This window comes from Denticeps clupeoides, chromosome 15, assembly GCF_900700375.1.
Source record: "Denticeps clupeoides chromosome 15, fDenClu1.1, whole genome shotgun sequence".
Classification (NCBI taxonomy): domain Eukaryota; kingdom Metazoa; phylum Chordata; class Actinopteri; order Clupeiformes; family Denticipitidae; genus Denticeps; species Denticeps clupeoides.
This window is the reverse complement of record NC_041721.1, coordinates 20,418,546-20,562,724: the sequence shown is the minus strand read 5'-3', so window position 1 is coordinate 20,562,724 and position 144,179 is coordinate 20,418,546. Positions and strand designations below refer to the sequence as shown.

The 144,179-nt window shown below is 41.2% G+C and overlaps 6 protein-coding genes and 1 long non-coding RNA gene across 16 annotated transcripts; 5 read left to right on the top strand and 2 right to left on the bottom strand.

Moving 5' to 3' along the window:
• Positions 1-29,766: 29,766 nt before the first annotated feature.
• On the top strand, positions 29,767-33,659 carry igfbp5a (insulin-like growth factor binding protein 5a). The gene is made up of 4 exons (XM_028954307.1): positions 29,767-30,181; positions 31,347-31,537; positions 31,800-31,919; positions 31,996-33,659. Exons 1-4 carry the CDS (start codon positions 29,848-29,850, stop codon positions 32,137-32,139), a joined length of 789 nt encoding a protein of 262 aa, XP_028810140.1. The 5' UTR covers positions 29,767-29,847; the 3' UTR covers positions 32,140-33,659.
• Positions 33,660-33,731: 72 nt separating this feature from the next.
• On the bottom strand, positions 33,732-43,340 carry igfbp2a (insulin-like growth factor binding protein 2a). The gene is made up of 4 exons (XM_028954306.1): positions 42,840-43,340; positions 37,171-37,346; positions 34,552-34,692; positions 33,732-34,429 (listed from the first exon to the last, which is right to left on the bottom strand). The coding sequence occupies exons 1-4, from the start codon at positions 43,189-43,191 to the stop codon at positions 34,271-34,273; spliced, it is 828 nt and encodes a 275-aa protein (XP_028810139.1). The 5' UTR covers positions 43,192-43,340; the 3' UTR covers positions 33,732-34,270.
• Positions 43,341-49,168: 5,828 nt separating this feature from the next.
• On the top strand, positions 49,169-76,724 carry stk11ip (serine/threonine kinase 11 interacting protein). Of its 4 annotated transcripts, XM_028954215.1 has the most exons (26): positions 49,169-49,293; positions 49,543-49,610; positions 51,069-51,271; positions 53,746-53,820; positions 54,001-54,096; positions 54,354-54,461; positions 55,945-56,016; positions 56,434-56,563; positions 57,765-57,868; positions 58,477-58,566; positions 58,809-58,850; positions 58,936-59,106; positions 59,692-59,773; positions 59,921-60,277; positions 60,564-60,766; positions 60,862-60,972; positions 61,062-61,239; positions 65,334-65,455; positions 65,557-65,788; positions 68,449-68,558; positions 69,187-69,284; positions 70,019-70,200; positions 72,162-72,246; positions 72,556-72,644; positions 73,246-73,472; positions 75,581-76,724. In XM_028954215.1, exons 2-26 carry the CDS (start codon positions 49,544-49,546, stop codon positions 75,707-75,709), a joined length of 3,363 nt encoding a protein of 1,120 aa, XP_028810048.1. In that variant the 5' UTR covers positions 49,169-49,293; position 49,543; the 3' UTR covers positions 75,710-76,724. The 4 variants fall into 4 exon arrangements, 3 of the variants coding, with proteins under 3 accessions (XP_028810048.1, XP_028810049.1, XP_028810050.1); XM_028954216.1 differs by lacking the exon at positions 55,945-56,016; XR_003742522.1 differs by lacking the exons at positions 72,556-72,644; positions 73,246-73,472; positions 75,581-76,724 and having other exon boundaries at positions 69,197-69,284; positions 72,162-72,245.
• On the bottom strand, positions 75,826-78,255 carry LOC114764530 (uncharacterized). The gene is made up of 3 exons (XR_003742523.1): positions 78,095-78,255; positions 77,459-77,593; positions 75,826-77,015 (listed from the first exon to the last, which is right to left on the bottom strand). It is a non-coding gene; the product is annotated as an uncharacterized LOC114764530 (long non-coding RNA).
• Positions 78,256-79,286: 1,031 nt separating this feature from the next.
• Positions 79,287-82,409, top strand: LOC114764528 (gap junction gamma-1 protein-like). Its single transcript, XM_028954218.1, has 4 exons — positions 79,287-79,441; positions 80,625-81,310; positions 81,447-81,916; positions 82,221-82,409. The coding sequence occupies exons 2-4, from the start codon at positions 80,649-80,651 to the stop codon at positions 82,232-82,234; spliced, it is 1,146 nt and encodes a 381-aa protein (XP_028810051.1). The 5' UTR covers positions 79,287-79,441; positions 80,625-80,648; the 3' UTR covers positions 82,235-82,409.
• Positions 82,410-86,270: 3,861 nt separating this feature from the next.
• Positions 86,271-90,398, top strand: inha (inhibin subunit alpha). Its single transcript, XM_028955001.1, has 2 exons — positions 86,271-88,377; positions 89,259-90,398. Exons 1-2 carry the CDS (start codon positions 88,071-88,073, stop codon positions 90,008-90,010), a joined length of 1,059 nt encoding a protein of 352 aa, XP_028810834.1. The 5' UTR covers positions 86,271-88,070; the 3' UTR covers positions 90,011-90,398.
• Positions 90,399-95,027: 4,629 nt separating this feature from the next.
• On the top strand, positions 95,028-137,799 carry spega (striated muscle enriched protein kinase a). 7 transcript variants are annotated; one of them, XM_028954317.1, is made up of 40 exons: positions 95,028-95,283; positions 95,541-96,023; positions 105,055-105,097; positions 105,485-105,519; positions 106,169-106,252; positions 107,429-107,573; positions 108,437-109,623; positions 109,779-109,916; positions 110,105-110,287; positions 112,665-112,919; positions 115,174-115,332; positions 115,435-115,624; positions 116,910-117,139; positions 117,912-118,031; positions 121,532-121,636; positions 121,731-121,937; positions 122,171-122,294; positions 122,822-122,994; positions 124,250-124,362; positions 124,441-124,609; positions 124,747-124,846; positions 124,998-125,198; positions 125,380-125,437; positions 127,246-127,323; positions 127,417-127,589; positions 127,699-127,725; positions 127,851-128,003; positions 128,078-128,120; positions 129,429-129,497; positions 129,582-131,958; positions 132,037-132,153; positions 132,565-132,732; positions 133,020-133,142; positions 133,503-133,664; positions 133,750-134,383; positions 134,504-134,743; positions 134,847-135,070; positions 135,152-135,227; positions 135,379-135,528; positions 137,205-137,799. In XM_028954317.1, exons 2-40 carry the CDS (start codon positions 95,675-95,677, stop codon positions 137,443-137,445), a joined length of 9,423 nt encoding a protein of 3,140 aa, XP_028810150.1. In that variant the 5' UTR covers positions 95,028-95,283; positions 95,541-95,674; the 3' UTR covers positions 137,446-137,799. The 7 variants fall into 7 exon arrangements, with proteins under 7 accessions (XP_028810150.1, XP_028810151.1, XP_028810155.1 ...); XM_028954319.1 differs by lacking the exons at positions 95,028-95,283; positions 95,541-96,023 and adding an exon at positions 104,367-104,641 and having other exon boundaries at positions 105,490-105,519; XM_028954318.1 differs by lacking the exons at positions 105,055-105,097; positions 105,485-105,519.
• The last annotated feature ends 6,380 nt before the right edge of the window (positions 137,800-144,179 follow it).

Sequence of the window (144,179 nt, the reverse complement as noted above, 5' to 3'; positions counted from 1 at the left end):
TTGACCAACCGATATCAGTTTGTGGACATCAATGGTGTTTCGTCTTCACATAGTAAAGTAGAGTTTGGTGTTCCACAAGGTTCTGTCCTAGGTCCGTTACTTTTTTCTCTATACATGTTACCTTTAGGCGACGTCATCCGCAAACACGGTATTAGCTTTCATTGCTATGCTGACGACACACAGCTGTATCTGTCAGCAATGCCAGATCAGAGGCAGCAGCTGAACAAAATAAGAGAATTGTCTGAAGGACATTAGACAGTGGATGCTCACCAAGTTTCTCCTGCTAAACCCTGACAAGACAGAAGCACTTGTAATCGGGCCTCAAGCAGCCAGGCATAAACTGGCTGACTACACAATAACCCTGGATAGCCTTTCTATCTCACCGAGTATTGAAGTGAAGGATCTAGGTGTCATCATTGATGCAGGTCTCTCATTCAGTTCGCACGTAGATAATGTCACTAGAATAGCATTCTTTCACCTTAGAAATATTGCGAAAATAAGAAATATCATTTCAATGCATAATGCAGAAAAGTTGGTCCATACATTTATTACATCAAGGTTAGATTACTGCAATGCATTATTGTCTGGATGCTCTAGTAGGTGCATGAGTAAACTCCAGCTAGTACAGAATGCTGCAGCCAGAGTTCTAACCAGAACCAGGAAATTTGACCACATCACTCCAGTCTTACAATCACTGCACTGGTTACCCATCAAATTTAGGATTGACTACAAAATCCTACTTTTAACCTATAAAGCTCTAAATGGTCTCGCCCCACAGTACCTGAGTGAACTTTTGGTTCTTTACGAACCGCCACGCCCCCTTCGATCAATGGGTGCGGGGTCACTACTGGTACCAAAGGTGCAGAAGGTCACAGCTGGGAGCAGATCCTTCTCCTATAGAGCTCCGCAGTTGTGGAACAGCTTGCCTGTCAGTGTCCGGGATTCAGACACAGTCTCAGTGTTTAAATCCAATCTCAAAACCTATCTGTTTTCTCTGGCTGGTCCTAGACCCTCATTTCACTTGATTTTGATGCAGTGTCAATTATAAAGTCCAGTTTATCACAGAGTCCCCCTGTTAGACACAGACAAAGTTAAATTCACCAGTTAGGCTGTCCTAGTTAGGGTACCGGGCCACTGTAGCACCAATATACCACTATAACCACATATTTCAGTATCAGTCGTACAGTGCAACCGTCTACCGTCTTTCCTTGTGTGCAGAAGGGTCAAGTGTGGGGGGTGTCAACTGTAGGGCCTGTCAAAGCCCATTGAGACATACTGTATGTGATTTTGGGCTATATAAGAAATAAATGTTGTTGTTGTTGTTGTTATGATAAGTATTTGAGTTGACTACATCAGTTTTCAATTGTGGAACTCAATGAGGAATATTTGTGTGAAAGGTACATATTTATATTAAGTTAAATTCTTTAAAATAAATAAAGATTTGGCAGATAAAATGGTTTAAATATGAGTGATAATTTCTGTATTTTCAAACTATTTTACTTTATAATACATTACAAAATCAAGTGAATTTATTATAGAAATGTACTCAGTTTTCTTAGACACATGGTCAAGGAAACCGAACATGTGACGTTGTTATTCCGGGACAGATTTGAAAAAGCATTAGTTTTAGGATTTGTGTGTGTTTGTGTTTGTGTGTGAGTTCAGAAGGGCGTGTTCAGGAGTGTGTGCACATTATTTATATTTATTTCTTATATAATAATTTATAATTTATTTATTTAACGAACAAAATATTTATGTATGGGCTAATGTCCTGGTACATCTGAACAATTTTAATTAAATATACATTTTATAGCCAACATGCCATTTTGCCAGACCAATTCTCTACTCCCTGAAAGAATGAGTGCTTCTGTAAGGGAGTATACACACGCGAATAGGCCACTCCTCCCTGACGGATTTCTCCACACGTGGCCTTCTGCCATTTCTCTTCCGAGGTGAACCAGTGCATGACAGGTAAGAACTAAAGTAATTTTGTTTTAAAAGTGAAACATTACTTCTACTCTTTGGAACGTATCTAAGTTGTACGTAATTAAATATTCAAAAACAAAGTTGTCTCACCGGCTTTTTCAAGTTTAAATTAAATCTGTTTAGTTAGCTAATTTAGTTAGCTTTCTTGCTATATGAAATATTAGCTGTCCGGCTGGTTAGTTAAATGAGCTATAACTCCTTGCCGTACTGAAATGTTGGTGTGGTAGCCAGTTTGTTGGTTAGATAAATTAGAAATCATTCTTGCTAAGTACAAAGAAATATTTGCTAAATAGCCTGCTAACATTTTTAGGTGGGAACAGGGCCGGAGCGAGACCCAGTTTCACGCCTCAGACAGGGGTGGAGTGGGGGCTTATACGTTTGTAAGATAACAGAAAACACTTCACTTTAACAATATGTTGAGTTGAAATTGCAAATAGCTGAAATGAAATTAGTAGCTTCGCACTTTTTTTTAATTGCATTGCTCTGAAAAAAAAAAGAACCAGCTAATTTAGTTAGCTTTCTTGCTATATGAAATATTAGCTGGCTGGCTGGTCAGTTAAATGAGCTATAACTCCTTGCTGTACTGAAATATTGGCTTGGTAGCATGTTTGTTGGTTAGATAAATTAGATATCCTATTTGCTAAGTAGCCTGCTGACACTTTAGGCAGGAACATGGGCCAAACCAATTCAAACACTTGGTAGGGGAGAAAGTAGGTAGAACCCATCTGACTTACTACTAAGTGAACTGTAGTTAGATTCATTTGTTTCATCCTTTCATTGTCAGAACACAAGGCAGGATTCCACCGATTACATGCAGTAGTATCGCTGTGCTGCCTTCTAAGGCATCCTTTGAGTGCAACTTTATTTTGAAAGGTTCAAAGTTAGAAACTTTTAGCGAGTGCTTTTATTTTGTACAGGAAGTTGTTATGGGTCATATCCTGTTTCCTTATAATTCGTCAAGACCACACTAGAATTCAGTTGTGTGTAATCTGGGTCCATCGCATGTAATCCACACTGTAATCACCACAGATGCAATGTCTTTTCACTGTGCTGTCCTCACTACAGTGTGGAACTGAAGCTATACAGCCAGTTAAACTCTGTCTCTGTAAATAAATGAAGAGTCACAGTAAATGGCTTAAAAGAAAACTTACGACGACTCAAGCCATTACTTGCGGGAAGAGTTTAACTGGCTGTATAGCTTCAGTTCCAAACTTTGTAGGAGCGTGTAAGGAGCTTGGAATGAGTGGGAACAACCCTGAGACCACAGTGCAGAGGTTCCTAAGCCAACAAGGGTGTTCATGGGTATTCAACCCCCCTCATGCGTCACACATGGGAGGTTCTTGGGAACGACTAATCGGAGTAGCTAGGAAGATTCTGGATGCAATGCTTCGCGATCAGTGCACTCGGTTAACACACGATGTTCTATGCACATTAATGGCAGAAGTAGTAGCCATCATCAACGCAAGACCACTAATCCCAGTTTCAGATGATCCTGAGGACCCATTCATCCTATCACCTTCAATGCTGTTAAACCAGAAGGTTGGAGTCCCACCTATACTGGGAGACTTCACAGACAAAGATCTTCTCACCAAACAGTGGAGACAAGTGCAGGTTCTTGCCGATAGATTCTGGAGTCGTTGGAGGCAAGAGTACCTGCCAACTTTGCAGTATCGTAGGAAATGGAACAAGTCACACCGGAACTTGCAAGAAGGAGACATTGTGCTTCTTAAAGACAGACAAGCTGCCCGTAATGACTGGCCTATGGCTGTGATTACGAAAGCGTTCCCTGGAGGGGACGGGAATGTACGAAAGGTGGAGTTAAGGACAACTAATCAGGGAAACTCAAAGACCTTTCTCAGACCAGCTTCGGAGGTTGTTTTGCTTTTGGGTAAAGACTAGTATGTATTAGCTCTGGTTAGTGACCTCACAGAGATCAGGCGGGGAGTGTGCTGCCTTCTAAGTCCTCACTACAGTGTGGAACTGAAGCTATACAGCCAGTTAAACTCTGTCTCTGTAAATAAATGAAGAGTCACAGTAAATGGCTTAAAAGAAAACTTACGACGACTCAAGCCATTATTTGCGGGAAGAGTTTAACTGGCTGTATAGCTTCAGTTCCACACTGTAGTGAGGACAGCACAATCGCAGCAAAGCCATTTGCAGCTAGTTATCTATGCTGTTAAATTTGCTTTGTTAGCATCTGGAGAACTCCGGGTCTGCATGTCTCCATATGCCTGCTGTGAGGCATCTTCGTTTCCGTTCTCGGTTTTAAATTTCAGGTGCTTTATCAGCACGCATAGAATCAGTGCATCATTCGTTCTTTCCATTTTCAATTCAAAATAATGGATTTTTGAGAACCCCTGTGTTGAAGCATGCAATGCATAATCTTTGTATTTAATGTTACTTGTTACTTGTATGGGTCAGAGAGTAACGTAATTTCAATTCTCTGCATGTCCTGTACATGTGGCAGAATTGACAATAAAGCTGACTTGACTTGAAAAAATAATGACTTTAGGAGTTTAATCATGCATTTAATATACTTTCCTAATTTGCTTTTCAGCTTGTTAACAACTGTTCAAAAAAAGAGGGGAGGTAAAATTATATTTATTTTGGGGAAAGAAAGCCCTATATTTTTCTAAATTTATTATGAGACACCTGCCAGTTTTCTTTAGCATCAAAGTTTTTATATGTTTTTGTTTTGAAATTGTTTTTAGGTTACAGAAGGAGGAAGGCCACTGAATGGAATGGGTGTGTAAATTCTGTGCATTTGCAGCATCATCTGACAGGGGACTTCTTAAACATAGACATTTTGGTCATGGACATTTTCTTCCCTGCATCCATGTTAGCACGTCACGTCACACAGGTTCGAAGACTTGTTCTTACCCCCTGCAGTGCAATTCAGCTAGGTATTCATCCGGGGTAAAATATCAAGTCATCATATTTTGCGTAGTATAGACCCAGCTCCCAACCCAACTTTGTGAATAGATTAACGGCAATATTTTTTTTTTATCACCCGATAAGAGTCATGTTAACGCAGCATGTTAACGCCGATAACGGCCCACCACTAATATATGTATATATATTCACACAAACAATAGTTACAACTTGACATTTATATAGCAAATTTTGTGGTTAGTTTATATTTTCTCTCTCTCCACCACCATGTGCCCTTATTTGTATATTGTGTTTTTAAAATTGTATTTATACCTTTGTATTTAATGTTACTGTTTGTATTTAATGTTACTTGTAAGCACCAGAAATTTCAATTCTCTGCATGTCCTGTACATGTGGCAGAATTGACAATAAAGCTGACTTTGACTTTGACTTATGGTGACATTCTGCCTCCATTAATAATGTTTCCTTTACTGTGTCTACAGAATTTTGACAATTCAAATGTGGAAGAAGAGCTGGCAGCAGAGGTGATGGCTGTTTACCTTGTGCGTAATGAAAATGGACAAGTCAAGAATGTAGGACTTGTCATTGAGCTCCATCGTACTCCACCACCTGGGGGATCTCAGCAGAGCCTGCTGCTATACTTGCTTGGGGTAACTTATGCATTAGACCTAAAATACCCCAAAACTCTAAGATACATTTTTGAAGTATTTCAAAAGGTGCTTGTGGATGTGGATGCTGGAAACTTGTCGACAAAGGTGCAAAGACTGAAAAACAATTTAATGACATAGTTGGCAGTTGGGTGGATGAGCACAGATGAGACTCATACAGATGAGACTCACACCCAATTTGATCATTTGTGCAAGGTCTCTTCAGGGCAGAAACGTAGACAATCTATGGGTTTGTTTTGTCAAATCATCTCCAAGTGTTGTATGACTGATTGTGTGATATGATTTCTTAATGCACTTTTCTATTTGGCATTGATATGCATTTTGTTTTCTCTTTGATCATTCCTGTGAGCTATGAGCCATCCAATTTTGAATTAAGTTTCAAGACACTATTCACACACAGTTACTTGAATGTTGTAGTTTTTAAGGAGAAAGGTTTGTATTTTCTGTCACTGTGAGAAATTTCAGAGTTGGAGTGTCAAGATAATTTTTGTTGAGCCAGTTTGTAATGGCTCAAAAGACAACAGTTTAATCTCTTTTGTAATATATATCCCCTTGTCTTTTGCTAAGTGTTGGTTGAAAAAATCCCTATTGAAATGCACTTTTTGGTTATGTGCAATATACACCAGAAAGAATGTTATTGCTGGTTTTTCCATATGCTAAAAATGAATGTAATTTTCTATAGCAAAAAACATTTTAATTAAAGTTTTCATGTTTTGTGAGATGTTGGTTATATTGTGTGGGTTATTTTTTTACTGAATAATGTCAAATCTAGTTAATTAAATTAAAAAAATAAACAGTAGTTACAACAATTTTTTTAGTAACTACCAAAAATGTTTTCAATTACATTTACTTATTTTTTTGTGACAAGTCAGTTCATTTAGATGTAATTGAAAATATTACTTAATTTTACTTAATACTACTGTTTTGTTATAATCTATTAAATCTACTCAATATTTTTAAGTGTAAAAATATTACACTAATTTAATTAAGTAATACGCAGTATTTCTTTTTAGAGTGTAGGGCTCTCAAACTCCAAGGAGTTTCAAGGAGGGACATCAGACTAATCACTTACCTAGTAGCCTATTACTGATAATCAGTAGTGGTAGTAGCCTAGCAAGTAACACACTTGTCTATGAACTAGAAGACCCAGGTTCAAACCCCACTTACTTCCATCGTGTCCCTGAGCAAGACACTTAACCCTGAGGCGACTGTCCCTGTTAATACTAATTGTAAGTTGCTTTGGATAAAGGCATCTGGTAAACGCCATAAATGTAAATGAAATTACTTACACTTATCACAAGTAAAGGGAGCTTTACTGCTAGTGACAGCAGAAGCATTCTAGCAAAAATGAAAATTTTACATATGGAACAAGGGATGATGGAAAAATCTATGACTTACTAGCTGGTAAGCAGAATTCACGTCAGAACTGGTTGGTGGGTTCACGTCAAGCAACTGGTGTATGCACTGGTGTGAAAGTTGGCTTTATGGAATAATACATGCTATTGTCATTGACCTTATTGTGGTCATATCTCTCACAGTAGTGCCAGAGGTCATGTCATTATAAACTTCAAAACGACTGTGGAGGTTTTACACAAGATTTACAATTAATCTAATTATCTTGATTGTTTTCATCTGTTATTATGAGTGTTAATGTATCTTTTCTTTTTTTGGTCCTAATCTGGTTATTGTGAAGTTATTTAATTATGTGTCATCTTTATATGATAAGAAATAGTCACTGACAAAGTTGGATGTTATGGTGTACTTGATCCCACAGTTGCAGATGCACCAGATCCTCAAAAGAAGAACAATTGCTGTTTTTTGCTGTATTGCTGTTTTAAGCTCTGTAAATTGATTTCTAAAAGTTTTTAGTCATTAGTCAACACAGCATTCCACTAACTCCAAAATGGGGCTCTCTACATTTGTACAGATATGCAATTAAGTAACAGACATTTAACAATCAGTCATGTTAATGTAATTTTCAGTCATGTTAATGTAATTATAATGAACTAAATGAGTGTATAACTACTACGTCACAAGCCTGGACCCTGGACCGTTATTGCACTCCATGCCTCCACCAAAACCAGCAGGACAAGCTCCAGATTGTAAATACCCTCTTCCTCATCCAGACAGCCCTCTGACAGTGAGAATACAGCTACCACTCAGAATGTTTATGTTTTGGGTTTGTGTGCTCCATTTCACACTATTATTACATAAGATGGTGGCACCTTTCAGAATAGATTATCTTAAAAGTTTTCTTGACATATTATGCAACCGCAACCAGCCAGTTCACTTAAGGAATGCTGACAAAGAACTTTATGGCAAAAGGCCAATGATGGATGAATATGCTGATCAAATTTGAATTTGAATGATTCCTATTCTCCTCCTCTACTGGTCACTAGAATGATGCAAGTAATGCAGGGCGACTGTCCCTGTTACTACTAATTGTTAGTCGCTCTGCATAAGAGATTCTGATTGCCGTAAATGTATATACAGGAAACAAGGAAATCCTTTTAGAACAATCAATTTGTCACAAGGCTTCAAAGATATATTTTTAATTAAAGCAAAAATAAAATATAACTGCAGTTTCATGTCGGTCCTTTCTCCTTCTCCTGCTTCCACATCTGATGCAGAGTGCAGTAAATACAGTGCTACCATTCAGAAACTGAAAAGTTTCCATGATAACATGGAGCACAAATCTGACATGTGCAAGAAAGTGCAATTTAAATGGAATTGATCCCTTTAAACACACAGCGAATATGTGGTATATGTCCTTCACAGGTTGCCAAATTCAACACAGTGGGGCAAAAAAGTATTTAGTCCGCCACCAACTGTGCAATTTCTACCACTTAAAAAGATGAGAGAGGTCTGTAATTTTCATCATAGATATACTATGAGAGACAAATGGCCCCATTCATTCTTTCCTTTACACGGATCAGTCATCCGGGTCCCTTTGCAGATCAACACCCCCAAAGCATGATGTTTCCACCCCCATACTTCACACGACAAGTAGAGTTTTTACCAAAAAGTTCTATTTCTGTTTCATTCGACCATATGACATTCTCCCAATCCTCTTCTGGATCATCCAGACGCTCTCTAGCAAGCTTCAGACGGGCCCAGACATGTACTGGCTAAAGCAGGGGAACACGTCTGGTACTGCAGGATTTGAGTCCCTGGTGGCGTAGTGTGTTACTGATGGTAGCCTTTGTTACTTTGGTCCCAGCTCTCTGCAAGTCATTCACTAGGTCCCCCCGTGTGGTTCTGGGATTTTTGATCACCGTTCTTGTAATCATTTTGACCCCACAGGGTGAGATCTTGCGTGGAGCCCCAGATCGAAGGAGATTAAAAGTGGTCTTGTATGTCTTCTATTTTCTAATAATTGCTCCCACAGTTGATTTCTTCACACCAAGCTGCTTACCTATTGCAGAATCAGTCTTCCCAGTCTTGTGCAGGTCTACAATTTTGTTTCTGGTGTTCTTACACAGCTCTTTGGTTTTGACCATAATGAGGTTTGGAGTGTGATTGTTTGAGGTTGTGTACAGGTGTCTTTTATACTGATAATGTGTTCAAACAGGTGCCATTAATACAGGTAATGAGTGCAGGACAGAGGAGCCTTTTACAGAAGAAGTTATAAGTCTGTGGCAGTCAGAAATCTTGCTTGTTTGTTATTGACCAAATTCAAATTTTCCACAATAATTAGCGAATAAATTCTTAAAAAAAATTCAGAAGATGTGATTTTATGGATTTTTTTTTTTTATGGATTTTGTCTCATAGTTGAGGTATACCTATGATGAAAATTACAGGCCTCTCTCATCTTTTTAAGTGGTAGAACTTAAAGGGTCCACAATTGGTGGCTGACTAAATACTTTTTTGCCCCACTGTATAAGCTAAAGCAATCTTACAGCCTATGTTATGCAGGGTGTGGAGCCCCGAAAAAACATACTCCAAATAAGATTGTCATCTTGCGAGTTCGGGACACATTTGCAGGCATGCTTGGAGCAAGGGGACATATGGGGAGAGGACACTGGACAAGCTGGGGAGGAGGACCGGCGCTTGGCCGGTGAGAAAGAGGCAGTAGGTGAGTTGGAATGGGAATGTAGCCGTGGACGCGCTGCAGTGCAGCGGGGAGGGAACTCTGGCTCCGTGGGGGGTAGCGGGGATGGAGGCGAGGGAAGGAGGCTGAATGGGGGATAGCAGTCGGGGATAGCAGTAAGGTGGGGTAACATGGAAGATAATCTTAGCAAAGGGGCAGGCAAACTCAAGATCAATGGCAGACGAAGGTCGTGGTCACAAGGCAGAATTCGTCAGGCGATCGTCGTAGCAATAGGGGCAGGCAAAGCTTGAGGTCAGGGACAAGCAAAGGTCGTGGTTACAGGTTATAATCAGTTGAGCATGGGTAAAGAAGGCGTCTCTGGGAATAAATTCAACAAAGAACTTCTCTCGCTGTCTCCCCGGCTGGTCTGGCGCTCTCTGTGGTGGGCAGGAGGTGTGTTGGCCGTGACAGAGCCCCCCTCCTAGGCCTGGTACCCGAAGGGCTCAGCGACCATGCCGACGGACATCCAGGAGGCGACGGAGCATATAGGCCAAGGAGCCAGGAAGCTGGGTGGGACGGAGTGTGGTAGAGGGTATGAATGAGCCTTGCGGAGGTGAGAAATGTGGAAGACTGGGCTGACGCCACGTGTCGGCCTTGTGTGAGGTGCAGGTGGAATATGCAGTGATGTATGCCTGTACATCCGTGGCCAGGCTTGGCCACCAGAACGTCTGGCCACCGGCCAGTGTCATGCCCCATTGTAGAATGCGCAGTCGGAGAGGGTCCGTACGTGAGGTTGGGAGGCGTGGATCGAGGTGGGGGGTGGTGTGCATGATCCGCAATCACCTCGTGCATGAGGGTCCAGTGCACGGGGGCCAGTAGGAAGGGCTGTGAGATGTGGGAGGTCCAGCTTAGTGAAGTACTTTGCCCCTGAGAGGGGTCAAGGGCGGTGTTCGTCAGGGGTAATGGTGTTCGATTTTTTATTGTGATTTTATTGAGGCCACGATAGTCCACGCAGGGTCTCACTATCCACTATCCTTCTTGGTAACGAAGAAGAACCCTGCCAAGCTGGGTTCAGGAACCGTGGGGGGAGAAGACCCTTGCTCTCGGTACGCGACAGACCCCTCATGTAAATGCTGCCACTGGAAGCAAACCTCCTGCGACAGACATTCAATAAGGTTTTCCTGGCGCGCTACTTGATCACATAAAGCAGCGAAATTGGTGGATTAGCAACGGGCTCAGTCATTCTGTCACAGCTACCGGAATCTGAACGAGAGCGCGTGTTGGAGGAGACGAGGAACCTCGTGTGGTGGAATGCAAGGAGACAGGTAAGTTCCCTCCGAGTTACACTGCGAATGCGAATAAAGGACGGTACAAGACAAAAGGGAAGAGTTCAGGATACAGGATTGAAGAAGGGCAGGAATGGTCTTATGAGGTTTCGATGAGAACGGAGCTGAGTCGTCATGATGTAAATCACTCAATGACTGAGCAGCTGGCAGCTGCTCTCTAGCCAATTTATAGTCACGTTACCTCATTTCTGTGTTACTCCCAGTCACATGATGGAATCATGTGACAATATACTAGTTACAAACAGAGACTTTCACCCTTCATCAAGCAAGGAAATGGTAGAAGTCCTATTTAAATGTGAAACATGGCTTGTGAAGCTCCTCATTGCTGCATAGAAAGCACAAAGAACACTGGGAATTTAGGCTGTTGTGCTCGAGGAGATGCCTGTCATGTGCTAAGATACTGTAAACCAGTCCAGACAAGAGTTGTGAAGCTCGAGGGCGGAGACAAAAAGATATGCATTCTTTTCCACAAGTGGAACAGGGGACGTCATGCCCCACTGTACTTCACTGGCGGCAAGTCTGAGACACGAGAGATGAGAATTACACTACAGCAGAGGGTCTAAATGGCTCGTGGGGAAACGTGGATGAGAAAATAAAAAGACAGAGAGACTGGATTGACTGTTATTTATTTGGGATACTTTTGGTAAACTAAGATAATGCTTTCAATTTATCAAAACATAGTACTCATACAATTTTATAAGGAGGTGCATCTGTGTGTGTCCTGATGTGGACCAAAGGTAAAATGAAATGAAAGTTTTCTTTAAAGCTTTAATGAATTAAAAACAGACAGATAAAATTTGTTCTTTTAGTGTTGCAGAGAAATAAATGCAATTATTTCAAATAATTTCAATAACTCTCACAATTTTTACCCTCAGTGCCCAAAGAGACCATAATGCATTAAACCAGCATATTTCAGCAAAACCACTGAGCTGAGAATTTCAAAACAGATACTGTGTGAGAACTAGCTGAACCCTTTGGCCTCTGTTCCAGGCTACCAGTGATGTGTCCTTACAGCAAAGTCAGCTATGCTAACAGTGCTGGTCAGTGCCAGCCATTGCCAGGCCTTCAAGCTCCAATTGCTCTCTTTCTGAGGGCACTGTGGAAAAGGTAACACTTATTCCCCATGAGCCAATGTCTGTGAATTGTCCAAAAGTATAAGATCATTGCTGATGCTGGAAATGAGTGACCTTCAGGCACATAACAGACCCATTAAAGCCACAAACCACTGTGTAATTGCAAGATCTGTGTGCCACTGGTCTCACAGCCTGTCATATAATCATGTCACTGTGGATGCACACCTATTCAACCTATGCCAAAGGAGAGCTTCTTTTGCTCTCAGTGAAAATGCTGGCTAGTTGACCCGAACCGGTTTCTGCTGTTGGAGGGCATAGTTCATTCATAGCACTGACTTGAGTTTCTAATTTAAAACAGCCTGCTCTTTGAATACTTTTTGTATAGAAAAAAGAGGTGAATATAAATGTAACGCTTTTTATACACTTTTTTTACTCAGATTATAGCTTTTTGAAAATCAATAATCTGTGATGTCCTGGGATTAGTCTGAGTAAAAGGGACTAAACAGTTAAGGATTCTGAGTGAGTGAGATATTCTTGTATGCAAGATGTGTTGCATGTTTCAGTATGATGTTGCAGCAATGCATTTGGCTCCAAAACAAGCATGTCTGGATCAGATCATGAGACATCAGCAGGTGTGAAAAGTCCACCAGTCAGCACAATAAGTCTCCCCTTTAGTGTGGCCAGTTTCTGAGTGCAATCTGATCATGCTTTGTGCCTGTATAGGAGATGGAAATCTACCATGGCAAGTTAAAGCATGCGCTTTGAGGGTTTATAGGTTTTCACAACATCATCCATACACACTGTGCCCATGTCAGATGTATCAAATATTGCTCTGTGAAAGGCATGTTCAGATTCTGAGGTCTCCCATGCAAACTGTATATTTTCCATGTAAGTGCATCTTCCCAGACCAACCATTTCCAGGGTCCCTCTCAGAAGAGAAATGCAGATCTGGAGAATTCATCCACATGCTCTAAAGCAAGAGGCACATCAAATGGAGACAAACAGGTCACTGGAAAAGGCTATATTTGGGGGAAAAAACTTTAAAAGGCACACTGTTTATATACAGCATTAACAGACCACTAAAGCAAACCACTATTTAGATAACCCCTCTGATCTCCAGGGTTTGTCATGTATGCAGCTCAATCATAAGATGACACAAAACCTAACCCTCCTGGAAGCAATGCAGCACAAAACACCAACACAGGAGCCACATTCAGCCTGTAGAATCAGGTACAAGTATAGTACAAGTATAGCCACATACTGTAGCTGCAGCACAGACCCCAGAAAAGGGAACAGCCTTGAGCTCTGCCCAAGATCTTGATAAAGAAAATGTTGAATGGCAGTGAACACTGGACACTGCATGCCCGTGGAGCTGTATACTGTTGTAATTGCTTCCATCTTATGTGATAAGCATTTCTTAGACACCGCTGCATTTCTTCGTGCACCACTGAAGCAAACATACAAGACAACCAAGCAATGTCAGCATCAACCATCTGCTCATAGGGATGGCTTGTAAAATCACACCTATCAGTGCAATAACGAAATCTGATATGACGGTGAAGGATTTCTTAATGCTAAATTAAACAACAATTAAACAACCAAACGATTAATAACCTGTGTTATCTGACTCTGTCACGGGTGGGCTGGACATGGCCTTGAAGGAGGACGCATTTGCAAGATTTCGCAGGACAGGGGTTTAATACAAAATACACGCGACAAGGGAACATAAACACGCACAATGACCCGACGACGAACAGACACGAACAGGATAGTTTTATACAATTATATTAATAGACAACAGGTGAACACGATCAGGGAACATTGCACAAGACAAACATGAAACTCCGGTCCGGATCCAGAGTCACCCCTGCCGGTCCGGAATAGGTAGTTGGAATGAGGAAGACAATAGGGAATAGAGAATTTAATAGAGGATTTAGGTTATGAGGATCTAAAGACTCTGTGGATTTACACCAACTTTACTAACAGAACTTCTTACCTTTGGATTTGCAATATCTTACAAAAAGCTGATCACATTCCTACTTACGTGCTATAGGATCGAGAAGTTCTTTAATCGTACAATATTCCAGTTTGTTGCCATATGATTAGAAATCATATAACCGACAACTTCAGTTAAAACCCCATTCGCTCTCTCATCCAACGTCATCTGTCTTCTATAATAAGATTTGAGATTAGAGATCTCAATATCATAAACTTCAAATCTTTTACAGAGATGATCAATTTAATTTCCTAATGTCCAAACATAAGATCTTACATATTCCCATAAAACAATATTGAATGTCAAGAAATCAATCCAACTTACTTAACCGATAAAAAGACTGGTAGCAGAACTTTTAGGATGTACTCAAATTAGGCATGGCTGCCATGAACTGGGCCCAAGTATGATTGTCCCCCTACCCACTCCCCCACTGGCCTTCACTCATATATGGTTTCAGCATTCGCACCGGAGCACGCTTACGTCATTATGGTGCGACAGTTTCAGGATAAACAGGAAGAGTGGCGCTCTAACTGAACGCAATGGAGTCCAATTCTTCTGGTTACTTTGTGGATAGTAATTTTGTTGCTAAACAGGTCTATCGCTTCTATGTGCTGCTTTTATGAGGAGGTTACCAGCTGAAGTGCAGCAAGAGCATTGAAGCTTTGATTATTGACATAGACCAATGCAATGTTGTTTTTTTCTTTTTGTCTTTTTCTTTCTCCTTTTCATGTCTGTCGTGACTGTAGCAAGTTAAATAAGTAAAATAAATATTTTTTAAAAAGTAGTGGATTACATTACGGAATTTACGGAAGAAACTAATAGTAACTTTTAGTAACTTTTATTCAAAGTAAATTTTTAATTACATTCTTTTTTACTTTGACTCAATAAGATTTTAGGATGATTTTTTTTTTTATCTGAAAGTGAAGTTGTGGAAACTGAACTTTCTTTCTTTAATGTAGAGACATTTCATTCTGCACCCACGTAACTTTGTCATTTGGCTTGTGACCACAGATTTGTCCTCCAGGTTTGTTTCCGCTCAATCCCACCTTGAACAGGCTCGTTAAGTGGAACAAAGGCAGAGGGAGGGGGTGGGTAGATGTGACAGCCCACCCAGGCAGCTCCTCCTGCCCCCATGAAGCGGGTCGTTAAATGTGGCCAACCTGGTTAACGTGTCAATTGGGCCTGATTTTTCCGGGGATGGAAGAAAAGGCAGCAAAGTAGGTTGGAGATTAATTGTGTCCAAGGCCTCCACCTCTGTTGAGTGAGGGTTTGTTGATTTGCACATGCAAAGCTTCCCTCACTCCTCTCTCAAAAAACCTATCTTCTCTGTCCAATATTTGAACATTTTCGGCCAAAAATTTGTGTTCTTCAGGGGGCAGGGGGAGCTGCCATGGTGGGGCTGTCACATCTACTTACTACTGTTTGTAAGTCGCTCTGGATATGAGTGTCTGATAAATGACATAGATGTAAATGTAAAATGTAAGACTGGATTTAGTTAAAGGTCAAATAATGCACTGTACATCATTAAGGTGGTGTGTTACGGGGCAGTGGTGGCCTAGTGGTTAAGGAAGCGGCCCCATAATCAGAAGGTTGCCGGTTCGAATCCCGATCCGCCAAGGTGCCACTGAGGTGCCACTGAGCAAAGCACCGTCCCCACACACTGCTCCCCGGGCGCCTGTCATGGCTGCCCACTGCTCACTCAGAGTGATGGGTTAAATGCAGAGGACAAATTTCACTGTGTGCACCGTGTGCTGTGCTGCTGTGTATCACATGTGACAATCACTTCACTTTCACTTTACTGCCTGCTACTCCTATGGTGTACTACAGAGCCAGATATAAGAGTGGTATGTGCACGTTCAGTCTTTTCTTGCATGAGCTGGGTTTGCTCATCCACTGTTGCAAAGAGGTGGGAAAATCACTTGTCCATGAAGAACACAAAGAGTAGTACAGCTAGTACCCAAAGACACAGAATACACACAAGTCTCATGGACACAAAGGACAACAGACGTCGATGCCTGCAGTTAGGTGGTGTCATTTGTAGTACTCTAACCTGAATTTTTGGGGAACATTTTCTTAGTTAAGGATGTAAGCTTTTGAGGTCCACCCCTTTCACTTCACACAGAATCCATTACAAATTAAACATACCATACTTTAATATCACTATTATTATTACCTTGATTGCTTCTGGTTCTAGCTTTATTACTGAAAAATTTATCTTATTCTCTTTTCAGCAGATTTTTACACAATGAGCTGCACCAGTCTGTCATTATGAAGCAATAGCTAAGTCAGTCTATGTCAATTATTCTCAAAAGTGGTCATGAATATAATGTCTTTTATTGTCACTATACGCATGTACAATGAGACTAAAAAACGCTCCTTCAGTATATAGAAAATACAAATATACAAAAATATAATAAGGGGCAGGAATTACAAATGAAGTGACACGCTATATACATATCTGTCATGATGGCTGGATGCGGTGAGAAAGAAGGACACATATGCATGATGTCACAAGATGGGTTTAATACATGGTCATCACCAATCATCACTAAACAACGAGCCGACAGTAAACAGACACAAAGAGGGCAGCTTTATACAATCGTACACAGGTGAAAACAAACAGGAAACCTAATAAGTTTCATGTTGGTCCTGTGTTATGTTTCCTGATTGTTTTTGCCCTCTTCGTGTCTGTTCGCTCCTGACAATATGGGATGGATAAAAAAGTATGGTTTTAAGTATGAGTATGGTTTTATATACAGTGTATGTATATAATATAATATAATATAATATAATATAATATATATATATATATATATATATATATATATATATATATATATATATGTGTGTCATTATTATATATATATATAAAATAATATAATATAATATATAAAATAATATAATATAATATATATATATATATATATATATATATATATATATGTCATTATTATATATATATATAAAAATTTATTATATATATATAAAACCTCATTCCATTTACATTTACAGCATTTATCAGACGCCCTTATCCAGAGCGACTTACAATCAGTAGTTACAGGGACAGTCTCCCTGGAGCAACTTAGGGTTAAGTGTCTTGCTCAGGGACACAATGGTAGTAAGCGGGATTCGAACCCGGGTCTTCTGGTTCATAGGCGAGTGTGTTACCCACTAGGCTACTACCACCCTGACAACCTCATTCCAAATGAGGTTGCTGTTCTTGATAAGACGAGGAACTCCTCTTAAGAGGAGTCAACTGAGGTGGTTTGGGCATATCATATGGATGTCCTCTGAGAGGTTGCCATTGCATCTCTTTTGAGGGGTGAAGACCCTGGGAGTGGACAAAGACCTGCTGGAGGGATTACATCTTTCAGTCGCCTTAAAATGTGTCAAAACTGACTAACTAACTTTTTAATGTAATTTGTGCCAATTCTCTTGAATGGGCGATGTCAGTTGTGTAACTTGGCTGTCAACTCTATTTACAAGAACTCCCTTCGGTCAGGATTCTGTTATATTCAATAAATGTGTTAATAATGATTTGATTGGCTTCGTTATGGTCCACTTCCTTGTCTTGTGTTTCCACTGGGTCCGTCGTGGCTGTCCTGCGTTGCCACTGTCAAGGCTGTCTGTCCCGTGGTTGCAACTCTCTCTGTGTTTTAATGCACACTTGCAGGTCCACGTCTGCATCACATGCTGGGAATGGGAAGACTATGACAAGTGATTACCAACTTATTTAATCAGTGCCGCCAAGGTGTCACTGAGCAAAAGACCAAGCTGGCACCATCCCCACACACTGGTCCCTGAGAGCCTTTCATGGCTGCCCACTGCTCAACAAGGGGGGTGGCCAGCCTCCTAAACTCAGGGGCAGTGGTTGGCCTAGCAGCTAAGGAAGCAAACCCATAATCAGAAGGTTGCCTACCATTATGTCCCTGAGCAAGACACTCAACCCTAATTTGCTCCAGGGGGTTGTCCCTGTAACTACTGATTGTAAGTCGCTCTGTATAAGGACGTCTGATAAATGCTGTAAATGTAACTGAATATCAAATCGCCATTGTGCCACTGAGCAAAACACAAAGCAAGGGGAAAAATTAATTTAATCAATTTTGGAATAAGGCTTTAATATAAAAAATGTCGAAAAAGTGAGGCACTGTAAATACTTTCCAGATGCACTGTAAGTGTCTGTTTATTTATCTCTATGTTTAGCATATTATTTTCTTAATTTAATTCATAAGGCAATAGCTTCTAATTACTACAGATACTAAAACCTCTAGATGATTCTTGAATGACAGATGTGTTTAAAAGTGCTCAGTAAAATGCAAGGGTAGGTTGATATATTGCTGAGTGACCAGGCACAAAACCACAGAACATTTTAACCCCATGAAGGACAGTGTCCAACTGCATTTATATTTCCTACTTGTTTCACAGTTCTAATCCTAAATTCACTCAACAGATTCCCCACTCTCACTCTGCATCACTCAGAATGAGCTCTGTAGCAGGACATGGACTGTAACATTTCCAGATGAAAGTGATAATTTGTCATATCTGATACACAGCACTCGGAATGAAATGTGTCCATGTATTCTTTTAACCCAACACCGTTTGTGAGCAGTGGCCATGAAAGGCGCCTGGTGAGCAGTGTAAGATTGGGCATCGCAGGACCATGCTTTTGTTTTGAATAGCGGCCGTCTGCAAGAAGAAAGGTGACATTCCTGTGCCAATTGTTGTGCATAAAGATTCAACACCGCTGTTTTACACGCCTTTTGTCGGACGGCCTTTTGTCGGCCTAACCCGAGTCAAACGTGTGAGGACTGCCTACTCTCTTTGTCTTCCCCATATGGGAGGCACCGGGGGGCGTGACATCAGAAACAACAGGTTCTGATTGGTCTGTGACAACTTCCTGTAGGCCAGTGACAACTTCCTGTAGGCCAGGGGTATAAAGGTCTGTTCACATGTGGGGAAGGGACTTTACTTTCTCTTTTCCAGCTGTCTTTCCATCAAAACCGGATTTTCTGGTTTTCGAGCCTGCTCTATCATCTCATTTTTTTTCATGGCTCTGCCTCTTTCTCTCTCTCTCTCTCCCTTTACTCTTTCTTCGCATTTTTGTTTCTTCTGTAACCTTGGTACCTTTTTACATACAATATTCACATGTAACTGCAATAATTATTTACCGGTGTTAATAAATTATAAACTGTTCTTTTTTAACCTCTATTGTGCCATGCCTCTTTCTGCCAGGTAACATCAAGTTGGAGTGGCTTGAATACAGTGCTTTTGTGTGGAGGGAGAAGGAGTTTTTTTACACTCTATTCTCTCCCCACAGTCTTTTTACAGCAGCGTGTGGGGCTGGTACCTTAATCCTGGGGACCTCCGAAGCACCTTGACAGTTAGTGGATTTGAACCTGCAGCAATCTAATCATAAGGCCACCTCTATAGCCGCTAGACCATCACTGCCCATTAAATACCATTGTAGTGCTGGGTACACATTCTCAAAATGAATATACTCACTTATTCATACACAATTAGGAAGAAGGGTGTATTTGGGGGTGTTTAAGAGTGTCTGTGAACATTTGTGGGGGAGTTAAGTCAGGTCTCTGATAGACAATGTGACCCACAGTGGCAGCAACACACATACCCATTAACTGGCCAACTGGAATTACACAAGAAGTGGCAGGCAGCCAGTCGGCACACAGCAGGCATATGCAGGGCATTAGCAGGGCTGATGTTTTTGTGTAAAAAGCCTAGGAAGATAATGTCATACAGTTAAGAAAACAGTGTCTTCCTGCTGGGCTAGGAAAGCGTGGATTAACAATTTCCACTATGATCTTCAAGGGCTGGTCTGAATCCAGAGAATATATCCAATTGCTTTGTTTTTTCTTGGTTTGGTAGCCAATTGCCTAGAATGTTCCATGAGAAAACAAGGTTGTATCTCCAGGCCAAAAAAATATATTCAAAACGGATTTGGCAAATTCCAGGGGAGTAGGAGAGTGAGCAGGGGCTGAGGTAGTTGCTGTGTTTTCTGGATTCTGCCAAAGCTCTCCTTTTCTCCCCACACTTTAGCAGGCAGGAGATCAGATGTCTGGACACTTCTGCCCTTAGTTGAAAATTAGCTGAACTCATTTCTCAGATATTATCAGAGTTTACTGCTCTTCCATTTAAGATAGTATTTTTTTGTGAAAAAGTGAAGTGATTGTCATTGTAGAACACTGCAACACAGCACATGGTGCACACAACAAAATGTGTCCTCTGCTTTTAACAGATCACCCTTAGTGAGCAGCAGGCAGCTATGACAGGCGCCCGGGGAGCAGTGTGTGGGAACGGTTCTTTGCTCAGTGGCACCGCAGTGGCTCAGGATTCGAACCGGCAACCTTCTGATTATGAGTCTGTTTTCTTACCTGCTAGGGCACCACTGCCCTAAAAGGGTAAATATCTACAACTCTTCCCTGACCAGGAATCAAACCCGGGCCGCAGCGGTGAGAGTGAGAGTGAATGATGGCCCTCATGAGTTTTCCATAGCAGGCCAGTCAGCCAACCATCGGCACAGCCTGCATGATCCACAGAGGAATATGCCTGATTGACTGAAAACATTCCTCAGCCCCTTCTACACTTTCAACTTTCTGGGGTTGCAGCGATCATGTCCCAGTGATTTGCTTGTTACTGGTATTTGCTCTTTGTGTCTCATGTCTCAAATACTTGTGAGTTATATATGATACACAGAGTACGAACTATAACTGTGGCTTGTTCCTCATTTTGTCAACCCAATGAAATTGAATGTTGTGGGAAGCTGCTGCCTTTAAATTCTTAAATACTATGCTGGATCCATTACCTCTGCACTGTGGGACTCCAACACTAAATCCTAGATGAAAATTCTTTAGAGACCCAGATTTATTTACAACACACTTTGTTTCAAACTAGTCTACTAAATATTCACACGTGCCCCAATAAAATAGCACAGTTATGACCTCCTCCAGAGCATCCTTTGCAAAAATTAAAATTTTTTCACATTCTGAAAATTTATTAGGAAAAATTTAAATAACCCAGTCAGTTGTAGTGTCATTGTGTTGTACGTTGTTTTGGGAATATTGCATTTTTATCAACAGCATTATAAAATTATAAAAAGTGCCAGGAAAAGAAAGAATGCGGCTGGCGTGGGTCCGTCTTCTCCTCCGTTAGTGGAGCTTGTGTCAGCTGCAGATGGGATTGTACTCAGTTAGGGTTAGTTATGCTAATTTAGTAATGGCAATGCAATGATGGAATTAGTAATTTTAAGGATTACCTGTTACTGAAAAATGACTTCCTTTTGAACAGATCACTTGTTATACAGGGCCCATAATTATATATCGATCTGAACTGATCTGAAAAACTGATAATGGACAATGTCAAAATGATCTTGATGGTTTGTTCAATCTAATTCTGGGCAAAACTACTGGTTTTTGAGCCCCATTTCATGTACTCATATATATATTCCCATGCTAGGCCAGCGTTCAAAGACAAGGAATAAAACTATCCTTTTCTGCTTGGCAGACACTCATTGCCAGGCACTGTCCCTCATGCCCAGTTTCACTTTTTACCATAACATTATCGGAAAGGTCACAACTGAAAAGGCCTGCAGGAAATTTCACAGACTGTTTTCAGTGAGTTGACCCGGATGGTTGGCTCATATCTGGACCACAGGCTTGTTTAATGGGCTCTATGCAGCAATCGGCACTTGTGCTGTTGAAAGATTTTCTTTTTCAGCCACTACCCAGATTTCATTACAGGGCACACATCAGTGTGGAATGTTGAACAATATTGCAATGGCAACAGAACCTGAATATACCAACATCTTTCAAAAGAACTCGTTATTACAGAGCAGTAAGATCTAATTTTCTACATTTTCTTTAGGATCTGGTGTGGGTTGAGCCAGGAGATTGACCTATAACCTTCTGTGATTTTATACTATTTAATTTTCTTATATGTTATTGTTCTTTATTTTCTTTTTCTTATAATAATAATAATAATAATAATAATAAGAGGGTAGACAGGCGCGACGTACGGACACCACGCACATACACACACACACACACACACACACACACACACACACACACACACACAGACAAAGAGGGTCTTCTGGCTCAGTCACTGGGCTCTCAGGGACCTCCTCAGGATGCGCAGCCAGGAGCATAGGAGGCGAGACACTCTAGGTGGTGTGTTCCTGTGCTGGCTCCAGGGTTAGCTGGTGTGCTGACCGGCTATCCAGGGTGAGGTGTGGTGGTGGAGCAGGATCCGACTGCTGACTTGGGTTCTGGCCACAGCCCCAAGCTGACCCAGTAAGACGCGAGAGTATGTGTTAATTTTTCTGCATCTGTGAGCGAGGGAAGAGCAGCAAAGTACACAATGCAGGATGTAAGGAAGGGCTTGCATGTACCTGCTGCTCCTGAGAATGGTCCAGCCAGGCTTGGCACTTGCGTCTCAGCCAACAGGGGGCTGGGGTGGCGGAGGGCATGTGGTGTGGAGGGCATTCTCTTCAGCAGGCAGGGGCGCTGCGCTGCCGTTTTGCTGGGGAACGTCCCGGCAGAGGGTAAGCGTGTCCGCGACCGGAGCTGGAGGGGCAGTGGTGGCCTAGCGGTTAAGGAAGTGGCCCCGTAATCAGAAGGTTGCCAGCTCAAATCTCGATCCGCCAAGGTGCAACTGAGTTGGCTACTGAGCAAAGCACCATCCCCACACACTGTTCCCTGGGCGCCTGCCCACTGCTCACTGATGGTTAAAAGCAGAGGACACATTTCACTGTGTGCACCATGTGCTGTGCTGCTCTGTATCACAATGACAATCACTTTCACTTTACATTACGAGGCAGTACTAGCACAGTTGTCCCGTCACTATTTTCCACCAGCTTACCCCCGAGTCGCAGTCATCCTCCTCGCTGTTTGTCTCCCTCTTGTCATCATCACACCACTGGAAGTCATGTGGGTCCACACAGACCTGTCGACGTTCAAGGAAGAGCGCAATGGGAGGTGCAACCCGGCGACTTACAATCAGTAGTTACAGGGACAGTCCCCCTGGAGCAACTTCGGGTTAAGTGTCTTGCTCAGGGACACAATGGTAGTAAGTGGGATTTGAACCTGGGCATTCTGGTTCATAGGCGATTGTTTTACCCACTAGGCTACTACCATCCAATTACCTCTTCACTCCTATCATCGTCTCTGTCCTCCCAGTCCACAGGGATGCTTTGCAGAGGTCCTGGCTCGACATAGCGAAGATTGTGGGGGTCCATGCCTACGTCATCTCTCCGCTGCTGCTGATTCCATCGTCCTCGCTTCACCCACTCACCCACAGACCTTCTGCTTCTGGGTTTTGCAGAACACCTGGGGACCGACGTCAGGGGAGCTCTTCTCTGGTGTTCTTCTCCTCTGCTTTACTTTTCTTCTGCGCTTCTGGTTTAGGCTGCTGCAGTCTGTCACAACCACGGGCAGACAGGGGAAAGAAGCGCAGAAATGGGACATCTGGGCAAATTAGATTTTTTAAACAACAGAAAGATAATGGTACAGGGGCCAAAAACAGGGGAAACTAAGGGGAGAACAAAAACGAACCTGCAGGCGTGTGGCAATTGCCAGGTACATAAACCAAAAACACAAAGGTAACGGAAGTGACCATATTAATGCAGATTTATAAATAAAGAAAAACTGAAATATTACATGTGTTCAGACCCCTTTCTGTGACACTCATATATTTAATTTAATTTAACACACCTACTTATATAAGACCTTACAGCTCACAATGCATCTATGATATGATTGCATCTTTCCCAAAAAGACTGACTAGATGAAAAGGGTGCTCCTACTAAATACTGAACAAAGCACAGGCACAGAGGCAGAGGTGCTGTCACGGTTGTAATAGCTGCTTGTAACTATGATTATAAATCACCCCTCTGAAGCGGTGGCATCGTAGCCCCTACCCACGGCATTGAAACAACTGTAATGGTTTCTTGGGTTTGCGAACTTCTATCGTTGCTTCATCTGTGGCTACAGTGCAGTCACAGCCCCACTCACTGCTCTCACAAAGACCTCTGCATGTCCTTTTAACATGACCCCTGGATCCATCCAAGCCTTCCAGTCCCCGTGTAACCGCTTCATCGCTGCACCCATCCTCCAACACCCGAACCCTTATTTCGCGTTCGTCATGGAAGTGGATGTGTCAGATGTTGGCCCTGGCGCCATCCTGTCACAAAGCAGTCTTGACCTTTCTGCATCTGTGCTGTTTCTTCTTGAACAAGTTCACTCTGATCTAGGAGCATTATGGGGTCGTGGACCGTGAACTGCTGTTTGCAAAGTAGCGATGCCCCCTTTCTGGTCTGGACCAATTTCAACAAATTCTTTAGGATAATTTTCAAGCATCAGTCACAAAGTTGAACTTAAGCAGGTGTCAAGTTCCTGTCTAGGGGGAAGGAACATGGACTATGTGACAATAAAAGTATATTTATTTACAGTGTTTGAAGATATATATACAACCAAAGCAACTCTATGCCACACAATTCCAGTTTAATTTCCTGGCCACTGTTTTCCTGTTTCAGGCCTCCTCATGTGCTGGCAGCTGAAGATCATGGGCGGAGCCAGCAATCAGAAACTCCTCCCTGTCAGACCTAAAAAGGAAAACACACACACAGACAAGCAGAGGTACCCCTCACTAACACACTCCCAAGGAGCTAAGCATTCAGGGACATTTATTCCAACAAGACAATGAGCCACAATATCACAAATATCCACAAATATCACAATCACAAATATCACAAATATGACAATGAGGGCAGTGGGGGCCTAGCGGTTAAGAAAGTGGCCCCGTAATCAGAAAGTTGCCGGTTCGAATCCTGATCTAATCCCACTGAGGTGCCACTGAGCAAAAAGCACCGTCCCAACACAATGCTCCCCGGGCACCTGTCATGGCTGCCCACTGTCCACTCAGGGTGATGGGTTAAATGCAGAGGACAAATCTCACTGTGTGCACCATGTACTGTGCTGCTGTGTATCAAAAGCAACAATCACTTCACTTTCAATTTCAAAGGCATCATGCAGAGAGAGAAGATCTGGAATGGCCGTCACTGTCTCCTGACTTGCATATATCTCTGATGCAGAAAAAATAGTGCATGCTTTTATCAAATCAAAACTCAATTATTGTAACACACTTCTCATTGGAATTCTTGACAAGGACATTCAAAAACTTCAATATGGTCATAACAATGCGGCCAGGACTCTGACGAGTGTGAGGAAATACGAGCACATCACCCCGTGCTTCCAGTTTCTGCCAGGATTACTTACAAGATCTCCCTGCTTACGTTTCAATGTCTGCATGATAATGCACCTCCATACTTAAAAGAACTCTTGACCCCGCAATGTCACTCATGCACTCTTCATTCTTCCAACACCCACCTCCACATTCCTAGGACACGCTCCTGCTCCAGTGGTTTCAGCATGGCCCCACAACTGTGGAATGCCCTACCTCCATTTTTAAGGACATATTGAGGGTTTTAAGAAAAGCCTGAAAATGTTTTTATTTGGCAGTGTTTGGCGGTGGAATTTTGTTTTATTTAGGTAGAGTTAATTTATGTGCTGTTAGTTGAGATTCTGCAAGTTATACAAAATGTATGAATTAATTCATGTTTATTGGGTGTTTAAATTGTTTTGAGTGAAGGTGCCCTGTGCCGCCCCCAGTACTAGGGGATACTAAACAACTCTTCTTCTCACACTCCTCTTTCATGCTAACATAATGCAAAGCTGATGCTCTCTCCCACATCATGATTGAGAGGAAGAAGAGCTGCTGCCTTTTAGCAGCATCATCCCTTGCTTCCTCAGAATCAACCCTGTTTTTTTTTAAGTTCGGATGAGGACATTGAGAAGGATAGTAGGAGGGAGCCTACACCACCACGGTGTCCTGCAGACCAGACTTACATACTACACGTTTCCCGAATGTCCCGCCTCTGCACTTCCTTTCCCCGTCAGCTCGCCGGCATGACAACCACCAAGTTCCTCTTCGGCTTGTCAGATTGTTACATCCTCAATCTTTCTGTCCCATTCACCCTCATGTACCTTCTGATTCAATCATATGCTTGAAAGCATCGAGCCTGACTAAAATGATAGAAATTGAGCCCAAACTAAAATAAAACCAATATGCACGTTTTGGGCTTGGCTAGGGCCAAGATTTACTGCTCTACCACCAATACCCTGCTGCACCACTGAACGAGAAGAAGGACTCATGTGATCATTGTCTTGCTGATTCTCGTGCCCCTCAGATGTTTACATTTACATTTACAGCATTTATCAGACGCCCTTATCCAGAGCGACTTACAATCAGTAGTTACAGGGACAGTCTCCCTGGAGACACTCAGGGTTAAGTGTCTTGCTTAGGGACACAATGGTAGTAAGTGGGGTTTGAACCTGGGTCTTCTGGTTCATAGGCGAGTGTGTTACCCACTAGGCTACTACCACCCTAGATGTGTGTATCTCCATGCCATTTTGACTTGGAGGGAAAGTCTGGTGACAGATCTATCTACGTCTGTGACCTCTTTAGTCTGTCTGTTCCAGTCCATTGTCTGCCCAGTCTTTTTTTTGCTTTGTTGTGGATTTCTTCTAGTATGATGTATTAATTTATAAAGTAATTAGCATATCTAGAAACTGAATAAGTTCCATTCAGCATTTGTTCTCTGTGGTCCATTTAGACGCATCAATAAACATAATTGTGGCAGGGGATTTCAGTAAAAATGTAATTTGATAATGACTGAAAAGGAGCTGTCTATGGTGCTGATTCAAGGAGGGTAAGGGGTTAAGGGGTTTCTGCTTATGAACAGAAAGTCCAATGGGCATTTAAAGGCATTCAACTTCATCTGCCCTACATCTCAGACACATTCCAATTAAACTAGTGCAAATGGGCCATTGTCTCTAAGCCGGTGGATAAAGATCTGTCTTCTGTATGGAAACCAACCCAGTTCTGCCTTAGCCTATCTGCACTCATTATCTGCTGATCTGTGATTTTCTTTCTCTCTCCTTTCGTCTGGTAGATACATTACAAGGTCAAATGCAAATACACCCCCAAACACACACAAACTCATAATACACACATTAACACAGGCAACAGTTCAATGTTTGTTTGGCCTTTTATGTATTATTATATATAGTGTTATTTTAAGGTCATTATGGCTCACTCTACCCTGGAAGGGGGTCCCTCTCTGTATCACTCCTTCCCAAGGTTACTTCATTTCTTTTTTCTCTCTCCTACAGTTTTTTTTTTTGTGTGGAGTTTTCTTGTGTGCAGAAGGGTCAAGTGTGGGGGTGTCAACTGTAGGGCCTGTCAAAGCCCATTGAGACATACTGTATGTGATTTTGGGCTATATAAGAAATAAATGTTGTTGTTGTCATTGTTCATTGACATTTATAACTGTGACTGTATGCCTGCATGTAGGTATATTTGTGGTGTTTATGCATGATTGTAGGTACAGAAAGCCTACAGCTGAAAATGTATTTTTCATTATTAGCTTTTGAATTAAGCATATATTGGAAAGTATGTGGCTTCTTGACTTTCTTTATACCAGACGTTTAAAGCAGACAGTCATTTTACATACTCAAACATATGCTCTAACATAAGATCCCTATTTACTTTCACACCAACAGTTACCACCATTATGGTTTGAATTTTCTTCCAGCAGTCAGACACAGCGGTGCCCTAAATTTGTTATTAAACTCAACTTTTGTATGGCTATCTCCAAATTGTCTAAATTACCCAGACATTATTGTTGCTTATCCCAGGAGAGTTGTGGAGAAAGACCCACATTGCTTACACTCCAGAGATCTCTCCAGAGACGCCCATTTTTCTCACATTCAGAGGCTTTCTGTAAAAGGGAGATACCATTTCAGACAAGTATAACTATCACCCCATTTACTACGTGTGTTGACCTCACCCTCTGGAACTGTGAACAGTAAGACAAGCTGTTTGACCCAGTTAGAAAAATACAATCACACTTGCAGTAAATCTCTCAGGCTGGTCGTGGAGGTTTAGACATACAATTGTGTGTCAAAGGGAAATGAAAATACAAGTGAGAAAAAAGCTTCAGAGAATTAAAGCTAAAGCCACATCTGAAAAGGGCTTTGAAATCAGAAAACCCTCCGATTTGTGTTGTCGTAACATAATATAAAGATCATTTCAGATTCACAACTGACACACATGGCAACAGTATTTTCTAATGTTGGTTACTTCATTTAGAACTACAGAAGTCAATTTAAGCTCAGCCCAGAGACACTCCTGTTACGATCTGACTCCTCATCCAACAAGGGGGTGGTGGAATGTTGTCCTGTCTTGGTGTGTGTATGTGTTAATTTGATAAAACCCCTGTTTTTAGTCATGTGGATGTGCATATTCCTGCCCCCCATTGCTGTGACAGCTCCCAAGCTAATGGCTCATAAAATAATACTTTTAAACCCACTAATGATTAACCTTATGTTTTTATCCCTATAGCTCCCTTTAGATTGTACTGACCACCTCACAAAGTAAACCAATTTAAAACTATTTTTCATTCAACGTATTCATTTTAAAACATGTTTTTAAGTATATTAAATTTCATTTAGGGTGATAAGTTCGCCAATGAAAAACCTCAGTGTATTGATTTGATAAACAGCAGTATGGGGGAAACTGGGTCATTTTACCACATTAGGACTAGATCATTTTCATCCATGGCCTTACAAAGGGGATTTGTTTAAGTTTGTTATCAATATTAGGCAAAACAGTGGAATTCCTAATGGAACAATGATCCCGTTCCATTTCCAACAAAATATCTGTGCCAACTCATTTTTTCCATTAGCAGAGTACAGTCTTTTAATATTGCTGCAAATAGCTGCAGTGAATGTTGCACAATATAACTTATTATGAAGCAGACATCTGTCAGTCTGAATGCCCTCTTCCTTACCAACATCAGTAGTCAGCATGGTTATTTCGGTCTTTCATAGAAACTAAGACTGTGGCTGTATTTAGTCCTTACTCAGCTGATGTGCTGAGTAAATTGAGCCCAAATTTTGCATCTGGCATCAGGGGTCTCATGAGGATTAGTCAGATCTGGCTTGGCTTTGTACAAAAAGGTCATGTAGACTATAAATGTGATAAATGGAAAGTTTTGCAATCCCACTTAAACTGTTGCTGACTGTTCGTTGGCAATCTATCATGCATCATTTGTCTTCAACATTGATGTACCTCAGATTTATGGAAATGATGTCCAAACTGGCAGAGATTTAAAGAATGTTCCACAGCCAAATCGCATTAAAGTGCATGGGCAAATTGTTATTATTTTTCATACTATGGCTGTTCAGGAGTGTCAGGTCAAACCCATGCTCAGGATTTACAGAACTAGATAAAGTGTGTCAGCATGTGTGCTCATGTACAGTACTGACTACATCATGAAGAATAAGGAAAAAGCATGCATGAGAACTGTCAAGCATCTGACTCTTCTATTTTTAAGTGCTGCTTATAAAAACGGATGTATATTGAAGGACAGAAATAAATGCATGGCAACAAAAAAGGGGCAGTCAGTGTCTCACCTCGTCTCTGATAACCTGTCCCTTTCTGGAGAAAATGAAACAGAATGCATGCAATAGCACGGCCAAAATAAGTAAATAGTTAAGAATAGTTTACCTTTGAAATAACATATTTTTGGATGGATATTGTTATTATTTTTGCAGTAGATGAGTGGGAAATTTTTTGTCGTGCTGGTGGAAAAAACGACCTGGGCGGACAGGCCCCGCCCCCTCCGCCGGGTTTTAAAGGCCGCGGGAGCGGCGCCGCGCAGAGCGCTTCAGGAATCGGTAAGACTGGCGTCCTCCAGAAGGACATGAATTGAAGTGCCACCATGCCGCCGGCTCTCCGCACTCTGCTCGTGTGTGTGCTGGGACTGTCCGGCTGCCTCGGCTCCTACGTGCCCTGCGAGCCGTGCGATCAGAAGGCGCTGTCCATGTGTCCCCCGGCACCTGTCGGCTGCCAGGCGGTGAAGGAGCCGGGCTGCGGCTGCTGCATGACCTGCGCCCTGACCGAGGGCGACTCTTGCGGCGTCTACACCGGAACATGCGCCCAGGGGCTCCGCTGCCTACCGCGGAGCGGAGAGGAGAAGCCGCTCCATGCGCTCCTGCACGGGAAAGGGCTGTGCATGAACGACAAGGTCTACAAAGCTCTCCGTCCAGCCCAAGGTGAGACAGCTCTGCCACTTGTGGGATTTCCCTTCCTTTATCAAACAGTTTTTTCATATCCTGGACTTACGTATGCATCTACAAACGTAGCTTTTGATATACAGTGGAAAAATTGGGGGCTATGGGGGTTAATAAATGCTCACTAATGTTAAATGATGGTTATTCTAAAAAGCTTTCTTGACTGCTTTGAGGCAGTTCCAATGCCTCTCTTATTCTTACATAAAAATGTTTTTGAAATCAGTATTACCAGGTTTGTATGAGAAAAACCTAAACTGTTTTTGATGTTCTAAATGAAGCATATCGGTGGTATGTTTTTAAATAATTTTATTGCGCTGGCACACATTAGTATTTGTAGTATTAGTATTTTAGTATTTAGTATTAGTATTTCCTCTAGAGAGCACACTTGATTAAACTGGGTCCGTCATCCCCAGGTTTCAAGAACATCTAGGCAGAAGAAATAGTAGATGATAAATACTCTTTGGGGGTGGGTTATAATGATTAATACATTAAAAATGTGAGTTTAAACTGTTAAACTGTTGTGTTCTGAATGGCAGTTTATGTTACGTGAAAAAGGAGTAGGGTGAAATAAATTAAATTTGTTTGTGTGCAGTGGTGCACCATGTATGGAAATTTCTTTAATTAGACCTGCTAATTTGTTTAAATGTCGAGCATATGAAATGTTTGCAGACAATTTCTTTTAATGTATGCATGTATCTGTCATTCATACCTTGGAGAGAGTGTGTGTGTGTGTGTGGGGGGGGGGGGGGGGGGGGGGGGGGGGTGAGCATGCTCTTCAGTGGCAGTTTTCTACCTAATCCACCATGGCCCATATAGATTTCCTTGTGTTGCAGATCACATGCTGCATTTCCCTCTGCAAATCTCTTAAGTCCTGTGTTTCCACCATGAACAATTGAAGTTGTATAACAGGGAAAGAAATGTCTGGAGTCGCAGGCTATTTTAATCTAGTGGATGTTTTCTAACATTCGCTTGTGGCAGGAGGTAAAAAGTCTGGGCCAAAAATAATCCCCTGCGGTTCTGCATCCTACCACTTGGCTGCCACTCTGTAGGTAGATTTGGCAAAGAAGCATAATCTTTATTCATGATTCAGCATGCCTACAATCAGTGTCCCTGTTTTTCCTGATCAAAGTGTTTCTATCTCTTTTAGAATGGGATGCGCCAGAGAACCCTCTGGTGGATGAAGTACAGCCTAGGGTGCCCATTTTGCCACAGGACCGCATCAGCAGTAAGAAAGCCCAGGCTATGCGCAAGGACCACAAGAGGCATCAGACGAGGCTCCGGACCATTGACCGCTTGGGCTATACCCCAATCATTGTAGAAAAACACAAACCTGAGTTTGTAAGTGACGTGAGGGTCTGTTTGGGGTCTTTGTGTCCACTGGATGTTTTTCAGTGCAGAAAATGAACTGTTTTAGCATCTAGAAAATTGCTTGATTTGCACTGTCCCTTTCAATTTGTAGTGTTCAGGCCTGTACAGGCTCCATTTAACTTCTTATTTGGTAAATTCTTAACCAGTTTGTCTTTTTTCCATCCCAAAAAAGCATTAGTTGGTCGTTGCCTTGCATGCTTAAAGAGTTTTGGTTTTGTTTCTGTGTTTATAGGGTCCATGCAGAAGAAAGCTGGATGGGATCATACAAAGGATGAAGGACACGTCCAGAGTCCAGGCTCTCTCTCTGTACCTGCCCAACTGTGACAAGAAAGGATTTTTCAAGCACAAGCAGGTAACCTGGCAGGCCTGAGATGACCTCCTGGTGCAATGTACAGCTATTCATTTCTCCATGTTCTACATCTCTGCAGTGCAAGCCATCTCGTGGTCGTAAGCGTGGGGTTTGCTGGTGTGTGGACAAGTATGGCCTCCAGATGCCTGGTACCAACTACAGTAGTGGAAATATCCAGTGCAAGGACTTTGAAATCAGCAGCAACAGCAATTACAATGAGTGAGGAAGACTTCTGTCCTGTAATGTGACCAGGGCTTCTCATGTCCAGCTCTTACCTCACTGCCTGAACATTGCCAACTCCAAATCTTAGTTTAATGGTGCCGTTTTCCTCCAGTCAGTCAGAGGCAGATTTATCATCCAACCCACTACCACCTAACACTTCTTCATGAACACAGACCCTGTTAGATGCAGTGGAACAAAATCCTTGAGATGGTAGATTGTTTTAAGAATATTGTCTGGACTGGAAAGTGCTAGCACTTCTATCCATACATACACCACCAAACAGCATGCACTTCTTGTTTTTGTCCCCTTTATTGTCAAAATCCCACAATGTTAAGGATTTCTCTTTTCGAAGTGATGTCATTTCACCATGTTGCTGCAGGTATTTGACACCTGCTGCCTCATCATGTTTTAAAGTTCATGGTTGCTAGCTGCATGCTGGTGCTGCAGAGATTATATTTGAGATCTTGTATGTCATTGTTTAGTCAGGCACTTAACCTGAACTAGACACGTTTCAGCAGGGGTGACCTGGCCAAACAAGTTTAATTCTGAGTACCCCTACCCTGTCACAGAAACACTTCTCTTTGGCCAGTGACTTCAGTAAGGTGTCCCAGGCTGAAAAGAATTTGGGTGTAATCAGCTATTTTTTTCTCCATGTTTGGGTCAGAAGGTAAAAGTGATTATGTACTCTTTCAAGTAAAAGTAAATGTTCGTTCTTATCAATGCCTGCATATTACTGGTGCTATACAAAACCCTCAGGCACTTAAAATGAGAAAATAAAAAGTAAAGCTTCCCCTGTCTAACTGCTAAAGATAATTTAAACAACAACCAAAGAATCAGTGCCTTTTTAAAATTTAGTTAGTTAAATTTTGTCATGTACAGGACATGATTTTGTTCATTGGATTTATAATGCTGCAGTTTAATTTAAAAACGTCTCACAGCATGTAATAATGATTTCTGAGATCGTGCTGCTTAAGTCTTCTACCATGAATAAAGAATTCAGCAAGCTGCTACCAAGATGGGAAAAATATAGGAATAAATCCTGCATTTTGATCTAGTGACTCATTGTTATTCAAGTCTTATTCATCTTAAATGCAATTATATTTATATATATATTGTGAATTCGGTCTTCCACCAACAGGGGGCTTATAAATTGCGGTTTCCTATACAGCAAATAATTATTTTAATCTATGAGCTGAAGTAGCTCATTGGGAGAACGTTAGACAGAAGATCTAAAGGTCCCTGGTTCAATATTGGGTTTTGGCAACACTTGTTGCATGCCTTTCCCCAGGCACCTTCCATGGCTGCCCACTGCTCACCAAGGGTAATGTGCTGTGCTGTGTTTCACAAAGACAAAGACTTTCCCTTTAATGATTAAATGTCTTCTGAAAATGACCAAGAGAGAGAAAAGGTTCTCACTGTGTAATATTTATTCATCTTGTAATTTATATAATCACATGTTCTCCCTTTGTAATGACAAAGCATTTATTTAAATAAAGCAATGTATTCATTTCTGCAGCTAAATGTTTGTTATGTAGTATGTTTATTAATGCATATACAGAATGATTCATAGACAAATGACAAAAAGAGACAGAATGGTTTACATCCATTTAATGTTATGCTGCTTTACATGGAAAAGTACTGTGCCCTCTGCATCTTGTAGGACATATGCAGGCATATTGTATGCTTTTACACACCCTGAATCCATACAAGACACCAATTCAACCACTGCTTGGAGGAAAGCCAGAGGCAAAACATACAAGTTTGTAATGTTACAGAAAGAAGGCAACATCTTCACATCCTCACAGCTGGGTCAGCAGTACTCTTTCTGGTTAATGCGCATGAAGAGAGCAGAGACAGTTAGTGTCCTAATGATCTAAAGGTTCCCACCATGTTCTCGGTGCTTCATAGCACAGGCAGCCTAAAAGAATAAAGCAAAGCACATATGCATAGATGTGGAAGTATCTGCCTAGTCTTTTGGCTCTGCCCATGTTCTACTTTCTTTCTTTGTTGAGCAAATAAATGTTGCTGTAGACACATCTACATGGCCTCACACACAAACAGGAACATTTGTATAGCTTGATTTAACCTTTAAAATACTGATCTTGTCAGGGTCTGTCTGATGTCCTTCACGACTAATTTACAGGCACGATAGGTGGCTCCAACTCCTGTCCACTCAGGTATAGGCTGCAGTTGGGGTCTCCTCTCACCAAAGGTGATTCTGGGAGAGTCCAACCTGAGTAGGGGTTGACACACCAGCACTCACCCCGTTGTCCATTCACAGACATCTTGCACTGCAACAGGAGTGTAAATACATGATGCACACATTCACTCACAAAAATCGTTTTCGCATCAGCAAGATGCACTAAAGTTCTGATCATAACTGAGGCATAGAGGAACATGGCCGAGCAGGTACCTGTTTGGGATTGTACTGCCCCCTTTTGTCACAGTTAGGGATGTGCAGAGCATAGAGGTCCTCCAGTGGGCCACGGTCATCTCTGAATGGCATTCTGGAAATCCGTTCCAGGACCTGGTCCAGCTCCTGCTGGCACTGGGTCTGTGTAGATAGAAACCATTGATCCAGAATTGACAACAAAATTATGCAAATGACTTTTCAACATGCATCTATCAGTATCTAAACCTTTAATGCCAGTCACAAATTAAAAGGTGTCAGAACACACTGCACCACAGTTCGCAAAATATCATGCTGACCTGAGTTCACCATTAAAATGACGTACTCTGGGCATGTGACCATCAGAACTGTACCACAGGTTAAAAACAGTAGGTGTCCTTGTAAATAAATCTTTGTGCTTATACATCATGTGGGTGGCTGGGTGCAATTGGGTTGCTTACCTAGAGAAGACCTGGCAGCAGGATGAACTATGGGAAGAAGATTAGTTGGCAGAGGCAGTACAATGGTATTCATGTGGATGTTACTTTTACCCTGTTCACTGATTGCATGGACATATTTCTGCCACAAAGCATAAGATATTCAAAGATGGAAACCAGACTCTCTGCAGTGACAGCTTCTGTACTGATCCCAGTGCCTGACTGAGTATTTACATTTCTGGGAAGATGGAGAGAGATTGGCTGAGGCAAATGAAGGGACAGTGATTTTAACTGACCATTAACAGTCAGAAGATGCTACACTAATGCAGTGTGTTGGGCTGCTGTGTTTTTAAATCATCCATTAAATCATTCTAAATCCAGTCATAGGATCGTAAAGAGGAATACAAAATAATTTCAGATTTATAATATGACAACAGCATGCTTTCTTAATGTATTATTTTAAAAATATTCGATACTATAATATATATATATATATATTAGTGGTGGGCCGTTATTGGCATTAACGTGCTGCGTTAATGTGAGACTCTTATCGGGCAATAAAAAACGTGCTGCGTTAACGTGAGACTCTTATCGGGCGATAAAAAAAATATCGCCGTTAATCTATTCACAAAGTTGTGTTGGGAGCTGGGTCTATACTACGCAAGCTATTGTGCCGGAGTTAAATGGTTACACTAGATTTATAAGTAAATTAATTTTTTCTTGTGTCTTTTATTTTCTTATTTCCTAAAGACTTTTATTTTGTTTTAGAGACCCGTTTCAGGTCTCTTGGACACATGGCGTGAGCTGTGAGAGGTGCGTGGGGTTTGTGTGCAAAAAGTTACATTTACATTTACATTTACGGCATTTATCAGACGCCCTTATCCAGAGCGACTTACAATAAGTATTTACAGGGACAGTCCCCCTGGAGCAACTTAGGGTTAAGTGTCTTGCTCAGGGACACAATGGTAGTAAGCGGGATTTGAACCTGGGTCTTCTGATTCATAGGCGAGTGTGTTACCCACTAGGCTACTACCACCCCATAAAAGTTATTTCTTTCATTTTAATTTATGTACATATTAGGGATATTTTGCATGTGTGTTATTTTGTGAATATTTTTTTATGTTCTTTCAATACTGTATATTGTAGAGGGAGGTGCAGAAAGACGCGATGTGTGACGCAATGTTCTGACGCGACCTTGTACAGAATACACTTTGCACAGAAAATCTCTTGGGTGTCAGCTCATCATTTGTGGTTCAAGAAATTAAATCAAAAAGTTACACAACGCAGAAGAAGAACTGCTACACTATGATGACTTTCACCTTGATATTTTATCGCGGATGTATACCTAGCCAAATTGCACTGTAGGGGGCGAGAACAAGTCTTCGAACTGTGAAATTACCACATCAAACGTGACGTGGTAACATGGATGCAGCTATTTAACTGAATAAACAGTTGGTAAACACAAGTACTGTGTTATTGAACATCTTATTGAACATTATTTATTTTCATCACCAATTATCATAGTAGAACAGCTTTCTCAAGCAGTTTGTGATGCATTTTGGAAACAGGAGATGAGCCCCTGGTCTAATGCGCCACCTGGCTTGTGAAACCCGTTCTCAAAGACTTACTTTTAGTCATTATTTGGGTAGCACAATATTCTGAATGCCTTCGGCAGAATTCAAATGAGCCATTTTAATCTAGATTAATCTAGACTAATGTAGATTAATGTAGATTAATCTATAATCTAGATTAATATAGATTAATTTTGCTCACTCTGGATTCATCTAGATTAATTTTACTTACTCTAGATTAATCTAGATTTACTCCAAGATTACAGTCTTGGATTAAAAAAATTAATCTATGCCCACCTTGAATATATGTATTTAGTTACCCTTTTATGAAAAAAAAAAAAAAAAAAAAAAAAAATATATATATATATATATATATATATATATATATATATATATATATATATATATATATATATATATCTCTCTCTCTCTCTCTCTCTCTCTCTCTCTCTCTCTCTCTCTCTCTCTCTCTCTCTCTCTCATTAAAGGGTATCTAAATGATGGAAACTAAGTCAGTCTGAGGCCTAGCCAGCAGGGGACAGTGTCGCATCAGTTCAATTTAGCTGCTTGAATGAGAAATGCGCTTTGGGTATTTCTCTGATTTGTTTTTTTTAATTCTCCTCAGGATTTCCTACCAGCTTGGGGCGTGGCACTTTGTTATCCTCCACCTTGTTGAACTTCATTTTGGACTTTTGCTCCTGTCGATGTTGCCGCATGGCACTCTCCTTTGGCCCCATCCATGATTCTTTTGTGTTCTTCCTGATGGGAGGGGTCTCTGTCTGGCCCACCTCAAAGACATCCTGCAACTCACCTGCACAGCCACACAAACATTGCTTCATTTTTTAGTGATTCTGATTAGACAGATGTTTCACAACCAAAAATGCCCCAACCACAACCCATGACTGAAAAGTACATGACGCATGGATTGGTTGTACTGTGTGAACTGTATGCTGTGCTGCTAATGCTGGAGATACATTGGTTTTATCACCCTATATATGTAACACATAATTTTCAAACACCCTCTCCACCCACCTCCACTTCCCAACATATGAAAATGTATTGGAGTAAAAACATAGCTAAGTGTAGCACACACATCTGCCGGCCACAGGTGTCACGGGGGGAATGAGCAGGACCTCTTCTTTTCCAAGGAGATGATGCCTAGGCTACAGATGAAGAATCATTATGATACTGATCTGCAGAAAAAATGCAGTGGAAATGAGCCTCAATTCTATGACCTTCAGGAAAAACCAAACACAGCTGCTCAACATTACACAACCTGCTCTCCTGAGCCGCCACAGCAGGTGAGACAAGACTGTGTGGCGTGGTGTAGTGTGTCAGGTGTGTGTTGAACACTGCCGCCCTGCCATTGTTTTCCCTCATTGCATAATCAGCACCCCCTCCCTCCACGCCTCACACATTCCTGCTTCCTGGGAGAAACCTGAGACTTTGGGTGTCTTTACACAACAGAGCTCAGCCCTGTGGAGAGGAGCTCCACTGTCTGAACACTGTGTTCTGTCCAGGCACCCAAAGGAGGGGTTACATCTCATGAAAGCCACTCTGTTTTGGCTGACTCTGCACTATCAGAGTGTTTGACATGCCATGCATTTTAGCATGATACAGGTCTGGGCTTCTTCAACAATGGACAGTTATACATTATAGACACTGACCGTAAGAATCACACAACGATGTGTGGTCAGTGAAACATATTTACTGTATTTATAAACATGCACATGCATGCTTAATTGGAGGTAAAAGAAATAAACAAACAAAATATTATTATTAGTAGTAGTAGTAGTATTAACAAAAAGAGTAATAATAACAATAGGGACAATCTTTGATTAAATTCTGGTTAAATACATACTGAATACACATCTGAAAATTTAATCGAGAAATACAAAAAAGTAAGGAATGCCAAAAGTTCAATATATTGACAGTTGGAGGTCACTGAGCCCATGTAAAGATCTTCAGCCCTGAAGAGTCAAAAGACCTTACTGTGAATCTTAACCCTATAGCAATCCAACTGAGTATTAACAGAATCCTCCAGACTTTCAATTGCTTTAATGGGCATTTTTATAGATCAATTTTCAACTCAATCAATTAGAAACAATATAATGACAAACAAAATCCATACAGTGAACAATTTAAACTCCTGGAGCCAAATGAAGTGAAAAAAGTTTTATGTCATATGCCACTTTTACACTGCTCTAAAAATGAAAGGAAACCCCTGGGATATTGATCTGGTCAGTTAAATAGCAGAGGGGGTTGTTAATCAGTATCAGTTGTTTTAGAGTTAATAAGGTTAAAAACAGGTTCACTGAAGGGGCAGCAATGAGACAACCCCAAAAACTGGACTGCTTTTTGAGATGTCGGCCATTTTCCCCCTTCTCATGTGTGCAGGTCTTGTCTTGTGCAGGTGTAAAATCTTGTACATACATACATTATGTATTCATTCTCCTTCGTAAGTTAAAAAGGCCAGAACAAACACTCAAACCGCAAGCACACATATTCAACTGTAGTAAATGTGTAACACTATAGGTAACTAATTTCTATTCCTAAAACTTACGCCACTTTCAAAGTTGAATTGCTAAATATGAATGCTTTTGAATTTATACTTAAACAGGGCTTGTATTTCATTGGAAAACTGTCCATATCTTTTGATTGAAGTCAGTGTTAGTGCTAGCATGAGACCAAAGGTTGCATAGGCAGTCCAACTCCGCTACATCAATATGTGCTATTGCCAGATTTGCCGTGTCTCCCAGAACAATCTCATGAGCATGGCTGAAATTCCAGGAGACAGGCAGAGATCTGGACAGGGCTGTTGAAGGTCCTTAACATCATCAGCAGAAATTATATTTGGAAACATTAAATATATAATATGAAAATAACACACCCAAACTCTGTATAATCCTCTATGCAATATAGACTAGAGTTGTAAATTTAGGGCTGAGTCGGGTTCATACTGAATTTCTATCATTTTAGTTGGGCTTGGGTCGGGTCAGTCAGCAAAAATGAATTATAGTACTCTCAGGAGGAGGGTTGGAAGACCGAATTCTGTCAAGGCCAAATTCTTAGGCCCTTACTAATATTTTGATGTACATTTAAAAAAAAAAAAAAGAATTTTGCAAGTTGTCCCACATAAAAGATGAGAGAGGTCTGTAATTTTCATCATATGTACACTTCAACTTCAAAAATCCACCCAAGGTAAGATCTTGCATGGAGCTCCAGGTCAAGCGAGATTGTCAGTGATTCTATTTTCTAATTATTGCTCCAACAGTTGATCTCTTCTCAAGCTGCTTGTTTATTGAAGATTTTGAAGATTCATCCTAGTCTTGTGCAGGTGTAAAGTCTTGTCCCTGGTGTCCTTAGTACCATTTCTCTCGCCTGCGGGTTGGTTTTTGTTCTCCCTCTATTTCCCCTGTTATTGGCCCTCATGCCATTTAGTTTGTGTTATTAATAATCACAGCCCCCACGCAAAGTTCAGAGAAAAGAGGCAGAGGAGAACCATGCAGAAGAACTCAGCGATGGACGATCACCCATGGGGTCGGGGTGTTCTGTGGCGAGATGCGCCAGGACCGGGATACAACCCCCAAGAACTGGTTGAGCAGTTTATTCCCGATGAAACGGGGGTCAAGCCATGGCGAGGAGCATCACGGTATGACGCTGATCCCCGGGTCATCCGCAAAACCCGGAAGCGGCAACGGAAGCAGAGGAGAACTCTTAACAAGGAGCGTTCCTCCAGTGAGGAGATGGGCCGGCTCCAGCCGGAATGGCCAGAGATCTGGCTCAAGGGTGTAAGCAGGGTGGACGACCCACGTGACTTCCACGAGAGTGACAATGAAGCGAGATGGTGGGTGGTTGGTGCCAGCATAGCTTCACCCATCGCGCCCGTCTGCGATTGTCAAGAGGTCTGTGGGGACCCAGGGGTAAGCTTGTGGAAGAGAGCGATGGGAAGTTGCCAGCCAGCAATTGCGCTGCCGGGACTGGGAATCCGCGTCTCCAGCTCCTGCCACGAACAAGCCTACCCTCTGCCTTGACGTTCCCAGCGCCCCCGCCTGCTGCAGAGAACGTCCATCACCCTCCACACAACACGCTCACCACCATCTCCAGCAAAGCGCCCAGCCCCCTATGGGAAGTGCCAAATGTGCCTGGACCCTTCTCCGGAGTAGCAGGTACATGCCACCCCTTCTTAACATCCTGTGGTGTGAACTTTGCTGCTCTTCCCTCGCTCGCCGACGCAGAGAAGATCACCACCATTATTGCGAGTCTGACTGGGTCAGCTTGGGGCTGGGGCACAACCTTGTGGCAATGAGGAGAGACAGACAGGATGGGTTACCAGGACTCTCTGGAGCTACTGAGGACTGAATTCGATAGGCCAGAGCCCGAGCCATGGATCGAACCCTGCCCCACCACCACACCCAGAACCAGCCAGAATCCAGTGCAGGAAGACACCACCGTCCTCCTAAGTTAAAAAGGCCAGGACAAAAACTCAAATTGCAAACACACATATTCAACTTTAGTAAAAGTCTGTTAGAAATGTGTAACACAACATGTAACTAATTCTATACCTAAAATTTCCCCACTTCAAAGTTGAATTGCTAAATATTAATGCTTTTGAATTTATACTCAAACAGGGCTTGTATTTCATTTGAAAACTGTCCATATGTGTGGAGAAAAATAAATTCTCCTTAATGTCATTCCTGGCAAACCACAGAATGAACAGTCAAGGGGTGAAGTGAGAGGTGAGTGACAGATCATGGGTGAAAGTAGACTGCTACTGTGTACCACTATGGGATACAGTGGTGGTACCAGATGGGAAAGCACCCTGCCAACAATTGCAGTTGCAAAGACATCTGTTGACATTAGGGGATTAATGTCTATAATACTAATAAGAATTTAGTAGTATTTTTTGTGCACATTCATTGCTCCTTTAAGCTCAGAAATTACAAGAATTTTCAAAATGTGCACCTTTGTTAAAAACAAAACACAGTTTTACTAGTTTGTACCAGAAACATGGCCTAATTTTTATTGAAACATTTGATCCCCAATAAAACAGGCATACACACAATGAGTATTGTGGTCTTAGTGTTATGTTTTTACTTTTCTACATGGAGAATGTGGCCAAATGCCATTAGGACTCAGGGACATTTGCCGTTAACTGAACCTCTGCCAGAAGAATAATGCAACAGACATGACATGACAGTTCAGACCGATCAGTCAACAAACATGTGAACGCTCAGTTCAATAGAGCAGCAAGTGATTAATGACCAAACAAATGCTGTATCATGATTATTTCCTTGATTTATTAAATGAGCTGCAATAAGGATTTTGGGTCCAGCCCAATGCAATGGTTTAGGGCTGAATCACACCACCTTATTGCCATAACCTCCAAACCCTGAATGCCTCTCCATTGTGTGTGTGTGTGTGTGTGTGTGTGTGAGTGAGGAAGAATAGAAAAATACACCAGGACCGACCTCACCGTTCTCTGACAACACCACTAACCCCTCCTTCCTCAACCTCTGCTCAATAACATTTCTAACATTGTTTGTGTTATCTCCAAGCTGCAGAGGAGAGCGAAAGAGTTTATTCTGGAGCTCGCCACACTAAGATTCTTGGCATCTGATTGAACAAACGGCCTGGAGGAATGGCAGCCGTACCCACTTTTGCAGAAGCAGAGGGATTAGTGAGGTCTATTTTGGTTCGGCGGGCACTGTCTCTGCAGCCCTGTAGGTACGGGTCCTAAGCCGGCCATTTATTTTTGAGCCCACTGCCAGGTGCTTGAAGGCTTTGTGTGCCAGAAATATGGTGGTGGTTAACTTCATATTCCCAATTGAGCTTTAGAGCCATTAAAGATGCTATGGGAACAGCCCGAAAACTTAATCATCAGATATTATTTGTGTTCCTCCTTTACAGTGAAATTTTAAAAAGACAAGATCATAATGTCCGACACGGTCATGGACATGAACAGTGTGTGCATGTCCATGTGTCGGGAAAGCTGCAGGAAACTCGGGTCTCCCACTGCAGGGACCCACCAAGCACCAGCACAATCATCCTTTGACCGGCAGTGACAGATTTACAGAAGGAGTCCAGAGTCCACTCTGTCCAGTACTCGCATATTTCTCATATTCCCTTTCCCATGAAAATGTCAGCAGGGAGTTGGCCCCAATTGCAAAATATGAAGGCAGCTTGAAAAGCTCATATCTGTGCTAGACAGAATTTGATGAAAGTATATTTGGTGGAAAAGGTGGAAACATGACAGAAGGGGGTGAGGTCCATGCATCAAGTTTATCTGCGTGGTCCCACTCACCGCTCTGCTCGTCCCGCTGCTGCGCGCCCGCGTCCTCCTTCTCCACGACGCGCCGGCAGCGCCCCAGTCCGCGCACCAGCTGCTCCAGCGGCAGGTCCGAGTCGGGCTCGGGGTAGCAGCGGAAGCCGCTGGAGCATCTGGGGGTGTAGACGCCGCACGGCGCGCCTTCCCGGCAGGCGCAGACCGGGCAGCAGCCGCAGCCGGGCTCCCGCACGATCTCCGCGCACGTCTCCGTCAGCTGGGGACACGCCGCCAGGCGCTCGGCGCTGCAGATGGGGCAGCGGAAGACCATGTCCGCTCGCACCGCAGACTGCAGGGACACGAGGAGAACGCAGCCCAGCAGCCACATCATCTTCTCCGAGCAGCAACCTCAGGTAAGGCAGAGGAAGAGTGAGGGCGAACAGGTGAAGCCCACACTGGGTTCTGCAGGGTCCTATCAACGGTCCACTTTCAGTCCCGGCGCGGGTTGGACCATTTCTCTCCTTCACCTGCCACTCAGCAATAACGCACGTCACTGTCACTCACTTACCCGCCACTGACACGTGACGTGCAGAGCAACCACAGCCATATAAACGTGTAAATGCAGATCCCTCTCTTAAATTTACTTCTACTTCTTTTTCATTTTTAAATTAAACATTTCGTTATGAATGGTAGATGTTCTGACACAAGCCGTCTGTTCTGCTTGTGTTGAATTTGGTTTTACATTCTTGTATTATATTTTACAGAAGGATTATTCAATTCTACTGAATTTTCTAAAGGGCCCATGTGAGTTTCCCTCACTTAACCCCCTAACATCAGTTCCTCCTCATCTATCGATTATGGAGGAGGGGACAGGAATAGCTGCCAGGTCCAGGTTCGTTCTTTACTTTCAGATATTTTACTGATTTCAGACTGGAGAGTCCAATAAAGAATGTTATTTTGCTGTGGAGTGAACCTGGACACATAGCAGAGTCCGTATTTGAAGTTTGTTCAATGTCTTTCTCATCCACAGTAAGTCCCATCAAGGACATGGCAGGCTAAATAAATAGAGCAAATAAACTGCAGCACCGGCAAGACAACATACTCTGCTGCTCAGTGCTGCTTATTTTCATTTAAGATAGAAACTTTGAGAGGCTTATGAAGAGGCTTTTTTCAGCTCTTGTGTTTATGAGGCCATTTTGACCTCCCATAATGCTCTACTCTGAGGATGACTTGAGCGAGTTAAATAGTCTGTAATATGAAATTTCCTTCAAACAGCCGTGCTGACATTTTAATGAACGCCTCTGACAGGCACACAATACATGTTTTCTGTTTCTGCTGTTCAGCCTGAACTGAACTTGGCAACAGCACATGGAAACATGTCTCTTCTGTTCTTTTCTCAGACCTGCCCATACTGCTAAAAAACTTCATCAGCCCATTCCAGGCCGCTCCACAGAGACCAATCTCTGCTCCATTCTCACCAAAGCCGTACAAAGCAATTCCTACACATCTCACAAATCCAACAGAAGCTATTCCTTATATGGGCCAGTTCAGTCTGAAGTCTTTAGGCTTCAGTTGGTCTCATCATGGAAAGTTATTCTTGTCCACAAGAGTGTCTGAGCAGCCACTGGGCCTATTATTTGAAAAGTCAGAGCCACAATGGGACCATCATTTTTTTGCAATAATCAAGACATAGGAGAATGGTGTATGTGGACCGGACGTGAACCAGAGGAATTTTGCTATTAGATTATCTGCTGCTTGATTTCCAGGCAGTGGGATAAATGATAAACATTCCCTTTTTGGAGAAGGGAGCAGAACACCACATTGTTCTTTAAGACATTACTGGAGTGAATGAAGTGACCAAAGTACTTGAATTTAGTGGCATTGATGAGTTGATTTATTCAATCTTGTTTGTTTGAACTAGTTATCATGCATTAATAAATATAACTTAACAAAATTAGGCATCTGTGATTAATTATATTGCCAATGTTTTGTGTGTGTGTGTGTGTGTGTGTGTGTGTCTGTGAGATAGAGAGACAGCATAAATAGCCTGAATTTCACCTCTGCCCATGTTTAGTTTTGAGGCCACAGCTTTGTTAGTCTGGCACCCTGATGAGCGCAGTCTGTTCTGAGGGTCAGGGAGTCCACTGTGACACTGACTTTTCTTCTGCAATGGAGGCTTATTGCAAAGAGCTGGATGCTGACGTTACAGGATGTCACTTCATGAGTCAGGAGGACACAGATCCAAGTAGACATGTGGCCCCAAAAAGGAAAAAAAAGGATAACTCTGGTACACAAAGGACTAAGGAAACCAAAGTACTATATAAAGCATTAACGGCAGGACAGCTCAGACTGAGCACAAGAGCACAGGAGACAGTCCTCACAGCAGACGGACAATGTAGAGAGAGGAGAGAGAGGGGGGAAGCAGGCTGTCATGCCAGGCCAAACGTAGCCAGGACTAGGACTAGACATTCAGGGAGTGGTGCTGGCAACCCTGGCCATACTGGAGTTATGGCAGCTGGTGGAGCCAGGCAACCTGGAGGGAAAAACTGGGGTGGAATTTTTGCTGGAACTGGAAGCATGCAAAAAAAGTGAGGGGCCAGAACTGGGACTGAACCTGGAAACTCTGCTGGGACCAGAAGCACAGAGGAAGGCAAAGCCAGGTGCAGAGGAGGCGGGCCCATGGAACCTATAAACCCTGCTGGACCCATCAGAATAAAGGAAGGCAGAATCAGGCGATGGTTCTGTCAGGAGGGCAGTTTTTATTGAGATTGAAATTGATAAAAGAGAGATGTCTCTAGACGTAGCCCCAAAAAGGCAGAATTTAGGACAACACTGGTGCAGGTTGTAGAATCCAACCACTGTGAATGCAGGTGACAGTCCCAAGCCTGGGTAAATGGGAATGGTTTGCATCAGGAAGGCACAGGAGAATAAGGAGAACATTACTGGGAGACATAGGTAGACAAACAGTGACAAACCTCTTCTGTTGGGGGTCACCACACTACATCAGTTTGTCTGGTGGTCTGCACAGCTGACCTTGCTATAGGTTTATCTGATGCATCCCTCCCCATTTACCTGGACTTGGGACTGGCACCAAGAAAGACACTGTCCCCTGCATCCACAGTGGGTGGGTTGGACCAAGTGAAAACGGTTATTTCTTATATAGCCCAAAATTAAATACATGTCACGGGTGGGCTGGACATGGCGATGAAGGAGTACACAGTCGCACGATTTTACAGGACAGGGGTTTAATACAAACTACACGAGACAAGGGAACATGAACACGCACAATGACCCGACGGCGAACAGACACGAACAGGATAGTTTTATACAAATATATAAATATACACCAGGTGAACACGATCAGGGAACATTACACTCCGGTCCGAACTCCGGATCCGGAGTAACCCCTGCCGGTCTGGATCATGACAGTATTCCCCCCTCAAAGGCACTACCACCTGAGAGTCATGATCCGGACCCCTGCCGTTCCGGATCATGACAATACAGTATGTCTCAATGGGCAATAATTTGTTCAGTTTCCAAGTACTGCCAGGCACTAAAACAGGGAAGTGATAAAATGAAGCTGAAGATGGAATATATTTTTCTGATAAAGCCTATTCTGAAATATAAACTGCTAAAAAATAGATTAAAGGAACACATTCATCTGATGTAAAAACAAATCACATGGCACATGGCAAATCACATGGCACATAGCAAATCACTTGGCACATTATTTGATAGAAATGATAAAGATCAACCTACAGAATGCTGAATGCTGAAACACTGACGCTTAAAGGAAAATAAAATGATGCTGCAGGCTAGGTCATTTTGCAGAAATGTCATTTTAGTTTGTTTTGCCTCCATGTACATGAATGCATATCTGACAACATTGGGGCTCCTAATGTGATGACAGTAGGGGAAGCAGAAATTGCACCCAAACTCTGTATAATACTGTATGTTATTTAGAGCTGTAAATCTTGGCCTGAGATGGGTCGGGTCTGCTTTGTACTCAAATCAGTTTAGTCAGGCTTGGGTTGCCTCGAGCTCGCACAGTAAATGAGTGGTCAGCAAACACCGGCCTACACTACCTATCTTTTTTGTTTGATTTGCTGCTTGTAAAGTTGTTTTGGTGATTGGTAAAACTTGATTTGCAATTCTCAGCATCCATAGTCAGGTGATACATTTTAATTATTGCAAGAGAGATGCTGAGGAGGTGAAATAGATGTAAGCAGCTGGCAATTATATTTTAAACCTGCACATTTTCTTTCCTTCTTAGTCTAGCGTTTGTGGCCGAGCTTTTAAGAAGCTGTACATAGGGTCATGGAAATGATATGGAAATGGCGCAGTAAAAACACTGACTGTGTGGCTGTCACTTATTTTAAACGCAACACAGATCATGACAGTCGAGACGGATTGGGTCTAACTTTTTAAGGCCTATTACAGACTTTATGTGCCCTGCAGTATAAAACAAGAACAATAACCTACAACTGATGGTAAGCATGGAATCATATTCCACTTTTGAATTGCAAATTATCAAAGTTAACTGGTTTAACTATTTTTAACCTACCGTGCTCTTGTTGGTTTTTATTGGAATGCGCTTATTAAACTACCAAATTTATCAGTATTTTGATTTGCTCATTGATGATGCATCTAAAAGTGCAGCTATAGAATTGCACAATTTTAAATGTGTTACTGGCAATTACACAAAGGACCAAACTGGTGGCGCACACTGAATTTTGTACTTGGGTTAAATATTTATGATATCTGTTTTGTTTTTTCATCTTTCTATGATTGCCGGCACTGTGATTGCATGTCCTAAAAGACTGACATGCGACAGAAATCTGCTTATCAATCTTCTACCAATTTCAGGGTAGACCTATCTATTACTCAAGGCGATGTTGCTCTTAACACAGTCTTTTAATGAAAAATAGTTATGTATCCAGGTTAAAGTGGCACCTTTAAAGCTGCCATTTGTATTACATCACCATGGATGATGCATAATGTCTGCTGTCTACAATGGAAGTATTGTCAGCCTGGACATACTTGAAGTACATCAACGTACTGGAAGTACATCATCCTCAAATAACTCCTGCTTACTTTAAACTCACTAATAAAGAAAACTGTTTGAAAAGTCTGCTTCATTCCAAAATGAATCACACCCAGTGTGTTATTTAAATACAATTACACAAATTTGAAATAAGTTTAAATCACAGGTGAAGAACAAGAAGAAGAATAAAGTAAATATATTTTCAAGACTACTTCTACATAAACTCTTTTATCAGTAGATGCTTTTGCACAATGAGATACAAGAAGGCCTGAACGCTTGAGTTCAGGCTGCAGACACATCAAGGTTATGTTAATCCAGCCGCGTAACTCGTCGTGGTTCACGCTACAAATACGTTATAGGGCCGTGTCAAATTCTAAACCAATCAGAGATTGTGAAGGGCGGGGCCTGCCTCTGATTGGCCGTGGTCCAGATAGTCCAGCGCTGACCCGAGCCCGACAAGTACAGCTTTTTTAAAGCCCGAATCCGTCATGTTTCACGCACGTTACGAGTTTTTTTTAATACATTTTAGCATCATTTTTCACTGACAACACCTAGGTAAAGAGTCCGTTTTGTCATCTCAGCTTCCCTTGTAGCGCTTATCAAAACGCATCACCTGATCGCGCATTTGCCGCCCAAATCAGAACCCGAGAACATTTGTGCTGAAAAAGCACAATGCATCTATGAAATGCTTTACATGCAGCAATAAATGCATTAACAAGTATCATCTCTCCATCGAGGTTTTTCAGCAACAGGCAGCAGCGAACAGATCATCAGGCCGAGATGATGATCAAGTTCAAACCTTTAAAACACTTGCACATTTAATTTCGATTTTCTTTTTATTTCCGTTGCCGTTCTTGTAGAATTGTGCTTGAAATGAAACGCTGTGGCGTTATTGTTTTATTGTTTCTGCATACATATTCATGGAATTCCTTCACCAATGCACATCAATTGAGAAATTGTTTAAGTAAATTGTGAAGTTACCATGCAACCATTAGGTATATTCTAAAATAAAGAAATTGTTCCAAAAAATGTTTAGCACAAGAGTAAATGTTTTAGTATAAATAAATAGCAGTCTAAATAACGCTCACTGTCAGGGGCAGGCCACGATGCACTGGGTAAAACTATATATAATATGAATTTAAAAAAAATCCGATAATAACAGCTTGATAATTAAATGTTGGTATGTATAAATTAGTTTCGGATAAACACTAAAGCTATATCGTAGCTGTTCTAAGAGTGCAGTGCAACGATGTTCAGTCGTGAATTTTACAGAGATCGAATCGTCTCGCGTTTTCTCAGTTTTTGGACCCTGACAGCCTCCGTAGATGGGGCAGCGCTGTCACATGACTTTACATGTCAACAGTTTCAGGAAGAATGGAGGTGGTCAGTAATTTAAGATGATTTAAGCCTCAGCCTCTGTGCTAAATTAGAATTTCTGTATCGCGCCAGGTAAGTTCAAAGCGTTACAGCTAAAGATCTAAAGATGCTAACCCGGCTGGTGTTAGCGTGTTGCTGTCAGAATTGTCTGTTTTGATTTTGAAATGACACGTAGTGGTGTCGGTTCACGTTCTCAATGCCTCTCTTGATCTGTTTGTATGTGCACGACAACAGCAGCATGTAGTCGTGTACTAAAGAATCTGAAAGGCTTGTCCATATGTGATTCCGTAATAGAGGCTGCTGTCCCACTTTCCCCCCCAGGATGTCTGCAACTACAGCTGATCAGTGTACTCTGGTGACCAGCCTGGCCACGCTGCTGCGAAACAGTGGTAGATACGCTCTCTCTGCTCTCATAGGTTTTCTCAGCTATTACATTGATATCTGAATACGGAATTCATGGTCATAACAGTACTCTGGAATATATTATGTTACTATACATAAAAACAACGTATTCAGAATACTTGAAATACATGCAAAATACATTTTCCAAATGTAGGTTCACACTACTGGATAACACTATTTTTTAACAGATTAATCACCAGTATTATTTTTTTTTCTTCCGTCAAGCTTAAAAGTTTCCATTTACTGTGAAGACATCATAAGATTAGTTTTGGTCAAAATATTATAAACATGAACATTGTAAATGTATAGATGTATTCTACAAATGTAGAACAATGCAAAATTAATTTGAAGTGGCAAAATAAGTGTTGTACTGGTGAATCATAAGCAGGTTGTAAGTAGAGGTTCACAATGCTAATTTAAGAAACTGGACCTAGAGTGCAGGCAATGTGAACTTTTCCTGCCATCCATCCCTAGCATTCTCATTGGGATTTTGATCAGGAGGAGTTTACAGGGATGCACCTCAACATCTCTACATAGCCATCTGACATTTGACACCCTACAAAACCTGCAGTGCCATTGTTTTATTAAAGGAAACCACATGATGTAGACTTGTCTACCGTGCCATGTAGAAAACCATGCCAGTAATGGACTTAATTCTCTTCTCATTAGAATTAGAATAAAACTTTCCTCTGCCTTTGAATGTCCCACATTTGGTGATCTCTTGCAAAGTTTAAACTGGGGAAGTTTGTGGCATGGGAGGACCCATGGACTTTGAAGACGTTTTTGGTTCTTTAAGCTCTTATTTTGCAGATGCCATGTTATTGGGTTATTGGGCTGCAGTCAACATCCATAAGTGCCTTCATTTATGTCCAGAATTGACTTGTGTTTCCATGGACATCCTGTTGTACAATATCATGGAATTAAATTGGAAACAAGGATCTTAGGCTCTTTGTCAGATGTGCTCCAATTTGGCATGTATGTTTGGCATGGAAATTGATATCTTAAACAGTCTGAAATGGCAAGTTTTTTGGGGGGAAATAAAATGCAGTGAGTTATCGCATAATATTTTGTCTCACCACCTAATCGTTTCCACAAAAATGAATGTTGAAACCTTGGTATAGCCGAACCACCTAGCAGGAGAAAAACTACCAGTTTGCACTTTTCGCTGTCATGTGTCTGATCTTAAGTAGGTTACTGCTCTGTGAGACTTATTTGCAGGGAGCACTGCTCATTGCACCAGGACCGAAACAGAGCCCATACATACAAGAAGTTGTCATTACTGCCACTTTTATCAAACTATTTTGTTTCATAGATCAGACTTCACACAGGATGTAAAACAAAATGCAGCTGCTTTAATTGTGTTTTAATGTGTTAAATATTTCATTGTACCAGTCCTAGTTATGAAATATGTAATGGAATAATAATATGTCTTCTCCTGTTGCCAGGTGACTCAGTGCTGGACGGCAGCAGTACTTTGACTCTGGAAGCGTGCCACCTGCAGCCCCTCACACGACTTTTTGAACAGCATTTGCTGTCACGCACCCATCAACATGGCTTCCTGGCACTGCCCTCCCACCCAGCTGACACGCCTACCCTGCTACAGCTGCAGTTTCTGTTTGACATGCTGCAGAAGACACTGTCACTCAAGGTATACCATTCATTTCACTAATTTCGTTCATTTTATACTTTATTCTATTATAATTATTTAAATATGTGTATTTACCAAAAGCAAAAAACATCTATTTCAGATGTGTATATACCCAAATCAAAATCAATCTGTTTGAACTCTAATCTGTGTTTAAGGGGTAAAGAACATGAACAACAAAGGGAGGGGAATAGGTGGCTGGAACAAACACAAACCAAAGTGCAATAATAATGCATTTATTTACAGTGCAAACAACAAAGAAACAAAACCAAAGACCAGTGCTAAACAACCACCAACAACACATCCAACAGGAGGAACACAACACACAAAAGGGAGATAACACAGAAGGAAATGGCTACAGTAAATTCAACAACACAGAACTCTAAATCTTTACTTTACTTTACTTTATTTGGCAGACGCTTTTATCCAAAGCGACTTACAATGGGAAGACACCAGCAATTCTCGTTCGATTTCTATAGAATATCAAGTATACAAACTAAGAGCCCTGATAAGGCTTAGACTTGTCATTGAAGAACATGCTCGGAGAGTGTTGGGTGCTAGACTAAGAAAAATTATAATGTAATTATAAAATTATAATCTCTCAAAAACCTTCCACAACATCGCAATAATCTCCTCTTTTCCCCCCATGAGCACCAGGCTGTCATCTGTGTGTGGAAGGTGTCTTTAAATACATCCTGTGGATGTCACATGGTAGCGTGGGCAGAGTCCAATCACAAAAACCTTAATTGTCCTTAAATGGAAACAAACACACAGCAGAGAACATACAAACACTTTACAAATGGATGAGAATAACATTACAGCTGTGTCATGTGTGCTACCTTTAAATTCCATTTATAAATTATGTTGTATCATCAATAAATTCACTTTTTAACAGTTTAGATTCATATACTGTTATGACCAATCACATTGTTGATAAAAACTACAGTGTGAAGGGTATATTCACAGATCAGCCATGACATTAACATTGAGTGGATCTGCTTTTGGTCAGTACAAATTACTAGTTGTCCTTAAATCCAGAATAGAAAGCTCTTAAAAATATTGCAGACCCAATAATAAACAAGTAACAATATGTCAGTCATCCGTGGTCCTTGCTCCTTGGCTAGAAGTTAGGAAATGGATGCTGATGAAGTGAAACCTGCTCATTTCCTTGCACATTTAATTTCCTTCTTAGTCTAGCACTCGTGAAAGTGAAGTGAAGCAGCACAGCACAGCACAGCACACGGTGCACACAGTCGGCAGCCCTGAAAGATGTTCTACCCTCTATGACCATTTGCTTGGCTAATTTAAACCCATCCTCACACATCTGTCCATATAGATATATATGCTGTCTATATAGATATAGATAGCAGAGTTTTATAGATTTAAAAAAATGTCTGTCTGAGAAGCTAATGTAAGTTATTTCTTAGGTTTCTATTTTGTATTTTTATTCTAGCTTTTATTTAATAACAAATTGTTTTGAAGAAACTTTAGTGTTGTAGTGTCCTTTAGTCAATGGCTACTCATTGGTAGATTCTCACTGAAGACATCAAAACTATGAATGAACACATGTGGAGTTATGTACGTAACAAAAAAAGGTGAAAGAACTGAAAACATGTTTTATATTCTAGTTTCTTCAAAAATAGCCACCTTTTGCTCTGATTACTGCTCTGCACACTCTGGGCATTCTGTCGATGAGCTTCAAGAGGTCGTCACCTGAAATGGATTTCCAACAGTCTTGAAGGAGCTCCCAGAGGTGTTTAGCACTTGTTGGCCCCTTTGCCTTCACTCTGCGGTCCAGCTCACCCCAAACCATCTCGATTGGGTTCAGGTCTGGTGACTGTGGAGGCCAGGTCATCTGCCGCAACATTCAATCACTTTCCTTCTTGGTCAAATAGCCCTTACACAGTCCAACTAAACTTAAACCGGATGGGATGGCATGTTGCTGCTTCACAGTGGGAACCAGGCATGTGGAATCCATCCGTTCACTTCTCACAATATTCTGAGTCTCACAAAGACACCAAAGATTTAAAATTTGGACACATCAGACCAAAGCACAGATTTCCACTGGTCTAATGTCCATTCCTTGTGTTTCTTGGCCCAAACAAATTTCTTCTGCTTGTTGCCTCTCCTTAGCAGTGGTTTCCTGGCAGCTATTTGACCATGCACCTGCACTTCATTTGACTGACTGCTCGTGACCTCCATTCAAAAAAGTTTTAAATATGAGAACTTTTTGAGGCTGCAATACCCAATGAAAACACAAGATGACAGTATAAACACAAATACGCTAATGAAATAAATGACAAGGAATTTTCCCAAATAACTAACCTTTGTGTGTGTGTGTGTGTGTGTGTGTGTGTGTGTGTGTGTGTGTGTATATGTGTGTATATATATATATATCAATTATTTCAGTTTATTCAGCTGGGCCACTAGGTAGAGCAGTAAGAATTATTTTCTATCTTCCTGTGTTTTTATGGCAGCTCATCAACCCTCCTGGTGCAAGACTACAGTCAGTGGTGAAAATCTACCCATTTAAATCACTCAAGCATTTAGAGGTATTTGTTTCATCACATTCTCCTTTTGATGATTGAAAAATTATTTGGTAATTATTTGGTCTGCTGCATCCCATGTGCTTTTCCATCTTATGGGCAGAGTCTGTCTCATTGTGCTCACTTTGTCTGTGTTTCTCTGTCAGTCTGTCTCATTTTCCCCCTCTCTCTGATGTTTGTGTACAGCTCAAGCGCATCCCACCCCACTGTTTGGAAGGATTGAGGGGCGTGTACTCTCAGCTAGAGATGTTCACATGCTCCAGAAGCCTCAGCTCTCTGGAGGTATTAACCCATAGACTCCTCATTTTGCACCAAATCCTGGAGCAACATTAAATGTATAGAATGTGGCAAATAATTATGAATTTTGTCTGTTGGTCTGTGTAAGTATGTTAAGGATCACATGTAGGTTTACTGTTCCGTCATCAATTTTGAGTACATGACAATACTAAAACCTAATTTAACACAGCATTTCAGCTTTATCCCAGTGTTGCAATGAAACGTATGTACATGCTTGTTTACATAGTGTATCTGTCCATTAGGAGCTCCTCTCTCTCTGTGGCGGAGATCTGAGTTCAGCTCTGCCATGGTTGGAACTTCAAACGCTTAATTTCAGCTACAACACCATTCAATGCTTGGATGATTCGCTGGTGAGAATCCACCTTTTTTGTCTTCCATAAATCAGAATAATTTTATTAAACACTTTTTGGCCATATAAATGTCAGTGGAAGGTGCAAATCAGTAATTTTCTCCCATAGTGCTTAGAAATTAAAGGTCTCCTATTATGACTTGACTCCTATTTTGACTTTGTGAGATTATTTAACATTAATATGTGTTCCCCTAGCCTGTCTATGGTCTTTCAGTGGCTACATTCATATTTATGACATTTATCAGATGCCCTTATCCAGACCATGCTTTGTCGGATCTGGCTGAGTGGTTAAGGCGATGCACTGCTAATCCATTGTACTCTGCACGTGTGAGTTCGAATTCCATTCTCGTGGTCCATTTTTTCTAGTGGGACGGTGGTGGCCTAGCATTAAAGGAAGCGGCCCCCTTAATCAGAACCGGTTCGAATCCTGATCTGCCAATGTGCCACTGAGGTGCCACTGAGCAAAGCACCGTCCACACACACTGCTCCCCGGGCGCCTGTCATGGCTGCCCACTGCTCACCAAGGGTGATGATTAAAAGCAGAGGACACATTTTGTTGTGTGCGCCGTGTGCTGTGCTGTGTATCACAGTGACAATCATTTCACTTTAATTTCCAGCAGCACTACTACTGCATTGTTACTAATGGTGAGGCGAGTGTTGTTTAAGGCTAGATTGTATTCAAATACTGATACTGTGTCTGAATCCCATAGATTCCTTGTAAGATTGTTCCAAAGATTTGGGGCTTTAAAAGCAAATGTTCTATTTCTTGCAGTGAATTTGCATACTCAGTGAGTAGACATTCTGCCAGAAAACAAAGGGAGTGTGGTGGGTTATGAAGGACTAGTAGGTTATTAAGAGAAACTAGAGCAAGACCATGCAAAGCTTTATAGGTGATAAGCAGAATCACCTGCTTGTGCTTGTTGTTACTGAGCCTTCTATGGAATATTAATGCATTTCTTTTTTACTGTCGCAACCATATCCAGGGTGTCTCGAAGTAATGCATCCATGTTGTCTGTTACTTGTTGTAGGTCAGGTGAATTCAGAATTCAAGAATTGCTGAAGATGTTGAATAAATTCTTTACATGTGGAATTAGTGAATATATTCTGTTCCCAGTATCTTGTGGGCATCGAAGTGCTGAATCCTAAGTAAACGTTAAATATGACTAAGAAGTGGTTTGAGAGAACCTGAACATGAGGATGGACAATCAGGTTCTCAATTACATTATCATTCCAGAGCATTGTGTAGGCACAGGAAATATGGCACACTGGTGTGAAGAAGACATTTCAGATATCAGAGGCCTATGGTCAGAGAAATTAAGATCACAGATTTTAAGAGTCAGACCACTAAAGCCTAAAGACTGTTTGTGATATAGTTTCTGTATAGGCCCTTTGGATGTCTTATTTTTTTATCTATTTTTTTCCTTGTTGCACTGATTAATAGCACTATCTTTACCTGATCTAAGGTCTTGTTTGTTCTGCTTTAGAGTTTGCTGAACATACTCAAGTCCCTGGATCTGAGCCATAACAAAATCAGAGACTGTGCCGATTTTCTGAAGGTGAGGTATTTGGTGGAGCACTACTGGATTCTTCTTCTGTTCTTGTAAAATTGTATTCTTTCATAACAAACTCATGTGTACTTCACTTGGAAAGTGAGTTCCACGAACAGTGCACCTTTACACTACACATTTATAAACTAGTGCCCAGCTCCTTGTCTACACCATTTAGGAACACTTCTAGGCATAGTTTGGGCCTGTCCAGTTTCAAATAAAATAAGAGGCTGTACCTGAAAAACAACACTCTCCTAAAGTCAGAAGGTCTCAGGAAAGCACTGCAGCCAGATCAAAAAGCAAGTTTTTGGTACATTTAAGGAGAGGTGCACATCAGGTCAACACAAGACTGAAATTTTTCTCAACAAAAGTTCTAGAAGCATGCAGTTTGTCAGTTTGGCTGACACAGACTGGTCTTTCCTGTAGCCCCTCAGTGAGTTGGAGCATCTAAACTTGGCTTACAACCACCTGCAGAGGGCTCCACTACTGGGTCTGCATGCCAGAGCCAGGCTGCGCATGCTCATTCTTAGAAACAATGAGCTGGAAAACATCAACGGTGAGTGCAAGCACACACACACACACACACACACACACACACACACACACAGTGCAAAAAGCCAAGAATTCAAAATGCGTGCACAATCATCAGTAAGAGCACACATACATCACAATATCCTGAAATCATTTCCTGTCAGGACTGAATGAAACAGGCAGGTTTAATTCAAACATTTGGATGGGCGATCTAGACGACTTGACATTCACGAACACTCCCCATACACTAATTTACAGACCATGGACTGGTTTCAGACCACAGAATCTGATTAAGCCTTCTAACTGGACTATCATGACTTCTGCCATAAACCCAGACAACAGAGAAATTGTGTTTGTGGAACAGCCCCCTGAACTAAAAACTGTAATATTATGACCAGATTGAGACTGTATACCTTTACAGTTTACCATCCTCCAAAATATGTACTAGAGACATGTGGATTATGGAGATCATGCTTATAGGACTTTTTTAGCTATTGGAGCTACACTAGTTCTTCTTTTGGCCTCCTCATGTGCATCAGTGAACCTTGGCTGATCACAGTTCTGGTAACTGTGGAACAGGAACATACTGCTCACTGCAGTCTTGGTCATGCTATGACATCTGACATCACAATTTGACTCTTGTCAGAGTTTGTCAAAGCCCTGGCAAAAGGTTCACAGCCAGTTGTCAAATGTTATTCACTTCAGCTTTCAGTAGTTTTGTAGTTGATTTGCTATTTTTCATCTGTCTGTTGAACTGGCATGGAACAAGATCCCATCACCACACCTAGATGTTGAATATCAAGCAGCTGCTCATTGGCTGGAACATAAGAAAAGACAGTTGCTGCTGTTGACATTGTTGCTGCTATACTCTCAGGATCCTCCCTTCTTGTCTGTAGGACAACAGGAACTGAGATTATGTTCCATTGGTCTTTGTTGTGGGTCTGGTTCTCTGAAGGGACAACGTATCTGCTCATCTCTATCACCCTGCATTCAACTGGCCTCTTCTGCTCTGGTCTGAATGAATCAAATATTTGCTGAGTCCTCAGTCTGAGCCCTTCATGATGGTTTTCACTAATTGTGAAAATGAGGGTGAGCCTAACGGCTGGCTAAAGTACCAAACCAAGTTAACATCCACTTGCTTTTTACCAGTGAGTCTAGTGTACAAGGAGCCTATAAATCTTTGATTTTCACAGTTGAAGTGTGTGTTTCTGTTCTTTTTACTGCAGGTATTGAGGTGTTGGGTTCTCTGCAGCATCTGGACCTGGCCTATAACCTGTTGCTGGAGCACTTGCAGCTTGCTCCACTCTCCCAGCTGCACCAGCTGAACAAGGTGAGGAATTCTAAACACTCATTATTATCTTATTTTCAAAAAGGTCCTGAAGTGCTAACTTCTTTTCTGACGATGTAATCAGACATCAGCCTAAACTCCGACTATATCAACCCATAATTGACTGATTTGTGTAATGACTTCTTAATCTGCCGGGGTTAGGCACACACAGTCTGAACCCACAACATGGTGTTCCTCATGCTCTCTGCTAGTGTCGTCTGCTCTCTTTTTGTTCTGCTAAGTCCTCCTGTGATACCTGCACCATGGGGGTAATTTAGGGATTTGTCCAGCTGGGAACAGGCTATAGCTGAGTTGTGCAGTTTATTCTCCTCACAGCATGTCGGATGGATGCTGCCTTAGCCTGGCCAGATGAATTGTATGAATTGTATTTATAGGTTGGTTATGTGTGCTTGATGGGTATTTTCATGTTTCTAAATACAAAATAAATAAAACACAAAAAAATACAGGAATTTTGACAGCCAAATGATTGAATGAATGTTACGTTTGTGAACATGCCATTTACATGGTGTTATTTAGGATAATGAAAAATATGGCACTCCGTGAACCATGTTAAAATAAGTTTTGGTCGTCTTTTTTTTTTTTTTTATCAGTTGATTTTGGAAGGGAACCCGTTGTATTTCCAGAAGACACATCGCTTATCATCCATCCTTCACCTCTCCCCCAGGGTTGCTTTTAAACAAGTGAGTATGTGTAGGGTGTCATGCACACATGTCGGTGGTAATGTTATGTGTGTCTGACTGCTTTGGAGTGAAACTGATCTGATGCCTGTTTTCTGTTCTGTTCAAAAGCAGAATTTTCCACTCCCTGTCAGCTTAAAAAAGTGTGTAAATAGACTCTTAATAGTACTGTTTAGTACTATTAGTATTACTATTAATAGTACTCTTGACTTTATAATGCTGTGCCTCTTTATTCACGCCCATAGTTCCAGCTGGACTACTGTCTTCTCTCCTCTTCTGAACTAGCAGTAAGTGTAATTTTTATTGTACGCATTGCCTCTCCTGGTACCCTTAATTTAGAAAGTATGCACACTGTTCACATTTGAAACCTAGGCCCTTCCTAGATCTGGTCAACTGATTGGTAAGATGGACCAGGCCCTGGCTCCACCTCCAGTTGTTCCTGCTGCAGAGCCAGGACCCCTGGATGCATCCAGTGGAGCAGAGCTAACTGACAGCCTGTCGGTGGGTGAAGCTGGAGCACATTTACGCCGGAACAAGTCAAAGGTACAGAATGGCTCAAAACACACCTTTATGGAGTTCTTTCACACTTTACACACCCTTAAAAATCAGTATGGAGATTACAATATGAAGGTAATTACAATATGAAGATTGTGAACATATTCCTTCAACTAGATCATCTTCCCATTTTTAAAAATCCACATACAGACTTCAGACTGGAGTTAAATTTTGTTTCTAATATTAAATAACACATAGCAAACAAGCTTTGGACAGCGTTCCAATAATTTAATGGATATTACTTTAAAGCAAGGGGTTCACAGAATATCATTAAATTCCTTAATTCTGAAAACTGTGGGGTGGTGCCCCATCCCGGTTGAGGGTCTCAGGTTGGCTGAGCTGCAATCTGTGTGTTATATCCGTCCTGCCCACACACTAGTGACGTGTCACAAATGCCCACCCGCAAACGGTAATATTCATCTAGTTATACTTTAATTCCACTATGGCCTGAAACTAAATGATACGTAAGCTGCAGTGAGTTGCTTTTCGAATGGGTTGTTATGCTGAGTGAGTGAGTGTGGTTCAGTTTTTACTGTGTTTTGTGTGGTTGTGTGTATGTGTTTGTTTTCTCAGGGCAAAGTGAAGGTCCGGAGGGCAAGCATCTCTGAGCCCAGTGATACTGACCATGAGCCCAGAGTAGGATCACTGTTAGGAGGTAAGTTGCTCTCCAGTCAATTCCAGGAAATCCATTTACCCATACAGTTCCACCATACTGCACATGCAGGCCACTCCTATTATTGGACACTTTCATTTATTTATTTGGAGATCATTTCAATAGCAAGTCTCCTGTCCTTTTGTCCAGAAATCATCCTTCACCACCAGAAGGACATTGAGAGGATGGACACTTTCCGTGACCAGCTTGGTGAAGACTGGCTACGCTATCAGCACCACCTAGAACCGATGTTCACCCCTTCAATCAGTACCCCAACCCCTGCCGAAATGACCTCCAAACCTCTTACCAAAGGACACTGCACCAGCCCGCAGACTGCCCCTCTGTTAATGTCAGAGCCCGTGGACAAGTTCACTGAAGTGGATATGGAGTCCACACTTCAGTGGGTGGGGCATGCCCAAAAACCACTTACTGAGTCCACTCTGGACTCTAATGTGCAGGAGGCCGTCACATATGCCCAGAATGAGGAGGAGGAGGAAATTGGAGGAGGTCAGAGTGATGCGCTATAAGAGCAGAACATTAAAATCCTGAAGTTTGTGCCCTTATTTAAAGTGACTGCCACTGATTCCAGTTTATATATTTGTGCATTTATTTAATTAAAGTAAATATGTTTCTTTATGTATCAGTATCAAATGATCAATAATCAGATAATAATGCCAGTGGAATTCACTCAGCTCTTCTCAATACCCCCTTAGAATTTCCGTAGCAAATTTGTGTTTCCTGTTCTGAATCTTGATCAATAAAATGAACACTAACCCTCCTCTCGCTTTCTCAGTGGACCTGTGTCTGCCGTTGCTGGTTGGAGTATTGGCTGACAGAGATGAAGGCAAATCCAGTACGAGTTCAGACATGCCAGTGTTCCTCCGTGTTCGGCACAGCCTTCTCCTGGAGGTTGACATGCAGAAGGGTCATATAAAAAACAGGCAGGAGCTGGACAGCCTGCAAGAGGTTGTTACTACACAGGCCCAGTGGGGAGAGGTCAGAGGGCATACTTGCAGTTTCAGGGTTTTGTTGTTTCACAATGCTTCTCCTTTTTTACACTTTCTCCCTCATTCCTTTATGTCACACTTCAGGAAGACAGCCAGATCCTCCCCACGCTGGAGCTACGTTTCAGGTACATCATTCGTGAGCGCCGTCGCCGTCGCTATGTGATGCTGGATGAGGACCCCCAGCAGGCCTTGCAGGTGATTTTATGTGCCAAACCCTCCAAGATGCCTTCTGTTTTCCATATCTCCCAGCAGCCATAGTTCCAGTCTGTCTTTTTCTTTTACAGACATTATCAGAAGTGTTATCGCACGTGGCTGAGGAGAATCAACAGCGACTAGAGGAGGAAGATCGCCTGCAGGAGATTCGGTTCCAATGTCTGCGCTGTGGAACTGAGAGGGAAAGGCCCAGAGAGATTGGTGTGCAGGGGGAGAACTGGAACGAGAGCAGCAGACAGGATGCCATGGGTGAGAGAAAATGGTGCAACCACAATAACCTGTCATCAGCTAAAAAGCTTCATGTTTTAACCTGCAGTGGGGTGGTTATCAAAATGATGAAATGATGCCAGACTTCTTTTGTCTTTTCTACAAATTCACGCCCTGTCAGGCTGCCCAGCAACTTGTCTTTCATAACCTCTGACTCACGTCAGTTCTTCAGAAGGTAAAGTCTGGTTTCTTCCAGATCTCCACATGTAGCAACTTTATAAGCATCATATTTGAGCCTGTTGGGACATGATGATATTACAGTAAATAAAATGACAGAAGGACTTTGCTGAAACATCATTCCAGCTTTTTTGCGTGTCCCTGAGACAGACAAGGCGGGCTGCACCTGTCTGTGTGTGAGTGAGAGAGAAGGGTTTGTACTGAGTGTGATTTAAATCAACAGATTATTAAATGAACTCTTACACATTTGATCCTTTTAATTTCGGTAGGGGTTCAGGACCTGTGCAGTAACTAAATGCCTAAATGCCCTGTAATCAGAAGGTTGCCGGTTTGAATCCTGATCTGCCAAGGTGCCACTGAGGTGCCACTGAGCAAAGCACCATTCCAACACACTGCTCCCCAGGCACCAGTCATGGCTGCCTGATGATCACCAAGGCGGACGGAGGACACATTTCGTTGTGTACACTGTGTGCTGTGCCACAGTGTTTCACAATGACAATCACTTCACTTTCACAGCAGAATTTTTTGTCTTGGTTTTTTTCTCTACCCAGTCTTGTTGTAGGATTTTCAGTGGGGTTATCGGTTTGGGAATCAAACCAGCAACCTTCAGATTATGGGTCTGTTTCTTTACCCGCTAGGCCACCACTGCCCTCACATGTAACATTTAAACAATTAAACAAAGTTGCATACAGACAAACTGGGCGACATAAAGCGCAAAAAGGACACAGGCAGTGCAAGATTAACATTTAACAAAAACATGTAGACAACAATGAGACATACAGTGCTAAAAAGGGGAAATGAGTAATAAATGTGCAAAGTAAAATGGTCCAAATACTGCTGTGCAAAATGTAGCAGTGCATTAATAGATAATAAAAGATAGATACAATTACTCAATATAACAGAGGTAGTGGGATGAAGCTATTGCAGAATCTGGCAGTGTGGGCCCGAATGCTTCGGTACCTTTTTCCAGATGGTAGGAGGGTGAAGAGTGCATGTGAAGGATGTGTAGAGAGAAGGATGTGGCTTCCCTGATTCAACGTGTGTGGTAAATGTCTGTTATGGAGGGAAGAGAGACTGATTATATTCTCAGCTATCTTCACTATCTACTGTAGGGTCTTGCAGTTCGATATGGTGAACTTCCCAAACCAGACAGTGATGCAGCTGGTCAGAATGCTGTCGGTGGTCCCTCCATTGAAAGTGGTGAGGATTGGTGATGGGAGATGGGCTTTCCTCAGCCTCGGCAAGAAGTAGATAATGATGGATGATAGCAGCTGGGCATGATGGCTGCAAACACCTTTCTTCTTACCCTAGTCACAGGGTAGATCTTGACTAAGCAGGCAACATGACCTTCTTCCATTGATTTTTTTTAATGATGTCTGTCTGTGTGAATCTGGGTTTGAAGTCCCTAGAAAGGCCAGGTTTGCACATGGAGTTAAAATGGAGTTAAGAGTTAAAAAGTAATTCTGTAATTTATGCTTTGCAGACATTTGAAACACAGTTTTCTCTTGCAATATTAAATTTAAATCAAAATATTATCATAACCCAGACATTCAAAGTTCGGTATATATATGTTATACTGAGTATTGCATCAGTATTGCTTAATTAAAATATTCATGCAATGGACCACATTTTAACTCTTAGTATTGGCCATCATAGGTTAAAATTAACAGCACTCGTGTAGCTTTTAGACCATTGTTGTCCCTTGGACAAATATTGGTAATTTTAGATGCATATAGATGCATTAGATGCATAGTTTCAAACTATCTCCCCTGACCTCATCCCTTTCGTTTCTTATATCATAAACAGCTCAATCTCATCTGGCCACATACCATCCGCCTTCAAAACAGCCAGGGTTCTTCCAATCCTAAAGAAACCCACTGCTGATCCTACAGACATTAACAATTACAGACCAGTTTCCCTCCTCTCATTTCTATCCAAAATCCTTGAGCGCTGTGTCTACAACCAGCTATCACTCCATTTATCACAGAACAACCTCCTGGATCCTAACCAGTCTGGCTTCAGAACAGCTCATTCCACCGAGACTGCCCTTTTGGCGGTTACCGAGCAGCTACATGCAGCCAGATTGACAAAACTGTCATCAGTTCTTATTCTCCTTGACCTATCTGCTGCATTTGACACTGTTAATCACTAGACTCTCTTGGCAATCCTGAAGAGGCTTGGAATTCGGGGCTCAGCATGGCAGTGGTTTGCTTCCTACCTTGATGAGCGATCTTACCAAGTGACTTGGAAAGGATCCACCTCTACCTCACGTAGACTCTCCACTGGTGTCCCTCAAGGCTCGGTGCTAGGTCCTCTCCTTTTCTCCCTCTACACGAGATCACTTGGTGAGGTCATTTCCTCACATGGATTATCCTACCACTGCTATGCTGACGACACACAACTTCTCTTCTCCTTTCCTCCCTCTGATCTTCATGCTGCTTCCAAAATCTCTGCATGTCTAACCGACATCTCGTCTTGGATGGCAGCCCATCACCTCCAACTCAATCCCACCAAAACTGAACTAATATTCATTCCAGCAGATTCTTCACCACATCAGGATCTTGCTATTTACCTAGACAACTCGCAGCTCTCTCCTTCAGCAACAGCCCGCAACCTTGGCGTAACAATAGACAACCATCTCTCCTTCTCAACTCACATCAGCAATCTTTCCCGCTCATGTAGATTCCTTCTCTACAATATCAGACGAATCCGCCCTTACCTGTCAACCCAGGCCACCCAACTACTGGTTCAGTTCTTAGTAATCTCACGACTGGACTACTGCAACTCCCTTCTAGCTGGTCTACCACTATGTACCATCCGACCTCTTCAACTCATACAAAATGCAGCAGCACGACTGATCTTCAACCTTCCCAAATTCTCCCATACCACCCCTCTGCTACGTTCCCTTCACTGGCTCCCAGTAGCTGCACGCATCAGGTTCAAAATACTGATGCTGGCCTACAAAGCCAAACATGGAGCAGCACCATCCTACCTCACAGCACTTATTACACCCCGCACAGCACCTCGTTTACTCCGAGCCTCCAGTACTGCTCGCCTGGTCCCTCCATCTCTGAAGGTAAAAGGAAAACATTCATCTAGACTCTTCTCCATCTTGGCCCCTCGGTGGTGGAATGAACTTCCCCTCGAGGTCAGAACAGCTCAGTCACTGAGCCCCTTCAAACGACAGCTCAAGACCTTCCTCTTTAAAGAATATTTAGATTAAATTGTAATTTTCTTGTTGTCGAACTTTGTGTACAGAATCTACAACAGAGTGAATTAAATAGATGTATTCATAGTTGGGGTCCTAGTGAACCGGAATTGATCTCTTCATCGATGGTAACTTGAAAGCACGTTGTAAGTCGCTCTGGATAAGGGCGTCTGCCAAATGCCGTAAATGTAAATGTAAATGTATTGCATAAACATTATTTTATTGAAGTGTTGCACAATTTCAACACGCATTATACATTGAAATATTTCGTGCAATTGTTTTGTCTGAATGCTTTATAGAGTTCATTGAATTTTATTGTGGATTGTTGGTTGGTTTTGACAAGCGAGACTATTTTTCTGTTTCCCGTGTATCACATGGCAAGTTTTCAAACTATTTGTGTAGCTTTTGTCAGAACGTTATATTGAACTACCCAGTACTAAGGCACGCCAAGTACTATATGCATGTCACATTCGTTCATAGGTATGACCACTAGTTATGGGGATAAAGTAACTTGTGTTATCAAAATGTCCCATCACTTGGAGAATAGCTCACGTTGTTAATCCAGTTAAATAAATGGTAGAAACCACAGACATTAAATGGGTTAAATGTAGTTAATAATGTTGAGGAGTTACTTGTCAGAGATATTTTAGTTTCTCTTATTTTTTTTCTATGTTTTGTGTACACTCAACAGGGAGTATCCTCATCTGCTTAGAATGCAACAGTGATCATGTTGTCCAAGTCCCTGGCATGACTATGCCCAGCACCAGCACACCAGTACATGAAACTGTTTTGCCAGAAGCATACTCAGTAATGGTAACTCTGATACCTTTAGGTTTAATTGCAACCAGACTCTAATACTTCATGAATCAGATAGTTCTATCCTAAAAAGATTTTGTGATTTTTTTTTAATCCAGACTTGTGAAGGTTTGTCCTCATTGGCCCAAGAAGTAGGCAACTCTTTCCTGTCTGTGCCTACTGGGCTGAGCTGCAGTGGCAGGGAGGAGGGGAGTGAGACCCAGTCTGTCACATTCCACACAGCCCACAAGGACACAGGGACCTTCAAGGACTTGGATGAAATTGGTGTCTGCAGCTACACCCTGCCAAAGCCGGAGCCTCAGCACCCACCGCCAGAAGGAATCAGCCCAGGTGGGTCTCACACCTATTGTCCACCCACCATGTAGATCATAATACAGGAAGTGCAGAATTATTAGGCAAATGAGTATTTTGTCCACATCATCCTCTTAATGCATGTTGTCTTACTCCAAGCTGTATAGGCTCGAAAGCCTACTACCAATTAAGCATATTAGGTGATGTGCATCTCTGTAATGAGAAGGGGTGTGGTCTGATGACATCAACACCCTATATCAGGTGTGCATAATTATTAGGCAACTTCCTTTCCTTTGGCAAAATGGGTCAAAAGAAGGACTTGACTGGCTCAGAAAGTCAAAAATAGTGAGATATCTTGCACAGGGTTGCAGCACTCTTAAAATGTCAAAGCTTCTGAAGCATGATCATCGAACAATCAAGCGTTTCATTCAAAATAGTCAACAGGGTCGCAAGAAGCGTGTGGAAAAACCAAGGCGCAAAATAACTGCCCATGAACTGAGAAAAGTCAAGCGTGTAGCTGCCAAGATGCCACTTGCCACCAGTTTGGCCATATTTCAGAGCTGCAACATCACTGGAGGGCCCAAAAGCACAAGGTGTGCAATACTCAGAGACATGGCCAAGGTAAGAAAGGCTGAAAGACGACCACCACTGAACAAGACACACAAGCTGAAACGTCAAGACTGGGCCAAGAAATAGCTCAAGACTGATTTTTCTAAGGTTTTATGGACTGATGAAATGAGAGTGAGTCTTGATGGGCCAGATGGATGGGCCCGTGGCTGGATTGGTAAAGGGCAGAGAGCTCCAGTCCGACTCAGATGCCAGCAAGGTGGAGGTGGAGTACTGGTTTGGGCTGGTATCATCAAAGATGAGCTTGTGGGGCCTTTTTGGGTTGAGGATGGAGTCAAGCTCAACTCCCAGTCCTACTGCCAGTTTCTGGAAGACACCTTCTTCAAGCAGTGGTACAGGAAGAAGTCTGCATCCTTCAAGAAAAACATGATTTTCATACAGGACAATGCTCCGTCACACGTGTCCAAGTACTCCACAGTGTGGCTGGCAAGAAAGGGTATAAAAGAAGAAAAACTAATGACATGGCCTCCTTGTTCACCTGATCTGAACCCCATTGAGAACCTGTGGTCCATCATCAAATGTGAGATTTACAAGGAGGGAAAACAGTACACCTCTCTGAACAGTGTCTGGGAGGCTGTGGTTGCTGCTGCACGCAATGTTGATGGTGAACAGATCAAAACGCTGACAGAATCCATGGATGTCAGGCTTTTGAGTGTCCTTGCAAAGAAAGGTGGATATATTGGTCGCTGATTTGTTTTTGTTTTGTTTTTGAATGTCAGAAATGTAGATTTGTGAATGTGGAGATGTTATATTGGTTTCACTGGTAAAAATAAATAATTGAAATGGGTATATATTTGTTTTTTGTTAAGTTGCCTAATAATTATGCACAGTAATAGTCACCTGCACACACAGATATCCCCCTAAAATAGCTACAAATAAAAACAAACTAAAAACTACTTCCAAAAACATTCAGCTTTGATATTAATGTGTTTTTTGGGTTCATTGAGAACATGGTTGTTCAATAATAAAATAATTCCTCAAAAATACAACTTGCCTAATAATTCTGCACTCCCTGTAGTTATTTTACTGTGTAGTGCTGGGTTGTCAACCGGCCACACAACTGTAATGTCCCAGTCTTGTTAGGTGATTTTAGTGATAGCCCAATTCTCTTACATTCTCATTTTGTGGGTACAGACTGATTTCCTGTCTCATTCTATGGGAGATGTTGAGGAGTGGAAAGTGAAATTTGAGTTAAAACATTGGCAGACTTGATGTTTCCATGTTTCTTGTCTTTGTCTGCATCTGTAAAATGGTCTGTGATTGGTCAAATAAATCAATCAGTATTTTAAGCGTTGGTTCATACAATACAAATATCTTTTGTGTGTGTGTGCGCATGTTTTTCAGAGTTCAATATAGTTATTTTTCCCCATGAGACATGCAAGCTCTTGCGAAATGCTTTTGAAATTTGTGGTTTAACCTGAAATGTCTCTTTAAGCAGGCTGGTGCAACTGTTCATTACTAGCTACTGAACATTATTTTAAACATTATTTCTCTTGGGGAGGTGACAGGCGTCTTGAGTGTTCCCAGGCATCACATGACCAAGCCATTCAATTTTTTAAGTGCTGCTGTGAGTTTAATTGGTGAGTGAGTAGCAGCCTAGTGGGTAACACACTTGCCTATAAAACCCTACTTTCTACCATACTACCATGGTTAAGACACTCCAGGGGGACTGTCCCTGTAACAACTTACTGGATTAGCATGTCTGATAAATGTAAATGTAACTTAGCTGCATGTGCATTGGGAGGAGTTGTATTGGGAAGTGTGTTTTTAATTATTATAACCTAAAATATAGCCTTAAAACAGCTGTGGAAAATTGATCACATTGCAGGAGTTACATGTCATTATTTTCAACTTGGTATGATAAATCATTTGTTACTGACTCTGCTGCTCTTTGAGGTGAATCTTCACCGCTCATCATAGGGATTTACTGCATGAAGTGTGAGACTGACTGTATTGTGTAAGACCATAATCTTGGAAAGGTAAAGAGTTCAGTCAAATTGTTTAGCACGCAACTTGCTTTTGAGCCAAAAACACATGATGGGAATCTGACAGCACTAACTGTATTTCTATAGCGCACTTTGACCTGTTGCTGGAGGACTTTGATGCTGTGGACCACCGGCTCAAGCTCTTCTTGGATGTGGAGGTGTTTGAAGGAAACGAAGACCTCCACAGCTTCCTCAAGGCAAGAAATTACATAAAAAGCAGCTGAATTAGTTGAATTATTGTAAATAAGACAGACAATATATGTTCCACACATTTAAATACATTTGATTGAGTACATCTCCTTGTCAATTACTAAACAGGCCATCCCCCCTTGGTCTTTTGTTTTAGAATTGTGTGTGTGTGTGTGTGTGTGTGTGTGTGTGTATATATATATATATATATATATATATATATAGGTTTTTTTTTATATAGTTTTGGAAACATTAATCATCTATTGTTTCTGATTTCCTTCTGTCCATCATAGTGCCATAGTGCATTATTTTACCTGCATTGAAGTGCTAGGAATATTCTGTTCTGTTGAGCCTGAATATAGCTTCTGTTGAGCTTTGGGCGCCTGTCATGGCCACCCACTGTCACCAAGGGTGATGGTTAAAAGCAGAGAACACATTTGACACAATGCCAATCACTTCACATTGACTTTCACTGATGTAGAGCAGGAAACTGGAGATATGTTACATGTGTTAATGTCTTACTGTAGTGGAATTATTCAATGAATGTATTATTATGTATTATTCAATGAATGTAAAGCCTTACATGTGATGCCTATTCATTCTAAATGTGATGTTGACTGATTGCTCTTGTGTCAGATGTCAACAGTCAGGTTTGGAGATCCTGAGGAGTTCCCATCTCTGCTGGTGGTGTCTGACCAGTGCATTTATATTTTGGAAATCATTTCTGAGTCCCAGTGAGTGTGGTTCTCTTCTTCTCTCACACACAGACTGTCTCCCTCACAATTCATAAGATAAGGATGATGTGCCCATATAATAGGGATTGTGTTTGTTTTCCTAAATAAATGTGACGTGTTTGAAAAATGTAGTTGCAGTTGTGGCATGTGTATAAGTAGCAGAGTCATCCAGCAGAATAATTTCTCATAATGGAATATTCAGGTAAATGCACCGTGGCCACATTGTGCTGCTGAGTTCAGCTATGTAACACTTTCACATGCATTTATTGGTACAGATTGCAATCAGGTAACATAATAAAAAGCAATTTATAATAGTCGTATATGTAGCTCCAGGAACTGGTGCATTGAAGTCAACAGACCCTTCAACACACCACTTCCCGGAGTCATGCCATCTCCCTCCACTCACAAACATTCAGCACTGTGGTACTTCTTCAGTATGGGTGTAACGGTGTACCACGCACATTAATTTGCCTACAGATAGAGCAGTGAACAGCTTGTACTGTTTATTTACAGCCTGTGCTTTCAGCTGCCATTGGAACTTGATGTTGACATTGCCTCAAATGGCTGTTACTGCTGGTGTGTTTTACTGATTCAGAAGTCAGAACATTTACACAGACTCACATCTGAACAAACTGAACTAAATATGTGCGTTGTACAAGTGATAATGATAAATGTGAAAGTGTACAGATGACCCCTGACTTCACACCAAATTTTGATTTCTCTCTATCCTTTAGCAAGGGTCAGCCATCAGACTGCTTTCGGAAGAGGTACAGTCATCGCCTATGTGAGCTGAGCTGTCTGCAGGTGGGCCTGGGCTCACAGACCATCAACATGGAGTTTGAAGATGGCGGAGCTGCCTACACGCTGCTGGTGCGGGACAGTGTCCGCTGCAAGCGCTTCTTCAGTCTGTTCACAGGTAAGAAGCACATACATTTTAAATGTCATGTTTAACACACTCTAGTGCATACTCCATCCAGCTCCACGCACCCTTGCACTTAAGTGAAATCAGGGCAGTAGTTGGCGTCTGAGGTGTTAAAAATGTTTAAAATTTTTATGTTGTTATAATTGTAATTAATGTAAATAATGCCATATAGTTACATTATAACATGTCATAATATTAGTATTATATCACTATAATTGCATATGATTATAAAATAATATTTCAAATGTAAAAAAAGGCTCTGGTGCTCACTGTGGAAATTGCATCTTCTTCTGCAATTCCGGTACGGCGGCTGTCACCGTAGCACGAGAGCCTGTTAAGGACAAATGGGTGAAAGTCCTTACTGTGATTTAATGTCCAATCGCTGTTGTTGCTTCCTCTTACACTGTTGTAACTGGAGCTAAGCTGGAGGAGCTGAGAGACTTAAGTTTGATGACACACAGTCAACTCGAAAAGCTGTATCAGTTTGCATCCGCGTATCAGGTTGAAGTAGTTTTGGTGATGTGTGGAGAAAAACACTCTCACGCAGATGCTATGATTTCCCTTTTACTTGACATTTATTAACTTCCAGTATCTTAACCTTATCATCCCCGGTTGAAGGACCTGGTCTGTTCAAAAGTGAAAGTAAAATACAAGCATAGCTCATTAGAAGCAACCCAGTCCCAGTATAACTAAACTAAAGTAAATCACACAGGTACATGCTGAGCACATAAGACAGCTTGTCTTGAAGGTGCATCAGTTACAAACCATCAACGGTCTATTGAAAATGCTTTTGAATAGACCTACTGTGGCACTTCAGATAAACACAAGAAAATAACCCACACATTGTTCTCTTTACGCCAAAACACGTACCGTAACAGTACTGTCACACACTTATTGCTCACAGGTTCTTAAATCAAAAATAAAATGTATGTAAAAGCAGCAAATTTCACAGTTGAAAGCATAAAATTGCCTCCACTTATTCAGTGAGAAATTGTTTAAATTGAAAATTGAATCGCAATCCTGGTTGCGTGTGTGTGACACGGTGCTCTCTTTTGTACCAAGTTCCTTCATGTTTACATGCACTGTATGGTGTGATTTTTAAGTTAAAACAGCTGGAAACTATGAATTTCTATGAATAATCTATTTAAAAGCTCTCTCTGTCTCACATGCTAGATATGGTCAAGATGGGTAATTATAGTTGTCACATGTTGCTGACATTTTTTCTTGCACTGATGGGATGTTTTGACTGTTAGTATGAGAGATAAGAGAATTTTTGACAAATGCATTACCCTTCTACCCTTGCTTTTGTGGGGTAAATGCGTAATGCCAAGGTAACCAAACCCATTTGCATTCAGCCCACTTTGCAGTGTCCAAGAAACAATGGCCTTGTGATGTTCCAGCTCTGGAAATGTAATCTCTTTTCATTGCTGCATTGTCAAAGTTGGAAGTTGGTTCAGCAGGGAGACCTGCTGATATTCATGATTAGTGTTGTTTTCCCGGTCTGTACAAGTTGAGGTTTTCAGTTTGTTTTCTTAATCTTACAGCATACACCATGGCCTAGAACATCTTTTTACACTTTTCTTTTGTTGCCTGAAAACCTACACCTGCGAGTTGAGACAGCTGAGACATTCCCATTAAACGCACAGGAGTTAAAGGCTGCCACAGCTTTTCTTATTCTCCTGTTCTTTTGTGTGAATTGGATTTACCTGTTGCTGCATGGCACAGTTTCCCTGAAACAGATTTCTCAACCTTTGAAGAGAAAAGGGCACTCCCAGAGGCTGTTCACACCAGTCACGTTGGGTGGAGTATCATTTTGTTCACGGAAATGGACTGATCGTTCATGTATTTTTCTCATTCTTCAGAGAAACAAGCACAGCAACTTTTATCATGTATATAACAGTCACCTGCCATTATGAATCTGAGTAGGATTTAACCTTCAACTTCTGCCCCTGCAGAACTTGTGAGGGAGCTTGCACCTCAATCAGAAAGCAAGCTGAAATCCATCTCCACCACCAGACTCACCCCACAGCATCACCTGTGGTAAGATGTCCGACGTGTGAATGAGCATGAAACACATTTATAAAATAGGATTATGATAATAATAAATGGTCCTTAATATTTGATGTTATTTTTTTATAAATTAGCAATTGGAAGTGTGCAAAATCTCTTTATTTTTGAATAAAGGTACACAAACCCTGATTAATGACACATCTGTCTATCTTACGAAAATTATTCCAAAAGGCATGAACCATCGTTCCACACTAAATGACTAATTTCAAAGCGAGAACCTTCTTTTGCTCAAGCGTAACAGTTTCCAAAGAAATGGAATGTTCTTTTGTGCATTGACAGGCCTCTGCTGTGTGAAGATGCCCAAATGACTGAAGACAGCGAGAAATGCCAGCCTCAGTTCCTGTACCTGTTGGCATTTTTGTGGCAAGGTAAGGGTGTGCCCACCTGACTGAGCGTGCTCCAGACCACATCCTTAAAACACATGACCACAGATAAAAACTTAGTAAACAGATAGACTGAGTGAAAAGTCAGACCCTGGGGCAAGGAGAGAAGGTGCTGGTTTGGAGGCTGCAGCAAGCAGTGGCTTGCCTGAGCTTCTGTAAGTGGAGAGATCACTTCTGATAGAACCCACCTAGAACCGATTAATGTAAAATAAGACTAAAACAGTCCTTTGACTTTAGCCAGTGTCTGTTGAGGTGAAACTTTGATCCAGCAGCTGAGGAAGCTTTGTGCCATGTGTAGCGGCAATGTGTAGCAGCAATGCCAGAGGACCAAGACTGAGAAAAGGCCTGTTCTATCTGACCATGATGAACCCATTAGAACGTTATACATATTTACTATATAAGTATGTCCTAAAACATTGAGAACTCCAGAGCACTGCAGTAGCTGTTCTGAAGCAATGGTGCTCTTTCTCGTGTATCAGATAGAGCTTTTGTTTTGTAGTGCTGCCTCCTAAGATGAATCTTTTCAGTATTTAGAGTATGTAGACATTAGAGCTGATCCCCATTTTGTGACCCACCCTTCCTCCAGACTGCTCTTTGAGCCCTGTGACTGTGCTGGCCACTTTGGAAACGTTGTACTTGCTTTACGAGGACCACCAATGGAGCAGGAGTCTTTCTAGCCCTGCAGCCTGTCAAGAGGAAAGGGCCGGCAAAGGAAGGTTCACAGTCTACCAGTCTCAGCCAATCAGCTGCATCAGCTCAGTCCATCTGTTCTCATCTAGTCAGTGCCAAGTGGAAATAAAACTGTATGATGAGGTGAGTGCTACTCTACATCTGTAATGTGCACCAATTTCTTTTGTAGATGGTAGCTTTTTCTGATTTCAAAACTACAACTGTTGGTCCATGCATGCAGGATGTAGCCATAGAATTAATAGATGGCACATTGTTGTGTTGACACCCATACGTCAACCATATTGCATGTGTCAGGTCTGTCCAATACAGGTAGACATGGAAACTGGGTTTTCTTAATGAAAAAAAACCCTAATGTCTACATTCAACAGATTAAAATGAATAATAATATGAAAATCAAAGAAGAAAAAACGATCAATATATGCATATCAAAACAGTAAGATTTCTTTAAATAATTATTTATTGCAGTAATCACCGTTATAGCTAATTAATCTTCAACTTTGACCGTATTCAAGCATTTTAAGCATTTTACAATTGACTCTTATTCACACCAAATCAAGAATAAAAACCTTGCAGACTCCTGCAATCATTGGTTTGATTGTGGAGAGCTTTTATGTGAGCTATTCTGTATAAAAAATATCTACATTTACACTCCACTCATGCCATTGCTGATTTGGCACAGGGTCCACCAAAGGTCAGTGTTGAAATCACACAACACCATGAACCAGCAAGCAACAAAATGTGGAAGACGGTAGAATTTCAGCACTACATGCATGATTTTGTAGTTATGATTATTACATCTTGCAGAAAACAGATTTTGCAATTGGTGCTCTGATTGATTATAAAAATTTGTTGCATGGTCTCTGGCTTCACATTCACCAAAGGCGACATTGCAGTCTTAAAATCTGCTGCAGCTTTTAACCCCTTTTCTGAAGGCCACTCATCCACCCCATTCAGGTTTATGTCTCAGGCGTGTAAAGAATGGTCTTGTTATCAAGGGCCAGAACAAGGCCATCCTATATGGTAGATTTGAACAGTTGAGACCCCCTTATGAAATTAAACAGGATAATTAGGATACTTGTTTGAAATTGTACTGAAACAAGAAACGAATAAAATGAGACATTCCAAATTATTAGCCACTTGACTATTGATAGTGTACCCTTTCTGAGCCACAACTGACACCAATCTAGTGTTTCTGTTGGACTGAGGGCCACTCCAGGATCTTGTTTTGTATCAACGAGGAAAAGCTGTATGTATGCTTTGAGTCATTGTCTTGTTTGAAGACCCAGTGAAGACCTAAGCCTAAACTAAGAGGAGATTTTTGCATATTCTCCTTCAGGTCAACATAATTTTCTTTTTTCATGATGACATGGACCCGAACAAGGTTCCCTGTGCCTGAGGCAGCAAAACTGCCCACAGCGTGATGCTCCCACCACCATGTTTAACTATGTGGTCCTAGGGTTGAAGGTGTTTTCGTCAAACATAAGCTATGTCCATGTGGCCAGTTCCAGTTTATTATCATCAGATCAAAGACCAGACTTTCAAAACTCATCTTTAACTATCAAATGTTCATGGGCAAACCTCATTTGGGCTCTGATGTTCCGCTCTTTAAGTTATTTTGTGATGATGGCCCTGAAGCCCACCACGGTGAAGAGCCCTCACAGCTGTGTTCCTTGGAACATTGACTCCAGAAGAGGCAGGTCAGCCAATAATTTTGGCAGATGTCCGGGTCGCATGCTCATGCTCATTACTCTTGTACGACCACAGCCAGGTTGGTTTCTTACAGAATTGGTCTCCTTGTACTTGGCAATTTTGCAACATACACAGCTTTTCTAGACACTGTGAATTACTTGGATATGGCAGTGTAGCCTTTACCCTTAGCGTGAACCTCTACTAACTTCTTTCTGAGCTCCAGACTGATTTCATTTGTTTTTGGCATGGTGAGTAAAGTGCCATTTTATGCTGATTGAATGTTGTTTGGAAACCAATTGAAAGTTTTGTTAGAAAGTTAATTGACAGCACAGTCATGGTTTAAAAGCTGATTGGTTCATTTCTGCAGGTGTGTTTACTATATTTTACCTAAAATTTATTTTATATTACAAAAGTACAAGAACCTATTAAATAGCACTGGTGAATATCAGGTTTAAATCAATGCTGCCTATAATACCTGCCCTCGACTTGATGTTGATGATTAACTCTTCCTGGCATCTTCCTGGCTCCTGGCATCTTGACAGGTGGTGCAGGAGGAGCGGATGTGGGCGCTGCAGACGGAGAGCCCAGAGCTGCTTCAGGGTCTGGTTGACTGGATCCGTGGACAGTGGGAGACCATGTTTGGTGTCAAGCTTACCACCATTGTCCAGTGATGTTTCCCCATAATACTTTTCCCTCTCCCAATGTCCCATCATTACTTACATTGCTGCTCTCTGTTTCTCTGTGAATTCTTTCTAAATTAAAACAAATGAAATGTGCCCAGGTAAGATTTTTTTGACTTCCAGTACAATGCACCTTTGAGTACAATGAAGAATGGGAATGTTTGTGTCCTGTGAGAACGGGTGCTGTGTTTCTGATTCTTTGTTCGCATGTGTAAGGTTTGAAATAAGATTATGGCAGCGGTAGCAGTTCAGATGCATTATTTGAATAAAACGAGGAGCTGCTGAATCAGGCTGTCAGAATTTCAAATGTTTTTTGTGTATTGATCTAAAACACCTTACACCACTGTGTCAACAAGCCAACAATTGTGTTTAGTATTTATTTGAATATTTTATATGAGTACATAATACTTCCACCCTAATGGAATCCATATGATTTAATTTTGATTCTGCTAAATCGTAATTTTAAAAAAAATCTCACTATGCCATATCATGAATACATGATAACATATTTATGAATTGAGTGTTCTGAGATTCCTTAAGTTGTACCTTTTTATCAGTATGTACACTGAACTTTTTATACTTGACAAATACAAAATATCAGATTTTATTTAATTTATTGGTAGATCATTATTTTGGGCCCTGATGGATAGATATATGGTTACATTCAGGAATGCATAACTCAGGACTTTCTCAATGATGAATGGGTGATCTGGTGGATGTTGTATTAGACACAATTAATAAAGTGAATGTTTGGTGTGAAAACAGTGAAATATGGAAAGTAAATCTGAAGTGAACACAGTTGTTGCCTTCAGCTGTTCATACCAGGACCCATGCCAAGTGTAGCTTTTACTGTTACCATTTGTAATTTATTGGAGGTGGCAGTTTATATTTGAACATTTATTTGAGTCTTTATGAGAGTATATTGATTTTCTGTAATTATGTTGTCAATAACTAAAAATGATTTGTTTATTTTTTTATGCAAATAAAAATGTTTGTCTGGTTTAAAGCGTCTCTGTTTCTGGAGAATGAATGATGTCTGTTTGCATATCATGATTTCATCACGAAATAGCATTGTTCTGTTATGTTATGCTGTAACAGTCCTGGGGTCACTGGTTAAATATGTCTTGTAATATGAACACGGCTCCTTTTCTGTATCTTTATACAATACCTGTGCAGAGATGAAGCGTGCTGGGTGGAATGGTTACTGTAATGGTTTTCTCTGGCATACAAGCGAAGCATCATAAGCAGACAAATGTACCAAGTCTTGTTCTCTTTGGGGAGAGGGGACATCTGAGCACTCCAGACAAAAGAACAGAATGTTGTTTACGCCTTGGAGCAGGTTGGTACATGACATGTGGCTAACTCACACTTGTACGGCTGCCTGTGGGCGATTTTTATTCCCTCTTTTATTCTTGTCTATGCAAGACCTTCAATCTGCATTTAATAATTACTCTAAACATCATTATGCTATTATGCAATACTGTCATTCATTTAATCATTGATTAAATGATAAATTATATTTTGGTAAGAATAATGTTGCCAGTGTCTAGTAATCTAAGAGGAAACTGTTTCCAGGTTTAAATACACCAAAGTCAGCAACCTCAGGTTTCATATGAGACTCCTGAATAGGTGATGATCAGTTAAACAAACCCAAATTTGCATGAACTTAGAAAAGATTGATGCTGAAGTGAAGACCATTTCCCCTACAGCAAAATAGCATGGTGAGCTGAGATTACATACTTGCCACGTGCGAAAGACAGGAGCGGCATCCTCCTGCAGCTCCACCTTCCTGTTTGGACATGTTGAGTCTGCCTGTGCGGAGGGTCCAATCGTGTTTGTTTCTCTTCCTCAACCCCTTAGGTCCGTGGGGTGTAACTGATACAGTTCATGGAAGGAATAGAAAGAATAGATATTATAATGGTTTTAAAGTTTCTTGAAAAGATTTGATGTAATAAAAATTTTTGGTTATGATTATTACATCTATAGATGTATTTAAAGCAAGCTTCAAGGTTGCAACAAATATATTTGAAGATATTTTGGTTTATTATGGACTCCTGGTACACAACAGATTATTTTAAAAATCACCAACATGACTGATCAGAGGTTAGAATACGATTTCAGAGCAGCAGTACTCCTCCTGTTCATGTAAAACTGAGTGCATCCTACCTTCTGCATGATTAATATGCTTAACCAACTACTTGGACATTTTACCATATTTGGCTAGCTACTATCATCATGCTATTATTTTCAGCAGGGGACAGAGACTATTTCTCTATGAGGTACATGTCGGAATTTAAAGACAAGGTGTGTCAGGGATCAGGGGTGACACTGGAGAATTTGGCCTTTCCTCATTGAGGATGAGGAAAATGACTCTACCTCAGACCTCAGCTGTCCAATGCCTGTACTTTTTTGCAGAATAACAGATTGTCCTGGATGTTTTTCTATGAGGGAAGTGGCTTCTTCGCGGCCCTTCTTGACACCAGGTCATCCTCCAAAAGTTACACTCACACTTGAACCTCTCTCCTTGAAGTTTTTGATGATCTGATAAATGGTTGATTTAGGTGTAATCTTAGTAGCAGCAATGTCATTGCCTGTGAATGCAACACAAGGATGACTGTACATGTTTACTTGCAGGTATCCATGGTTAACAGAGGAAGAACAATTATTTCAAGCATCCAGTCTACTATTCAGCATGGCAGAATGATCTCCAGCCTTGTGCTCCTCAACACTCTCAATTGAGTTAACGAGAGGATCACTGAAATAATCTCAGCAGGGCCTTTTGTGGCAGGGCTGAAATGCAGTGTTTTTTGGTGATTAAGTTCATTTTAATGGAAATTCATCTGATCACACTTCATAACCTTCTGGCGGATATGCAAATTTCCATAATAAAAACAGAAGCAGCAGACTTTGTGAAAACCAGTATTTGTGTCATTCTCAAAACTTTTGGCCATGACTGTAGATGCATAACCGATGCATCTGCGACAGTTAAAGAACACAATTTAATAACAATCTCATAGCACTCATATTTACTGTTGATGCCTAGACTATACCAAAAAACACAATTTGTACAAAACAGGAAACAGGTAGACATCTACCTTCAGGTGGAAAAACCTTGGAAAATGAGCAATGAGCTGAAGAAGACTGGATTATGAAAGGATGTATTTTTAAAATGAAAAGGTGACAATTAAGTAAATAAGTGTGCATGCATCTCAAACTGAAGATATCTAGCCACTGACCAAGGTTGTCAACCATGCAAAACTGTAAATGGACATTTTTCACATGATGTTAAAATGGTTGTTTATTTCTATGTACATTAATTTAAAGTTTGAATATGTACTATTGATTCATTTATGAACTCCAATTCCCATGAATTTATTTGCGTACATATGTTTGTGTCTCTCCAGACTGATAATAATCTGTTTGTCATAGTGGTATGGCGGGGACACATCACAGGTGAAGGTGGCTCGTGGGGGAAACTGGAGCAAGGTCTCAAATTTCAGCTGAGCAGGACTGAGAAGAGGCGGTTCCAAGAGGAGGAGGAGTGGGAACTTTGGGAAGTTAAATTCGGGCCCAACATGGATGAAGGAGACACATGTGGAACCCCTCAGGGCTCAGCAAAAGGGCCAAAGGTAATTTAAAGGAGCTGAGAACCTGAGGAATCCGGGAGTAGTCCACCTTCTTCATCATCATCATCATCATCATCACAGGAGCGGCAGTGTGAAGGTAGGTGTGATTCAGTGCAGAGTTTCTAATTATTGATTTGAGAAAATTATTATGGAAGAGGCTTTTCTTCACTACGCAACAATGTTGCTCCTAGTCAGTACAGTACATTTTAACGAGACACGTTTTCCTCGTTTGTATCAAGACTCTCATTTTTCTGGCGATATGGCTGAGAAGATGTCATCAATAATAAAGACCTTCCATAAAGTCAGAAGACATTGACTAAGCCTTTTGCGTTCCTGATCAGAATGCATTTTTGAAGGATGGTCCCTGCTGCTAGAGGAATACATCTACTCACAAGTAGTTATTGTTCTGAAAAAACCCTTCACTTGACTAAGAAAATAGTTTGGGATTTTATGCAAGGTCATGAACCTATTAAACAATAAACCAAGTAATTGAATATAAGCCATGGTAAAAGTATATTGCTGTTCAGGGATATTATGCTTGATCCCTGTCAACATTTTCCATCCATTTTCTTTTCCTTGTAATTTTGGAAGTGCGTATATTCCACCAGATGATCAGTGGTATTGAATGTGTGTAGTGGAAGTAATTGAACTGTTCTTGCTATGAAAAATGAACACTTAACATTTATTTTGAAACCTGGTGTAGCCACACCTTGGACTCACCTTGTGGTCACTGTTTGGGTGACAGCCTAAACCAGACTTTGGTTTGTCTTTTTAAAGGAAACGTAAAATTTCATTTTATATCCCTCCACCACGCATCATTTAATGAATGAATTAAAAGGTTTTAAATTCTCTCTTGCTCTCTCTCTCATCTGAACTCACTCTTTGTTTCTCATTTCTTCACTCCTAGCCTCTGGTTTGTTGCCTGTTGTAACTTGCTTTTTCCCTGACACTGAGGTAGTTCAGGTATCTGCTGATAAAAAAAGTACAAATTTAAGACACTGGACCATATCAACATATAACGTGATTAATTTTTTTGCTTAAGAATTAGTCTTAAGAAGCATTGGTCATTCACAGACTAGATTAGGAAGGCAAAGAACATTTTTTTTTCCAAACTGTCTGAAAACATAAAAATGTCTTGCCCAACACAGTTTTCAGGTTTCTTTATTCAGAATAATACTACTCTGAATAATACAGAGTAATTCTACTCTTGCACTTGTACAGTTCCACCACTGAAAGTGTGCGAGGGAACAAATGGCTGCATTTTTCCTGTCTTTTCTCAGGTGTGACAGAACATCCCTGCAATTATGAGCTGGAACTTTTTGACTGGTTTGCTGGATGAGATTTCCAAACACTCTACCTTTGTGGGAAAGGTCTGGCTCACGCTCTTTATTGTCTTCCGCATCGTACTCACAGTGGTGGGTGGTGAGACCATCTACGCCGATGAGCAGAGCAAGTTTGTCTGCAACTCACTGCAGCCTGGATGTGAGAATGTTTGTTACGATGCCTTCGCACCGCTCTCCCACATCAGGTTCTGGGTCTTCCAGATAATCATGATCTCCACCCCTTCTATTATGTACCTTGGATTTGCCATGCACAAGATTGCCCGTATCCATGACAGTGAGTACCACTCACGCAAAAGGAGGGCAATTGGTTTGCACCGCAGCAGCACTCAGGATTACGATGAGATGGATGATAATGGAGAGGAGGATCCCATCATCTCAGAGCACATTGAGGCAGAGAAGAAGGCTGCATCACCATCTCCTGGGGACCTGCAGAAGCATGATGGCCGGAGACGCATCCACAGAGACGGACTGATAAAGGTGTACGTCCTGCACCTGGTCGCCCGCATCGCCTTCGAAATGGCCTTTTTATTCGGCCAGTACATCCTGTATGGTCTGGAGGTGATGCCCTCCTATGTCTGCACACGCAGCCCCTGCCCACACACTGTGGACTGCTTCGTCTCCAGGTAAGAACACCAGAACAAGAAAGGAAGCTGAGGTCCCCTTTTTTTCATCGAATCCTTGGCTGCTGGGTGGCTGCTGGTTGAAGGTCATACTTTTTGCGTTTATCCTGAATCCAAATTTTCCTGACTTCCATTTCAGGCCCACTGAGAAGACTACATTCCTCCTCATCATGTATGCAGTCAGCATTATATGTCTGGTCCTTACCTTCTTGGAGATCTTCCATCTCGGCTTTGGTGGAATCCGGGACACCCTGCGGGATCGTTCAGCCAAGCGAGTTCCCCCCTCCCGACGGCCTCCACTTTTAATGCCCGCCTCGCCCAGTGGCCCCCCTGGTTACCACACCGCTTTGAAAAAGGATCTGTCAGGGAAGCGGAAGGGTGACTTTCGTGGACTGACTGCGACCGACTGCTCTGGAGAGGAAGTGCCTCAGAAGGAGCTGGAGCGTCTCCGCCGTCACCTCAGGCTGGCACAGCAGCAGTTGGACATGGCACACCAGATGGAGGAGAATGGGGCATCCCGCAGCAGCACTCCTAGTGCTAGTGGCATTGCTGCTGAGCAGAATCGACTCAACTTTGCCCAGGAGAAGCAGATAGCAGCCAGTGAGAAAGGTCAGTTTCAGTAAGCAGTAGTTCAGGCCAGTGAGCATTACACTGTATGGTGAACTCCAGAGTTCAGGGACGTGATATGGTGCATAGATCACATCTGAATCAGCTGCTCCAGAGCAGACCGCAAACAATGTGATAAGGTGTACTGATGCAGCATCATTATGATTGGGAGTTATGATTGGGAGATTTTGTCACTCCCAGCAGGTCCCCTTCACCATGAATTGGCTCCGGTCAGGATAAGACTGTGCTATGGTGTGTTTCTTTAGACTAAACTTTTTTTTTCCGCTTTTATGTTTGATGTTTTTAGAGATCCATGCCTGATGATTCAGAAACAGCAGAAACTTTCTCACAACAAGTGTGAGGGCTGCTGAAAGAGTGAGTGAGTGAGTAAGTGTGTTTATGTGTTATCTAGTGTGAGTGTGTGTATGTGTAAGTTTGTGTGTTAGTGAGTGGGTAAGTGTTTATGTGTAACTTAGTGTGTGAGTGGGTCTGTATGTGTAAGTTAATGTGTGAGTGAGTGTGTGTATGTGTAAGTTAGTGTGTAAGTGAGTGAGTGTGTGTATGTGTAAGTGTGTGAGTGGGTCAGTGATTGAGTGTATGTGTAAGTTTGTGTGTGAGTGACTGAGGTGTCTATGTGTGAGTTAGTGTGTGAGTGTGTGTGTGTATATGTAAGTTAGTGTGGTGTTTGAGTGGGTGAGTGAGTGACTGTGTGTATGTTATTGTGTGATTGGGTTAGTGTGTAAGTGTGTGTGTGAGTGTGTGTATAAGTGAGTTAGTTAGTGTGTGTGTGCTGGAAAAGTGCATTGCAGTATTGAAGCCAGTGGCCTTGTCCTCCCATCGATCCACCCCCACAGTGGAACTGCAGCCTCCATCATCCTTGCTGCCTGCTGTTTCCTGCTGAGTGATGGTGCTGCTTCTGTGCTTCTGCCTGGATTTTGATGGAACTTGGATCAGGACTTTTCTTCAGGCATGACTGGTGTGTCACTCTGGCCTGGGGAAAAAGAAAAGAAATTGACACCCAGGTCTTATTGGTGTATTGTTTGTGTGGTTCATATTTTTCATATTCTTCTGTTCAGCTCTGCCTTGCATGACTGCTTCTACTACATTTTGCCTGATAAGCAGGCCAAGTTTTTATTGTGTATTTTTATTGTGGACATTTTATTAAACAATTTTAAGTATGATGATACCTGGAAAAGCTTGAATAATAATGTTCTTAATTAATATTTGGACTGGACTATGGGGGTATTCCATAAAGAAATTCTAAATTGGCTGAATTAAATAATGGTAGAAAAGGACATTCTCACTAGACATTTATAACACCTGGCTTAAGTTCAACCAGAAACTGTTTTTTTGGAAAAACCCCTCTGTACTTTATACTGACCAATCAATTGTATGTTTTGATATATGATGTTCTATTATATGTCTTGCTATGATGGTTCAAAAAGCCATTTCAGGGACAGTGTGTCATCCAGTGCTATTGTTTGCAATGATGAACTGAGGGTATACTTAATATTGTTTTGTTTCATCAAAACCATAGGGATAGGAAGAACTGTAGCATTTTTGCTCATTTTGCTAGATGTTAACAGCATATCATTTAACTGACATAATTAACAAATTGTGTGACCAATTAGGTAAATGGACCAATAGCTTGAGATCACTGTTTAATTTAATCAAAGCCCCTGATTTAGGAAGAACTGTAGCATCTTTGCTCCTGTGTGTATTTTGATCATTGGCTGATCTTAACAGGATAAATGAATGAAATTCAGCTTGTGGGTCACATCTTACAGTTCAAGTTTAATATGAACTTTGCTAGTTAAGGTTAAGTTTCATTACGTTTTAAAGTATTTGGTCAGGTCAATGACCTGAAGAGAGCTGGGACCAAAGTAACAAAGTTTAGCAGTTAAGTTTAAAAGTCTTAATTGGCATCTGACTGAAGTTTTTATCTGCTTTCTACCTGTACTGTAGCACTTGTTGGGGCAGAGGGTCAAATTAAATCATTTCTAAATTATTTTAGCACTTTAATAAAAGAACACTTACATAATGATGGTAAGGTATTAATTTTCTTCCAGGTTAATGTTCAGACACCCATCTGTATATTCAGTACTTGGAAGTTACTCAGTTCACAAATGGTGTGATTTTGTTGGCTGCGTTACCTTTTAAAATTGATACAGTGCAATCCGCCATTATTGGTATGATGAAGGTTTGTATGCAAAAAATCAAATTAAAACACACATTCAGCATGTAAAGTTGTCCCACATGTCCCAGTTGTCAGATAACACACATACTGTAGGTAAAGTTGTCCCACATGTCCCAGTTGTCAGATAACACACATTCGGCAGGTAAAGTTGTCCCACATGTCCCAGTTGTCAGATAACACACATTCGGCAGGCAAAGTTGTCCCACATGTCCCAGTTGTCAGATAACACACATTCAGCAGGTAAAGTTGTCCCACATGTCCCAGTTGTCAGATAACACACATACTGCATGTAAAGTTGTCCCACATGTCCCAGTTGTCAGATAACACACATACTGCATGTAAAGTTGTCCCACATGTCCCAGTTGTCAGATAACACACATACTGCAGGTAAAGTTGTCCCACATGTCCCAGTTGTCAGATAACACACATACTGCAGGTAAAGTTGTCCCACATGTCCCAGATGTCAGATAACACACATTCGGCAGGTAAAGTTGTCCCACATGTCCCAGTTGTCAGATAACACACATTCGGCAGGTAAAGTTGTCCCACATGTCCCAGTTGTCAGATAACACACATACTGCAGGTAAAGTTGTCCCACATGTCCCAGTTGTCAGATAACACACATACTGCAGGTAAAGTTGTCCCACATGTCCCAGTTGTCAGATAACACACATACTGCAGGTAAAGTTGTCCCACATGTCCCAGATGTCAGATAACACACATACTGCAGGTAAAGTTGTCCCACATGTCCCAGTTGTCAGATAACACACATACTGCAGGTAAAGTTGTCCCACATGTCCCAATTGTCAGATAACACACATACTGCAGGTAAAGTTGTCCCACATGTCCCAGTTGTCAGATAACACACATTCAGCAGGTAAAGTTATCCCAGGTGAGGAAACAGCCCTTACCAAGTGCCACCGCTCTGGCAGCCCCACAAACCATGGACTCCCCACGGACCGCTCAAACCTTGCAATTGCGCTCCAGTTTCAGCTATCCGATAGGTCGAGTTGGCCAACAATCGCCACAACAGGGCTGCTCGCCGATGACACAGCTCTCAATCAGCTGCTGGTCGTGCTGCAAAGCCAGCAGCAAGCACTCCAGCGGAGAAGAGAGTTACAGCACCATCTCCACCGAACCAGGCTGCAGCAATGACAGGAGGTCCTGTAGCAACAAAACCGGACCATTCTGCAGCTCAAGTCCCAAATGCAATCCCTGCAGATGCAACATGGGTAAAATCGACTGCACTATCCGCAACCGCAAACAATGAGTCACCAGCATTTTGCGACGACACAGCAATCCTTCCTACACATTTCCTGCTGCGCGAATGACCACTGTCGGCGGCTTCGGCCAAACTCCATGATGCCGTACAGCTTGTGCACATTCATGCCTCTCTTGCCCAGGAAGAACGACAGAGACGAAAAGATCAGAGGATATGCTATTACTGCAGTGGCCAGAATCATTATTGTACTTGAACCAGTGACCCAGAAACCCCACTGCCCTTATGATCTGACTAATGAGCTTCTCACCGGGGCACTTCTGTTCTCACTCTCTCTGCCAAAATGAAGGGCCATGGACGAGTACATCTGCAGCTCTTACAGCTCCACCACCACATCGACTGACCTAATAATGTATTAGGAGGGATACGGCCCAGAGGAACAATCCTGGGTGCCGGTCCTGGAGTTGGGGGGCACAGCCCCTCACAGCCCTGTCAGGCCAGGGGAAGACCCTTCTGCACACAAGGAAAAACTCCACACAAAAAAAACTCTAGGAGAGAGAAAAAAGAAAAGAAGCGTTGGGAAGGAGGGATAACCAGAGAGGGACCACCTTCCAGGGTACAGTGAGCCTGCAAGTGGTCTTTGTTATTGTCCAATGAAAAATAAGTCTTACAGTTGTAGACGTGGAGAAGTCCAGAGTGTAGTCCAGTGTCATGGTATACATTATGATGTCCATTATGATGCTACTGGTCCATTTGAAGATCCCTGTTGTTATGGTGGTGGTGGCTGTGGTGACCCCAGGAACCAGGATTTATCTGCTGGTCTCTTCACTGGAGTCTGCAAGTAGTCTGGGCGCTTGATTCAGTATCTAGGAGAAAACAAACAGAAGCAGTGGCAGACGGTGGCATTGTATGACTGATACTAAAATATGTGGTTATAGTAGTATATTGGTGCTACAGTGGCCCGGTACCCTAACTGGGACAGGCTAACTAAGGTGAGTTTAACACTGTGTGTGCTTAACAGGGTGACTGTGTGATAAAGTGGACTTAATAATTGACACTGTGTCTGGGGCTTTAACAGAAGGCCAGAGAACACAGTGAGACTGTGTCTGAGTCCCGGACACTGACTGGCAAGCTGTTCCACAACTGTGGAGCTCTATATGAGAAGGATCTGCTCCCAGCTGTGGACTTCTGTGATTTGGGTACTAGTAATGGTATATCTCTGTTACTGACCGGTTTTGACCACAACCTTTCCTTCTGAATATTCCTTACCTGTTTGTGTTTGACCTGGATGATCTTCGACTCGACAGACGATCCATGCTCTCCTGATAAAACCCCTTTCAACCTAGCAACTCTCCAGCCTCAGGTCCTCCAGCATTCTGGCGGCCTCATGGACCATACAGACAGCCCGGCCCCTGCAAATTGTGCCCCAGATCCTGATAAAAGCTATAGATTACCCAAAAACTGAATATTGACAAATTAGATGACCGGATTTCCCTCTTGTTTGCTCCAGCCCCCTGATTTTGCACAATTCCTACAAAGCTTCTTACAAAGTAAAGCTTCTTCACTTTCCACCCCAGCAGCTCACAAAGGGAAAGTTAATGCTGTGAGGTTCCAACCCATTTTTCAGTTTTGTTAATATTAACAATTATGAGAAGTGTTATTGTTTGGTTTGAATATGGTTTATGTAGACCATACAATTGAAGTAAATGTTATGTTTTAAGTTATAATCCAATGAGGAATATTTTGCAAGTGCAAGATCAAAAGGAAAAAAGTGAAAACCAAGAGGTGTATGTGCAACAAGGCAGAGACCTAGACAAGAATACATGAACACAATGACAAATAAAAGGAAACAGGAACGTATTATTCTACTCTTCTATTCTGTCTCATTATTCTACTCTGCACACCTCACAAGTTTCAGCGGCATTAAATAAGTAACTAAAACTGAGGAAAAGGCTCCCGCTATGACACAAGCTTCAGTGAGGTCAACGTGTGAATAATGTTTCAATGCCATAATTAGCTCATTGTGCAAAGTGGCTGAGCTGGACAGCCCAATCGTGATTTGAACGGACTTTGAGAGGAGATGATCTGACCTTGGCTGCCACAATGCTTGACCCAGCTGCAGAATGAAAACACAGACAGAGACTGTCCAAGGTCTCTCCAGCGACAAAACTCATATCCCAGTTTTTTTCCACAATGATAGTGCAGGTTAGTGATAAAACAGGTGCAGAAAATGCAACCGCCAACACATTCAAATATTGTTAAGAGCAATAAACATTAGACAGAATCAGGTGGTGAAGGGGTGTAATAGTTTTATATGTTAGATGAGGATATAGTTTAAAATGGGATTATGTAGATCAGCGTTCAAACAGCAGAACTCCCTTCCGCAAACAGGAGAACAAACAGTTGTTAAGGTCTTGCTGGGCGTCACTAATGTTTGGGTTTCTCAGATACATCAACCCACCTCCTGATAGTTTCAACAAAAACACATCACAAAGCATGCATATTTGAAACTTTTGTCTATGAGATGTTCTCCCGTGCCTTACATTGTTACAGTTCAGCCTGAGCAAGGCCAGACAACTGTTAGCACCTCTTCACCGAGCTGTGATAAACAAGCTACAGGCATTTCATTTCAGCTCGTGTCCAAATAAGCTGGAAACAGCTGAAGAAGAACGTTCCAAAGACTCATTCAGACCAAGGACGCGCATTCTACCAGATGAAGATATAATATCTGATATACTGATATGTGGTCCAGCTGCCTCTGTGAGCTCAACATTGCTTCTTTGCTCCTGCTGCTTCTGGCAATGGTTCCATTACAGGTAAATGCATGCCAGGGAGAAGAGCTGCCTCGAGGTGTGATACTGGACATGGTGAAGCTCCGCATACTGGAGGCACTTGGGATGGAAAGAGCCCCAGAGTCAGCTCAGCGGGTGGTGGGGAAGCCGGGGGCTGCAGTCCCTCAGTGGCGGTCACGTGTGGTGAGAGAGACTGGAGAACAGCACAGACGGGGACATCAGGAAAGTTTTCAGGTTATCCTGTTTCCTGGCATGGGTAGGCTGCTCTTTGATTTAATACACTGTTTACTCTTTACACTTCACATTTCTGTTTACTGCCTTCTAATTGCTGAACAAGCTGCACTCAATATACATACATGATTTCATCATCCTAACAGCAATGTACTTTAGATGTTCAATCAAAGAACTTGGTTTACATAGGAAACAAATACAATTATAATTTCTGAAATAAAATAAATATAAAATAAATCACTGAAACTTTTTATTAAATAATCCCATTTATAAATTGAATATTTAATGAATATAACAGACTATAAAATCTGACAGAGGTGACCTCTTGATGATGTTGTTGAAACATCACCTAATCTTGAGAATTGGGTCAAAATCTGTGCTAGTGAAAATTATGATGTATTCAAACCCATTTGCTGATGCACCAGATACTCTTCTACTGGCCAGAATGTTAATTGGAGCAGATCCTTCTAGTTGCAGTAATATTATTGAAAGGGATTTGGTAATAATCAGTGACTTGCATTATTGAACACAGCATTAGAATATGCGACTAATTCTTGCTAAAAAAATAGGCCTCCCTATATATTAATGTAGATAATCCATTCATTAACATCCATTTACACCTGTCATTATCAATTACAACATTAACAATTGTGCAGTGGTGGCTTTGCGGTTAAGGAAGCGGTCCCGTAATCAGAAGGTTGCACCGTGTGCTGTGCTGCAGTGTTTCACAATGACAATCACTTCACTTTTTAACAATGTCTGGACAGGATATTTAAATTTTAATGATTTTAAATAAGTCTGGCGTGTAGGCTTCATGTGGTGAATTGTAGGCAGAACTAAGCCAAGTAATTCCAGCTAGGCATTTGTAAGATCTCTCATGGTCTCTCTCTTTTCAAACTTCTTTAGAGGGTACTTGCTCCGAGGGACCAGATGCCTGTTCTTTTGAAGACTCTATCAGCAGCCATTTCACCTACTATTTTCACCCATCTCTAGACGACCAGGAGATGGCTGTCACATCTGCCCACTTCTGGTTCTTCACTGGGAAAAATGCAGGGTCGGAAAATGCCTCCACTTCTCTTTACCTTCTCACCTCTGATCAAGAGCTCCAGATGGTTTCAAATGGACCATCCAGACGGAGCCAAGATGGCTGGGCCACCTATAGATTGAACAGGGATGTGCAGCCCTCTATGGGAAAGGGTCCTTTCATCCTCCAGGTTCACTGCCCTGAATGTAGCTGCCATTGTTCTGAGGAAGACAAAACACCCTTCCTGCATTTCCACATCCACCAAAAAAAAGCTAACCGGGCACGGAGAGCACCCATCATTCCATGGTCATCCTCTGCTCTCAACCTCCTGCAGCGACCCTCTCCTGAGAACGCTGACTCCAACAGTGACTGCCTGCTCCATAAGATTGATATTTCTTTCAAAGAGCTGGGCTGGGAGAATTGGATTGTGAACCCAAAGGAGTTCACATTCCAGTACTGCCATGGCACCTGTGCCACCTCACAGCGCAGCCAAGTTTTGGGCATCAAACAGTGCTGTGCGCCCATGCCTGGCACCATGAAGTCCTTGCGCTTCACCACTACCTCTGATGGAGGCTTCTCCTTCAAGTATGAGACCTTGCCCAACATCATACCAGAAGATTGTACCTGCATCTAAACCCTGAAACAATACTGTCCACATTGTTTTTAGGTCTAAACCTTTATACAATGGCATCAGATCAGAACCTTCCACATCATTTTACACAATTTTTAAATTGCAGAGCTATGTTTATAAAAGTTAAACATTAAATTTTTTCCTAGACTTCATTTGGACCATTATTATAAACAAAATCAACTTAGATAGTGTTTATGAATGGTGCATGTCAAAGTAATGTTGGTGATATTACAGAATTTACAATTGAGTTAAATTACAATTGTATGACAGAGAAAATACTGAAAATACTCAAAATATAGAACACACACATTGGCCACAAGAAAGCAAGAGTTAAAATAAGCACTGATTATATATAAAGCAAACACAGCACTGTTTTTTTTTTTTTTAGGAGATAAAAGGTAATGATCTGATAGCACACCTACACACCACAATAAAACATTGGCAGACAGCCAATTTTACTATATGTACAGTTACAAGAGCATGGACTACATGGACTATTGTATATATATAGACAAATGATAATCATGCACATTTAGGGTGTCTTATCTTAGTTGCCTTTTCTTATACTGATTCCATTTTCTTATGCAATTTTTAACATAGCTTCATTGTCATGGTTGGGACTTAAAGGCAATACATATTCAAAATACAAATATGTTTTGCTTTTTTTAATGAATGCTTTGATTTAATATTTTTTAATTAGTCTCATCCCAGTTTCTGTTTGCCCACCTGATCCATTTCAGTGTCAGTAACACAGACGTTCCAATGATGCCTTCAAATTATTATTGTTGTATTCATGTTGTGTTGATTTTTTATTATTTATATATTACCCCAGATAAGTTTTTCTTCCATTTCCATAGATTAGATGCTTCATTCATGATCTGTACCTGTTTCTCATTTGATTTCGCCCCTTTTTAGCAACATATTATCTCACCTGAAGACTGATGTGTGGCAGTTTTTGTCTGGCTCATGCTTGTCCCTGAAGCTCCTTAAACACTTTTATCCTGGCTTGGTCATGCTTGTTTTGAGAAGCACAAGCCTGTTTTACTTTCAATGTGTCTCATGGAACCCCATGGACCCATGAAAAAAAGTTTTTTTCATTGAAGAAATTGTGCTGCAAAATACTTTTGTGTGTTTATTAATGAGAATGACATATGTAGAATTTGCAAAGGAAAATGAAATAATTTGTCAATGGTGCACATTAAAGAAATCTCAATTGTTTTATCCTTGCTTCTTTTCTTTCATTTTATGAATAGATATATTATGAGTATGATATGCTTGTAGCATATAGTGTTGGAGTTTAATGCACACTGTGCATATTGCTTGTGATTTGGTCTCTGGTATTTTTAGAGTGACAATTTGTCCAATTTACGTGAACACTTGACTTTATCTTGTCTTCAAAGTTTTTGTGGGGAGAACAGCTCAAGAAAATAAACATTTCTGACAAAATTAGGGGGGGGGGGGGGGGGTACTGGACTCTGTGGTCATTTGAAACCTTTATGGATGAATTGGACACGCTGCTCAGTATTTTAACCATAGGTACCCCTATAAAAGTCCTTAATGACTTCAACCTTCCAGTAGACAAACTCCAAATGTTTTGCTTTCTTGCCATTCTCCACTTTTTTCCCTTGCCACACACAAAGGAGGGAATGTCATGGACCCTGTCTTCAGTCATTCCACACAAACTACCAACCGTTCTTCCACTCCACTTCACATATCTGACCACCACTTTCTGTCCTTTACCCTCACTCTACCTACCCTAAGTTGCTCCTGAGGGACTGTTCCTGTAACTATTGATTGCAAGTTGCTCTGGATAAGGGCATCTGATAAATGATGTAAATGTAAATCACTTATTCGACAAAACCTTCACTCAGTCTCACCTTCATTTGTTTCTTCCTGTACTCTTCCAACTTCTGACTCATCTGCTCCCTGGCTTTCTGATACTTTGTGCAGCAATTGAAGCAAACTAAGAGCAGCAGAGAGGACACCCTCTTGCCACCTGCCCACACCGTGGGGTCTTCCTGCACTGGATCTTGGCTGGTGCTGAGTGTGGTGGTGGGGCAGGGTTCAATCCATGGCTCGGGCTCTGACCGATGGAACTCCGCCCTCAGTAGCTCCAGGAAGTTCCGGTAACCCATCTTGTCTCTCTCTCCCTGTTGCTACAGGGCTATGCCCTGGGAATGGGATTTTATTAATAACAACACAAACAAAAATAAAATGGCATGAGGGCCAATAACAGGGGAAAAAGTGGGAGAACAAAAACTAAAACCCGCATGCATGTGGCGATTGCTAGATCTAAAAACAACACTACTGCTACGTTACACATAAAATGGCGCAGTCTCAGAATGGCTGCTCAGAAGTGCCTTATAACCACCCTGCTGTCAAGCAGATTGGTGCCAGGTGAGTCTCGAGCTGCACCTAATCGTGACACATGCGCCTGTCTGCAATCTTGCACTGCTCAATTACGACATCAACCACAGGACAAATTACAAACCACAGAGACACACACAACATTCAATCCCAACTACACAAACAAACTATATAAAATAGAAACATTTATGAATTAAAATAATGAATATATATATATATATATATATATGTATGTATGTATGTATGTATGTATGTGTGTATATATATATATATATATATATATATATATATATATGTATGTATGTATGTATGTATGTATGTGTGTGTGTATATATATATATGTGTTTTACATACAGTATGTCTGGAAATTAGTTAAATATATAAATTAAATATATATATTTATTTCGTTGGTGACCTCACACTACACAACACGCAAACACAGACATAAACCTTAATACTTAGGGGAAGGGGTGTAAAAGATGGGAAATTCCAGGCCCATGGCAGAAGAAGACCCCCTCTTGTATCTTAATCAAGTTGTGACCTCCCCAAGCAGGCAAGAGGTGTCACAAGGGTGGTGAGAGGCAAGTGAATGGCCTGAGGTGCTGTAAAAAAGTGGAGATTAGTATAAAAACTCTCTAGACCAAAGCACTGTATTAAAACCACTTCAACCTGATGTTACTCTGCAGAAAGATGCATGGCACAACAGAGGTTAAAAGAAGAACATTTTCTAATGTATTAACACCAGTAGATTATTATTGCTGTTACATGTAAATATTGTATGTAAAAAAGGTACCAATGTTACAGAAAAAACAAATATAAAGAAAAGTAGAAAGAGGAAGGAAAAGTCAGGATAAAAACAGAGAGAGAAGAAAGTGCCCAGAAACTATTACTAATTATTAATAATATTCCTTGCCAAACAGTCAGTTTTGGGGTCAGGGGGGCCTGGGGTCATGCTTGGGCCAGCAATCCATGTCCACACTTCTCTGTACTTCTCTGGTGGTCTCATCACTGGATGTTGATTAGGTGCTTGATTCAGTGTGCCTCAGAGAGAATAATCAGAAGCAGTGGCAGATGATGGAATTCTTTAACATTTATATTGTCTTCTTTCAGCTTCTTTCCATTTACCCAGGATTGGGACCAGCACAAAAAATGCTTTCCAACACCCATTGCCAGAACAATACTTCTTGAACAGTTATACATGAGCTGTTAAACAATGATCAGGGTTAGACAAAATACACCATACCTGAGTTGAAGTAGAGATAGCATACATAATAACTTGCCTCAGTAAGTTTAAAACCTCCACTTACACTTTTTATTTAGTGTCCCTTAAGTATTGAAAGTTAAAGATGATTTATAATAGCTCTAAAATCCTGTTTAAAAGAACTGCCTGTTTTATGAAAATCTGAATTTAATCATTGTGTACTCATAAATCACAGAATAAGAATAAATCACGAATTTACACATTAATGTGTCTATTAATTTGCATTGTGGTGATTCTCAGGATGGGATATGGGTGTTGATACTGGAGTGCAAAATGAACACAGCAAAGATCAAAGCCCCATATATGCTTATCTGGTTAAATTCAGTATGGTTCCGACAACAGGTTTTACAAAAAAATATGTTAATATGTAATTCATAATATGTTTTATGTTTCTGTATGTGTGGGGTGGGGGAGCTAAGACCGCAAACAACTACAGTCTACAGAGGGACAAGTGACAAGGAGAATGATCTGTGCCTGTGCTAAACCCTGCCCCCACTACTAAGTACCTTGGTGTTCTAGCATCATTCTGTTTATTGTTTCTGCTCCAGGAAGTGTATGCATTCTCACTACAAGCCGTGCATCCACACTGTGACACCTTCTGCATTAGGATTTTTGCCAAAAGAAACAATAGACAAATGTAATTTATAGTATATTTTTAGTAATACAACAAATTTACAATGTTACTGATAATAACAACAAAAAAAAAAGCACACTAGCCTATAACAATATAACATTAATAAAGCATAGGTACATTAAGAATAAAAAGGGAAACACTGTAAAAAGCTACATGACTCACAGAAAAGATTGAGGACAAATTTTCTTCAATCTACAATCTAAATAATGTTATTCATCAGATATAATTTAGCCAGTTCAGCCCAATAAGTTTAGCCAGTGTTCACTTTTTTCTGTTTTTAATATATTCCCTTACATTACTCTGATAAGAAAGGCTATCTTTAACTGATGAATAAGGGCATACATCTGGCCCCGTCATTGTGTCATTTGTACAGTAACACACACTCTGTGTAGCAGTAATGCACTGTTGCACCCTCTGCATGTGCCTGCTGGAACTGCGGCAGACCTGCCCAGTAGACTTGCAAAATATGAAGTGAAGTGATTGTCATCGTACACAGCACAGCACACAGCACAGTACAAGGAAGCTTTTCCAATATTGCAGTAACTGGTCATTTTTGTGTCTTCTTCATTATTTCAGGGTCTACTTTCACAAGTTCCAAAAACACTGCACAAAACACTGCAGAATAGGACTTTGAGGAACAGACACAGTATGTATTTAGAATTTGAGGGGAGGGAGCACAGAGTAGAAAGACTGGCACCGCCCAAAAAATGCAACCTATGTTGGGGCACAGCTGTCATTCAAGACTGGTGGAACTCTTCTCTCACACCATAAAGAGCAAATAGGGAGCAGTGTGCGGGCTTAGGAGTATAGTGTGAAAAAGAGGAGGGTAAGATAGCACAGACAGAAAAACACACAGAGAGAGAAAGCTTTAGAGAAGCTTGTCACTCCTGCAGCGAGGGCACTGCTAATGTGAGCCTGTGTGTTGAGATCTTTTAATTAGTCACAGCTAACATGACATCTCCCCCATGTCGCTCCTTACCAGGACTCATCTAACTACACACAGGCATAAGTGAGGTAAGGATATTTTAAACTATACAGTCTGAAGGGGAGTGTAAAAAAGTCAGCAGTGCATATATTAGAAACATAATTATTCTATTTATACTAATAAGTAATGGTAAATGGGGAGATCTATTATTAGAATTATTGTTTCAATTATTATTGCTATTAAGATTTGTTGTCATTTAATGTTGTGTGATTTATGAAAAAAAAATTGTTTATTAACTCAGTGAACAAAAAAGAAATTTGACGTCAATGTTTTATCATTTGTTGAGACATAGAATTTGGTGAAGTTCAGTCGGGAAATGGATCATGTGAAGACACAAGAGACTAGAAAAGGACATGTCACTCTACCACTGAGGAACAACTCAGCAGCTTGCCTTTGCACCCACTGATATACTGAGAACAGATGCAACGCCAAGTAAAGGCTGGTGTTTCCAGAGACGGTGTGATGTCATCCCATAGTATGAAGAAGCCAGTGACACCAACTCCACCTGTTTTCCTGCGTAAACTCAGGAAGGCTGCAGTGGCCACAGGCTGTGATGTTCGTCTCCGTGTGTCTGTGGCAGGACACCCAACACCCCGGCAGCTGTGGTACCATGACAGCAGGCTCATTGCCAGCGATGGGCAGGATCAGGGAGGGCTTTGGATACGGGACTGTCACCCTAGAGATGGTGGCCTGTATACATGTGTAGCAGTGAACCACCTTGGAGAGGTCAGCTGCAGCACCGTTCTTGCAGTGCTTGACCTTGGAGATGGTAAGATGTTGCCCTATCCTACATGTGCATTTATCAAGATGTTGTGGATGTTTACATTTACAACATTTAGCAGAGGCCCTTATCCAGTGCGATTTACTTTCTGTAGTTACAGGGACGGGGTGTCTTGTGTCTTGCTTAGGGATAAAATAGTAGTAAGTGGTGTTTGAACCTTTGACTTTGGAGGAAAGGCAAGTGTGTTTCCCACTAAGCTACTATTACCCCTTCATGTGCAGGTCTGGGTTTTAATAAGGTTGGCCCTAAAAGATAGAACAGCAGATGTAGAAGGTTGTAAGGTCAATGATCTTTTGCATGTGTATCCCCGTCGTTCCCTTGAAATCAGAGGTACAGTCACTCCATGACCCAGCTGGATCTGCAGAGATAAGCACTGGAAGAAATGTTGCTCCAGAAGGTTCTCTGTTCTATTCCTGTAACTGAGCTGTCAGGCATCAGTCTTTGGCACGTCATTGCGGCCCCTTGTCTCAGATTAGTGTCCCTCCAGTGTACAGAGTAGATTTTTCACTCAAATACGCTGGTATAGGACTTTTTCTGAACAAATTGAAAGAATTGTGCTGTTAGTTGGACCTCTCCTGTTGCCATAGAGAATTAGGTGTCTTGTCCAGGTGTATGATGACAGACAGCCAAACACATACACGAAACCAGGGCACCACATCATCAGCAACTATCTACAGCGTGCCTGGCAGGAACAGAGGCAAACATCATGGACCACCAGCTCTGTAAGAAATAATGTGAACTTGATGGTGACAATGTATGCTAGCACAATTACTCACCCTTCAAAAAAATCCCAAATCAGCCATAACATCATGACAGGTCAAGCAAATATCATTCATGTGTCTTGAATGGGACAGTGGTGGCCTAGCGGGCACATAATCGGGAGGTTGTGGGTTCGAATGCTGAACTGCCAAGGTGCTACTGAGGTGCCACTGAGCAAAGCACCGTCCCCACACACTGGTCCCTGAGTACCTGTCATGGCTGCCCACTGCTCACTAATGTAATGGGTTAAAGCAGAGGACACGTCGTTGTGTGCAATGTCTGCTGTGCTGCAACACTGTGCTGCAGTGTTTGACAATTACAGTCACGTCACTTTCACTTTAATTTGTTGTCTATGTGTAGCTGCAGCCTACTCAGTGTGCCCATGTCAACGTACAAAGTACCTACAACGGACATGTAAACATTAGAATTGGACCACAGAGCAAAGAAGAATTTATCTTGGTGTGATGAGTCATGCTTATTTTTATATCATGTGGATGACTGTGTGTGTGTCGCTTGCCTGGGGAAGGCATGGCAGCAGAATGCACTATTGGACTGTACTTTGAAAACTTGGGTCCTCTCCATTCATGTTCATTCTGGTACCTACCAGCAGAAATCTGTTGCAAATCAGAGAGAGAGATAGAGATAGAGATAATAAGTGCTTTAGTTTCACCATACCTCAGTGGTGCTGATCTCTCTCTCTCTCTCTCTCTCTCTCTCTCTCTCTGATTTATTTATGGTGTGGAATGCTCAGTGGCTCTGGTTTCAGTACATGTTGTATTGTAGACTAGTTGACTACAGCAATTAGGCTGGTGTTTTGGGCATTCAGGACCTTAGCAGTTCATTGCTGTGCTGCTCACATTTGCCATTTCACTAGTTTATTACTAATTTTTACTTATCGCTATTTGTGCCTGCTGTAGTCTCAGGATGTAACACTTCAACTCATGTACATGTATTAAACTGTCCATGTTTTGATGTGTGTGTGTGTGTGTGTGTGTGTGTGTGTGTGTGTGTTACCTCAGTCCTATCGGCAGGGTGTTAAGTTTTAATCCAGGATGCAGTGGGGTTCAGCGGGGGTTGGGGGGGTCTCTGTGCATTTCAAGAAACAGTCACCCAGGCTGCCCTTGCTGTGAACAAGCCAAGAGAGAGTGTGTTGTCCAGCTGAGCTGGGGGGGGAAGAAAGTCAGAAGGATTGTGTTGGGGAATAAATAGAGGGAACCATGATGAGGAAGGAGCTTGTGGAGGCTCGGAAGGCTCTGAGGAGCATCCAAAGGGATAGTGTTGGTGCTCCCAGCAAGAAGAGGCAAAAAGGTGAGTGCTCCACATCAGGATCATATAAACAGACTCAGGTTTTATTAAAGTTATGCTGCTTTACTTCCGGGGGCCTTATAAAGACATTAATCTGATGGATTTAAAATGTTTGTGTTACTTTAATGGACAAAAATGTGCAGTAATTATACTTTTCTACATACAGTGGCAATGCAATGTATTTGAACCCCTTTTCTGCATTGATTTGTCATAAAACTATTGTCAAGGGTATGTCAAAAATATGATCAAGAACCATAAACAACTCAAATTGCCAGTGGAAAAAAGTATGCAAAACTTAGTGCCTCGGAGAGACTAAACAGAAGCAGTAGCAGATGGTAGCATTGTACAACTGGTACAGACATATATGGTTATAGTGGTACACTTGTGTAACCGTGCATCAGCAAGGTCTTTACCAGTAAAGATTTCAAAGCAGACCGGAGTTTCAAGATGTTCTGTTAAAGCTAGTTTGGAAATATTACAAACAGGCAATATTGAGCATTGTAGACACAGCCAAGGATTATGCTAAATCGAAACAAAAGATTCCAGCAGTGCCATAAGCTCAGAATTTGCAGAACCCAGTGGAACTCAGGTAATACTGTACTAATGATCAGAGAAGTCTGGCCATACCAAGTGGTCATACCTTTTATATGTTCCTAGTGACTCAACTATACATGAAAACAATGGAACATTGGAAAACATTTGAACTTATGGAGTTTAGTTTCAAAAGTCACATATCACACCACTCACAAATATATTTCATGACTTACACAGAAAAAAATTGTTTGTTGGGTTAACTTAACCCATCTGTTATGTTGCGGGTCAAATTGACCCATTTTAAATTTCAAATATATAAAAAAAATAGTTAAAAGTATTTTTTCAGTATGAAACTACTTGTGCTTGGCTTAATAACAGTAATCAACATATAAAATAAAAATGGTTCATTTCACATATGTGCAACCCCCCCCCTACATGTTACTATTACACAGATACTGTTCGGGTCAATTTGACCCGGCAGTCAAAGTGGAGGTTAAAGTGACCTCATCTGTAAGTGCAAGAATGCAGGTGTTATGACTTTTGACGGGAACCTTTTCTGTTCCCGTGGGTAAACTCCGCCCACACTCAATAGAGTTTGCCCACAGGAACAGAAAAAGTTCCCGTAGGCAAACTCCACCCACACTGAGTGATCACTTAGTAGGGGAAGAGCCAAACATATAAAGATTCTCTGCAAGGGGGTCCTACAACATTACACTCTGCAGCTACATATGATCTAGTCTCTGTCAGAGCTTTAGAAAATGAGCAGCATAAATAAACAGATGACAGCACAGGAGGCTCTGGAACTAATCTTTGATCACGACAGTGAAATAGAGGAGGATGTGTCTGAAGATGAAGACCATCTTGAGGTCAATTCTGAGTCTGATGATTCTGATTATGAGCCAACTGAGGAAGCTTCTATTCATATTCCTCCTACCAAGGAATTTACATCAAAAAATGGTGAAATACAGTGGTCTTCATCCCCAAATATGCGTCAGGCAAAACTGTCTGCAGAAAACATAATAAAGACAGTGCCAGGGCCCACTAGGATGGCAGTGACTCGTGTAACAGACATCAAGTCAGCTTTTGAGCTTGTCATGACCAACTCAATACAGAAAATCATTCTTGAAATGACAAATTTAGAAGGCAGGCGTGTTTTGGGGGAGAAGTGCATACATGCATATTTGGGAGTCCTCATCCTGGCTGGGGTCTACAAATCAAAGGATGAATCAACAGCCAGTCTTTGGGATGCAGAGATAGGCAGGGCTATATTTCGTGCCACAATGTCTCTGGAGACTTTTCACATTTTCTCCAAAGTAATCCGATTCGATAATCGAGAGACAAGGACTGTCAGAGGGGAGAGAGACAAGCTGGCAGCTGTTAGGACAGTGTGGGACAAGTGGGTAGAGCAACTTCCTCTACTCTATAACCCAGGCCCTAATGTCACAGTGGATGAAAGGCTAGTGGCATTCAGAGGTCGCTGCCCTTTTAGGCAACATATGCCTTCCAAACCAGCCAAATATGGCATAAAAATCTGGGCAGCATGTGATGCAAACACCAGCTATGCATTAAACATGCATAAAAATAAAATTTTTAAATCATCAATGTCATGTAAAACTATTTTGTTTTATATGTAGGTATTTCCAACATACATTTAAAAAAATTAAAAATGCAGTTTTTATGAAAAACAAGTGAATTATCCTCATTGAACCATGATATTGATTGAAATGGTTAGTAATGGAGTTAATAATGAAATATAAATTATGTTTATTGGGATTTTTTGGTTTCTGACACTTTTGGATAAGTAAACATGTCCCGGGTCAAATTGACCCAGGAACATTATTGGTGTTCCTAAGAAACGAACATAACAGGAGGGTTAATTTAATTATGATACCTATTTCCACACATTTGAATTATGCTATTTGAAACTAAATAGCCCAAATAGAAGGGTCACAAATCATTTCTCGACTCAAAAATAAATGTATGTGATGCAGAAATGTCATTGCAGTTACATTTATTCACAAACCAATAAGCCTGCATTAAAAAAAAAAAAACATAGTATATATATTTGTGAAAACACTTACATTTATTTGTGGATTTTTGAAACTTCCCTGACAGTGGTAGCCAATCAAATATATCTCTAAAGTTTACACATCATCTGATGTTCAAGCATTGATTTAATTGTGACAATATTGCGCTACTTTCGCAAATTGTTGTGGTCTCTTGGAAAGAATTGCAAAAACACAAGTTTCATCAAATTAAAAGTCATCAATATAATGGAAATCCTGCAGTGTTTTGTTGTTGTATTAAATGTGTTTCTGCTGAATTTAAATAAAAGTTTCCCTGCTCACTCAATTGGTGTCAGTCGGTCACGTCAACACAGACAGTCTGATGTCTGGACAAACCCTGGATACAAGAATAAGATCTGAAGTTTCCTGAAGTTCAAGTGCAGCTGCTCATCACCAGGCCATTTTCGATCACATATATTCACGTCTGTATGTGCAGAGTCATGCAGCTTCCTGAGTGCTGCTGCATTTTAGACTGTGTCTCAAGTGGAATTTGAAAGTGAAAGTGAACTGATTGTCATTGTGATACACATCAGCACAGCACACGATGCACATAGTGAAATGTGTCCTCTGCACTTAACCCATCACCCTTGGTGAGCAGTGGGCAGCCATGACAGGCGCCCAGTGTGTGGGTACGGTGCTTTGCTCAGTTGCACCTCACCGGATCGGGATTTGAACCGGCAACCTTCTTCCTTAACCGCTAGACCACCACTGCCCCAGTGGTGGGTCTTGGGAGTTGTGTCTGAATACAACTGAAGTATAAGTATTTTCATTTGTTTAGTTGAACGTAGTTGTATGTTTGAAAATTTAATTGGGAAAATAATCATCCAGGTCCAGTTGTTACGTATGTACTAGTGACCTGCGCATGTACATGTTTGTTTTTCCGGCAGCTGATTGGTCCAAGTTCAACACAAAATGTTGGATAATCATCAAATAAAACGAGACAAATCAATTGTTTATGTTCAGTTTTTATTAACACTGTTTCTTAAACAATTTTCCTGACTGGGACTAAATGTCGGGGAGAAAAAACGTTTAGAGAATGACATGGATAGTCATGGGTAAAAGATGTGGCTTGACTTATTCTGTCTAAATTTTGTTCACAGGAGCAGTCTCATACTTAGGGTTTAGATGTTTTTTATCGAAAGAGCATTATGCAGAACTTCACAGTAACTCCATATAGAATGCACCAACTATTGGCAGTTCTGTTTTGTTGTGTGCACCGCGTGCTGTGCTTCAGTATTTCACGATGACAATCACATCACTTTTACATGCCTATTACTTCTTTATGTCCTGTTCAGGTTTACTCTCAAACAGCCTCATGGTCCACTACGGAACGAATTTCTGTACCGACCAGTTCAGTAGCATTATCTGTCTATACTGGTTTTCAGTACACATCCCCACCAACATGCGATCTCACTTTCCAGCAAATCCCACAGGTTTCTGATTAGAGAGGCTATCTGGCTCAATATATTCCCAGAATAACAACTAATTTTAGGTTGTTTGTCTGATGTACTTATCATTGTAGAAATTGCATCTGATACTTTTTGATAAAACCACTGACACATGAGGCTTGTTAGTGTTAAAAGCATTTGTGACCAGTAGTAGTTGAAATCTAGTTGAGAGAATTTGTGTGATTGCCTCAATTAAATGAATCATCATGATGATCCTGCTAATCATCCCTGTTTGATGTATGATCATTTTACAAGTGCAGTGTGGATTATCTGATATGATCTGGTTTCATTGTGGAGTTTGGCAGGGACCCTCGTGTCTGTAGAGTTACACAGGCCCTACTCAGACCTCTAATAATAACAGCAGCATGTAGGGCATCTCAGCATTCATATGGTTTGGCTGGAGTGCTTTATTTAATTTGGAAAGGCATTGAAAGAGCATTAACCCCCACAATTAGTTAAAAAATTTTTTATGTAATTATTCAGAGGAGTAGGCCTGGTGAGAAGGTCTGGTGAGGCCAATGTCACTGTGCATGACAGGCAGATTTCTGAAAGAGATGGTGAAGTAAATTGAAAGAATCATTCTTGCTGTGTAATCTCCTTGATTAAAAAATATTGCATAAACTTGGTATGAGAGTGATGCAGGAAATGCCATTCAACAGCAATTACAGAGACTGCTTCAGTAATGTTCAAATGGAACTTAGAGCGTTGTTACTATAAGAAATTTCTTACTGGCTGCCTCCCCAGATGTCACACAGCACCTAAGAAAGTCACCACAAACCCAGCCGCTCAACCACCTAACAGATGCACCTGCTTTCCTTGAAAGTTTGTCACAAATGTGACGTCAGATGAGACTCTGCTGTTGCTCTCAAACCTATACTGTAATTTTCCCTTTAATTCCCTATTCTCTATTCTTTATAAAGTCCTGACACAAGTTTAACTTGACAAAGTTTTAATACTTTAATTCATCAATCAACAAAATGCAGTGAAAGAACAGAATAGGAATCAATATTTGGTGTGGTTTTTGAAAAGAAACATTGCTGAAGATAGTTCTTAAAGACATTGGATGTGTGACCATTGTTTTGCTGCAGAGTAAATTTGGGGCTAGTCATATTTCTATGTGATGATATTACATGATGGATACGTATCTTGAAGTATCTTGATTTGTTTTTCATCTGCTGCACTGTTTCCTTGGCAGAACACTGCAACATTGACAGTTTTGTGATTCTTCAAAAGAAAAGTACATCTTGAAACCCAAATCTGCATTGAAATCTTTGTCTGGAAAGACCTTGCTGATGAAGTGTAACTACTTGTCAGGGATCAGTAAGGGCAGGAAGGAAAGGACGCAGACATATGAATTACAGGGGATTTACTTAAAATCCAACAGGATCCATTTATATATGGAGACACAGAGGCAGAAAATCAGGTAATCAGGCCTGAGTTAGACAAAACACAAAACTCTGATCCAGAGCACCCCATAAAGTCAGGTACATGATACCACCTTGTGTCCCTGCCTTTGTGCTATGCTTACAAGACTAGTCAAAGTCCACCTTTTTGTCATCTCACTATATAAAAGTAAACAGAGAGATTTGGAGATTCACAGTGTGCAAAAAGACAAATAGTGCTATTAGTGAAAATGGAATAACACACAACATAGTGCAAAAGAAATAACACACAACACAATAACAAGAACATTGTTCACCCATAAAATAGGCAGACAAGTAGCAGCAATATGGCAGTATATCAGTGTGTGGCTGTATTTAGTATAAAGTGTATGTGGTATATGAGATGCTATGATAATAATGGCAGTAGTAGTGATATGACATGATATGATAACCATAACACAGCAGCACAGTTTGAGGTAGTGAGATATTAAAGTGCAGGGTGCAGTACTGATGTTCAGTTTGTAATGTGCAGTTTGGGTGGGAGAAAAATCATCTGCACATGGTTTAAGGCTTCAGATGTGGTTGAGGTGCTTCAGGCCTTGCGGACGCTGCGCTTGTGAAATATGTCCAGTAGTGGGGCAGAGGCATCTCAATGATGTTCTCAGCTGTCTTCACGATCATCTGTAGGCTCTTGCGGTCAGAAAGGTTGCAAGGGAGACGAAGTGTCGCATTTGTCTTGTGTTTTGGTTAGTCCAGCCCTTCCTCCTCCCCTCCTTTCCACAGCTGTCTCCTCCCAGCCACCATCTCTCAGTGCTCTCTCTCGCTCTCTCTCTCTCTGCTGGGGCTCATGGGCGTTCGACACGCCGCACATGAAGCTGCCCCTGATTTCTCCCATTTGAGTAGTCCAGCAGATTGACTGCTCTCCTGGATTCTCAATTCATCTGCTGGGCTTAAAGGAGCTTCTGAATGGGTTGTTAGCTTTGCATAATCCTCTGATTTAACTGGATAAATTGGCATTATTGATGTCTAAGTGAGAACAGATCCAGCATCTGACAGCTGCCACAGGGTTTTTGGGAAGGATGAAGAAGATTTGGTCTAAGAAGAGATTTCAGGTATGTTCAGATGTTTTCTCTGTTTGAAGCCAATACTGCTAGTGCTGTATTTTGAATTGATATCATGCAGAGTACATCTGCCAGATTCCGTAGACAGGTGGGCTGGTGGAGAGACAGGCAGGTGTTGGAACTTAGTTTTTACAGTCTATGCTGTGCTTCTTATCACTGTATGTCTGCTGCTCACTGCTCCTTGTGGTGATGGCACCTGACATAGAAAAACCATGATGGAACATCCCCAGAGGAGATATATTTCTTGTCATGTAACAATAGCAGCAGAGGCTCCATCTGCAATATTGCAGAGGATTTAAAGAGAAAAGGAAAATGAGGCAAGCAGAAGTCTTGCTCAGGAGTCTTGTTATTGAGCAGTAGCACTTTGCTTTAATAAAATTTAATGTACATTTTTTTTTCTTCAGAAAACCGTACACTCCAACAGGACCTTTGGAAGATTCGCCCATGGTGTGTGTAGCTTTGTGATCCAGAGCTTAGCTGATTAGAGTTTCATGCCTTTTCTGCTGGAGATTTCCAAAGCATCTTGTTTCTGTCAGCAGGCTACAGCACTCCAGTGTGTTCAGTAATTATTACTTTAATGCCTTAGAGTGTAATTATACATAATCCAAACTTTTTCACTTCAGTCTAATTATTAATCAATCATACCGTTTTCTAATGATGATTATCTGAGTAAGAACTCTGGACGTGCTGAGACTGTTTTGTGCAGATGATTGAATAAAATTGTGCTTGTCATGAGCCAAAATAAGTCATGTACCATATCTGTGTGTGCATGTCTATGACTAAGACTGGTTACTGTTTTCTCTGGTCTACCCCTCTTTGCTGCCACTATGGAAGCGAAGTTTTCCGCTCATGCAGAAAGCAAAGCTATGGTAATGTCTGTTCACAGCCCTGCTGCTGGCATTTGTGCCTATAATTTTACACACGTCTGCACTACAACACAATGCCACACATTTTGTCTGCTCAGAGCACAACCCTTGCTGTTTTCCAAAGAATTGTTTTTTTTTGGCTACATTTTATGTGTATCTTAACCACTCGAATAGCTCTTTAGAAAATTCAATGTTACTCATCCAATCTGAGAAGAAGTGTTTTAATAACCATCCTGATGTCATGAAAGCGTTCTGGTGGACTGATGGGTCCATGTTTACCCTGTTCTTGTGAAACGTCAGGGAATCGCATGATGTAATGGACCCACCAGTCTCTACTCTAGACTTCTGTGTAAACAAAGTTGTAGTGATGAGTTGCTTCTGTTGGTCTGGGCTGAGCAACATGTGGCAATCAAATAAAGTCAGCTGACTAACTGAATCTGATCAATGACAGATTCAGTGAAAGACAGTGAAAGAATGGTTCAGGGAGCATTACGTTCATAAATGAACTAACTATCAGAGAGTCCAAGATGAATGCATACTGCAAGCAGTAATATATGATTGTTGCAGCTGTTATAAATAATATTTGCATTGGGCAACAGTATGAAAAGTATGAAATTGGACTGTTTAATGTCTTCGTGCTCTTTTACTTTAGACTCAGAGAACACAGAGGATGAAACAGCAGAATCTCAAGTGCCACTGGAGATCAAGCAGAGAGGCAAAGGGCCTGATCGGGATGGTAATTTACATTTGAACATTGCATGCATATTCAGGCTTGTAAAACTTTAATATCTCGATACCATTAACTGCCAAAGTTACGACCCCATACACCTTCACCTTGCTCTATTAATCTTTCATCTCCCCATCCCCTTTTTGGTTTCTACTGGCTTCTGTGGGGAGGATCAAAGCAATTTGAGACTATATATAATTTTGGTTTAAATAAGAAACATGTGTTGTTCTTGTTATTAATTTTACTGTTCATCAGCATCACTCAATCTTCCCGACAGCTTCACTAAACACAAAAAAAAACCAAAAATTAAGTGAACCACATTTAACTTATCTTCGTCTTTTCATTACTTCACCATGGGCAGGGGTGACCTAGCATGTCAGGAAGCTGCCTCATAATTGGAAGGTTGTTGGTTCAAATCCTGAACCGCCAAAGGGACACTGAAATCCCCTTGAAGGTACCGTCCCCACACACAGCTCCCTGGGCGCCTTTCATGGCTGCCCACTGCTCACTAATGATAATGCAGAGGACAAATTTTATTGTATGCACCTTGTGCTGTGATCTGCAGTGTATCACGATAGCAAAAACTTTACTGGCAATCACTTCCACTCCATCGTTCACTTATGTTCACAATTTTTCACTACATAACAGAGATAAACATTAAATATTGTTAAATATTCACGTTGCACTAACAGTTCAATTTTAGCTTTATGTAGATTCATGTAGATTATATTTTGTTTTGGCACCTCAATGGCTGTAATGACAGCTTTGGTTTCTTGCCTGGTGGAGCATAAATAACAAAATTGAAAGTGACGTGATTGTCATTGTGATACACTGCAGCACAGCACACAAAACTGACACAATAAAAGGTGTCTGCATTTAACCATCACCCTTGGTGAGCAGTGAGCAGTGTGTGGGGACGGTACTTTGCTCAGTGGCACCTTGGCGGTTTGGGATTTGATCCGGCAACCTTTTGACTACGGGGCCACTGCTCCACAAAAGTCTCCAGCAAGACTAAATAAAAATTTCAGTATTTGTTTTTTCTGCTCATAAAGACAATTGCACAAACAATTGTGCTGTTTCATTGCTGGAGTAAAAACAAAATTCAGCAAGAGCACCACCTCAAAATACCTCAAATTTGTTGTCTGTGTTAAATGTTAACATGGTGCCATGTTAATAATGTCTTAGGTTGCAGCAGTAAGATAGGAGCGCACGGCCCTCACATGTATGGCCAAAGTGACCTGAGATTGGGACAGGACCCTGTGGTGGAAAGGGACATACTGACACTGGGATCCATACCTCTACGACCACAGGACTCCTCACAGATGGACAGGCAAGCAAATTTTGGCAAGGCAGAGAGCCCCCCAGTGCGGCACCTGGGGGTGGAGGCAGTGCTTTGTGCATCACAGGCCAATATGTCATGTCCTGTGTGGGAGTCTGAGGAAAGCATGTCCCTAGCAGCATGTTCAGCCTATATAGAGGACAGACTTTCTCTATATATCCCTGACCACATTGAATGTGGGATTTACTTAGAATTACAAATTAATGAACAAATGAGGCAAATTATGTGTTATTTTAGAATTTTTCTAGACTTGTGTTTCATTTTCTTTCATTTCATTCTTTAGCTTTGTCATGTTTAGTCTTTTGTTTCGAAAATTTTACTTTCCTTTGACTCCACACTTGTTCAGTTTTGATAACTGTTCCGTGTCTTGCCACTCACCGAAGCCTGTTGCATTCATCACAACATTTCTAACAGCTGATAAAAGAAGCAAGCATTATTATTATTTTCTTTTTGCCTATGATTATTGTGTATTTATGAATGATTACAAATGATATTCTGTAATGTCTGCATGATATTCTTATTTACACTTTATGAAGCTTTCCCACAACCTCTTAACATTCATCATAACAAGCATGCAGTGAGTAAAAGCTGTCATATGATATTATCAACATAAATTAAGTGCCTGGTATTTTTATATCAATATAATTACTAAAATATTTACATGTAAATATCTTGGCTGAGATCATTATTCTTTCCTGCTATCAGATTTGCACTATTACAAATTTTACTATTCAACATTGCCACTCTATGCCCGTAACCAACACACATTCTTCTCATGTAATTCACTTCTGTCCACCTGAATTCCCTGTGACTTCCCTCACACTAACAAAAAAATTTGCCTGCATTGCCCCCAGGAGCCAAGTGGACAGCATCATTCTGAGGAACACCCCCCCCCTTACTGAGGGCCAGTCTGGTAGTCCTACCACGAGCTCCCCTTTGAGCTTGACTTTGTCCAGCACTATAAGGCCAGACCTTAGCGCTCCACATAGCTCCCTTCAGAAGGACTCAGACAAGCAGAAGTTACATGATGGCAATATTAAAATACAGTCCACAGTTTCATGCATCACCAGTGGGTCACAGGACTCTATAACATGCCAGACCAAACCTGTTCGTTCTGGCTCCAAAATCTTTGACAAGATACGTGTTTTTGAGGAACGAAGACACAGTGTGGATGTACCAAGGGCATCCTTAGAATGGTCCAGGACAGATTTCAGCCATGAGACAGAAAGTCTAAAGGGAGTCATTAAAGATGTTACCATATCTGATGTGGCCAAGAGGAGGTCATTTTTCAAGCAGAGGGCTTCCTCTCTGGAGGACCAACCCAGCTACAGTCAGAAGGTGCAGAGTTTTCAGAGCAAATTTACAGAGGAGCTGCATCGGCTCAAAAAGCTTGTTGGGAGGAAATCAACTTCTACTGAGCAGATCTCTGAGACTGATGAGGGATCTCCAAACAAATCCAAGACTATGTTTTTGGTGAACACAAAAGAAAAGGGCACAGGAAAGGAAAATGTGGAACTTTCTAAAGAACATCAAGCATCAAAAATCTGTCAGAAGAAACAGAAGAACCATGGAATAGTCTCAGAAGTCATGGGCGAAAATGCTAAACCTCCAACTCCACCTGGAGTCCAGATTTCACTGAGTACTGGTAAAAGCCCAACCAGTGTAGCATGCACCCCCTTCTCACTTCAAAAACCCCAAGACGTGTCCATCCCAGGTAAAGACAGAAACTCAGTATGTCCCTTATTGCAGAGGGCTTCAGAGGAAGGAACAATTAAACCAGCTTCTAAAGTCCCACAGTTGGTGAGCATCACTTCTCAGCATGTTACAACACTACAGAGTGGCAAAGAGCAGAAACCAGCAATGGACTCAAAAGTAACATTAAAACTGAACATCCCTGCCATCACTGTTGAGGATGAACCAATGGAAGAGGAAGAGAAGAGCAAGAGGGACCAAAGGGAGAACTCACAAGGAGAAAATATGGGAAGACCCCAGAGGACCAGGGACACCTGTTATTTTAACCACCAAGAGTCTCCAAAACAAGGTTAGAAAACACATTTTAGTAATAAATGGTAAACGATCAGTGGAGTTTTCTGAAGGTTGTGCCAAAATATTTGTTCTAATGGTTTTTAGAATCTATTATCAGATGAAATTGTGGCTTCGTAATTTGTTTATTCATCTCATGAAGTGCTCCTCCAGCAGATGATTCGAAGGTATTGGTTGAAGAGGGTGCTGTGGAGCCTCCCAGGTTTGAATGTCCTCTGGAAGACATGGTGGCATCTATGTGCTCTGAGGTGGTGCTGACATGTGTGATTACAGGAAGACCTAACCCACAAGGCAAGACCAATCTGACAAGACCAAAATATTTAAAACACTAACATTTGACGTGGTTCATCATCATTTGAATTAGACATTACACTTAATTTCTTTTCCATTCAGAACAGGATCATAAATCAATTATCATCTATGTAGCAGAGAATCCTTCATTTTGACCAGTGAAAATTTCTCGGAATGTTGCTCTTCAGTGATATGGCGGAAAGGAGAAATACCAATCAGGGACGGTCTGACCTGTGTGGTAGAAAGAGAAGCGGCAAGGTATTCACTCATCATCCAGCAGATGAGGCCCAGCGATGCAGGGACATATCACATCACTGCTGTCAACTCAGCGGGACAAGCTGGCTCCTCAGCCACACTCTTCATTAGCACAGGTGACATAGACCCTCAGTTTGTCATCCTACTCCCACATAATTCCCTCTGGTGGATTTCCCAGATATGACCTAATCTCTCAATATGTCTCTCTCTGTCTCACTGTCTGTTAGTCTCATTCATTGTCTCTTCTCACACACCTGCACACACATATCACCTATTAAGCAAAAGACCACAAGGTCACAGATTCAAACCCCACTGACTACCATTGTGTTCCTGAGCAAGACACTTAACTCTGAGTGTCTCCAGGGGGACTGTCCCTGTAACTGCTGATTGTAAGGCACTCTGGATAAGGGAGTCTGATAAATGCTGTGAATGTAAATGAATTCCCTTTTGCATGTATATGTGCTGAACAAATTTGTGAAATTAAACTGATGATAACATGGCATGGCATTTGGCTAACTCCCTAGGGTGAGTCTTTATACATATATAGTGCTTATACAATGAAAAGGGTAACATCAAAAAACGCAACTCCATCCCTCCCACACCCCATCTCATTCTGACTCTGCCTCTCCTTCTTAACACATCTCTTCTATTACACATCAGTTTCTAATTGTGTGGATATTTTTTAACATTTATTTTATTGCTTTTTATTACCTATTTCCTAAATTTGATCTCTTTGTCTTGCATCATCCGTTTCTAATGACAAATGCTATATATGGTGTCTATTGTTAGACAGGATACAGGGTACAAAGTTTAGATAACATAGATAAGTCTGGAAACGATGAGGACAGTGACTCATGCATGCGACTGCACTCATTTCCACTCAGTTCAACACAACCTCACATGTTCTCTATAACTGAGGAATGGGCAGAATGACACTTTCTGCTTGCTAGGACATTCTGGGCTACACTGTGGGGGTGATCAGGCTCCTGCTGGGAGCTGGGTGTCCAGGCTGTACGGGCAGCCCTGCACCCTGCATGACTGCTATTGCTCTACCAGAGGTTTAGTTTTTTGGCATTGGCTCAGAACTCAGCCTGCATTTCCTTATTAGGCCACTCAGTGCATGGTGTATTTATAGGATCTTTTGTTTCTTGAAATATTTGCAGCCTGTTTTAGTTCCCAGTCCTACAGGAAGATGAAGAAGATTTTTCCTTTTTTTGCCCTTGAAAATGCAGTCAGTTAAGGTGGTCTCTTACTGCAGAAGGCTTAGACAGGCAATGAACCTAAAGCTCAGGCAATCAGAATGGCAAAAATTGAATAATTATTGAAAATTAAGTAAATGTATTGCAGACGACATAAAAAACAAGATGAACTCTGGGTTAGTGTACTGAATGAACTGTGGAAGTCAGAGAATTATTATACTGTCAGGAAGGGTACATTTTGTGTAAACCACACAATATTTACATAACAGGCATGCTCACTGTCAGTGTCATGATTCATTTTCCTTATGTAAGTTGTGTAGAGTTCCTCTCAGTTACTCTATGAGGCTAGCAGACTAGTGAGTAACACACTCGACTATGAACCAGAAGATCACAAAGTCACAGGTTCTAACGTCACTTACTACCAATGTGTCCCTGAGCAAGACACTTGACGTGTCTCTGTAACTCCTGATTGTAAATGGACATGAGGTGATTGTCACAGTGAAATACTACAGTACAGCACACAGTGACACAGTGAAATGTGTCCTTTGCTTTTAACACAACACCCTTGGTGGACAGTGGGCATCCATGAAAGATGCCTGGGGAGCTGTGTGGGGGGGATTTGGGATTTGAACCCACAACCTTCCAATTATGGGTCTGTTTTCATACTGGAAGCCCAGCACTTTGGATCAGGGCATCTGATGAATTCCGTAAATGAGATGAGCTGCTCTGAAATGTATAAGAGAGTCTGTTTTGCATATGCAAAGGTAATGCAGAGGTCTAGACACTTTTTAATAACTTCGCTTTGTTCATATAGCTAATTAGAAAATGTAAAATAAAAACGATTTCTGTACTGTGATTATTTTAAGATGGTGCAAGAAATTCCAATCAGAGTAACATTTCCATGTCTTAAAGGTGGATTGTCTTGTGCTTGCGATTATTATTTATTGATTGATTTCTCGGGAACATGGTATACATTGAAAATGCATGTTGGAGATATTTTTGTATTTTTTTTTGCAGTAAAGTGTTTGTTGCTTGAAGTTGTTAAAGTCATTTAAAACTGTGTGCTCAGTAGGTCTTTTTCATCCTCTCTGTATCTGGTTGAATTGGGGATTAAGGGATTGATGAATTGTAATCCCAGATGTGTGGGTTCTTCAGACCTTGAGTCATCTGTCATCTTAGAATTCCTCACAAATAAGTGATACATGGTGCTGGTTGACATTTGTAATACTAATACAATTGTGAGGACATATGGACAACCTGAACAGTAAAAAACACATTTTGTCCTTTTGTCCAGCCCCCATGTGTGAGTTGGACATAACCCATGGCCTGCAGGATATATCTGTGAAGGCCGGGGAGACAGCCATCTTTGAATGTCATGTGGTGGGCCCACTGGAAATGGACGTGGACTGGCTTGCCAATGGAAAGGTCATACAGCCGGCTTTGCTGGACTGCAAAATGCACTTTGATGGAACCAAATGCCGTCTGTTGCTGCGGTCAGTTCATGAGGACGACAGTGGGACTTATACCTGCAAGCTCAGCTCCAGTACAGGTAACTCTGACATTACCTGTTCACCAAACTTTCACACATGCCATTAGAAAATGCCACTTTCACATGCCATTTGAAAGCCACATATGACATTGATCTCTGTTTCTTATGTCTATGTCACTGTATGTTTTTTCAAAATACTTCAGGTCAACACAACTCTCAGGCCAAGTGGGTTGAGGCACAGAAGTGCAAAATAGTGAACAAGTAACTTGACAAGTAACAACATGAAAACAAATAGGGCACGATGGCCAGAAACATACAAACACTAAAGATAGGACTCTGCATAATTTTAGGTTAAATCAATAATGCCAGACACAGGGGTGTGGTAGAGACCTACCTGACAGGTCACCTGTGTGTGATTAGAATTCCACACATGTGAATGGGCAACACCTGACTATGCCAGGATCTGATGACATCAACTCCTGCATAGCAACATCTTACAGGGATGAAGATTATTAAGAAGAGTTCAAAATATCAGTTTTACAGCGTTTGAAGTATTTTGGCCAAAGGAAACAGTAAAACCTTAAATATAAAATGTGTAAGATGTATGACTTCTTAGTACTAAAACACAGTTTTTTATGCCCAGGTGTACACATTGATGTATTACTGTCTTAGAAAGTGACTACAGGAAGGCATCCAGGTGCAATGCAAGGGTACGATATCATATGAAGTTAATACACTGAGTCTGCTTCTAATGCATTAATATCAGTATCACTACCTTGGTATGTGAAGTTTATTTAAAGCTGGGTCTCAAGCCTGATAAACTACATGTAACATAAACTGATACTTTAAATGGGCTCAGTATGTCAAATGGTATGCCACGGCACATCAAATCTGACATTGTAATAATCTGTTCTGATTACAAACCTGACCCTAGCCCATCAAATGCAGCGTTCGTTCTTGCAAAAAAGAAAATGAGAGATATATATATATATTTTTAATAGCACTAGATGTCAGGGCTCAGGGCACCAATTGCAATCAGAAGGCACACAGGACTAAAAGCTGCTGAAAGGGTGTATGGGTGTTTAAACAGTAATTAAAGCCCATTGAGACATACTGTATTTTAATGAAATAAATATTGTTGTTGTTGTTGATGTTTGGTAACTGGTTTGGGATCGGGCAGTCACATTGTCCAGTGCAGGCATAGTTGGGCAATGAAGTTTCAGTCTAGGGATAGTCCAGAGGCAGGTTGAGAAAGAAAAAGTCATTCAGAGTTCTGACCAGGTAAGATGTATTAGTGGCATGGGTTGTAAGGCTATGAGTGAGCACTGCCTGCGATTTATATTGACAAACAGGTATCTCATAGGCATCAGATGTGTTCACATGAGTGAACATAGATACATAAATGCATAAATGCATGCATTAACTCTATGAGTACAGCCGAATTGCAGCATCATACAGTGTACATGATGTATGGTTACCGATTCCCCCTTTTTTATTGAAATTTGTCACCCATTGTGAGGTTGGTCCTCTCTGCGCATGTGCGACCGTTGAACTTTTCAAGTTCAAGTAGCAGCACATGGTATCTCTACTTGTTCTACTTATCATAACTGGAACAACCGGGAGAAAAGTTATTTACAGTGGTAAATATACACCAAATGCACAAAAGCACAAATGGCAAAAGCAGCACGTTTGTTTAGCATCACTGCTGATCACTACTGGGTCGCACTACACTGGTCGGGTAATGTGAGTAAGATTGCGTCGGACTGTACAGTGTGCGCACATAAATCGTGAGCTTTGTCTTTTCTCTTGTATGTGATTTATTCGTACAGTTTGAGCTGGAAAATCGCACAGTGTATGCTCAGTTTAAGTCTAGCTCTCGTAGCTGGGCTTTTAAAAAGCTGTATTTGTTGGGTCAGGCTCCTTTGTCACTTCGCCACTGTAACCACCAGACAATTTCGTCAGCTTTACACTTCACTCACAGGCACATCTACTTGAGTAGATGAGTTCTATACAAAGTTTTATAAATGAGACCACTGAGTTGTTAACCAAACTGTATCTAGGGAACCAAATGAGGGATTTATATGTATATGATATATTTATATGATATTTTGAAGCACAAATGTAAGTCGCTCTGGGAATAAGCATCTGCCAAATGTAAATGACACTTTAGGCCAATGTTAAATTTAATCAAATCCAATCTAAATGGGTTTTTGTGCCTAAATCCAAGTCATGTTGTGCTCAGGCCAGATATCCATCCATTAATATGTTTCTATAGTTGTGTAAGTGTGTGTCCTGCCTCATATTTTTCATGCAGAGGAACTCAAATCAAGTGGCAAACTCTGGGTCAGCCCCTCCAAAAAACCGCTGTTCACTCGAAAGCTGGATGTCCTAGAGATCACTGAGGGGCGTGCCGCACGTTTTAACTGCAAGGTCAGTGGGTCCCCCTCTCCTACAGTTACCTGGACCCACTATGGTAAGATTTTTTTTTTACTTGCGCATTTTACTTGCGCATTTAATCCTACCTAAGTCTGAAATTACTGTTGCAAAGTCACAGATACTGATGTTTTCTCTGCAGACCACACAGTGGAGGAAAGTGAAAACATTACAGTCATGAAGGAAGGTGGTCATCACTCCTTACTCATCAGTCATGTGACGCAGGGGAGCAAGGGCTTGTACACAGTGACTGCTCAGAACATTCACGGAGAAGTCAAAAGTGCAGCAGAGCTTTATGTCCAGGAGACTCGACCATCTATCTCCTCACACATGTAAATACATTGCTCATACTATTTTCTTATTGGCTTTCCATGTCTTTGTGTCTTTTAGACACATTAATTCTAAAAAGAAATCTGTCTACTGTATAAATAGTAATATACAGTGGAACATTTCAGGTATATTTATAAAAATAAGTGTGTTATTCAAAAAGCATAAAGATCATGTTCCTCAGTAGCGGGTAAGGAAGCAAACCTGTAATCAGACCAGTTCGAATCCAAAACCACGAAGGTGCCACTGATGTACCAAAGCTCCCCGGGCACCTGTCATGGCTGCCCACTGCTCACTAAGGGTGATGGTTAAAAGCAGAGGACACATTTCGTTGTGTGCACCGTGTGCTGTGCTGCAGTGTTTCACAATGACAATCACTTCACTTTCACTATAGTACAGTACACACAGACATAATCATGGGCAAGTGGACAACTCTACACAGGCTAAAGGAACATAGGATACTGTCATGATCCAGTCCGGCAGGGGTTACTCCGGATCCGGAGTTCGAACCGGATTTTCATGTTAGTCTTGTGTAATGTTCCCTGATCGTGTTCACCTGTTGTATATTTATATAATTGTATAAAGCTATCCTGTTTGTGTCTGTTCGCCGTCGGGTCATTGCGTGGTGATGTTCCCCTGTCTCGTGTTATGTATTAAAACCCATGTCCTGTAACGTTGTGCATATGCGTCCTCCTTCCTTGCCATGTCTAGCCCATCGTGACAGATACATTTATTTCAGGATATTTTTAAGTAGCAATTTTATGCACAATGATGCATCATGATTCACATTAAACTTTCTTTCTGAAAGTGATTAGTTGTCAAATGAGACACACTACAGCACAGCACCGGGTGCATAGAGTGAAATGTGGTCTTTGCATTTAACCATCCACTGAGGGAGCAGTGGGCAGCCAGGACAGGCACCTAGGGAGCAGTGTGTGGGGACAGTGCTTTACTCAGTAGCACCTCAGTGGTACCTTGGCATATATGTATTTGAACCGGCAACCTTCTGATTACAGGTGAGCTTTTTTTATCTGCTAGGCCACCACTGCCCTAAACCTCTCCTAAGGTTTGTTTTTGGGTCCCAACCCTTATAGGGTTGTTTGGTAGTATATTTTTTTGTATATTTAAAAGCCTAATCCATTTTTTGTTCACTGTGACTTCTTGAAAATAAGCAATCATTCACCATTCTTTATAGATAAACTGTGCTGCATGTCATTATGTCATTAATGTGTTCCTGGCTGGTTATTCTGACAATATAAAACACTTACAATTCCTCTCTTCTCCTGACAGGGCTAAGCTGGAAAAGATGCCCTCAATACCTGAGGAACCTGAAGTTCTGGAGATGGAAATGGAGAGGAGGACTATGCCAGACTTCATCAATCCCCTCAGTGACATGGAAGTGATTGAGGGCAAGGAGGCGGTGCTTAAATGCAAGGTGGCTGGCATGCCATACCCCACTATTTCTTGGTACCACAATGGGAAGAAGTTGGACAGCACTGACGACAGGAAAATTACTCAGTGTAAGTGCTGAAAAAAGTCCTAAAAGGCCCATCAGTGTGAACATCCCATTTGCAGTTATCAGAGACACAATAGAAGTAGGTGGGGTTTGACCCTGTAACTTATTGACATCTGGTTTATTAGCAATAATCTGTCTGCCCACCCCTATCCTGTTCTGATGGCAGGGTGTTTATTTTACAACTTATTATTAATTTAACTGTAACTATCATCTTTTAAGATCCTAGTATATACTATCTCTGTTACAAGTGAAAACAAGAAGGGTCTTACACCCCATCAACACAAGTAACATTGCTCACCGGAATCTTAACACCATGCATCAAAATGAACAAATAAGATAAATGCTAGCCTAAATGTTAGGTCCCCTATTATGATTTTTTTCTGCTTTTATATTGGTCTTAGTGGTATCTGAAGTCTCTTTTCAAAATTCAGAATTACAGCCACTTTGGTGTGTGTAGCTTTAAATGCTAATGATGAGGAGAGAGGCTGGATGAGAAGGAGGGTGGCCTGTAGAAGTGAGCGGGCATTTTTGCAGTAATGATGTCATCCTGTTCTCATTCTTCCCCTTTTATGCTGTGCGTTGCCTTGGGAATTATTATTGTATTATTGTTCTCACAAAGTGAAATTTTATAATAGGGGACCTTTAATTACTGCTAGCACAACTCCTAAAAGAGAAATCTCCAGAACTCCCATTGGTGTTACTGAGTTTCCCCCTTTTAGCATGAAAAGTCATTTGAATTTATTATGTTATAATTCTTTAATGTATTTCTCTTCTAGACAGGAATGTCCACAGTCTTGTTGTTCGGACCGTGTGTCAAGGTCACAGTGGTGTGTATAAGTGTGTTATCTCCAACAAGGTTGGAAAGGCCACCTGCTATGCTCATCTCTGTGTAGCAGGTAAGATAATGCAGCATTCATTTGCACAACTAACTTTGATATAATTGTCTTAGCTGTAGCCTGAATGCACACTTTCAATGTACACTTTTTAACTTATTTCCTGGAGATAGTGAGCTATGACACAGTTTACTGTCACAACAAACGTCATTGAACCACTAAGCCAATTATGTTTACATTTTCGACCTGTTTTAATCAAATAAAATCTTATTCACTTTTGCACATTATCTGACAGTTATTTGCCCATTTGATGAAAGGCAACACATGGACCCACAAATTTAAAATCTGGATTTTCTTTCTTCACCAACCCTGTTCCTGGAGGCCACTTATTTACCTTCTTTTAGCACACCTGATTCAACTTCTGCACTCCTTATCACCCAGTTCTTGAGTTGAATCAAGTGTGGTGGAACATGGAAAGATCTAAACTATGCTGGCCTGGTGCCCTCTAGGACCATGGTTGGTGACCCCTGTTCTAGACACATTTCTGCAGCTAAAACTGCCCATGCTTACAATGTCAGCAAATGATTTTCCTGGTGCTACCGTTTACAATGCACTCATAAAAATAAACGATGGATCATTGCATGGACCAGTGTCCTGAACCTAGGCTACAATTTTCCCTTATTAAAATGCAGACGGCACAAGTGGCTCATTACAGAGCTTTGACAGGCCCTACAGTTGACACCCCCAACACTTGACCCTTTTGCACACACGGAAAACATCAGAGAAAATAGAAAGGAAGAAACCTTGGGAAGGAGTGATACAGAGATGGACGCCCTTCCAGGGTAGAAGGAGCCTGCAAGTGGTGTCAGTGATTGTGATTGTCCAATAAGAAAAAAAGGCCTACAGTTTAGAGGTGGAGAAGTTCAAAATGTAGTCCAGTGTCATGGTGTGAAAATCCCTGAAGCTTTAGTTGTTACAGTGGTGGTGGCTGTGTTGACCCTCTGGTTCGTTTAGTTCTCATTTAGCAGTTGCCCGGAACCAGGATTTATCTGCTGGTGTCTTCACTGGAGTCTGCCAGTAGTCTGTGCGCTTGATTCAGCGTCTCTGAGAGAACAAACAGAAGCAGCGTCAGACGGTGGCATTGTATGACTGATAATAAAATATGTGGTTATAGTGGTATATTGGTGCTACAGTGGTCCAGTACCCTAACTAGGACTGTCTGTACTTTAACACTGTCTGTGCTTAACAGGGTGACGATGTAATAAAGTGGACTTAATAATTGACACTGTGTCTGTGACTTTAAGAGAAGGCCAGAGAAAACAGATGTGTTTTCAGTTTAGATTTAAACACTGAGTACTGAACACTGACCAGCAAGCTGTTCCACAACTGCAGAGCTCTATATGAGAAGGATCTGCTCCCAGCTGTGACCTACTGTACTTTGGGTACCAGTAAAGACCCCGCACCCATTGATTGCAGGGGGCGTGGTGGGTCGTAAATAACGAAAAGTTCACTCAGGTATTGCGGGGCAAAAGCTCATTTAGAGCTTTATAGTTCCAAAGTAGGATTTTGTAGTCAGTCCTAAATTTGATGGGTAACCATTGCAGTGATTGTAAGACTGGGGTTAGTTAGAACTCTGGCTGCAGCATTCTGTACTAGCTGGAGTTTACTCATGCACCTACTAGAGCATCCAGACGGCAAAGTATTGCAGTACTAACCTTGATAAAGGCATGGACCAAATTTTCTGCATTGTGCATTGAGTTGATATTTCTTTCTGCAATAAGGTGCAAGAATGCTATCCTAGTGAAGTGATTGTCATTGTGACACACAGCAGCACAGCACATGATGCACACAGTGAAATGTGTCCTCTGCATTTAACCCATCACCCTTAGAGAGCAGGCAGCCATGACAGGCGCCTGGGGAGCAGTGTCTGGGGACAGTGCTTTGCTCAGTGGCACCTCAGTGGCACCTTGCTGGATCGGGATTCAAACCAGCAACCTTCTGATTACAGGGCCGTTTCCTTAACCGCTAGACCACCGCTGCCCTTCCTGCGAATCGAATGAGAGACCTGCATCAATGAGGACAGATCCTTTACTTGAGTACTTGGTGAGATAGAAAGGTTATCCAGAGTTATGATGTAGTTCAGCCCCAAAAGACAGTCCCGTCATGTCCCCTCAGGGTATTTGTTGGCCCTTTTCACCCTGGTAATACTTGTTGCTTGCTTGATGTTGCTTGATTAATGCCATGGACCTGGAATTTCCTTCACCTAACAAAAGTGTGCAAAAGACCTAGTGCAAATAGAAATTAAAAAGAAAAAAAAAACAGCCACATTGTGTCTATCCAAAGTATTTTTATTGTTTTTTTATATAAACACAAACAATCCCAAGCGAGGACAAATGAACAAACCCCAATCCTCCAAGAGGAGAACAAAACAAAACAAAAGGCCAGACAAGACAGAAATACAGGTACATGTGTTACATAGACATATAGAGTTTTCCCAATACAAGTGGTAGTTAATGGAATCTACCAGCTTCCATGTTTCTGACAAAGGTTAAGAATAGTTGCCATGTTGCTGAGAATCTTTTGCTCTCCCCATTCATTGTGTAACACATTTTCTCACATTGCACATTGTACGTTATGTCCTTGATCCAGTGTCCATTTGTTGGAGGTGTGGAATCTTTCCATTTACACAGAATTAGTCTTCTGGCAACAAGTGAACAGAAAGCATTCATGTCTGCTTGCCCCACAAGCAGACATGAATGGGGTACATCATCAAGGGTAACACCAAATATTGCAATGGTGGAAGATGGAGCAATAAAATGACCACACAGTTTGGAAAAAGTATCAAATATTGGATCCCAAATACAGTACACATCCCAACTTTGGGCATGTCCAAAACATATGAAGTAAAGTAGCTGGCAACTGTTTGCGTCTGTCACGTGTAGGGTCAGTATCCCTCCTGAACTTGGATAATTTATCTTTGGACCAAAGAAACTGATATAAACACAACTCTTCAGTTACGAGTCTGCTTCCTTACCCCTAACATTGTAGCATTGTCCTAAAAATGTAAACAGGTTTTAGAACAGCTTTTAATTTTTTTTCTCTTGTGCTTTGAGAAACAAACAAAAAAAGCTAAATTAAATGTAAATTGGAAAAAAAAAATCATCTTTAATTCTGAAGGCTAATGTTTCATCTTCTGTAATCATATTGACAAGCAACTGTTAGATAATGTGCAAAGGTGATGATAAAGTCTTTAAAATTTCACAAAGAGGTTTTATAAATTAAAGGCCAAAAATGACTATACTCAAGTAATATTTTTTAAATGTAAAGAAAAATGTAATGCTAAATAACCGCTAAGACTGAGCTTCTTACTTTTGTTTAAAATATAAAATATAGAATACAGAACTATATATATATATATATATATACACACACACACACACACACACACACACACAATATGTTAGAATTCTACAGATTTAAAAAATTGATTGTGCACATTGACACTATACCTCAGTCATACAACTGCATGACTGTCCAGTTAAAGACCAGTTGTATCTGTTCAGATGTTGTTCCTGAAGCCCTGGATAGTCCCCCTGTCATAGAGGCCATTACTGGAAGAACCATTTCTTTGAGCTGGACCAGACCAAGAAACCTGGATTCCTCTATTGGTTTGTTGTGATATAATCTTTATATCATTATATCAGAAACAGTACACTAGCAATTTAGTATTTAATCATGTGTAATTTGATTACTTCCACACAGATCCTAGTTCCCTTATGTATGCTATCCAACAGCAGACTTTGGGTTCTATCCAGTGGACCTTTGTTGCTTCTAGCCTGAGAGAGACATCATACACCATATTTTCCCTTTCCAAAGGAGTCCGTTACTCTTTCAGAGTCCTGACATCCACTGGCAAAGCTTTCAGCAAGCCTTCTCCCTCCACTGATCTAGTACAGCTCATTGACAAAGGCAAGTAAATATTGCATTTTAATTTCTCATTATCCCATAATGCCCTCTGCTTTTAACCAATCACCCTTATTGAGCAGTGGGCAGCCATAACAGGCTAACAGGAGCAGTATGTCAGGGACGGTACTTTGCTCAGTGGCACTCAGTGAATCGAGATTTGAACCTTAACTGCCACCACTGGTCCCTAATCTCATTGTTCATGGTTGTTCTTACATGGCACACTCTGCTTTCTGCAGGCAAGTATCTATTTGCAGCTCCAGTCATCCTTGACAAGCCAGACATGGTTTATGTGGTGGAGAACCAGCCAGTCAGCATTAACATCACTCTCAACCATGTCAATGCCACAATCAAATGGAAAAAGTGAGTTCTTTGGTGTTCCATCCATCAGTCATTCATCCATTCTCCATCAGGCCATAGTTCTAATTACATGTCCTTATCCAAACCACCTTACAATTAGTAGTTACAGGGACACTCTTGCTCAAGTGTCTTGCTCAGGAACATGATAGTAGTGGTCGTCTGGTTTATAGGCGAGCGTGTTTCCTGCATTTTTTCTTACCTACGTAAGCAGCATAGCAGGTTATGACAGGGCTGGCCCATAGCATAGACAATATAGGCAAATGCTAAGCAAGAAAAAAATAGTATTTCTTAAAACTAGTTTGTATTAACGCGTCTTAATATGAAAAGAACAAGACTTGAACAAGAAAATTTGTTTTTACAACTCGACTTTTTTTTTTTAGTAGAAAAAAGTAGAACGATAGAATGGTTTTCCAAAAACTAGAGTAACAGAGTATAAATGAGTCAAATCACAGGCCTGAATGTATCCTGCTTGTTAAATTACCCTACTTTATGCATCACCGATAGAGATGTTTTGCATGTTTTATGCTCAGGAGGGGCCTGCTGCTGGTGAGTAAGCCTGGTGTGTGTGAGATGAGCATGCCCGATGATGATCAGCACATGCTGAGACTCAATCGAGTCAAGAACAGTGATGTTGGCCAGCTTTCCTGCACTGCCAGCAACCAGTTTGGCAGCGACCACTGCACAATTCAACTCACACTGGCAGGTGATACATTAATGTTTTGTAGTTATTAGATTTACAATAATACAATTTATAAACTTATAATTTATAAATCTTATACAATATAATGTAACCAATTGGCATACTTTATTGTTTATACAGTGCACCCAAAAAATTATTTTACCACATTTTGTTATGTTACAGCCTTATTCCAAAATGGCTTACATTCCAATTTTTATTTTTTATTTATAAATTCTTTTTTGCAGCACCTCTCAAGCTACATCAGGTTGGATGAGAAGTGTTTTTGCAGATCACTTTAGATCTCTCCAGAGATGTTCAATTGTATTAAAGTCTGGTTTCTGACTGGTCAACTCAAGGACATTCACACAGTTGTCCTGAAGCCACTCCTTTAATTTCTTGGCTGTGTACTTAGGGTCATTGTACTGTTGAAAGAACCAGTGCCTGGTTTCCTTCAAACAAGATGCCTGGCATTCACACCAAAGAGTTCAATCTTTGTCTCATCAGACCAGAGAATTTCTCATGGTCTGAGAGTCCTTCAGATGCCTTTTGGCAAACTCCAGGTGGGCTGCAATGTGCCTACTAAGGAGTGGCTTCCGTCTGGCAATTCTACCATTCAGGCCTGATTGGTGGATTGCAGCAGAGATCGTTCTCCTCTGTCCACAAAGGACCTCTCCAGCTCTGACAGAGTGACCATTGGGTTTTTGGTCGCCTCCCTCACTAAAGCCCTTTTTCCTTGATTGTTCAGTTTAGGAAGAGTCTCTTTAGGAATAGTCCTGGTGGTTTTGAACTTCTTCTACTAATGAATGGAGGCCTCATTGCTTACTGCTTGGGACCAGTAAGCAGCAGAACATTTCTGTAACCTTCCCCAGATATGTGGCTCAAAATAATCCTGTCTTGGAGGTCTACAGACAATTGCTTTGACTTCATGCTTGGTTTGTACTTTTGGTTTTGGGACCTTATATAGACAGATGTGTGCCTTTCAAAGCCATGTCCTATCAGGATGATCAAGGGTAACAGGATGATATCATTTTGAGCTTCATGGCAAAGGCTGTGAATATATCGAAAAAAAAATAGCCAAAAATGCAGGTAAACATTGTCGTTATGGGGTGTTTTGTGTGGAATTCTGAGAAAAAATAATTATTCATTTTGAAATAAGGCTATAACATTAAAACATGTGGAAAAAGTGATGCACTGTGAATACTTTCTGGATACGACATAGGCGGTTGATTCTCTTACTACTATTAACTTACAATATGTCAATTGATATGGGTTGTTACAGCACCCCCTACCTTTGAGACCATCATGGAGGATTTGGATGTATGTGTGGGTGAAACGCTCAGGTTTGCTGTTGTTGTTGATGGAAAACCAGACCCTGACATCCTGTGGTACAAAGTGAGTTTCTTTTAGAGGTCTACACTAAGTATCTGAAGACAAAGGAAATTTATTAATTTGTTAAATTGGGGTTTGCAGGACAACACACAACTGTCAGAAAGCAACCACTTCATGTTTGTCTATGATGACAGAGAGTGTTCTTTGGTCATCCTTAATGCTTGGCCTGAGGACTCTGGGGTCTATACTTGCACAGTGAAGAACCTAGCTGGAGCTGTTTCTTGCAAGGCGGAACTAACTGTTCACACAGGTAAACAAAAACAACATGTAGACATAGTGGACGTTAAAACCCATAATCATCCTGGTGTTTGTCCATTTATTATTAGATTCAATGAATAACATAAAATTAGAAAGTTAAAAAAACTCAATCATCTCCACATTTTACAGTCAAACATATAATAGAAGAGCCTATCGAGGGTGAGGAGAGCATTCTTAGAAAGATGAGGCGGCTAACTGATTACTATGACATCCACAAAGAGATTGGAAGGTGAGAAGAGTGAGTAGTAACAGCAGATTTCTGATTGCTTCATCCTGATCATTAAATTGCTCTCTAAATACTGGTAGAGTTTGCAAATAGCCTTGGACAAAATTTATGAGTATTTGTATACATTTTATATACATATTTCTTATTGCTGCAGAGGTGCTTTCTCCTATGTCAAGCGTGTGACTATGAAATCAGCAAAGAAGGACTACGCTGCCAAGTTTATTTCAGCCCGGGGAAAGAAGAAGGCTTCTGCCCTGAGGGAGATGACTTTGCTCTCAGACCTGGACCATGAGCGGATCCTTTACTTCCATGATGCTTTTGAGAAGAAGAACATGGTTGTTATAATAACTGAACTGTATCCTGATTTTCTCACCACTCTGTCTGCATAGTATTTGTCTGTTATGTCAGGCATTTGTAGCTATCATTGAGTTGCTACTGGATAATGCTATGCTGAAAGTTATTGAATTTTATGAACTCACTAGCCAGTTCTGCACATACTGTAGGGGTGTTTAAATGTTGTTCTTAACCCTGAGAAGGTGCTATGAAGACATCCTTGAGCGATTCACAAAAAAGTCGAACATTATGGAATCTGAGGTTTGTATTTTTTATTGAAACTACACTTTAAACCAGTGGTGGAATGTAACAAAGTATTTGTACTTCATTATTGTACTTAAGTACATTTTTTACGTATCTGTACTTTACTTTTTATTTTACTCCATTACATTTTGCGGCAATTATCTGTACTTTCTACTCCACTACATTTCTACAGTTTATGCCGTTATTTTATGAACACAATTTCCTCAAAATCTTGCATGAAAAAAAAATTAGCCTATTGCGTTCTGGCCAATCAGGCTTTATTAGCTCCAATGATGGCAGAGCGCGCGTCAGTTAGCAGCACAAGCTGGTAGACCGGCTTGATTTCAAGAAGACGAGACATTCAACATGGACCCAGAGCCTTGCGATTTCTTTGCATCCCATGCCTGTCTCAACATAAAGAATTGTTGCCATTTAAAAACTCCCCTTCAAATTTGAAAAAACATATAGAGGTAAGCTACGCTATGGTATGCTATGCTTTTGGGTATGTTATGACATGTTATGATACTATTATCTAGCGAAATGTATGTTGACATACAGAAATAGTATAAAAATCACACCAGTGTAGTTTCATTATTTTTTTAACACGGTGGTAGGATAAAACTGGTTTATTAGCTCAGAGAAGATAGCTTAATGTCTTTGATAGCATAATGTCCAGCTCAGTGTTGTGCCAGTTCACAGCTCAAAAAATGAACTAGTTCACGTTCTTCGTTTTTTTTTTTTGGACTCGAAGCACCAGCCATGCTAGCCTGTAATCAGCAAGGTTTAAAACGTGAGCGGCGTTCAGTCACTCACTTTTCCGTTCATAATTTGTAAACTGATTCGTTCAGTTCAGCGTTCATACACAACACTGGTCCAGCTTGGCTGGAAGTGGTGCATTCCGCCTGTTTCACAATCAGTAGTCATCGCTGACTAAAGATGTGATCACAATAGACCAACACTCCTGTATTTCCTGGGTTTCTCACATATTTCAGGACCCCCTCCAATTTGTTTTTGTATTCACTTAAATGCAATGTCTCGTAATTATAAAGTTTATATACATAGTTTAACACAGTAAATAGGCCTAATAATATACTTGATTGTGCTAGTTACTTTGTTACCACTGGTGTTTGGTTACTGTTGTGTTTCCCTTTTACTGCTCTTAACAGAAGTGTTGAATAGTTTTGCAAGTACATAAATGATTTAAAGATATATCATGTCCTGATTGGTTTATCTTAATGGTATATTAGTGGGTAATACCTAGTAGTATTAAGTGGGTAATACCTAGTAGTAGGAAGTAATACTTGTCATACACATAATTCTAAGGTACACACAGTATTGCAGAGTGCATACACAATAAGCACACCAAACTTTCCAATACACATATACTGTATAATTGCTTGTAATTATTATGAGCAATGACATCAGTACAGGCATAAGTCAGTATATGTACTATGCTTTTACAAAATGGCACACCCCAGATGTTGAGACAAACCATTGTGTGAATACTTTTACTTAAAAAAATACTTTAAAGTAAATTTAAAAGTAAGTACGTAGGACTTTTACTTAAGTAAGATTGTTGATGTAGCACTTCTACTTTTACTTGAGTACATATTTTGCAGGTTACTTGTACTTTTACTTAAGTACTAAGCTTCAGCCACTGCTTTAAAGCATAATTAGCTCTCTGTATCAAGTCAATAAAAGTAGTGCTTTATTGCCATCTTAGTCTTATACTTTAAAGTCTAAGACTCTAAAATATATTAGAGTAGGATAGTATATAGCCTGATGAGAACCAATCATATTTTTGATTAGACTTGTTTCTTTCACAGGTTCGCAACTGTATAAGACAGATTTTGGAAGGACTTGTTTACCTTCACCAAAATGACATCATACATCTGGACATAAAGGTGAATTAACACATCATTCATATATTAGTTTAATATGTTTATTTTCAGTGCATGCTTTTATTTATTCTGAAATACATTTGACTTTTTTTGCAGCCAGAGAACATCCTTATGGTCGATCAAAATAATGACCAGATACGAATATGTGACTTTGGCAGTGCTATAAAGTTGTGTACCAATGAAATGCAGTACTACAAATACGGCACTCCTGAATTTGTTGCTCCAGAGATAGTAAACCAAACACCTGTTTCCAAGGCAACTGATATTTGGTAAAATGTCTAGTTTATTATTATTCTTTTTATTGTTAAAACTGATGTTTTAAAAGCAATAATGGGATCTCACTCTCCATTTCTAAAGCCATGCATTTCATTTTAACAGGCCTGTTGGAGTCATAACCTATTTGTGGTGAGTTTATTTTTGCCACAGATTTATGTACCATTATCTTAACACATTCTGGCAAGCAATATTTGACATGAAGTTATTGCCTAACATGATGAATGTCACAGACATTATTTTGGGCTTTATTACAGTCTGACTGGTGTGTCTCCATTTGCTGCTGAGAATGACCGTGCATCACTGTTAAATATCAGAAACTACAATGTGGCTTTTGAGGAGAGAATGTTTGCTGATTTATGCAGGGAAGCCAAAGGATTTGTCATTAAGCTCTTAGTAGCTGACAGACTGTAAGTATTTTTGTGATTTGAAGGGTACCTCAGCAAAAAATCAAGACATTTACATTACATTCATTAATTCACAGGAGACCTGAGGCAGCTGAGTGCCTTCGTCATCCCTGGTTTAAGGTATACATGCACTGGTCAAAAAATTAAAGGAACGCTTTTTAATCACAGTATGGTATCAAGTCGGTTCAACTTCTGGAGTAAACTTCTTGTCGCAGGGGGGGTTGTTTGTCAGTCAATGAGATTAACATTTACATTTAAATTTCTAGTATTTATCAGATGGTCTTATCCAGAGTGACTGGAAGTAGGCTACTAGCCTACCCACTAGGCTACTGCAGTCTAACAACAAGTCCACTGAAGGGGCAGCAATGAGACAACCCCCAAGGGACTTGTTTTCAGGGTGGCGGCCTCAGACATTTTTCCCTCCATCTTTTTTTGAGTGCTTTTGAATAGTCTTCAATTCAGCCAGAGTGTGTATAGCGTGAGGCTACACTAGTAACTGAAGCTATGCCAGGAGGTTACAAATAAGTATGTGCCTATGCCAGAAGGTTCCAGGAGAAAGGCAGTTACTCTGAGAGCTGGACAGTAAAACAACAACAGTATCTGGTGCGTTGTGCGAGGAGGAACAGGATGAGTGATGCCAGACACCTACAAAGTGATTCCAGCAAGCCACTGGTGTGAATGTCTGTGAATGGATGCAGACTAGGTGAAACTGAGGCAAGCGGCTGGCGATTTTATTTCAAATCCACAATTGTCCTTTCCCGCTTCATCTCATGTTTGTAGTGTGTGCAAAAAAAGCAGAGCTTTTAAAAAGCTTTTTTTTTTTTGCAAGAGCTCACAGGGTCATGGCTGTATGAAAGTCCCGCTGACTGTAATTTATTTAAATGCACCACACTGCATAACAGTCAGCTTGGGTCAGGCTCAGGCCAGGTTGGGCATAACTTTATGGAGATTACAGCTCTAATGTAGACTCTATTTTGCCTGCAGTGTAAAACAAGGAGAATAAGGAACCGACATTATCTCCTACAAGCATGTGGGGCTGCAATGACTCCAGGTCCATGAATCTGAAGTGCAAAGATAGGAGAAACTTGTGGAGGGTGGATGACCACAGCTTAGAGTTAAATTGGGTACCTTTGTTAACACAGTCGTGGACCTGGAATCTTTCATTTTACACAGATTTGAGCCAATCTGTCTAGCCTGTCAGATCAGTTTTTCGTTTAAAATCCTTGGTGACTTTGAATTAAGCCCTCTGTAGGAGGGTTGTTTTTATCAAATGATGTGCCATTCCACATTTCCCATTCCATATCAGTATGTCCAGCATTATCTATTTTCCCAATTAAGATCTGATGTGTTCCTTTATTTTTGGTGCAGTGTAAATTAGTGTGTGGCCGTTTTTTTCATGTATTTTTTTTTTTTTTTTACACCATTTAGACCTTGACCAAGGGGAAAAGCATTTCTACAACAATGCAGAAGCAAGTCTTAGCAAGAAGAAGGTGGCAGGTGAGAATTACATGAATTATATATATTTTTGGAAATTTAATTTGGGAAACTTTCCTGCTTAATTTTGCTATTTGTTTTCTTCAGAGGTCACTCATTAGTTATAAATCTAAAATGGTTATGCGATCCATACCTGAACTGTTGGATGACTCTTGTAAACATGTGTCAATTGCTGTGGCCAGACACCTTAAGGAGGGCTTGCCCCCACAGTCCTCCTCCTCAGACACAGATGAGGATATAGATGAACTGCCCTTCATCCCAATGCCCCTCACAGCAGTGTTTTCTGGATCGCGAATGTCCCTGACTGAGATCATTGGTGATGAGAATGTCACAGAAAGTGTTACTTCTAGACAGGGCAACCATCATGTTGAAGAACTGATGGAATGTGAACCTTCAGCCTCATCAAAGCTAAAGGAACATGAGGAGTTGAAAGAACGGGATAACTCCAAGGAATCCCTTCAGATAGGTTCAAATGTGGAGACAAATAAATCACAGGTGAAGTCCAGAAGGCCACTGATGCGCAGAGGAAGCTCTGCTGATAGTGCCCTGCTTTTTCATGTTGCTCATCAAGAAGAACAGGCTTCTGAAGAAGGCAGCAGAATCCTTAAGAAGGCCATGTCCATGGATCTTCCTAGGAGGAGCCCTTCTTCAAATCCTGGCAGGAGTCAGGAAGACTATGCCCTAAAGTTGGAGCTCATGAGGAGGAGACTACTCAGTGGGTGCTCAGCAAACAAGAAATTGACAGGGCTACGTGGTCCCCTTTTGGAGACTTTGGGGGTGGATGATAGATGCCGCACTAGCTCCTTGGATCGCAATTTGAGAAGATCCAGATTAGGTGCCACTGGACTAACACCATCAGAATCATTTGACAGTGGAGATGAGGACTCTCCAAAGATAAAAGCGTTTCACAAAAGTGTTTCCTTTTTCAAAGGCAACCCTGAGTCCATTCCCCTACACAGAAAGTCTGGAGTTCCATTGGAGATACCAAACACCCTAAATAATCAGAATATACAGGAAGTCATTTCAGTGTCTGCATTACCTCAACAGTTGGGCTGTTCCCATGGCACCCATGAAGCACCATTAACTGTGGAAGACTGGCAAGGTAAAAAATTACATTTGCAAACTATTACCCACAGAAAATATGTGGAACCAGAGTCTGTTTCTGAGGTGTCAGAATCAGCATACAGCTCAAATGAAAGTGAGGAGAAACAGGAAAATGAGTCTTCAAGACTTCATTCTACTGACAGGACTTCAGCCTATGCTGATGTAATGCAGATCATGGTGGACTCATACTTGCCACAAAATGGAAAGCAATGTCATACACCAAAAATACCCACTGGACAGACCCACTCATACCCAGAAACTGCTGTTTTGCCTGAACACCCTGCTGTTTTCTCAAAGGTGGCTACTCATCAACCAGTTCTCAGAACTGACATCAAGAACATTGACTCAGAGGATGTCTTTGAAGCTAAATTCAAAAAGCGTGAATCTTCTTTAACTAGGGGCCTGAAGCGGTTAACGCGAGTTAAGTCTGAGGAAAAGACTCCTGTATTGTCACGTAGATCAGGGGAAGAAATCTACAGACCTGGACCCTCTGGGGCTCCAATAGAGTTGGTATCAAGAAAGCTTAATGAAAAGTCCAAATCTGTGCATGATCTCAGGGAAATAGAGACAGAGAAGTCAGCTGCCTCTACAGAAAACGGGGAAGTAGACCAGTCAAAGGAACAAGTAAAGATTGAGTCATCTAACTCTAAACGAAGGGTATCCTGGGCTTTGGGTCGCAGTAAATCTTTGGAAAAAAAGGGATCAGTAGTAGTCCAGATGGATCAAGAGATTGAATTAAGAAATACTGACAGTGGTCACAAGAATGTTAAAAAATCTCCAGTATTGGCCATGCGGCATACGTTTGAGTCAAAGGTAGCTGGCATCTCAGAAAAAATCAGAAGTCTCTCAGAGGACAGACATGAACGAAAGGCATTTAATATAGTTGAGAGCACTGAAAGGCCGAATTGGGAGGAAATTAATACTCACAAGAAGATGACTGAGTCCCCAGTCCTGGCCATGCGTAAGAAGTTTGAGTCCAAGGTGGGCGCTATTTCCTTAAGAAGGCATAGCCAATCAGAGAAGGGAGGGGGGGGAAATGAAGTGAATCCTGAAGGAGGCAAAACACCCCTGCTGTCTCAACATCGTCATTCTCAGTCTAAAGGCACAAGGCTCAAAATGATGGACATTACAGAAAATATATTGTCACTACAGACCACCAAGTTAGAGCCCAAAGAGCTGGAGGATTCCAACAAAATTATTCATAAGTCCTTTTACCAGACAATACCTGAAAGTGGCCGTCGTTCAAGATGGGACAGATGGGGATTGTCAAAGTCTAAGAGAAACAAAACACCTTCACACTCAGATTTTGTGTCCAAAGAGAAAGACTCAGTTGACCCCCAGTATAGCCAACCTCCTTCAGGCAAGTGTCTTCAGATTTTCATTTTTTGGCATTTAAATATGTATCTGTGCATTTACAAATGTTCTCTCCCATGAACAGATTTCCCCCCTGTTTTTCATGTGAACCTAAAAGACCATCTCCTTTTGGAAGGGGACCCAGTCACTTTAAGCTGTTTACCAGCAGCAAATCCAGAGCCAAAGATTTTATGGATGAAAGGTGAAAATGTTAAAGTCTAAAGATAATTTACTTTTTGTAACTATGTTAAACAGGCATGAAAACTAAAATAACCAATCAAATCTGGTTTGTTCAGGTTAGAAAATTATCACTATTTAGTGTCTGAAGTTAATGACAAAATTCAAAATATTATGCCATAATATTATGACATATTATGACATTATGACACGTAGCCTCATCCCAACAGGGATTTAGTGGGCATATTATTTTGCATTTTATATTTACATTTAAGGAGAGCTAATATTATCATCAATATTGGGTAGCAAGATTTACTACTGGACTGGAAACAAATCTCAAAATGTTGTTAATCTCTGGTTTTTGTTTTCTTTCTTTAAACAGTTTTAATGTCTGATTAAAATAATAAATCTCTACGTTTTTTTTTCTTTGTTTTAGATAAGAAGCCTTTAGAGATTGATGACAGGATGAATCTGACATCCAGTGCAGATGGAAGGCAGCTTCTGATAGTTCTGAAAACAACAAAGAAGGATGCTGGACTATATGAATGTGTGGCCAACAACCCCTTGGGTTCAGTTTCTAGCTCCTGCACAATATCTCTGGCCAGTGAGTATGTGTATCAGCTAACGTTTCATTAAGCATATGGAAATATGTCCCTTTACATATTATTTCATTTAGACATTTTAAATGATTTTCAATCCTAGTTAAACAATTAATATATTTTGGGGCATTTTAGCTAAATGTTCCAAAATATTAGAATATTAGCTAGTCGATTTTTCAAATTTCAGATAATTTGGGTAATTTCTAAATTATCTGAATCGTGTCTGCTTTACATTAACAACAGAAAGTATTTGAGGAACCAGGGAATCCACCTGCCTCTTTGCATTTTCCAGGTGTCCCCAAAAGACCTGGAACTCCAGAAGTTCCACAGATATACAACAACTCCATACTGGTGCTATGGAAACCAGTCGATACATCAGCTCCCTGCACTTACTTACTTGAAAGAAACAAAGATGGTTGTTATATGCATTACTCACATCAGTGCAATTTATATTAAATGAAAATAATGCATACCTATTGATATTGTATACTTTGATTGTATACTTTGACTTGTCATATGTTCAGCCATGCAGCCCCAGCATATGGATTCAGTTTGAATTGATCTTTATTATTATATTTTAATTTATCTTGAATTATTATATTTGTCTTAACTTATTATGATCAGATCACATCCTATGAGAATCTTATGTGTAGGCTCATGTTTTGAGCCTTTTTCATGTTTTCCTTTTTTTGAACTTTTCCTTTGCAGGGATTGTATAGCCTAATACAGTATTTCATATCTAGTTGAATGAAATGGCAAAAATGTTTTCCCCCAGGTGAAAGCACTTGGCTAATTGTAGCCAGTGGCATATCAGACTGTTATTACAATGTGACTGACATCCCCTCTGGAACCTTCCAATTCAGAGTGGCTTGTGTCAACAAAGCCGGTCAAGGCCCTTACAGTAACTTATCTGAAAAGGTGTTCTTGAATACATCAGGTAAGACTAAACTATTCTCAGGTATCTTTTGCATGTCTAGTTGGTTGGTGCTTTGACAGGTCTTGGCTGAACTCTTTCACTCTAGTGAGAACAACAAAACACCCAGCCCTGGAGCCTGCAAGATCACCTTCAGGATTTGTATCTGCAGTGGGGGGCAATTCCAGAGATCAGCACAGTAAATGTGTGTCCTCAGACTGCCCTTCTTCTCCTTCAGACACACCTTCAAATGTCTTGTCTCTTCACCCCAAATCCCCAATCACACAAGCTGAAGGACACTCAACAGCCAACAGTAAGCCTGTAGCTTTTACTACAGACAGACAGAGAGAACAACCCAGTGAGGGTCCAGCCACCCTCCCTCTGCCTACTCAGTCACTACCAGCAAAAAATTCTGCCCCACCATTGTCCTTGCCTAAACCAAAGTGTCCAGGGAATGTGGGGTCTCCAATAACCCAGAACCCAGCTGTGCGCTCCTCCCTGCAAGTGGCCAAACCCTCATCACCCAGTGCCCCCATCAAATCTGCCACTGCCATTGATTCTGTCAGGTCCACCCAAGTGGGGTGCACTTCTCTCTCTGCCCCTGTAGTTCTGGTGAGCAGTATCAGCCCCATTGGTGAGGGTGCTGCTTGTAAGACCACTATTCCATCCTCCGAACCTACAGAAACTGTCTTGAGACAAGGTGTCCCCCAGAAACCCTACACCTTCAATGATGAGAAGGCAAGGTGAGTTTTACAGTCTGTGAGATAATTTTGTATTTAACTAATGTGAAAGTTTAACTTAAAACCTGGGTTTTTCGATTTTTTTTGTTTGAGAAGTGTATTCTTTGGCTCTCATCTGGACAGGGGGCGATTTGGTGTGGTCAGGGAGTGTCGTGAGAATGTCACTGGTAAGATGTTCATGGCTAAGATAGTTCCATATGACATTTTGAATAAGCAGGAGATTCTGCAGGAATATGAGATACTGAAGTCACTCCACAACAATCGAATCATGGCCCTGCATGAAGCCTATGTCACCCCCCGTTACTTGGTGCTCATTACAGAGTGCTGTGCAGGCAAGGAGATTCTTTATAGCCTCAGTGACAGGTGCGTCTGCATTGAGCAATAAGACATGAAATATATGCATGGATGAGTGATTTTGTTTACTCATGCATTTTTGTGAGTTAAGACATTTGTTTGGTTCATTTAGGTTCCATTATTCTGAGGACGATGTGGTGAGGTATTTAGTGCAGATCTTGCAGGGTCTACAGTACATACACAATCACCAGATCCTACACTTGGACATCAAGCCAGACAACATCATGGTCACCAACCTCAACATTATCAAGATCATTGACTTTGGCAGTGCCCAAATCTACAGCCCTCTGAGCCTTAAACCTTGCAATCGAGACTTGGGGAGATTAGAATTTTCTGGTACTGATTATGGCACTATTTCTGCAGTATGACATGGTAAATATGCTATGTCTTAAGATTTCCCCTTGTTTCCCATTTTAGCGCCAGAGGTCCTTAGAGGGGATATGGTTGGACCCCCAGCAGATTTGTGGAGTTTTGGAGTTCTTACTTATGTCATGTGAGTCAAATCACAGATATATTTCATTAAATAAATGTATTGCTGTTTTTTTGCCATTTAAGATTTGTTTGATCTTGTGTACAATCTCATCTGATATGAGAGGATGAAAGATGTTTACACTGTTTCTGACTCCACATTTATAAAATTTCAGGCTTAGTGGACGGTTTCCTTTCCAAGAGAAAGATCTGGTACAGGCCGACAACAAAATAGAGGTTGTCAAGTTGGACCCAGCCAAGCTTTACCCCAATGTGTCTCAAAGTGCCTTCACCTTTCTTAAAAAGATTCTCAGTAGTTACCCTTGGTAAGCAATGGTGTCCCATTTTGCATAAAGTAGACATAAAATACCTTAAAATTCATTCTTTGTTTACATGACCATTGTAGGCACTTTTTATGGTGGACATGGTGGTGATGCTGCTTGCAATTTTTTTTTTTGACACAACACAACAGTTCAAGCTATATAGATATTTTAATGATTATGCAATACAGGCCCGACTGTGGTCTCAAAATGTTTCAGTAAACTTGCCAACCCAGTGAAATGTGGCTGTGGTGGACTAGCGGGTAAGGAATCTGAAGTTTCGAATCTTAAACTGCCAAGGTGCCACTGAGGTGCCACTGAGCAAAGTACCAAAACACCAGACTTCAGGGTACACAACTGATGATTTGTTGTGCTGGAGTGCTGGTAATTAAATTATTTTAACACCTAGTCCTAGTAGATATGCAGTGCATGGGGAAAGTATGTACAGTGCATGACTTTTTCCAGAATTTGTGATGTTACAGATTTATTCTAAAATAGATTAAAATTAGAGGTGGGCATAGATTAATTTTCTTAATCTAGATTAATCTCGTCTACTTTAATCTAGATTAAAATGGCTCCTTTGAATTCTGCTGAAGGCATTCAGAATATGTGTGCTACCCAAATAATGACTAAAAGTAAGTCTTTGAGAACGGGTTTCTCAAGCCAGGTGGCGCATTAGACCAGGGGCTCATCTCCTGTTTCCAAAATGCATCATAAACTGCTTGAGAAAGCTGTTCTACTATGATAATTGGTGATGAAAATAAATGATGTTCAATAAGATGTACTTGTGTACCAACTGTTTATTCAGTTAAATAGCTGCATCCATGTTACCACATCACGTTTGATGTTGTAATTTCACAGTTCGAAGACTTGTTCTCGCCCCCTACAGTGCAATTTGGCTAGGTATACATCCACGCTAAAATATCAAGGTGAAAGTCATCATAGTGTAGCGGTTCTTCTTCTGCGTTGTGTAACTTTTTGATTTCTTTTCTTGAACCACAAATTATGACCTGACACCCAAGAGATTTTCTGTGCAAAGTGTATTCTGTACAAAAAGCAAGGTCGCGTCAGAACATTGCGTCACACATCGCGTCTTTCTGCACCTCCCTCTACAATATACAGTATTAAAAGAATATAAAAAAAATATTCACAAAATAACACACATTCAAAATAGTCCTAATATGTACATAAATTAAAATGAAAGAAATAACGTTTTGCACACAAACCCCACGCACCTCACAACTCACGCCATGTGTCCAAGAGAACTAAACCGGATCTCAAAAACAAAATAAAAGTCTTCAGAAAATAAGAAAATAAAAGACACAAGAAATAATAAATATACTTATAAATCTAGTGTAACCATTTAACTCCGGCACAATAGCTTGCGTAGTATAGACCCAGCTCCCAACCCAACTTAGTGAATAGATTAACGGCGATATTTTTTTTAGCGCCCGATAAGAGTCTCACGTTAACGCCGATAACGGCCCACCACTAATTAAATTTTTATTTTATTTTTTTGAAAAAGTGGAAAAAGTCATGTGCTGTGAATTCTTTCCAGAAGCCCTGTACATCTCTTACCTGCACAATAGCCATTTGTTTCTGCCATCACCTTGAACTTGATTAGTAGTGCATTTTTGTTTTGCATCAATGGACAGCTAATGGTTTTTGTTTGTGCCCCTTAGGTCTCGCCCCACAACCAAAGAATGCTTCACTCTAGGCTGGCTTCAGGACTCCTATCTGATGAAATTAAAAAGACAAACCATCACATTTACAACAGCTAGACTCAAAGAGTTCTTGGGGAACTATCATATTCACCGTGCAGAATCTGTCACCAAGCACAAAGTCTTCCTTCGAGCCTATCAGTGTGGCCCACAGCCTCTAGCCTCAACAACATCTGACACACCCACAGCACCCATTAATTAGTTTCTTGCTAAGGCCCTCATGGAGTGGCAGAAATACCCTGGCCCTAGCTGAGTATAGGGAGACTAAGATGGATAAGATCACATACAGTATAGGATAAACATAAATATTGGACTTGTAGGTTAAAGAATTTTGCATCATGGACCATTTCATTAGCTAAATGTACTTTGTAGGAAGTCTTCTTTACTGATTGTAAACTGTGAAGAATGAGTGGTGATCTTGTGCTCATGTGCAATAGTTTATATTAATGAGGAAGCTGTTCCTTTTAAAATGAGCATATGGATGAAATATGTGACCACAAGTATAGAAAGATGTTAATGTAAAAGAAAGTTCAAATTATAACATATTCATATTTAATAGAGTTGTCCTTTTTTTCAGTGGTTTATTAATTAACAACAATGGCTCTCCAATCCTTTCATAAGTATTTTCAACAAATTTTAAGTTTCATGTTTTGGGGTCGAGGGAGGAAGAAGGTGCAGAAGCTTGCCAAAGGAAAACAACAAAGGAAATAGGCGCGGTGGCCAAAAACGGAAACAGAAACATTTACATTACATTTACATTTAAGGCATTTATCAGACGCCCTTATCCAGAGCGACTTACAATCAGTAGTTACAGGGACAGTCCTTGCACAGGGACACAGGGAAGTGTCTTGCTCAGGGACACAATGGAGGTTCATAGGCGAGTGTGCTACCCACTAGGTAAACACAAAGGTATGGTTCAGTGTTCACATGTTGTTCAGCAGCTGCCCCTTCCTTCTTATGGTGCCCTGATTGATCAGACCAGGTTCTGCTCAGCTGTGACCAATCAGGGCTGCTCAACAGGCAAATGTCTCAAATGGCAGTCCAAAGGACCCTGATGTCCAATGGCCTCTGGACGTCACATTATAAGTGCTTATAATGTGTACACTGAACCATACCATGTGTTTGCTGTTTGTATTTGTATCTCTCTGTTCTTGGCCATTGCGCCTGAGTTGGGCAGTGGTGGCCTAGCAGCCCTGTAATCAGAAGGTTTCAGTTCAAATCCCGATCCGCCAAGGTGCAACTGAGGTGCCACTGATGCCAACATCCTCCTCCTCTCAGTCTCCTCCCTGACCTGGCTATGATCCCTCTGAAGCTAAGGGGAAACCCATGCAGGAAGGCTGGACCTCCATCACTCCCTCCAAATGGGAACGGTACCAGGACTCACATTATGTTGGACTGCATAATCGTGCTTCCAGATGCTGAGAGGCTCAACATTATAATGACCATAGTTGATTGATTTCCAAGGCTGTTCACCTTGTCGCTCTCTCTGGTCTAACCTTAGCATTGACTACCTCTCAAATGGTCCTTCAGCACACAGTCCACCTGTATGGGTTCCCCCGCAACATAGTGTCCAATTGAAGGCGACAATCCACTGACAGTTCACCAGGCCGTGAGGACCAATTAACAACTAGGGCGGTTCTTGCGCTACTAAAGGCAGAATATGGCCAACAACACACACATCTCTGCACCCATGGATCTCAGTCCCTTCAAGGTCTGGTTTAGAGCCTTGTCCAATGCCCAGTCCGCCATTCTTGGAGGCACCAGCAGCACCGCAGCCCCATACAACCACCAGTACCTGTTGCAGTACATTGTTGCAAAGTAAACCCGATCCTTCTCCTCATATCCTCTCCTCTACCATTTTCCTTGACCACTCTACACGCTAACATGGACAACAACACAGGTTGCAGCTACGGCTAAAACTTGTTCAAAGTATAAACAGCGAATACACATCCACTCTTTTGCATTCTTTGCATTAATATTGTATTTTAGAAGAGCTCCTGGCTCTCACAGTGTCTGCTGAGAAAAACCCTTGGACAAATCTAGTTGATGACCCCAATGTAGGAACTTAAATTTCTGGTCTTAAAAAGTTCTTAAAGCCTTAAATATTGCTTCTTTAAACCTGCAGTTACCCTTGGTGGAAGTTGAAACAACATCAGAGAACGTAAGATACCCATGACTGTCTGTACATCATGCCACCACATCAGCAGGGGGCATGTCCACCAGCCACAAGTCACCATGAGGACAGAGAATATTAAGAAATAAAAATAATTGTGTTCCTCGTGAACATCGCTTGTTCATTGATCCTAATCAATGAACAAGCTACTGTGCTACTGTGCTACTGCGTCTTTTGGAATGTTTATCTGTGTATGACTTGGCCTGTTCTTTAGCCACTGCTATAGACCACAATATTGTAAATATTGCAAACATAACCAAATATTATACAATATGAGCAGTTTTTAACATAAAATATGTGTAACAGGTAGGGTGAAGGTGTGCAAATATGTAAAATGAAAGTAAAGTAAAAAAAAATTGTGCAAGATTCTGGGGGGATAGAGTTCAGAAGTGATTGGAAGTGAACGTACTGGAGTGTTCTGTTCTATGTAGTGTTGTGGTTGTTGAGAGCTCATATAGAAGAAGCTCCCCCTCATTCTCTCTGGGTTGGACTTCAGACTTCTCTCTTCGCCGCAGAGAGAACAGTTCATTGTTGGGGTGGCTGAGGTCCATCACTATCTTCCTGGCCCTGGTCCAGCACCGCTTGCTGTAGGTTGACTGAAGGTCAGGGAGCTTGGTACAGATGATGCGTTCAGCTGATCGAACCACCCTCTGTAGGGCTCGCCTGTCCTGCATGGGGCTGTTCCCGAACCAGGTTGAGATGTTTCCCATCAGGATGCTTTCTATGGTGCAGGAGTAGAAGTTCCAAGTATTTTGAAGGGCAATCTAAAGGTGGCAGAGACGCTGCCGGGCCTTTTTCACCACGGTGTTTATGTGACAGGACCATGACAGGTCCTGCGTGATGTTAACACCGAGGTATCAGAAGCTGTCCACTCTCTCTGCTGGACTCCTGCTGATGACAGGGGTCTGGTAGTTCCTCTCCTGCTTGGTAATGTAAAACTATGGAGAATTAAAATAATACTCTCTCTCTACACACAAAAGCACTGTATTCAAACCACTCCAACTTGATGTTACCTGGCAGAAAGATGCATGGCACAATAGAGGTTAAAAGGATTAACAGTTTCTAATTTATTAACACCAGTAAATTATTATTGCAGTTTCATGTGAATACTGATGTAAAAAGGTACCAATGTTACCGAGAAAACCAAAAGGAAAAGGAGGAGAAAAGGTAGAGAAAGAGAGAGAAAAGCCATGAGAAAAATAGGTAAATAGAAAAGACTCAGGAGCTGGAAGGCCCAGTTACCGATGGAACAGAAAATGGAAGTCCCCAAGCAACAAGAGAAATTCCTTTTATACATTTGACACCCAGGAAGTTGTCACAGACCAATCAGAATTTGTTGTTTCTGTCACCGCGCCCCCTGTGTCTTCCGTCTGGAGCAGACAAAGACAGCAGGCTATCCCAAAGCAAATGGCTGATACTTCGCACCTTTTGGTCAGGGGAAGGCTGCTAAATGCTGTAATGCCGTTTGACAAAGACATGGAGAACAAAGAGGTTTTGGCCTCTCCACATGACAAAAGTTGCAGAAGTATCGTGGTCCTGCAGAATGTCCCGTCTTACAGTACTTAAGTCCACTATTAACTCCAGGTGGAGATTGTTCCTCTTGCCCCAATTCTCTAGATTTCCAACCTCCTCCAGGTAGGCTGTTTCGTCGTTGTCAGAGATCAGGCCCACCATGACAGTTTCGTCAGCAAACTTAATGATGGTGGTGGAGTAGGTGTACAGAGAGTTTAGCAGGGGGCTCAAAACACAGCCCTGGGGGACTCCAGTGCTGAGAGTGATGATGGCTGAGACATGTCCGCCCATCCTTACTGCCTGTGGTCTGCCAGTTAGGAAGTTGGAGATCCACTGACACAGAGATGAGCTGAGTCCCAGGTGCTCCAGCTTGGTGGAAGGGACTATCGTGTTAAATGCTGTAAACTGTAGTCGATGAAAAGCATTTTAACATAATTCCCTTCCGAGTGTCCAGGTGGGTGAGTGCTGCATATCCGCGCATGCGCCCCACTGGATTCAGATCAAACACTTTAGACCAGGGGTCTCAAACTCAAACTAGCAGGGAGCCGCAGGAGACACAGTGACGGGTGAAGTTGGGATATCCGATTTTTAAAAAAAAAAGTTAAAAAAAATTTAATCTTCTCAAATGTCATTAAGAAGAATTCTTTAACTTCAATGGGTTTTTTGAACACAAACATAAATATGAATGAAACATTGAGGAACATGACATGTTCTTCTGAACATGAATTAAATGAATCAATCTGAATTTATATCACGCTTTTTGCCATGTACATTGTCACAAAGCACCTAACAAATAGATCAGTGCTGAAAGCCCCAGGTGAACAAGCCAGAGACAACAATGGCAAGGAAAAAATAACTCCCTCTAACAAGAAGAAAACCTTGAAAAGAACCTAGACTAGCAAGGGGAATCCATCCTCCTCTGGCCAGCAGGTTTCTCTTGCGGACAGTACAGGCCAAAAGTTTGAACACATCTTCTCATTCAATGTGTTTTCTTAATTTTCATGACCATTTACATTGGTAGATTCTCACTGAAGGCATCAAAACTGTGAATGAACACGTGGAGAAAAACACATTGAATGAGAAGGTGTGTCCAAACCTGGCCTGTACTGAATGTACTTCTTGCTTTTTGCCAAATTTCTGCTTTTACTGCCTGCAACAAATACACAGAGTATAATGAAAAGCTTGGTTGCAATTGCAATCCTTTTTTGTGTTCCATGTTCATTTCTCTTATTATTGCATGTTTATTATAACATTTACTTATGGTAGAAAGTGGTGATATCGCCCTCAATTTTCAAACAAATCAGCACATCAGCGATGCACTGTAAAAAACTATTATTTCAGAGAAGATAATTACATTTTTTTATAGTCATTTTTCTTTTTTTAAACTTGGGTAAAATCCTTCTAAAATAACTAATATTAATTTTAAATTAATAAACCAACTGTTACTGTTAAGTATTTTTCTTTTACATAACGTTTTTAAAGGAAAAAACTGTTTAATATATACTGCATTTTTCCTGTTTTGTCATATTATATCCAAATGTATGTACATTTACAACAATTGTAATTTAAAATCTAATTCATAACATAACAAACAAATATAACAAGTAAAAAGTATTTTACATTATTTTGACATTTAAGGCCAAGTCCCCCTCAGGCAGTGGTGGCCTAGTGGTTAAGGAAAGTTAAGGCCCCATAATCAGAAGGTGGCCAATTCGAATCCCGATCCACAAAAGGTGCCACTGAGGTCCCCTTGATCAAGGTACTGTCCCCACACACTGCTCCCCAGGTGCCTTTCATGGCTGCCCACTGCTCAATAAGGGTGACGGTTTAAAGCAGAGGTTACATTTAATTGTGTGCACCGTGTGCTGTGCTGCAGTGTTTCACAATCACTCAATCACAGGCAGTGATGGAGGCAGTGATGGCCTAGTGGTTAAGGAAGTGGCCCCGTAATCAGATGGTTGGTGGTTCGAATCCCGATCTGCCAAGGTGCCACTGCGGTGCAACTAAGCAAAGTACCATCCCCACTGCCCACTACTCATTAAGGGTGATTGGTTGGCAGAGGACAAATTTTGTTGAGTGCACCGTGTGCTGTGTATCATAATGACAATCACTTCATTTCACTTTAGCTGGTGACCCAAGGAAACAGATTTGTCCCAAATTTTGAAACAAAGCTTTCCTAATATCAAACAAAAATACGATATGAAATAAAAACAAAAATGTTTGACTTTTGGCACAATTCCAACATTTTTGGTGGGGCTGCCCCTCATTGGCCAGCAGGTGACCTCTCCATTCCTTGGAATTAGGGATCTTTTCAGGCTCTTGTGGAATCCATAGCCTCATATTTTTGTCAAATACGAATACTTTGTATGTTGATAAATCATGTTTGCCAAGTATGGCTAAAATATGAGGCACTCTGGAAAGAGCCAAACTTCCCATAACAACTCTGAACCCTATCACTGTTAGAGACACGCACACAGCAGTAACAGCCATTTGCGATCATATATAAACTAGACGATCATCTGCACAATTAATTGTATCTCCAATTGTATCTCCACGATTAATTGTATCATCTCCAAGTATTGATTGAACATGCAGATTGTGATGTGTTCCATATATGATTGCCAATAGCTGAGGCTGCTCTGTGTGTTGATTTCTGGGGAATGGACCTGTCACTTAAATACCTGCTGGCCAATGAGGTGAAGCCCCACTTACACAAGAGAATTGTGCCAAAAGTTCAATCGTATCATCTTTCAGCATTAACGTAAAACTGGGTGGAGAGGCTGTCTCACAAGCAAAAATGGAAGAGAAAGAAGGAAGCAAAAACATGTTGTCGACGTTTTCAACGCTATATTTTTGTTTGATATTAGGAAAGTTTTGTTTAAAAATTTTGACACTTTCCTAGCATGTTCTATTCTTGACAAGTTAGGCCTTATCAGGGCTCTTAGTTTTGTAACTCAAAATCTATGGAAACCGAATGACAATTGCTGGTGTCTTCCTCTTTTTAGTTGCTTTGGATAAAAGTGCCTGCCAAGAAAAGTAAAGTAAAGATGTTTGTATACATCCTGGTAATCTGTAAATGACTTGTTTGTTTCTTTGGCAGCCATTTTTCTTGCTGCCAGTCATTTTTCAGCTATTTTACTTTTTTTAAGGTATTTCATTGTATATTTGTTTAAAAAAAACACTGTAAAATAAAGGTATTTCTCTGCTTATCCTCTGGTCTGGTCATTTTATTGAATTAAAATGCAATAGGA

Bases quoted from the DNA above. Each gene is read 5' to 3' on its own strand.
- LOC114764528 (XM_028954218.1), top strand. From the start codon at position 80,649: ATGAGCTGGAACTTTTTGACTGGTTTGCTGGATGAGATTTCCAAACAC. The intron at 81,311-81,446 runs GTAAGAACACCA...CTTCCATTTCAG, and splicing joins GTGGACTGCTTCGTCTCCAG to GCCCACTGAGAAGACTACAT.
- igfbp2a (XM_028954306.1), bottom strand. From the start codon at position 43,191: ATGATGTGGCTGCTGGGCTGCGTTCTCCTCGTGTCCCTGCAGTCTGCG. The intron at 34,693-37,170 runs GTAGGAAATCCT...CTATCTACACAG, and splicing joins AAGTGCCACGCCCCAAGCTG to ACCCAGTGCCAGCAGGAGCT. The intron at 34,430-34,551 runs GTACCTGCTCGG...CTCCTGTTGCAG, and splicing joins GGCAGTACAATCCCAAACAG to TGCAAGATGTCTGTGAATGG.
- spega (XM_028954317.1), top strand. From the start codon at position 95,675: ATGCAACGCCAAGTAAAGGCTGGTGTTTCCAGAGACGGTGTGATGTCA. The intron at 115,333-115,434 runs GTAAGATTTTTT...TTTTCTCTGCAG, and splicing joins AGTTACCTGGACCCACTATG to ACCACACAGTGGAGGAAAGT. The intron at 133,665-133,749 runs GTAAGACTAAAC...CTTTCACTCTAG, and splicing joins GGTGTTCTTGAATACATCAG to TGAGAACAACAAAACACCCA.
- inha (XM_028955001.1), top strand. From the start codon at position 88,071: ATGTGGTCCAGCTGCCTCTGTGAGCTCAACATTGCTTCTTTGCTCCTG. The intron at 88,378-89,258 runs GTAGGCTGCTCT...AAACTTCTTTAG, and splicing joins TATCCTGTTTCCTGGCATGG to AGGGTACTTGCTCCGAGGGA.
- stk11ip (XM_028954215.1), top strand. From the start codon at position 49,544: ATGTCTGCAACTACAGCTGATCAGTGTACTCTGGTGACCAGCCTGGCC. The intron at 54,462-55,944 runs GTGAGAATCCAC...GTTCTGCTTTAG, and splicing joins AATGCTTGGATGATTCGCTG to AGTTTGCTGAACATACTCAA. The intron at 56,564-57,764 runs GTGAGTGCAAGC...TTTTTACTGCAG, and splicing joins TGAGCTGGAAAACATCAACG to GTATTGAGGTGTTGGGTTCT.
- igfbp5a (XM_028954307.1), top strand. From the start codon at position 29,848: ATGCCGCCGGCTCTCCGCACTCTGCTCGTGTGTGTGCTGGGACTGTCC. The intron at 30,182-31,346 runs GTGAGACAGCTC...TATCTCTTTTAG, and splicing joins AGCTCTCCGTCCAGCCCAAG to AATGGGATGCGCCAGAGAAC. The intron at 31,538-31,799 runs GTAAGTGACGTG...CTGTGTTTATAG, and splicing joins AAAAACACAAACCTGAGTTT to GGTCCATGCAGAAGAAAGCT.